The sequence below is a fragment of the Saccopteryx leptura genome, chromosome X (genome assembly GCF_036850995.1).
Source record: "Saccopteryx leptura isolate mSacLep1 chromosome X, mSacLep1_pri_phased_curated, whole genome shotgun sequence".
NCBI classification, from domain to species: Eukaryota; Metazoa; Chordata; class Mammalia; order Chiroptera; family Emballonuridae; genus Saccopteryx; species Saccopteryx leptura.
Window position 1 is genome coordinate 44,215,688 of NC_089516.1, and position 115,660 is coordinate 44,331,347.

At 40.8% G+C, this 115,660-nt stretch overlaps 2 protein-coding genes, 1 non-coding gene and 1 pseudogene across 3 annotated transcripts; 1 reads left to right on the forward strand and 3 right to left on the reverse strand.

The window, feature by feature from the left end:
• Positions 1-45,999: 45,999 nt before the first annotated feature.
• On the reverse strand, positions 46,000-48,438 carry LOC136385584 (sperm acrosome-associated protein 5-like). The gene is made up of 4 exons (XM_066356657.1): positions 48,273-48,438; positions 47,714-47,872; positions 46,203-46,281; positions 46,000-46,099 (listed from the first exon to the last, which is right to left on the reverse strand). The coding sequence occupies exons 1-4, from the start codon at positions 48,412-48,414 to the stop codon at positions 46,000-46,002; spliced, it is 480 nt and encodes a 159-aa protein (XP_066212754.1). The 5' UTR covers positions 48,415-48,438.
• A 6,069-nt stretch (positions 48,439-54,507) lies between these two features.
• On the forward strand, positions 54,508-92,984 carry LOC136385583 (zinc finger protein 182). The gene is made up of 5 exons (XM_066356656.1): positions 54,508-54,911; positions 55,868-55,924; positions 83,143-83,269; positions 83,583-83,678; positions 91,226-92,984. Exons 2-5 carry the CDS (start codon positions 55,910-55,912, stop codon positions 92,857-92,859), a joined length of 1,872 nt encoding a protein of 623 aa, XP_066212753.1. The 5' UTR covers positions 54,508-54,911; positions 55,868-55,909; the 3' UTR covers positions 92,860-92,984.
• Positions 60,170-62,032, reverse strand: LOC136385967 (small ribosomal subunit protein eS21 pseudogene; annotated as a pseudogene).
• On the reverse strand, positions 64,798-64,926 carry LOC136386648 (small nucleolar RNA SNORA30/SNORA37 family). Its single transcript, XR_010748006.1, has one exon. It is a non-coding gene; the product is annotated as a small nucleolar RNA SNORA30/SNORA37 family (small nucleolar RNA).
• Positions 92,985-115,660: the final 22,676 nt, after the last annotated feature.

Sequence of the window (115,660 nt, forward strand, 5' to 3'; positions counted from 1 at the left end):
GGTGCACCAGCAATAGTTGTTGACTTCTTTCCCTAAATCCAATCCTGCGGAAGCCACAGAAGAGATATTTGGATTTTAGGATGTTTTCCAGCAACAAACACTTTGATTGTTTGGAACCTATTGGGGGATGAGATGTCTTAGAGTGGGGAAAGGTCAGAGGCCGCAGATGCAGGTTAAGCTGAGATGGAGTTTTCTAATTGTGTCCTTTTCTCTCATATTTTTGGAAGGCTTGTTACCTGTCCTGTAAACATCACAGAACAGAAAAGTGGTAGGGCTGGCCCAGTGCCAATTTGAGGTTGCATGACCACATCAACGCACAGTGGGATTGAAAAGTTCATAGAAAAAGTTCAGTCATTCAGCATTCCTTCCCTAGCCTTCCTTCCATCCTTGGGGCTAGGCAGTTACAATGAATAACACCCTGTAAGGCCAGTAGCTGCGGCCATCACAGCCGCCATGCAAGTTCCCTTCGGACAGATGGTAATTGTTGGTCAAATAAGTTTGTAAATATGATATATATGTTTGCTCGCTTGTGACTTATATTGGGTGTGGGGGACAGGCTATAAGCAGGCCAGGTTGTTGTAGCCTAAGGTTTGGTTTTGGGACTAAGCTTTTCCCCACACCCTTGACTGATTGTATGATCTGGGTGGTGCACTCTCATGAGGAATCCAATTATGCCTTGGATAAGTGACTTTGTATCAGAGACTTCCTTGTTTGTATATTGGATTAAGGGATTTTGGTTTTCTACACTATAAAGTGGGACAGGCCAGGAGCTTGGACACACAGTTCCTGCTATCACAATTGCAGGGGCTTCCCTGATCCCTTGCCCTTCATGGGAAGAGCTGGTTTTCTGCTTTTCCCTTGTCTTCTTTTGTGGTTTGCCTGTCTTGGTGAGACACCAATAAATAGGATGGCCCCCCATCCTCTGACTCCGCCATTCTTTATCGTCTGCCCGAATCCAATGGGAACCTGCATGTGAATGGCCACGATGGCGGCTCCTGGCCTTACAGTAATGAAACTGCGGAGCCAGGAACTGGTGGGCCATTTTCCTTTATTCCTGCTTGCAACCAGCCAGCAAGAAAATACACACAGCGGGAAAACACTTTCCTTTCCATTCAGGGCTCCCAAAGCCATTGTCTTTCTCCAGTTTTTGCTAGAATCAAAGGCCTCACTCAGTCCCCTCTGCATGCCTCCATCTTGGCTGGCTCTTTCATGTGGCCTCCCTGCCCTGCCACAACATGGTCTCCTCCTCTCTACAACAACGTGGTCTCTCCTCAAAATGGTCTCCTAGCTCCACCTTTAAAAAGTTTTGGCACGAAAGCCCCTCCTCCAGCACACATTAGTGTAACCAAGCCCCTTCTCACGCATGGAAGGCAATTAGCTGTATTACATGAGAACATCATCATGTGAGCAGTGGTCATCTTTAACAAGAAGAGTGAGCATAAAAATCACATTAAACTTATTTGCCCAACACACCCCAACCCCTAAAAGTGCTTGTCCAGCTGGATGTTGCTCACATCAATAGGACAAGACAGCCTGAGTAGGTGGTGGCACAGTGGTTAGAGCATCAACCTGGAATGCTGCGGACCCAGGTTTGAAACCACAAGGTTGCCGGCTTGAGCGTGGGATCATAGACATGACCCCATGGTCACTGGATTGAGCCCAAGGTCTCTGGCTTGAGCAAAGGGGTCACTCGCTCTGCTGGAGCTCCCCCCACCGACAGCTAAGGAACTGCAAGAAAGAGTTGATGCTTCTTAACTCCCTTTCTGTCTGTCTGTCTCTGTCTTTCTGTCTCTCATGCTTAAAAAAATAGAACAAGATAGTATTTGGCAAAGCAAGTTAGAAAGTTTATTCCTTGGCCAAGGAATGGAGAAGGATAATCGAATGCCTAATCTTTCTCCCCCATTCTGGAGAATTAGGAAAGTATTAAAGGGTCTAGGGGCAATGGTTCTCACAGTGTGTGCCAGGGTGCACTGGTGCACCCTAGAAGGCTTCCAGGTGCGCCCTATGGTATTCCAGAGAAATATGTGCCTGTTGAGGACCAAAAAACCAACAGGGTTTTTGGAGTAAAGATTTTTGGGAGACACAGGTGCGGGGAATTGGTTGTAAGCTGACAGTCTGCCCAATCCTCCACCTCACTTGTCTGATTAGGTTGCAAAAGGCTGTTAAGCTGTGGTGCTGGATTGTTTACACTAGCCCCATGTTCCCTAGAAAGACTGGAGGCAAGTTTCTTCTATCTTTTGTTTGGTGTAAAGTTAAGATGATATGTATGGTGGGGGGTTTGGGTTGATGATTAAACATAAGGAATCGTCTCTTGAAGCCTTTTGGATTTCTATAAAAGAAGAATATGTGGCAATATCTAAAAAAAGCTTTGAACATTTTACTACAATTTTCAACATCCTATTTATGTGAATTAGGATTTTCTACCCTTAACACAATTAAGAGTAAAAAGAGAGGAATTCTTCAATGTATTGAAGAGGAAATGAGAGTTTGCCTTTCAAATATATGCCCAAACATTGAAGAAATCGCTAGGCTCATGTTTCTCATAAACACAAGAATGAAAAAACACATTCACGCCGGGACCTGCCGAATTTACTAAATCTTACTAAGAAAGTATCTATATATATAAAAAGATAACTTTTTGTTGTTTTTCTATTTTTTAACCCCTCTTTTTTTTACAAATTCTAAAAAGCACAACTCAAAAAATGTAACATAACAATGTTTTTTAACGTCAGCATAAATTTAATTTTGTTGTATATATTTTGTTTAATTACCATAAAAGCATGCTTGAACTTTATATTTTTTTCTTTAATATTGGACTTAATTATTATAACATATTTCTCAGAAATTTGTATATAGTGCGCCTACAATTATTTATAGGATTTTAAATGTGCCCCGACTTCAAAACGTTTGAGAACCACTGTGTAAAGCCAGAAGCCACAGCCAGGGCCACCATCAGAGCAGCCTGGCCCATGCAGGTTCGCATTGGATGGACAGTCGGTAAAGAAACAATGGAGCCAAAAACTGATAGGCAATTTTCTTTAATTCTAGCTTGCACCTGGCGGGCAAGTAAAAAACTACACACTGGGCTCCAAAACCCACTCACATTCAGTGCTCACAAAGCCACTGATTTATCCGAGTTTCCTAGAATCAAAGGTTTCTAGCTCACCAGCCTTATTCTCCTCAGTTCCCCATCTCCTTCCTTGTCCCAGATACAAACTCTGCAAAAACTGGCATCTCACTCAGCACTCCGCCATCTTGGCTGCTTTTCCTGGCCTACTCCACGTGGCCTCCTTCCGCTGCTGGCTCTACTCTCTCTGCTCTCTCATGCTAATCTCAGGAACCAAGAGGGCTCCCATTTTATATTGTAGCTTCACAACCTCTAATCCAATATACAAAATAGGGAAGTCTCTAATACAGTCACTTCTCTGAGGCATGATTGGATTGTACCACCCCACATCAAAAAAGGGTGGGAAAGGCTTAATCCCAAAACCAAGCCCCAGGCTACAATGATCCTGCCTGCCCCCAACACACATTAATATCACCTGGGCAACTCCACGTGGGCAGCGTTACAAAGTGAGCATAATACATTTTATCTGCCCAACACACTGCTATAGGGGATGGCGTAATCTGTGGTGGTGCGGTGGATAAGGCATTGACCTGGAATGCTGAGGTTGCCGGTTCAAAACTCTGGGCTGGCCCTGTGAAGGCACATATGGGAAGCAACTACTATGAGTTGATGCTTCCTGCTTTCCCCCTACAACCTATCTCTCTCTCCCTCCTCTCCCTGAAATCAATAAATAAAATCTAAAACAAACAAACAAACAAACAAAAAAAAACGGTCTGGGGGGGGATGTAGGCAGGTGGCCGGTTTAGGGATGGGAATTCCCAAGGAATGGTTGGTGTTAGGTAGGATACAAAGAATTTAGGCAAAGCTCTTGCATCTCGGTCACTGACACCCCATTCAGATTGAAGAAGACCTGGAAAATTTGGGGTGATGTGAGCCACCACCGCGGCCTGCATTAGCAAGCACAGAAAGCACCCAGAAGGCCTAAGGTAAAGCTGGTGGCTTGCATCATGCCAGGGTCAACTTCGACAAATATAACCCAGGTTACTTTGGGAAAATTGGGATGAAGCATTACCACTTAAAGAAGAACCAGAGCTTCTGCGCCACTGTCAACCTTGATAAACTGTGGACCTTGGTCAGTGAGCAGACACAGGTGAATGCTGCCAAAAACAAGACTGGAGCTGCTCCTGCCATTGATGTGCTGCGATCGGCTACTACAGAGATCTGGGGAAGGGAGGAAGATGAAGGGTGTTGGGGCTGGGGGAGCTCTACCCTTGTAGGTTGAAGCCACACGGAAGGAAGTTCATTAACTGCTCACAAATAGAAAAGAAATTAGGAAAAGACTCCAACAAGTAAAGTGAGGAAGTAGGAGTCCACATCCTCTCACCACAGCCCCACTTCCTCCCAGCATGATCAAAGGGAAACAGTTAATGGCAGGAAACCCTTGAGGTTTTCACAACAAGGCCCCCTCCCAGCCAGAAGGTGGAGTGGCACTACAAAGCTTAGACACAACCCCCCCACCAAACAAAAAATCCCAAGAACTGACCATGCGTGCAACGCACTCTTGGGTTGGCCAGAGTCCACTGGGACACGTACTTTTCTCTTCTTTCACAGCCCATGCCCTGGCCTCTTTCTTTTTTTCTCTACTTCAATGAAACTTGCTTTGTTTTCATTCTGATCCTTCTTGAAATTTTTCATGGGTGAGTCAAGGACCTGGAGGTCACCTGACACTTGGAAAGACTGCCAGGGGTAGGGCCAGCCCTCAGGTGGAAGTGATCTTGTAACAGTTCTTGGGTTTCCAAGGGATAATGTGCAGTTTCCAAACATGTTTGGCACATATCTAGCAATGTCTCATTTTATATGTCCCATTTTAAAGTTAAGTCTCCATCCCTGGGTGTGATTTTTAGTATGCTAACGAAAAAGAGTTTGTCAAAAGGTCACTTGGGACGAAGTTTTGGTGACCATCTTGGATTTTTCCAGTGCAGCAGGTTTCTTGGTGGTGGCCCTTGGGTTTCTCATTTGATTCCTGCTGGCAAGCTTAGCTAGTCCTGGAATTCCACCCCACCTTTTTAAAAAACTAGTTCAGCCTGCTTTTCGTTAGGGGATATGTTGGAGAGAATATGAGAAAGTCATTAGAAGTTTAAAGATTAACTAATGATATGGTGGCACAACCTGGTGTCATGATGAAGGAGAAATTTTGTGCATTGCTAAGCAAGAATCTGCTTTAGTCATTCACCATTGTTAATATTTTTTTCAAATTTAAAGGTTTTATTTTTGCCCCGAGGTAAGCATTATATTGAGTTTTAAATTTCGTTCTATTGTAATTCTGATAATTGCTTTACTTTGACTCTTATTCTGGACTTACTGGATATTTAGGCAGCTACAAACCACTCAGAAAAGGGCAGAAATGGCAATGGAGATAACTCAAAAAATGATAGTGTGCCCTGGCTGGTTGGCTCAGTGGTAGAGCGTCGGCCTGGCGTGCAGGAGTCCCGGGTTCGATTCCCGGCCAGGGCACACAGGAGAAGCGCCCATCTGCTTCTCCACCTCTCCCTCTCTCCTTCCTCTCTGTCTCTCTCTTCCCCTCCCGCAGCCAAGGCTCCATTGGAGCAAAGTTGGCCCGGGTGCTGAGGATGGCTCTATGGCTTCTGCCTCAGGCGCTAGAATGGCTCTGCTCTGGTTGCAACAGAGCAACGCCCCAGATGGGCAGAGCATCACCCCCTGGTGGGCATGCTGGGTGGATCCCAGTTGGGCGCATGCGGGAGTCTGTCTGACTGCCTCCCCGTTTCCAACTTCAGAAAAAATACAAAAAAAAAAAAAAAAAAGAGTGTAACTATAAAAGACTAACCAAAGGGGAAATTGTGAGACTTCCTCTCCACTTTTCTTCAAGCTTTTTCTTGAGAAACCAAGGATTTGTGAATCCTTGGTCAGCCCCTTTGTTATGTATGCACATCTTTTTAAAAGCTAAAAAAGCTTCTTGCCAGCCTATGATCCAGGAGTGACTTTTTAAAGAGCTTTGTACTTGATATCAACTCTGATATGGTTCTGTTGCAGTGTCGAAAGAAAAGAATTTCAAAAGACCCACATTTGGAGAAGCTTAGGCTTTTAAATGGGGTGTTGCAGTTTCTAACTGAAACAAGCTTCCCAGTTTTATATAATATCTAACTGCTTTTGCTCTCTTTCCCCATCAGTATCTCACTACCTGCCTACGTTAACAGACCTATTGCTTTGAAATACATGTCAAGGAAGATAAGCATTCCATCACCTTTTCAGTGGGGAGTTTAGCCTAGGTGACTGGCTCTAAGCTATATGCAGCCCAGCCGCTTGTCATAGAGATAAAGAGTTTAATATTTCCTCCAGGCTAAAGCAATTAGTTAGCACAGATGACTGCTTCAGCTACTAGGTGAATTTTGAACTTGGCTGGGGTTATTTAGCTCTCACACTTGGATGCTGCTGTAAAAACAGGCCAATGAGAAGCGCACCTGAACTTACTAGCTCCTCCCACCACTTTTGGAATGTATGAAACACTACACCTCAAAGTGTTGTATCTGGCTTCCCAAACAGCTGCCCCAGGGTTCAGATGATGCAGACTAGCAGTGTGGGGGAGTTAATACTTATTGGGTACATTTTGACCATTAAGAAAACAAAGACTTCACAGAAAGACTAATAGAAACAATAAATCAATACAGTAAGGTCTCAGGATACAAAAATCAACATACAGGAGTCTATTGCTTTAATATATGCCAACAATGAAACTTCAGAAAATGAACTAAAAAAATCTCTTTTACACTTGCAACAGCAACAAAATACCTAGGAATAAACCTAGCAAACAATGTAAAGTATCTATATACTGAAAACTACAAAGCATTATTAAAGGAAATTGACACATTTTTAAAGGAAAAGATACAATGAAATGGAAAAAAATATTCTATATTCATGGATAGGAAGAATCAACAGAGTTAAAATAGTTATATTGCCCAAAGCAATATACAAATCTAATGCAATTCCATTCAAAATTCCAATGTCATTTTTTAAATAAGTGGAATAAAAATTCACCAGGTTTTTATGGAACCATAAAAAAAAACCCTGAATAGCCAAATCATTCCTGAGAAAAAAGAATGAAGCCAGAGGTAATATAATACCTGACTTCAAATTATACTATAGAGCCACAGTAATCAAAACAGCATGGTATTGGCAGGAAAATAGACTCACGGACCAATAAAACAAAATTGAGAGCCCAGAAATAAAACCACATATAAATGGACAAATCATCTTTGACAAAGTTAGCCAAAAGTACACAATGGAGAAAATAAAGCCTCTTCAATAAATGGTGCTGGGAAAACTGGAAAGTTACATGCAAAGAAATGAAACTTGACTATAGTGTATCTCCCTGCACAAAAATCAATTCAAAATAAATCAAAGATCTAATCATAATATCTGAAACAATACATTACATAGAGGAAAACATAGGCACTAAGCTTATGGATCTTGGCCACAGAAAACAATTTATGAATTTTGATATCAAAGGCAAGGGAAGCAAAGGTAAAAATAAATGAATGGGACTATATCAAACTAAAAAGCTTCTGCACACTAAAAGAAACTGACAACAAAACAAATAGCCAACAAAATGGAACATTATATTTGTAAACAATAGTTCTGATAAAGGGTTAATATCCAAAAAATGTAAAGAACTTACAAAGCTCAGCAACAAAAATGAGGAGAGGACCTGAGCAGACACTTCTCCCAAGAAGACATACAAATTGGCAACAAATATATGAAGAAATGCTCATTCTCACTAGCTATTAGAGAAATGCAAATCAAAAGTACAATGAGATACCACCTCGCACCTGTTAGATTGGCTATTATCGAGAAGACAGGTAATATAACAAGTGTTGGAGAGGCTGTGGAGAAAAAGGAACCCATAAATTAGTACAACCATTATGGAAGAAAGTATGGTGGTTCCTCCAAAAATTAAGAACAGGATTACCATATGACCCAGCACTCCCTCTACTGAGTATCTACACCCAAAACTTAAAAACATTGGTATGCAAAGACACATGCACCCCCATGTTCATTGCAGCATTGTTCACAGTGGTTAAGACATGGAAACAGCCAAAGTATCCCTCAATAGAGGATTGGATAAAGAAGATGTGGTACATATATACAATGGAATACTACTCAGCCATAAGAAATGATGACATAGTGCCATTTACAACAACATAGATGGACCTTGAGAACATTATACTGAGTGAAATAAGTAAATCAGAAAAAGCTAAAAATGGTATGTTTTCACACATAGATGGGATGCAAAACTGATACTCATGGACACAGATAAGAGTGCAGTGATTACCAGGGGGGGGAGATGTGAGGGAAGGGTAGGGGGGTTGGGGGGAGGGTGTAAAGAGGGACAAATATAAAGTGACAGAAAATGATTTGACTTTAGATCGTGGATATACAACATAATCAACTATTCAAATGATGTAGTGATGTTTGCCTGAAATCTGTGTATACTTGTTGATCAATGTCACTCTGTTAAATTTAATTTTCTAAATAAATAAAAGAAAAAGAAAAGGAACTGGTAGTGAGCCAGGCAAATTTCCCTCCTTTCTCTCTCTCATGCACTGTCCTATGCATGGTTTCTCTGTATACGTGTGGTCTGTTTGGATATGGTTTATATGGCCCCAAAAGGCTGTTTCTCTGGGAACCTTGCATAAAACAATAGACATGTAAACACTAAAAGACAGTGGTTGTTATTTATTGTGGAGGATCCAGGTCTGATGAGAGTAAAATTGACTCAATAAAAAATGTAAAATTTGAGGATTGGGGATAGAGGGAAGGAATAAGTGAACAGGTGGTAGAATAGCTTAAGGGCGATGTTTTTGGAGAAAAATTCAGTTCAGGGAATTTTTTCAATGAACTGCTCATCTCTGTAAAATATGTATCTCCTTTACCTCCACTAGTCTTCCTTATGAAATCTTCAATGAATTGTCCTTTTATAATTATTTCCTGTTAAATAAATTTTCTTTTGGAGAATACAACAAATTGAGTCCTGTGCCAGAATGGGTGCAAGGGAGCCTGCAGAACAGAGCCGGGTAAGCAGCAGGTCTCGGAGGAGACAAGCCTGCCCTGAGAAGAAGCCCAGGATGGCCTGTTGGAGGATAAGATCACAAGAAGCAAAGACTGATCTGGCTGGGCCCTCACCAACCTGCTAGCTGACTGCAGGTGTATGAGTGATGCAAGACAAGACTAGCAGAACTCCCTGGCCCCACCCAAATAGCTGACCCACAGAATACTGAGAAAATAAAATATTTGTTGCTATAAGCCAAAAAAACTCACAAAAAACCTATAAAAATTTTTCCCCAACCTGGTAAGTTTTCTACATACCAACACTAACCATTTAGAGAATAAAATGGAGAAAACTCACATTCATATAGTGACAAAAGTACATAACAGACCTAAAAACAGAAGACTGGAGCAAGATGGCAAATACAGCCCACATGTCCACCTCCCATCCCACCCAAAATCCCGTAGATTTGGGAGTAAAAGTGTTTTTAAGGATGATTTCTTAACAGTAAAGGAAAAACAAGGAGAGGTGCTGGTGGGCCACCAGAAGTAGAGGCACTTTTGGGAGATAGAAAGGTGGAATCAAATTGATAGAGAAATCCAAGGAGACAAAATTACTGCTCGAATCACCAGAGGCAAGAGCTGTTCTTTGTAACATTCTTTTCAAACACTCCAAACTCAGAATGAAAAAGGAGAAAGGGCAGGAGTGGGCCTCAGGATAATCGTTAGGTACCAAGTTAATTTAAAAGTTTATTTGTAGGACACCGACAACAGTGTGGAGCTTGCCGGGGGTGGAGGGGGAGGTGCAGGAGGGTATAGGGGTGATAAATGGTGATGGACAAATAATTGACTTCTGAACACATAATATGGTGTACAGAGATGTGTTGTGTAATTAGGAACTGGAAACCTGTATAACTATGTTAATCAGTGTCACCCCAATAAAATTCAACTTAAAAAAAAAGAATGGGCCTGACCTGTGGTGGCGCAGTGGATAAAGCGTCGACCTGGAAATGCTGAGGTCGCCGGTTCAAAACCCTGGGCTTGCCTGGTCAAGGCACATATGGGAGTTGATGCTTCCAGCTCCTCCCCCTGTCTCTCTCTCCTTTCTCTCTCTCTCTCTCTCTCTCTGTCTCTCTCCCTCTCTCTCTCCTCTCTAAAATGAATAAATAAATAAATAAATAATTAAAAAAAAACCTTATTAAAAAAAAAAGAATGGTTAGGGGAAGAGGGTTAGGGGACTGGTTGAAAATTAAAGGGATTAAACAAAGAAAAAGATCTCATAGAGAAAACATCATGGTGATTACCAGAAGGAAAACGGGGCGGGGGAGGTAGAAGAGGGAAAGGGAGGATGAATGGTGATGGAAGGAGATTTGGGGTGGTGAACACACAATACAATATACAGGGGATGTATTATAGAATTGTACACCTGAGCTCTATATAATTTTATTAACCAATGTCACCCCAATAGATTCAATTAAAATTTAAAAATAAAATTCAATTAAAAAATAAATAAAAGTTCATTTGTAGATTCCCCTCCTGCACCTCATTGATTGGTTGGAAGTAACCACTTTTCACTTCTACAATGAAACTCCAAGAATTGTTCTTTCAAAAAAGTGATCAATTTGCCCAATCTTCTGTATAACACTCATGAACATTAAAACATGTAATAGGCCACAAATACAATCTTGAGGCTCCTCCAGATTTATAGAAATATAAGGGACGTTCTCTGAACACAATATAATCAAACTAAGCCAACATTTACACTAGGAACATTTAAAAAATACCCTTAAGATGGCGGTTTAAGCAAACTTGTCAACCTTCCCAGTGATCCACTGAAATGACAGAAAAACATTCATAAAGTACAGATGGTTCTTGGTTTATGATGGGGCTATGCCTCAATAAATCCATCATAAGTTGGAAATATCATACGTAAAAAATGCATGTGGCCCTGGCCGGTTGGCTCAGCAGTAGAGCGTCGGCCTGGCGTGCGAGGGACCCGGGTTTGATTCCCGGCCAGGGCACATAGGAGAAGCACCCATTTGCTTCTCCACCCCCCCTCCTTCCTCTCTGTCTCTCTCTTCCCCTCCCGCAGCCGAGGCTCCATTGGAGCAGAGATGGCCCAGGCGCTGGGGATGACTCCTTGGCCTCTGTCCCAGGCGCTGGAGTGGCTCTGGTCGCGGCAGAGCGACGCCCGGGAGAGGCAGAGCATAGCCCCCTGGTGGGCAGAGCATCGCCCCTGGTGGGCGTGCCGGGTGGATCCCGGTCGGGCGCATGTGCTAGTCTGTCTGACTGTCTCTCCCTGTTTCCAGCTTCAGAAAAACACACACACGTACACACACACACACAAAGTACAATGAGATACCACCTCGCACCTGTTAGATTGGCTATTATCAAGAAGACAGGTAATATAACAAGTGTTGGAGAGGCTGTGGAGAAAAAGGAACCCATAAATTAGTACAACCATTATGGAAGAAAGTATGGTGGTTCCTCCAAAAATTAAGAACAGGATTACCATATGACCCAGCAATCCCTCTACTGAGTATCTACACCCAAAACTTGAAAACATTAGTATGCAGAGACACATGCACCCCCATGTTCATCGCAGCATTGTTCACAATGGTTAAGACATGGAAACAGCCAAAGTATTCCTCAATAGAGGATTGGATAAAGAAGATGTGGTACATATATACAATGGAATACTACTCAGTCATAAGAAATGATGACATAGTGCCATTTACAACAACATAGATGGACCTTGAGAACATTATACTGAGTGAAATAAGTAAATCAGAAAAAGCTAAAAATGGTATGTTTTCACACGTAGATGGGATGCAAAACTGATACTCATGGACATAGAGAAGAGTGCAGTGATTACCGGGGGGGGGGGGGAGATGTGAGGGAAGGGTAGGGGGGTTGGGGGAAGGGTATAAAGAGGGACAAATATAAAGTGACAGAAAATGATTTGACTTTAGATCGTGGATATACAACATAATCAACTATTCAAATGATGTAGTGATGTTTGCCTGAAATCTGTGTATACTTGTTGATCAATGTCACTCTGTTAAATTTAATTTTCTAAATAAATAAAAGAAAAAGAAAAGGAACTGGTAGTGAGCCAGGCAAATTTCCCTCCTTTCTCTCTCTCATGCACTGTCCTATGCATGGTTTCTCTGTAATACGTGTGGTCTGTTTGGATATGGTTTATATGGCCCCAAAAGGCTATTTCTCTGGGAACCTTGCATAAAACAATAGACACGTGAACACTAAAAGACAGTGGTTGTTATTTATTGTGGAGGATCCAGGTCTGATGAGAGTAAAATTGACTCAATAAAAAATGTAAAATTAGCCCTAGCCGGTTGGCTCAGTGGTAGAGCATCGGCCTGGTGTGCGGAGGTCCCAGGTTCGATTCCCGGCCAGGGCATACAGGAGAAGCGCCCATCTGCTTCTCCACCCCCCCTTCTTCCACTCTGTCTCTCTCTTCCCCTCCCGCAGCCGAGGCTCCATTGGAGCAAAGATGGCCCGGGCGCTGGGGATGGCTCCTTGGCCTCTGCCTCAGGTGCTGGAGTGGCTCTGGTCGCAACAGAGCGACGCCCCGGAGGGGCAGAGCATCGCCCCCTGGTGGGTGTGCCGGTTGGATCCCGGTCGGGCGCATGCGGGAGTCTGTCTGACTGTCTCTCCCCGTTTCCAGCTTCAGAAAAATACAAAAAAAAAAGAAGAAAAAAAAAGAATGAAAAAAAAAAGTAAAATTTGAGGATTGGGGATAGAGGGAAGGAATAAGTGAGCAGGTGGTAGAATAGCTTAAGGGCGATCGATGTTTTTGGGAAAAAATTCAGTTCAGGGAATTTTTTCAATGAACTGCTCATCTCTGTAAAATATGTATCTCCTTTACCTCCACTAGTCTTCCTTATGAAATCTTCAATGAATTGTCCTTTTATAATTATTTCCTGTTAAATAAATTTTCTTTTGGAGAATACAACAAATTGAGTCCTGTGCCAGAATGGGTGCAAGGGAGCCTGCAGAACAGAGCCGGGTAAGCAGCAGGTCTCGGAGGAGACAAGCCTGCCCTGAGAAGAAGCCCAGGATGGCCTGTTGGAGGATAAGATCACAAGAAGCAAAGACTGATCTGGCTGGGCCCTCACCAACCTGCTAGCTGACTGCAGGTGTATGAGTGATGCAAGACAAGACTAGCAGAACTCCCTGGCCCCACCCAAATAGCTGACCCACAGAATACTGAGAAAATAAAATATTTGTTGCTATAAGCCAAAAAAACTCACAAAAAACCTATAAAAATTTTTCCCCAACCTGGTAAGTTTTCTACATACCAACACTAACCATTTAGAGAATAAAATGGAGAAAACTCACATTCATATAGTGACAAAAGTACATAACAGACCTAAAAACAGAAGACTGGAGCAAGATGGCAAATACAGCCCACATGTCCACCTCCCATCCCACCCAAAATCCCGTAGATTTGGGAGTAAAAGTGTTTTTAAGGATGATTTCTTAACAGTAAAGGAAAAACAAGGAGAGGTGCTGGTGGGCCACCAGAAATAGAGGCACTTTTGGGAGATAGAAAGGTGGAATCAAATTGATAGAGAAATCCAAGGAGACAAAATTACTGCTCGAATCACCAGAGGCAAGAGCTGTTCTTTGTAACATTCTTTTCAAACACTCCAAACTCAGAATGAAAAAGGAGAAAGGGCAGGAGTGGGCCTCAGGATAATCGTTAGGTACCAAGTTAATTTAAAAGTTTATTTGTAGGACACCGACAACAGGGTGGAGCTTGCCGGGGGTGGAAGGGGAGGTGCAGGAGGGTATAGGGGTGATAAATGGTGATGGACAAATAATTGACTTCTGAACACATAATATGGTGTACAGAGATGTGTTGTGTAATTAGGCACCGGAAACGTGTATAACTATGTTAATCAGTGTCACCCCAATAAAATTCAACTTAAAAAAAGAATGGGCCTGACCTGTGGTGGCGCAGTGGATAAAGCGTCGACCTGGAAATGCTGAGGTCGCCGGTTCAAAACCCTGGGCTTGCCTGGTCAAGGCACATATGGGAGTTGATGCTTCCAGCTCCTCCCCCTGTCTCTCTCTCCTTTCTCTCTCTCTCTCTCTTTGTCTCTCTCCCTCTCTCTCTCCTCTCTAAAATGAATAAATAAATAAATAAATAATTAAAAATAAAACCTTATTAAAAAAAAAAGAATGGTTAGGGGAAGAGGGTTAGGGGACTGGTTGAAAATTAAAGGGATTAAACAAAGAAAAAGATCTCATAGAGAAAACATCATGGTGATTACCAGAAGGAAAACGGGGCGGGGGAGGTAGAAGAGGGAAAGGGAGGATGAATGGTGATGGAAGGAGATTTGGGGTGGTGAACACATAATACAATATACAGGGGATGTATTATAGAATTGTACACCTGAGCTCTATATAATTTTATTAACCAATGTCACCCCAATAGATTCAATTAAAATTTAAAAATAAAATTCAATTAAAAAATAAATAAAAGTTCATTTGTAGATTCCCCTCCTGCACCTCATTGATTGGTTGGAAGTAACCACTTTTCACTTCTACAATGAAACTCCAAGAATTGTTCTTTCAAAAAAGTGATCAATTTGCCCAATCTTCTGTATAACACTCATGAACATTAAAACATGTAATAGGCCACAAATACAATCTTGAGGCTCCTCCAGATTTATAGAAATATAAGGGACGTTCTCTGAACACAATATAATCAAACTAAGCCAACATTTACACTAGGAACATTTAAAAAATACCCTTAAGATGGCGGTTTAAGCAAACTTGTCAACCTTCCCAGTGATCCACTGAAATGACAGAAAAACATTCATAAAGTACAGATGGTTCTTGGTTTATGATGGGGCTATGCCTCAATAAATCCATCATAAGTTGGAAATATACGTAAAAAATGCATGTGGCCCTGGCCGGTTGTCTCAGCGGTAGAGCGTCGGCCTGGCGTGCGGGGGACCTGGGTTCGATTCCCGGCCAGGGCACATAGGAGAAGCACCCATTTGCTTCTCCACCCCCCCCCCTCCTTCCTCTCTGACTCTCTCTTCCCCTCCCACAGCCAAGGCTCCATTGGAGCAAAGATGGCCCGGGCGCTGGAGATGGCTCCTTGGCCTCTGCCCCAGGCGCTAGAGTGGCTCTGGTCTCAGCAGAGCGACGCCCCGGAGGGGCAGAGCATCGCCCCCTGGTGGGCGTGCCGGGTGGATCCCGGTCTGGCGCATGCGGGAGTCTGTCTGACTGTCTCTCCCCGTTTCCAGCTTCAGAAAAATACAAAAAAAAAAAAAAAAAAAAAAAAGAAAGAAAAGAAAAAAAATACATGTAATACAGAACATCATAGCTTAACTTAGCCTACCTCAAACCTGCTCAGAACACTTACATTAGCCTCCATGTTTTGGACAAAATGATCTACCATAAAACTTATTTTATAATCAAGTGTTGACTATCTCATGTAATTTATGCATGAATAAAAAATCCAAAACCATTGTACACATAGTACACTGTAGAATATTGATTTTTTTTTTTTTTTTTGTATTTTTCAGAAGCTGGAAACGGGAAGGCATTCAGATAGACTCCCGCATGTGCCCGACCGGGATCCACCCGGCATGCCCACCAGGGGGCGATGCTCTGCCCATCTTGGGGCTTCGCTCTGCCGCAATCAGAACCATTCTAGCGCCTGAAGCAGAGGCCACAGAGCCATCCTCAGCGGCGGGCAAACTTTGCTCCAGTGGAGCCTTGGCTGCGGGAGGGGAAGAGAGAGACAGAGAGGAAGGAGAGGGGGGAGGGGTGGAGAAGCAGATGGACGCCTCTCCTGTGTGCCCTGGCCAGGAATCGAACCCGGGACTCCTGCACGCCAGGCCGACGCTCTACCACTGTGCCAACCGGCCAGGGCAAATATTGATTGTTTACCCTCACGATTGTGTGGCTGAGGAAGCTGCGGTTCACTGCCACTGCCCAGCAACACGACAGAGCATTGCATCAAATGTCGCTAGCTTGGGAAAAGATCAAAATTCAAAGTACAACCCCTGGCCGGTTTGCTCAGTGGGTAGAGTGTTGGCCCAGCGTATGGACGTCCTGGGTTCCATTCCCGGTCAGGGCACACAGGAGAAGCAACCATATCCCATCCCCTCTCCCCTTTCCCCTCCACTTCCGTCCTGCAGCTAGTGGCTCGACAGTTTCCAGCGTCAGCCTCGGGTGCTGAGGATGCCTCGATTGCTTGGAGTGTCGAGGTCTCAAGTGCTAAAAAATAGTTTGGATTTGAGTGTTGGCCCCAGATGGGGGTTACCAGGTGGATCCTGGTCGGGGGCGCATGTGGAAGTCTGTCTCACCATCTCCCCTCCTCTCACTTAAAAAAAAAGGTTCGAAGTACGGTTTTTACTGAATGTGTATTGCTTTTGCATCATTTAAAGTAAAAAAAAAAAATTTAAGTCAAGCCATCATTAGTTGGGAACCATCTGTACTGGAAAACAAGAAAAGGTGCCATCTGGGACCAGAAATTGTGAAGAATTCCTAAAAAAGAAGAAAGAAGTTCAGATGAGATTTACAAGGGTGAAGGGAACCAGAAGCCAAAATAAGCAGGAGGAATCAACTAAGAAGGTAAGAGTATATCCAGAGAAACTCAAGGCAGAGGATTAATGGACAGAGCAAGAACTACCTCCTGAACTAAAGGGGAAGTTGGGCTTACAACACTCTTACCAGCAGATGGCACTCTAACAACCTTTAATGACTGAATTTCCTACCTACTTACCTGGGAAGGGCCCCTAGGATAGGTGTGGATAATGCTGAAAAAGGATCTTATCAGGGTCTGAGATACCTTAAGCCTGCCATAGTAATAATGAAGGAGAGAAATGCTTTTGTAGAGAGGGGGCTACTTCAGCTTCTCTGTTCCCTGGTTTATCACCCCAAAGGAAAGAGGATGATCAACATGTCCTAACCCCTTACAGAGAATCTGAACTAGGAGTGATACCTTGATTCAGGCATTTTATGAATATAATATTCAGATAAAACTGTTAAACATAAAATATTGTCCAAAGCACCACTGGCTTATTTCATTGGTTCAAAAACCATGTTCCCACAAGCATATGTCTTTTTAAAGGAGAATAAATCTTAAGAGAGCTAACAGAGTGATGTGAAACTGGACTTAATTCAGACAATATTATGGAGCCAGTGTTTTCAACTTTGGCACAACTTACATTTTGAGTCAGATAAGTATTTTGGGAGAGGGAGAGTTTTGTCTTGTGCGTTTTAAAATGTTTAGCAGCATCTTTTACCTCCACCCACTAGATGCCAGTAACCTCCCTTCCTCAAGTCATGACAACCAAAAATGTCTCCATACATTGTTGAATATTGTCTGGGCAAACCACACCCCTTTCCCTACCACTGAGAACCACTGTGTCTGGCAGTTCTCTCACACCACATTTTTTTTTTAATGATGTCATACCCTCCTTGTGGCTGTTTTTATTTTATTTCTTATTGCCCTTGTGGCTGATTTTAGAATGTTCACAAATAACCTAGCTCTCTCGTCTCCCAGGGGACTGCACAATCTTTTTTTTTTTTTTTTTTTTACTTTTTTTTTTGGTTTGTTTGTTTACAAGGACAGAGAGAGAGTCAGAGAGAGGGATAGGTAAGGATAGACAGACAGGAACAGAGAGAGATGAGAAGCATCAATCATTAGTTTTTCGTTGCGACACCTTAGTTGTTCATTGATTGCTTTCTCATATGTGCCTTGACCGCGGGCCTTCAGCAGACCAAGTAACCCCTTGCTCGAGCCAGCGACCTTGGGTCCAAGTTGGTGAGCTTTTTGCTCAAGCCAAATGAACCCACCATCAAGCTGGCGACCTTGGGGTCTGGAACCTGGGTCATTTCTCATCCCAGTCCGACACTCTATCCACTGCGCCACCGCCTGGTCAGGCAGATTGCACAATCTTGCCTTTGTGGTCAGACTTGGCCATTTGTTGAGGCATGCTTATCCACACTCTTTCCTCTCTGCTGGGCTGCCCGCGTGGTTGCTCTGTGTCCCTGGGTCATGGTACGAAGGTATTGATAATGTGGAGAATAGCCCCTTCCAGCTTAGATGGACAAGCAGTACAAGTGAGAAATAAACTGTGGTTTTCTGTCATTTCAGCATAACCCAGTCAGTTCCTCACCAGGAAGATGATGTATGTAAGTACAGGGGATCTTCGGGTTATGGCTGAGTTCCATTCCTACGACAGTAATATAACCTGAATTTTGGTGTAAGTCTAAACACACCATAACCTAAGTCACTTACCTATCCTAACACAGTTGTAAAATTATAATCTAGAACATAAAAACACAACTAAGTCACAGAAAAAGGAAAAGAACATAAATATACTGTACTGTACTGTACATTGTACTGTAGTAACAGAAAAAGAATGACAAAAATTGAGTGTCAAAAAAGTACAATGCTAACAGCATATGCTGAAACACTGACATCTCAATTTTTAAAAATTTTTATGGGCGTGAGCATTGTAAACTCGAAATGTCATATGTCAAGACTGTCGTAACCTGAGGACTCCTGTAATAGAAAATCCATATGCTGACCTTTCCTTTCCAGTTCCTGGCACAGAGCACCTAAATCCTTTGTAATTTCTTGAGTGATAAGGGCACTAGGAGCATCTTTTTTTTTTTTTAATTTTTCTGAAGCTGGAAACGGGGAGAGACAGTCAGACAGACTCCCGCATGTGCCCGACCGGGATCCACCCGGCACGCCCACCAGGGGCGATGCTCTGCCCACCAGGGGGCAATGCTCTGCCCCTCTGGGGCGTCGCTCTGTTGCGACCAGAGCCACTCTAGCACCTGGGGCAGAGGCCAAGGAGCCATCCCCAGCGCCCGGGCCATCTTTGCTCCAATGGAGCCTCGGCTGCGGGAGGGGAAGAGAGAGACAGAGAGGAAGGAGAGGCGGAGGGGTGGAGAAACAGATGGGCGCTTCTCCTGCGTGCCCTGGCCGGGAATCGAACCCGGGACTTCTACACGCCAGGCCGACGCTCTACCATTGAGCCAACCGGCCAGGGCGCATCTTTTGTTCTAATGAGGCAACTCTGTTGGGCTATCAGATAGCTCCTGGATAGGGGCTGGTCACCAGAAAGACCAAGCCATGATTAGAAGCTTAGAACTTTCAGTTTCATCCTTCATTTTTCAGAGAAAGGAGAGGAGCTGGAAATAGAATTAATGATGGATCATGCCCACATGATAAAGCTTAGTTGAAATCTCAATAGTACAGGGGTTTGGGGAGCTTTCTGATTGGTGAACACATCCATGTGCTGGGGGAGTGAGGAACTCCAGCTCCACAGGGACGGGAGTTCCTATGCTTGGAACCTTTCCATGTGGATGGAGTGCAGAGCGCATTCCTAGCAGCTGTGGCTGATACAATGCTGTGAGAATACTCCAGCTCCCAGAAGCCTCCTGGGCATACCCAGGAAGGAAGCTCGCCTGCTATAAGGAAGTGACTTAGCGCCAACCACGCAGCTCCCTGATCTTTTTAGCCATTGGTTATGAAGGACATGCTGTAACACCCTATAGGCTGAACCCACGTATGTAAGCTAGCTTACTTCCTGAATAAAGTGGATCTGTGTCACTGAACCTGGTCCCTGGAGTTGGGTCTTTGCATCTCCATCGTCCTCACCCCCAGCAGGACTTGTCCACAACTGGTGCCCAACGTGGGGCAAAGACTTAACCGGCATTCAAGGGATGGCCAATTTGGATCCCAGGAACCTCTCAACTTGCTTGACAGGGTTTCTTGGGCACCCACTAAATGGTTCAGTCTTCACCCGTCCAAAGCCACAGCCCTGGCCTTCTCCACACCGATTATGCCTGAGGGAAAGAGGTCCTCAGTGCTCCAGAAGAAGACCTTGCAGCCGGTGTGCACCCCATCACCTGGGGGGATGTGGAGGCTTTGGCGAGGCGGGCCCAGAGAATTGCCCCTGATGGGCCCCCAGGCCCTGGTGCTCTGTTCTTGCTTATATGTGCTATAGTAACCGCTGACTCCCAGACGCAGGCGGCCGCAGCCCGGGGCTCAAGCCCAGTAGCGCGAGCTGGTGTTTTCAGTTCATCTTTGCAGGATGAGGAGAATTGGGCCGGAGTTGCGATTCGCAGACTCCAGAAGATAAACAGCGGCAGCTGTGGAGGGAGGATGAACAGAAGCCAGGTTTGCATTGCTGAGTGGCTGCTGGAAAGGCAGGGAGTGCCTGCTAAGCTGCTGGTGGGTTCACTGACACTTTGGGACATAGGGGTGGATGCCATCATGCTCTCCAGAGCCGAGATGGAAATGCTGGCTGCCATTGCCACATGCTCCTCCTTGGGACAGTGTAAGACCTGCCAGGATGGCAGGGATGAGGGGGATGTCTGAGGCCTCATGTTTGTGGACTGATTTCCTGAACTACGGCCCGAGTGAGCACTGGCTCCTTTGTTGGATGGACTTAGGGATTTTGGACAATGTGAAATACCCTGATGGGGGTGGGGGATGGCTTTTCTGGAGGCCCTTTCTCTGCCTCAGGAAGCTTTTCCCATGGCTAGAAAGGAGGTTGAGGACATTTTGCGCTTTTGGCAAAGTGCTCAGGACTGGTGAAGTGTACCTCTGTAATTGTTGAAATTGTATGATTTGTCATGTTGTAATTTGTGTAATGTGCCTTGCAACCATATGCAGTATGCAGCCCATGGCAAGCCATTCGTTCTGTGTTTGGATGCTGGGACCTTTGTAGGAAGGGGGCGTGCATTGACCTACGTTCATTTTTTACAATCAAAATGGAACTGTGTTTAATGGCACCTAGAAGGTCTCTGTAACACAATGGGAGGGAAATGACATCCTGACCCCTAGGAGGAATCCCCTGTTTAAGACCCCCATTCTATTTCCTAACTAGTCAAACATTACAGAAGCTTGTCTCATTGTTTAATCCAGCTAATCTATTAGCATATAGTATAATAGGTATTATAGTTGTTTTAGTTCTACTAGGGTTCCGTTGCATAATGCGTAGCATTCAGAAGCTACAACAGCAAGCTGTCATTCATCAAGTCCAATTGGCCTTAATTAAAAGAGAAGGGGGAGATGTGGGTGGAGTGCAGAGCGCATTCCTAGTGGCTGTGGCTGATGCAATGCTGTGAGAATACTCCAGCTCCCAGAAGCCTCCTGGGCATACCCAGGAAGGATGCTTGCCCACTATAAGGAAGTGACTTAGCGCCAACCACACAGCTCCCTGATCTTTTCAGCCATTGGTTATGAAGGACATGCTGTAACACCCTATAGGCTGAACCCACGTATGTAAGCTAGCTTACTTCCTGAATAAAGTGGATCTGTGTCACTGAACCTGGTCCCCAGAGTCGGATCTTTGCATCTTCGTTGTCCTCACTCCGGCAGGACTTGTCTACATTTCCAGACTTCATCTTATGTACCTCTTTATCTGGTTGTTCTTCTGTATCTTTTATCACATTCTTTATTATATAATGACCCAGTAGACATAAGTAAGCATTTCTTGAGTTCTGTGAGCTATTCTACCAAATGACCAAACTTGAGGAGAGTCATGGGAACCTTGGATTTATAGCCAATTGGTTAGAAGTACAGGTGATAAACTAGGACTTATAATTGGCATCTGGGATGGTAAGAGCAGGCTTGTGAAACTGAGTCAACCTGTGGGCTCTGAGCTAACTCTGGTTAGTGTCAGGATTGAATTGAATTGTGGGACACACAGTGGTATTGTAGAGAATAACTTGGTGTGAGGAAAAACCCACTCTCTCTTGGTGAGAGTAGTGTGAGAATAAAAGAGAAACACAGGACTGTTTTTCTCAGACACCTGGGATGCCTCCCCATATACCTTACTCCTGGTCAGGCATGGGCCAAGAGAGCAAGAAGTCTGCAGGCTACCATTGCCCAGGAAACTCTGGCCCAGAGAAAAGTCATGAAACTTCCTTAAAACTTCTCTACAGGACTCACAACAGGAGGGTCACCTGGTGAACACACACTGGAACCCTGAAGGAGGGCCTCCAAACTACAGGTTGGAACTCATGAAAAGGTCAATAGAATACTGCATAGAACCTGAGAAAAATTTCATGGTTTTTAAAATTTTTATTTATTACTTTTATTTATTTGTTTGTTTATTTATTTATTTATTTATTTGTATTTTTCTGAAGTTAGAAGTGGGGAGGCAGTCAGACTCCCACATGCACCCAACCGGGATCCACCCGGCATGCCTACCAGGGGGCGATGCTCTGCCCATCTGGGGTGTTGCTTTGCTACAATGGGAGCCATTCTGGCACCTGAGGGGGAGGCCATAGAGCCGTTCTCAGTGCCCGGGAAAACTTTGCTCCAATGGAGCCCTGGCTGCAGGAGGGGAAGAGAGAGATGGAGAGGAAGGAGAAGGGGAGGGGTGGAGAAGCAGATGGGTGCTTCTCCTGTGTGCCCTGACCAGGAATCAAATCCAGGACTTCCACATGCCAGGCTGACACTCTACAGCTGAACCAACTGGCCAGGGATATTTATTCATTTTAGAGACGTTGGGGAAGAGAGAGAGAGAGAGAGAGGCAAGGAGAGGAGCAGGAAGCATCAACTCTCATATGTACCTTGACAGGCAAGCCCAGAGTTTGAACCGGTGACCACAGCATTCCAGGTCAAAGCTTTATCCACTGCGCAACCACGGGTCAGGCTCATGGTTGTTTTAAGATTTTATTTATTGATTTTAGAGAGAAGAGAGAGATAGAAAGGTGATGAAGTTAGAGTTGGGAGGAATAGGAAGCATCAACTCATACTTCTCATATGTGCCTTGACCAGGCAAATCCCGGGTTTTGAACTGGTGACCTCAGCATTCCATGTTGACGCTTTATCCACTGTGCCACCACAGGTCAGGCAAAAATTTCATGTTTTTATTTATTTATTTTTAAATTTTTCTCAAGCTGGAAACGGGGAGAAACAGTCAGACAGACTCCCGCATGCGCCCACCAGGGGACGATGCTCTGCCCACCAGGGGGCGATGCTCTGCCCCTCTGGGGTGTCGCTCTGTTGCGACCAGAGCCACTCCAGTGCCTGGGGCAGAGGCCAAGGAGCCATCCCCAGCACCTGGGCTATCTTTGTTCCAATGGAGCCTCGGCTGCGGGAGGGGAAGAGAGAGACAGAGAGGAAGGAGAGGGGGAGGGGTGGAGAAGCAGATGGGTGCTTTTCCTGTGTGCCCTGGCCGGGAATCGAACCTGGGACTTCTTCACGCCAGGCCGACGCTCTACCACTGAGCCAACCGGCCAGGGCTAAAAATTTCATGTTTTTAATGAATTAGAATGGAATAACATAGTACATCACAGAACAGAACAGAAAACACCAGAATTTATCATATTTTAAGGGACAGTATTTTTTTGTGAAGCATTCATTTTAAGGTCCCTGCAAAATGTGTTCTTTGCTGTGGGTCTTGGTGAATAATTCTCAGAAATTTCTTCTTGTGGTGCATGTACTGTTCTCACACATCCCCTGCATTTTCCCAATTCTCTACTAAAAATAGGTATTAGCTTTAGAAACAGTTTTAAAAATTACTGGAAGACAAACAGATAGGAAGATTAAAACAGTACTTTTGGAGTCTCATCAGAAGGGCCCCAGGCTTGGTGAAGGAAGGGAGGAGAAAAATTGGGGTGTACTTGGGATGTGTACTGGCTGACCTCTGAGGTGGAGCAAAACCATATTTCCCTGGATATCAAAATTTAGATCTGTCATGTGAAGGAGGATGAGGAAGAAAGCTCTATGTACCCATGGCACCTAAAGAGTTTTCAATTTTCCCTTGGCTGCACCAGTCTCACATGTTGGACAGCCAGTCTGTGGGTCCCATCTTCCCAGGGAGAAAGAAAAATAAAATCTTTCAGGATCTCTTTTAGGTATTCGCTTACGTATTTGCATGGAGAGAAATGTAGTCAATGTTTATTAGCAGAATATTATCTTTGAGGAATGCAGAACTATATTAGGGTAAAAGAGAATGTTTCTGCTGAGGCTCAGGTAGAGCAGCTTCCTCACTGACCCGGCCACACTCCCCTCTCATTGCAGCACCACTCAGGGTGTGAACCTTGTCCTGGAGGATCTTGGCCTTGGATGAGCTGACCCCTCACACTCTGCTTCCTGATGCCCTCTCCCTCCAGTAGCTTTGATCGCCCACTCTGGGCCTTGGGTCTCCATTTCCTCCATGCCAGCCCTTTCACATCCTGTGCATCTGTGTCCTCCTTTGCCCCCATTATCACCAGGACCCTGCCTCTCCCTCTCTGCAGGCTCCCTCTCTGGAAGTTCTCATTTTTGGAAAAATGATCCCACATCTTCTGCCCTGAGATCTGAGGCAGATTCCAGAGCATCTCTGTCTCCTCTCACACTCCACAACGGACAATACCAGCTCCTGACCCTGAAGACCTAACAGAGAGTAAAGGCAAGGCCTCCAACCAACTGTAGATATCCCCCAGTAGAATGTCAAGTTCACGTAGGCCAGGACATTTCTGTATTGTTCCCTGCTGTCTCTTCAGCACCGGGGACAGCGCTCAGCACACAGTGCACGCCCATTAAGACGTTTGTGAAATGAATTAAACGCTTGACGTAGCAATTCCACTTCTGAGTATGTGGGCAAATAAAGCATGCACACATGTGCACAGCATTGTGTGTACAAGAACTAGAGGAGCAAACAAGTAAGAAAAGCCTGTTAGTGTCCATTAACTGGCAGTGACTGACACAGGGTAAATGAATAATGGGGGGGTTTGAAACACCGAGCAGATGCTGAACAGAAAACAGAATATAAAGGACATGCCCAGGACCCTCTGTTAGTGGAGAAAAGCAGGTGGGAGATGCTCATAGTCCCACCCTGTGTGTTACTATGTGTATGTGTGTAAATGCCAAAAGTCTGGAATCAAACCCGCAGAACTGCCTTCAGTAGTCACATCTGGGGAAGGCAAGGGTAGTGCTCTTCTGCAGACATTGCTGACAACGCTTGTTTCTGGGAGTAAAGCGCATAAGCTCACAGACAGAAACATGTATTAGTTATATGTGTTACTCACTAATGAAACTCTAACATTTAACAGAATATTTGGCACATTGTAAGAAACATAATGCTGAAATTTTTACTGTTGAATGTTTTCTTTTACTTGCTGTACACCTGCTGGTCAGGAGTTCATAGCCTTGCCCATGTATATGAAAGGCTGCCAGGATCTGTCTCTTGTCATGAGCACTTGTCATATCGCTGAGATAGAGGCAAGGAGAGAGAAGGAAAATAAGTGGCAGTGAGCTCCCATTGCCTGATCCATTGATACCTAGACATCTAACCCACTGTCCTGGCCTTTAGGACCCCAAGCACAGTGATTCTACCCTACCTCATAATCTGCATGCACCTCCCACTGCTCCTTACAACGAATCTTCTGCTCATGCTAAAGAGACTGTTACCTGTTCTATGAGTTCCTAAGCTAGAGGAAGGTGTGGCCCGCACAACAGGAGCAGCCCAAGGGGTTGGGAGCTCAGGGCATCGTGGATGGGGACTATCCCTGGATATACAGAACAGAAAGTAGGGAGAGGGAGGAAAACCTCATAATTTAGTCTCAATGCTGCACTTTAAGGGTCTCAGAGAAAGAATGATTTGGGAATGAGTGAAAAGTTGGGATACCAAGAATGTAACAGAATAGTGCTTTTTTTTACAAGTGTATGACTTGGATTGAAGTGTCATCTCTTCTTGTGCAACTGGGTTCTCTATTTCTCTCAGCCTGTGGGCCCACACCTTATTCTTCACTTTCCAGGGTCCTGAAGTGAAAAAAAAGTTGGTCAAGAGGCATAAGTTGGGTTCTGTTTTATCAGATTAGATGTCTGCATCCTGCCAAGTGCCCATGGGCCTTGTACTTGGTCTGTTGTCCACATTCTCTAGCTCAAAGACACTGAGATATCAGACCAACACAAATGCTCACCAAATGCCAGTTTGAGTTTTAGCTTTGGCTTCTCTCACTGTCAGATTTAGATTCCCAACCTCTTTACTTACCAGACATTTATTTAGACCTTCTTTCTCTCAGCATATATTGTTAAGGGCGTACTGTGTGTCAGACTTCAGCTGAGGGTGGGGGATACAACTCTGAGTTAGATAATGTTCCCAGATTGTCACAGATGGAATTACTTGAGCACTTTTCATGCTGTCAACCTTCTAGATTTTACTTAATGTCTTTAAACATTTTACAAACAATGATTATTTCTATTTTATTGACTAGGACTCTAGAGATCAGAAAAATTGGGTGCATAACCCAAAACAACCTGGCATTTATATGGATGATATTCATTCTGTGATGCTGGAAGTCATGTTCTCAGGTCTGAGCTGGAGTTGATCTAGCTCGTAAGTCTTGCCTGGTCCCACGCTTGCCCAGGATCCACTCCTGACTTCAGGGGAGCTAGATGAGTTGTTCCCAGGTGGTTTCCCCTTACCTTACCTGCTGACTTCTCCTTCTCCTTCCCTTTCCCCTTCCCCCTCTCCTCTTCTTCCTCCTCCTCCTCCTCCTCTCCCTCCTCCTCCTCCTCCTCTCCCTCCTCCTCCTCCTCCTCCTCCTCCTCCTCCTCCTCCTCCTCCTCCTCCTCCTCCTCCTTCTTCTTCTTCTTCTTCTTCTTCTTCTTCTTCTTCTTCTTCTTCTTCTTCTTCTTCTTCTTCTTCTTCTTCTTCTTCTTCTTCCTTTAGCAACACAGACAGAGACAGAGAAACCAAGAGAGGAACTGATAGGGACAGACAGGAAGGGAGAGAGATGAGAAGCATCAATTCTTCATTGTGGCACCTTAGTTGCTCATTGATTGGTTTCTCATATGTGTCTTGACCAGGGGATTCCAGCAGAGCCAGTGACTCCTTGCTTAAACCAGACCATGGGATCATGTCTATGATCCCATGCTTAAACCAGTGATCCTGCACTCAAGCTGGTGAGCCCGTGCTCAAGCCAGATGAGCTCTCGCTCAAGCTGGTGACCTCGGGGTTTCAAACCTGGGTCTTCAGGGTCCTAGACTGATGCTCTATCCACTGTACCACCACCAGGTCAGGCACCTGCTGACTTCTTGATCTGCTGACCAGACAGACATACTTGCATTTTCTGAGGAGCATAGTTGTTTCTGAGCCAGCTCTGAGACAGGAGTTATTGGTAGTGACTTCAAGTCATTTTCTTATCTTTTGGGATTCTTGGCTATCACCTTGTGAATATAAAGGTCACACACACACACACACACACTCTCTCTCTCTCTCTCTCTGCTTTAGAGATTACAGTAGTACCCTAGGTCACATGCAGTACCATAATTAATGATCCCTACAACTCTTGGAGATCACAACACGAGCAGTATCTTAATTGTGAAGAATCTAGGAGGCTAGAAAGAAGAGAAATGGCCCCAAATAAGGGTGTTTTAAGGACTAGGACACTTATCTTCATGCTCTTTTCAGACAGACACTCTCACAGTCAGCAGAAGTCTTCCTGTTAGCAGAAGTGTGGTATACAGAAGATTTGAAAAACAAGAGCATTCTAAGAATCCACAAGGTCTGTGAAAGCAATAAAGGGCTTCTATAAAGTATAAGTGATTGCATATAAGTGAGTAGACAGATGCTAGGAGAATAAATGTAAGAGTAGGGAGAAAACACTGCTGGAAGATGTTGTGGAGGAGATGCATTTGAGGAAGGTAGAGGAAAGGCATGGTTCACAAATATTAATGGAGACAGCTAAGAAAATGATGCCTGATGTGACATACTGTCCTACCCTGACATGATCATTTAATGTAGAATGAGGGAGGTGGTTCCCACATCAATTCTGCATGTGTCAAGGTATATTGTGTCATGACTAACAATCTTAGGTTACCTTTCATTCAGTCTCCTCCTTTGGGAAACAGTGAACAATAAATGTAAAACAGGGGAAGTGAAGCTATGTTCTTGCTTGTAAACATAGTTTAAATGTGGTAATAATAAAAATTAATCTGGTCTTTTGTGGTCCTTCTTCGAATTCTCTTCTCAACTGTCTCCATACTTGAAACCCAACTCTTAGATCCCTTTCCCCTCTCAGCTACTTTCATCTGCAATTGTGGAATCACTTATTCAGTAAACATTCAGGCACCCCTGAGGCTCTCTGGGCTGAGACTGAGCCTTCAGAGTTGCTTAGGTGCAGACGAGGTCTGAAGGAGTTTCACAGTAGTGAGGAGCTCACAGTGTAAGTGAGTCCCCAGCCATGGAGAGTGGTCCTGTCACAGGCAGAGGGGTCTGCTACTTCCTATTGTGATAGTGAGTGTCCAAATGGAAGGTGCAGCGATACCCCTATGGAGACAGTTTGAAGTTCATAAATATTTGAAAACAGGTTGGTTGGAAGGGAGTAAAGGGGGACAAATACACAGTGGTGGAAAATGCTTTGACTTTGGGTTATGGGCACCCAACACAATCAACAGTTCAACTGTTATGGAGATATATATATATTTTTTATTTTATAATTTTATTTTTTTAATGGGGTGACATCAATAAATCAGGATACATATATTCAAAGATAACATGTCCAGGTTCTCTTGTCGTTCAATTATGTTGCATACCCATCACCCAAAGTCAGATTGTCCCCTATCACCTTCTATCTAGTTTTCTTTGTGCCCCTCCCCCTTCCCCTTTCCCTTTCCCTCTTCCCCCTCCCCCTGTAACCACCACACTCTTATCAATGTCTCTTAGTCTCACTTTTATGTCCCATGTTCATTGCAGCACTGTTCACAGTGGCCAGGACATGGAAACAACCAAAAAGCCCATCAATAGATGACTGGATAAAGAAGATGTGGCACATATACACTATGGAATACTACTCAGCCATAAGAAATGATGACATTGGATATTTACAGCAAAATGGTGGGATCTTGATAACATTATACGAAGTGAAATAAGTAAATCATAAAAAACCAGGAACTGCATTATTCCATACGTAGGTGGGACATAAAAATGTTATGGAGATATTTACATGAAACTTATGTACTCTTATTCAGTGGTCCCCAACCCCTGGGCCATGGACCGGTAGCAGTCCGTGGGCCATTTGGTACCGGTCCGCAGAGAAAGAATAAATAACTTACATTATTTCCGTTTTATTTATATTTAAATCTGAACGATGTTTTATTTTTAAAAAATGACCAGATTCCCTCTGTTACATCCGTCTAAGACTCACTCTTGATGCTTGTCTTGGTCACATGATACATTTATCCGCCCCACCCTAAAGGCTGGTCCGTGAAAATATTTTCTGACATTAAACCGATCCGTGGCCCAAAAAAGGTTGGAGACCACTGCTCTTATTGACCAATGTCACCCCATTAAATTTAACTTCTAAATAAAAAAATAATTAAGATTTTTTTTAAGTGAGAGGAGGGGAGATTGTGAGACAGACTCCCATATGCTCCCTGACTGGGATCCACCCGGCAACCCTCGTCTAGGGATGATGCTCGAATCAACCAAGCTATTTTTAGTGCCTTAGGCTGACTCTCAAACCAGTGAGCTATCTTCAGTGCCTGGGACTGATGTCAGAACCAATTGAGCCACTGGCTATGGGAGGGGGAGAGGGAAAGAAGGAGGAGAGGGAGAGGAAGAGAAGCAGATGGTTGTTTCTCCTGTGTGCCCTGACTGGGAATTGAACCTGGGATGTCCATATGCCAGGTAGATACTCTATCCACTAGCCAGCAGGCCAGAGCCACAACTAAGATTTAAAAAATATATATATGAAAACATTTATTAGCTTGGGTATGGTTTAGTCTTTGGATTAAACTACTATCACTGCCTTTGTGGTCTCAGGGAAATTATTTGACATCTGTGTAACATAACATCCTTATAATTATGTGCTATTATTGTTATTAATATTCATACAATTATTGGGTATAATAATAGTTACAAAGTCATAAAAATTTCTTATGGATTATGTCACAGAAATTAATCCATTGATCTGCTTAAAGTAATATCTGATATCAGTATGCAAAGAAAGGAAATATTAGCTATCACAATAGTCTCCCACTCTTACCATATTTACATTCATGCAGGAAAAAAAGGCTATGCCATCCTTCAGATTTGTGAAATGCCTTAGGTGTTTTCTTGGTTGTACATTGGAAACCTCCTGAGGATGTTCATTGAAAAGAAGGTGATCAAGCAGGGTTGTTCCTGTTGGTAAATGTTCCCAAAGTCCAGAGAGACTCCTGAACTATAAGGAAAATGTCCAGCAGATGGAATGAATCCATTCACTGTCCAGGTATTATTTTGAGCCTTGATTCTGAATTATCCTTAGTAATGGCTTAATATTAATTTAGGGCATAAATTAATAACTTTCCTTATGATGGTTTATAAAATGTAAACTAAATCCCATCACTGCCTCATTCTACTCCATGACATATTTCTTACTTTTTTAAAACACAGAATCAAATGGATTCATTGGGAATTTGAACTGTATCCACTTAAAAATGTGTGGCAACTAGTAATCACTGTAGCCTTAAAATGGGTGAATTTTACAGTATGTCAACTATACTTGAATGAAGTTGTTAATTGTTTGATGAAACATGGATGATTTAGTCCAACGGTTCTGGAGGGTTTCCAGTATGGAGATAGTTCTCAAATGTCAAGAACTTTGCAGTGTCTTAGCCACAGCAATCAGACAAGAAGAAGAAATAAAAGGCATCCAAATTAAAAGAAGAAGTAAAACTATCATTATTTGCAGATGATATGATATTATATATAGAAAACCCTAAAGTCTCAGTCAAAAAACTACTGGACCTGATAAATGAATTCAGCATGGTGGCAGGATATAAAATTAATACTCAGAAATCAGAGGCATTTTTATACACCAACAATGAACTGTCAGAAAGAGAAATTAAGGAAGCAATCCCCTTCACAATTGCAACCAAAAAAATAAAGTACCTTGGAATAAATTTAACCAGGGAGATTAAAGACTTGTACTCAGAAAATTATAAAACACTGATAAAAGAAATCAGGGAAGATACAAACAAGTGGAAGCATATACCGTGCTCATGGTTAGGAAGAATAAACATCATTAAAATGTCTATATTACCCAAAGCAATTTATAAATTCAATGCAATACCGATTAAAATACCAATGACTTACTTCAAAGATATAGAACACATATTCCAAAACTTTATATGGAACCAAAAGAGAACACGAATAGCCTCAGCAATCTTGAAAAGGAAGAATAAAGTGGGAGGCATCACACCTCCGGATATCAAGTTATACTACAAGGCCGTTGGTACTGGCATAAGAACAGGCATATAGATCAATGGAACAGAACAGAAAACCCAGAAATAAACCCAAACCTTTATGGACAACTGATATTTGACAAAGGAGATAGGAGCATACAATGGAGTAAAGACAGCCTCTTCAACAAACGGTGTTGGGAAAATTGGTCAGCTACCTGCAAAGAAATGAAACTAGACCACCAACTTACACCATTCAGAAAAATAAACTTAAAATGGATAAAAGACTTAAATGTAAGCCATAAAGCAATAAGCATCTTAGAAGAACACATAGGCAGTAAGCTCTCTGACATCTCTCGCAGCAATATATTTGCCGATTTCTCTCCACTGGCAAGTGAAATAAAAGACAGGATAAACAAATGGGACTATATCAAACTAAAAAGATTTTATGCAGCTAAAGACAATAAGAACAGAATAAAAAGACAAATTACACAATGGGAAAACATATTTGACAATACTTCTGATAAGGGGTTAATAACCAAAATTTATAAAGAACTTGTAAAACTCAATACCAGGAAGACAAACAACCCAATAAAAAAATGGGCAAGCCCTGGCCGGTTGGCTCTGTGGTAGAGCGTCGGCCTGGCGTGCAGGAGTCCCGGGTTCAATTCCCGGCCAGGGCACACAGGAGAAGCGCCCATCTGCTTCTCCATCCCTCCCCCTCTCCTTCCTCTCCGTCTCTCTCTTCCCCTCCTGCAGCCAAGGCTGCATTGGAGCAAAGTTGGCCCGGGCGCTGAGGATGGCTCTGTGGTCTCTGCCTCAGGCGCTAGAATGGCTCTGGTTGCAACAGAGCAACGCCTCAGATGGGCAGAGCATCGCCCCCTGGTGGGCATGCCAGGTGGATCCCGGTCGGGCGCATGCGGGACTCTGTCTGACTGCCTCCCCGTTTCCAACTTCAGAAAAATACAAAAAAAAAAATGGGCAAAAGAAATGAATAAATACTTCTCCAAAGAGGACATACAGATGGCTAATAGGCATATGAAAAAATGCTCAACATCACTAATCATTAGAGAAATGCAAATTAAAACCACAATGAGATATCACCTCACACCAGTCAGAATGGCGCTCATCAACAAAACAACACAGAATAAGTGCTGGCGAGGATGTGGAGAAAAGGGAACCCTCCTGCACTGCTGGTGGGAATGCAGACTGGTGCAGCCACTGTGGAAAACAGTATGGAGATTCCTCAAAAAATTAAAAATCGAACTGCCTTTTGACCCAGCTATCCCACTTTTAGTAATATACCCCAAGAACACCATAGCACTGTTTCAAAAGAAGAAATGCACCCCCATGTTTATGGCAGCATTGTTCACAATAGCAAAGATCTGGAAACAGCCCAAGTGTCCATCAGTGCACGAGTGGATTAAAAAGCTTGGTACATATATACTATGGAATACTACTCAGCCATAAGAAATGATGACATCGGATCATTTACAACAACATGGATGGACCTTGAAAACATTATACTGAGTGAAATAAGTAAATCAGAAAAAACTAAGAACTATATGATTCCATACATAGGTAGGACATAAAAATGAGACTCAGAGACATGGACAAGAGTGTGGGGGTTATGGGGTGGGAGGGAGGAGAGGGAGAGGGAAAGGGGGAGGGGAGGGGCACAAAGAAAACCAGTTAGAAGGTGATGGAAGACAGTTGGACTTTGGGTGATGGGAATGGAGCTTAATCAAATGTCAAAATAACCTAGAGATGTTTTCTCTGAACATATGTACCCTGATTTATCAATGTCACCCCATTAAAATTAATTTTAAAAAAGAACTTTGCAGTGGGTTTTCAGCCCCCTGACATTGATTTTGGGAAGTTGGCCTATTGAGCTGGGAGTCATAGGTCTATTGAAGACGGTATGAACATTCTAACCCTGTCTTCTTACAACTGTGCTGTCAGAGGAGAAGAGCAAGTGAACATATCCATCCCCTTTATGGTGAGTAAACACACTGCTTCCATGAGCTAAGATATCTAGACTGTGTCCTATTAATTTGTTACTCTATGTTGCCTAAGCTCACTGACAAATGGGAAAAAAGGAAAAGCTCAGTGTGTGTGTGTGATTACTCTCTCAAACCCAATCCCAGAGTCAACACTTAGAATTCAATTCAATCAAGAGTGAGAAAACCATTCAGTTTGGTAAAGTATAGGGAAAAGTTGATGTCATTAGTGAATGCCTTAATCATTTTGTCTTTTAAGGTGTTTATTTTTTATTTAGAAATTTAATTTAATGGGATGACATTTATCAATAAGAGTACATAGTTGTTTTTTTGTGTGTGTGTGGTGACAGAGACAGAGAGAGACAGACAGAGAGAGACAGATAGGGACAGACAGACAGGAAGGAAGAGAAATGAAAAGCATGAATTCTTCGTTGTGGCACCTTAGTTGTTCATTGACTGCTTTCTCATATGTGCCTTGACTGGGGGTCTACAGCAGAGCGAGTGACCTCTTGTTCAAGCCACTAAACTTGGGCTCAAGCCAGTGACCTTGGGCTTTAAGCTAGTGAGCTCACACTCAAGTTGGATGAGCCCACACTCAAGCCGGAAACCTTGGAATTTCAAACCTGGGTCCTTTGCATCCCAGTCCGATGCTCTATCTGCTGTGCCACCGCCTGGTCAGGCAGAGTACATAGGTTTTTTTTTTTGTTGTTTTTTTTCCCAATTTTCATGGCTTTATACATAAGATACTTGTTAAGCTGGTACATGTCTTTTTAAATTGAATCTGGCTTTAGAGGCCAATTAGACATTACAGATAATCTGTCCGCTATTTTAAAACAAAAGTTATGTAAAAATTTAATATTTAAACAAATGATGAATATAAAATGGTGCTTAAAGAACACTTAAATATATCTCTTTGTAAAGCTGAGGGCTTTTAACAGAAAAGAGAATGAAATATTTTTCTGATGAAAACAACCCAAGTGTTCAGTGCATAAATTCTGAGTACATAAGTTTTTAAAAAAACAGAACATAGGTTTCAGGAAAACATTTCTGTAGCATTTGAACTGTTAACTGTGTTGTGTGCCCATCACCCAAAATCAAAATTTTTTGTCACCCTATATTTGTCCCTCTTTAATCCCCTCTCCCTGGTAACTATTTCACTTTAAGCCTCAGTTTTATGTCCCACCTATGAGTGCGATAATATATTTCTTAACCTTTTTTGATTTACTTATTTCACTTAGTGTGATGTTCTCAAGGTTCATCCATGATGTTGTAAATGGCACTATGTCATCATTTCTTATGGCTGAGTAGTATTCCATTTTATATATATTTATCACATCTTCTTTACCCAATCCTCTATCAAGAGGATTGGATTGGAAACAACACTTTGGTTGTTTCCATGTCTTGGCCACTGTGAATAATGGTGTGATTAACATGGGCATGCATGTGTCTTTACATACGAATGTTTTCGAGTTTTTCAGGTAGATACCCAGTAGGGGGATTGCTGGGTCATATGGCCGCTCTATTCTTAATTTTTTGAGGAACTGACATACTGTCTTCCATAATAGCTGGACCAGTTTACATTCCTCCCAGCAGTGAATAAGAGTTCTTTTTTTCTCCATAACCTCTCCAACACTTGTTATTACCTGTCTTGTTGATAACAGCCAATCTAACAGGAGTGAGGTGTCATGGTAATTTTGATTTACATTTCTCTAAAAGCTAATGAAGATGAACATCTTTTCATATATCTGTTGGCCATTTGTATGTCTTCTTGGGAGAAGTGTCTGTTCAGGTCCTCTGTTTTTTAATTAGATTGTTTGCTTGTTTGTTGCTGAGCTTTGAGTTCTTGATATATTTTAGATATTAACCCCTTATTGGAGCTGTTGCTTATAAATATAATCTATTTGGCTGGCTGCCTTTTAGATTTCTTGTCAGTTTCTTTTGATATGTAGAAGCTTTTTTTTTTTTTTTTTTTTTGTATTTTTCTGAAGCTGGAAACGGGGAGAGACAGACAGACTCCCGCATGCGCCCGACCGGGATCCACCTGGCACGCCCACCAGGGGGCGACGCTCTGCCCACCAGGGGGCAATGCTCTGCCCCTCCAGGGCGTCGCTCTGTTGCGATCAGAGCCACTCTAGCGCCTGGGGCAGAGGCCAAGGAGCCATCCCCAGCGCCCGGGCCATCTTTGCTCTAATGGAGCCTCGGCTGTGGGAGGGGAAGAGAGAGACAGAGAGGAAGGAGAGGGGGAGGGGTGGAGAAGCAGATGGGTGCTTCTCCTGTGTGCCCTGGCCGGGAATCGAACCCAGGACTTCTGCACGCCAGGTCGACGCTCTACCACTGAGCCAACCGGCCAGGGCGATATGTAGAAGCTTTTTAGTTTAATGTAATCTCATTCATTTATTTTTGCCTTTACTTCTCTTACCTTTGGGGTTAAATTCATAAAATATTCTCTACAGTCAAGGTCTACAAGTTTAGTATCTATGCTTTTTTTCTATGTAATTTATTGTTTCAGATCTTATATTTAGGTCACTGATTTATTTTGAATTAATTTTTGTGCAGGGGGACAAACTGTAGTCAAACTTCATTCTTTTGCATGTGGCTTTCCAATTTTCCCAGCACCATTTATTGAATAGGCTTTCTTTTCTCCATTGTGTGTTTTTCACTCCTTTGTCAAAGATGATTTGCCCATATATATATGGTTATATTCCTGGGCTCTAGATTCTGTTCCATTGTTCTGTATGTCTGTTTTTCTGCCAATACCATGCTGTTTTGATTATCGTGGCTCTATAGTATAATATAAAGTCAGGTAGTGTGATACCTCTGGCTTCATTCTTTTTTCTCAGGAGTGCTGTGGTTATTCTTTTTTTTTTTTTTTTATGGTTTCACACAAACCTGGTGATTTTTTGTTCCATTTCTTTAAAAAATGACATTGGAATTTTGATGGGAATTGCATTAAATTTGTATATTGCTTTTGGTAAGATTGCCATTTTCACAATATTGATTCTTCTGATCCATGAACATGGAATATTCTCCCATTTCATTGTGTCTCTTTCAATTTCTTTTAGTAATGCTTTGTAGTTTTCTGTATATAGGTTCTTCACATCCTTTGTTAAGTTTATTCCTAGATATTTTATTTTTTGTTGCAATTATAAAAGGAATTTTTTTTCAATTCCTTTTCTGAAGCTTCGTTTTCTATGTATAAGAAAGCGGTAGACTTTTGTATACTGATTTTGCATTCTGTGACTTTATTGTATTTGTCTATTGTTTCTAATAGTTTTTCAGTGGAATATTTGGGGGCTTCTATATACAGAATCACATCATCTGCTAAAAGTGATATCTTTACTTCTTGTTTCCATATATAGATGCCTTTTACTTCTTTCTCTTGCCCGATTGCTCTGGCTAAGACTTCCAGTACTACACTAAATAAGAGTGGAGAGAATGGGCAACCTTGTTTTATTCCTGACTTTAGAGGAAAAGCTTTCAGTTTTTCACTATTTAGTATGATTGGCTGCTGGTTTGTCATATATGGATGACCTTTATTATGTTGAGGTACTTTCCTTCTATACCCATTTTATTGAGTGTTTTAAACATAAATGAATGTTGTATCTTATTGAATGCTTTTTCTGCATCTATTGAGATGATTAGGTTATTTTTTCCTTTGTTTTGTGTATGTGGTCTGTTGCATTGATAGATTTGAATATGTTAAACCATCTTTTTGCTCCTAGAATAAACCCCACTTGATTGTGATGTATTTTTTAAATGTATTTGATTTACTAGTATTTTGTTTAAGATTTTTCTATCTGTTATCATTAGAAATATTGGTCTGTAGTTTTCTTTTTTTGTGTTGTTCTTGCCAGATTTTGGTATCAAAGTTATGTAGGCCTCATAAAACATGTTAGGGAGTATTGCTTCTTCTTCTATTCTTTGGAAGACTTTGAGGAGGATAGGTACCATATCTTTGGATGTTTGATAAAATTCACTAGTGCAGCCATCTAGTCCTGGACTTTTGTTTTTGAGAAAGTTTTTGATAGTTGTTTCTATTTCCTCTCTGCTATGAGTCTATTTTGGTTTTCCACTTCTTCATGACTCAGTCTAGGAAGATTGTATAGTTCTAGGAATTTAGCTATTTCTTCTAGATTGCTAAATTTGGTGGCATATAATCTTTCATAATATTCTACTATAATCCTTTGTATATCTATGATGTCTGTGGTAATTTCTACTCTTTCATTTCGAATTTTGTTTTATGAGTCCTTCTTACTTTTTCTTTAGTGAGTCTAGTCAGTGGTTTATTAATTTTGTTGATCTTTTCAAAGAAGCGCACTTTGTTGTATTAATTTTTTTCTATAGTTTTTTTGTTCTCTATTTCATTTAGTTCTGCTCTAATTTTTACTATTTATTTTCTTTTGCTGATTTTGGGCTATTGTTGTTCTTCTTTTTCTAGTTCTTTAAGATGTGATGTTAGGTTGTTTACTTAGGATCTCTCTTGTTTCTTGATATAAGCCTGTAATGATATAAACTTTCCTCTTATTACTGCTTTCACTGCATCTTAGAACTTTTGATATGTCGTGTTATCGTTCTCATTTGTCTGTATATATCTTTTAATCTCTGCTTTTATTTGTTATTTGACCCAGTTATTTTTTAGAAGTATGTTGTTTAATTCCCACATTTGAGAGGGGGTGTTATTTACTTCTTTTTTGCAGTTGATTTTCAATTTCAGAGCCTTATGGCCAGAGAATATGCTTGGTATAATTTCAACCCTCTCCACCTCTCCTACACACCCTTTCCCCTGGTAACCACTGCACTCTTATCTATGTCCATGAGTCTCAGTTTTATATCCCATCTATGTGTGAAATTCTTGCCAATCCCTTCTGGCCTGCAAAGTTTCTGCTGAGAAATTAGCTGACAGTCTTATGGAAGCTCCCTTGTAGGTAACTAACAGCTTTTCTCTTATTGCTTTTAATATTCTTTCCTGTCTTTAACTTTGGCATTTTAATTATGTTGTGTCTTGGAATGGGCCTCTTTGAATTCATCTCGTTTGGGACTCTCTGTGCTTCCTGGACTTGTATGTTTATTTCCTTCATCAGGTTAGGGAAGTTTTCTGTTACTATTTTTTTCACATAGGTTTTCAATTCCTTGCTCTCTCTGTTCTCCTTCTGGCACCTTCATGATGTGATTGTTGGTACACTTGAAGTTGTCCCAGAGACTCCTCATTTTATCCTAATTTTTTTGATATTTTTATTGTTCTGAATGGGTATTTTCTGCTTTCTTATCTTCCAAATCTCTAATTTGATCCTGTGCTTCATCTACTCCACTGTTGATTCCCTGCAATGTATTCTTTGTTTCAGTTAATGTATTCTTCTTTTCTGACTGGTTCTTTTTTATGTTTTCTAGTTTCATTTTTGTGTTTCCTATCTCTTTGTTGAAGTTCTCACTAAGTTCATCTACTCTTTCCCTAAGTTCATTGAGCATTTTTGTGTGAGTGCGTGCATGTGGCAAAGACAGAGAGACTCAGAGAGAGGGATAGATAGGGACAGACAGAGAGGAAGGGAGAGAGTTGAGAAACATCAATTCTTCATTGCAGCTCCTTAGCTGTTCATTGATTGATTTCTCATATGTGCCTTGACTGGGGGGCTACAGCAGACCGAGTGACCCCTTGCTCGAACCAGTGACCTTGGGCTCAAGCTGGTGAGCCTTGCTCAAACCAGATGAGCTTGCGCTCAAGCTGGTGACCTCGGGGTCTCGAACCTGGGTCCTCCACATCCCAGTCCAATGCTCTATCCCAGGAGTCGGGAACTTTTTGGCTGAGAGAACCATGAATGCCACATATTTTAAAATGTAATTCCATGAGAGCCATACAACAACCCATTGTACGTTATGCATTATCCAATAAAAATTTGGTGTTGTCCTGAAGGACAGCTGTGATTGGCTCTAGCCACCCGCAACCATGAACATGAGCAGTAGGAAATGAATGGATTGTAATACATGAGAATGTTTTATATTTTTTTATTAAAGATTTGTCTGCAAGCCAGATGCAGCCATCAAAAGAGCCACATCTGGCTCGCGAGCCATAGGTTCCCGACCCCTGCTCTATCTACTGTGCCACTGGCTGGTCAGACATTGAGCATTCTTATAACCAGTGTTTTGAATCCTGCATCTAGTAGGTTGCTTGTCTCCATTTTGTTTAGTTCTTTTTCTGGAGTTTTGTTCTCGTCTTTCATTTGGGACATGTTTCTTTGTCTCCTCATTTTAGTAGCTGCTACACTTCATTGACTTGATGGAGTGGTTTTATAAAATAAATATCCTGTAGGGCCCAGTATTCATCCAAGCTTGGCATTCAAGGTGTGCCTCCCCCCCCATATGGGTTGTGTACAGCCTCCTGTTGTAGTTGAGCCTTGATTGTTGTTAGCATGCCAATGGGAGTGATTTACCCCCAGGCTGATTGGCTGCAAGGACTGGCTGCAATCACTGTGGACAATCAGCTGTGCAGCAGTCCACTCCACAGAGCAGGACTTACTTTAACAGGGCTCTGATGTACACTGAGTCGCCCCTTGAGTGTATCGCTTGTGGGGTGGTTGGGTGGTGCTTTGATATGGTCTGAAGCTGCCCATTGGGTGTGCTGACTCTGGGGCCTCCTGGGAGGTGCAATGTCAACCATTGCCTGTGCCCTGTTTGGGGTCACCCAGCATAAGCTACAGAGTCATGTGCAGATAGCTGCTACCTGTGCTAGACTTGGAAGTGCCTGAGAGAGGTCAAGCTGTGAACCAAGGCCAACTGCCACTAACGCCAGGCTTAGGTCCACTTAACGAGAGGTATTGGGCATGCAGAGGCCAGATGCTACTTGTTTGAGAGATTTTAAGAAAGTCTGAAGCATGAGCCAGGACAGGTCATTTGTTTGTAAAAGCCACTGGAAACAGCCTGGTTGGGCCCACGAGTTGGTGGGGTAGGGTCTCAGGAACTCACCTTGGTGGGGCTAACAGTGTTAGCCAGGTTGATGGATACTCAGATATAGCAACCACTTGCTGGTTCTGTGGGTAAAGGGCTCAGAAAAGGAACAATGGCCTCTGACAGCACTCTGTCTGATAGAAAATTGCCTATCCAGCTCTCATTCTGATGCCAGACACTTCTATTCCTCCCTGTATGTCCCTGCTGCCTTTTAAACTGCTGCCTCAGCATTGGAGCTTGGAGCAAGCATGAGTAAATCCGTGTGTGGGCTCTTTAAGAGGATCACCTAGAATATCAGCAGTCTTCTGTCTCATTCAGCTGCAATCCATGCTAGTTTTTACAGCCAGAAGTTATGGGGAATTCTCTTCCTGGCATCAGAACCCTGGGCTGGAGAGGCCTGGTGTGGAGCTGGGACCCCCTGCTCTTTGAAGGGACCTTGGAAGGTAAGATATCCTTCCCAATTTTTATCTGCCACATGTGAGTATGGGACCAGCCAGTTCTGCATCTCTGCCCCTTCTACAAGTCTCAGTGTGACTTTTTCATTATAGGCTTAGTTGTAGGACTACTGTTCAACCAGATTTCAGGCAGTTCTGAATGATGGTTGTTCTGCAGTTTCATTTCAATTTTGATGTGGTTGTGGGAGGATGGGAGTACTACATTTGCCTATGCCACCATCTTGACTGGAAGCCAAAGTGTTGTATTTTCATCTCCCAAGTGAAATTTATGCTGATTAAAATGTACTTCTCAAATTACTTTGTGATTTACTCTTTGGAGAAGAGAGGACTTTGGATCATAGAGGAAGAAATCCCAAATTTGAGTTGTACAGCTAAATAAGAAATGAACAGGTGGGAAATAATGAGAGAAAGATCCCAGTGGATCAGTGAGGGATGGACATCTTTGAAGGCTCAGAAATATCTTTTTAAAGGATATGAACATTTGTTTTCTAACTCTAAATTGTTAGTTTTGTGAATTACTGCTTGATGGTAATCTTGGAATGAGATGGTGAAGAACTAAACTACAATCTAGCCTGTCTTTTTTGCTGATTCTCTTGGTCACCTCAGGTATTTTCAGCTTTCCTGAAAGTCTCTTTTTATTCCATTTGAGTCCTCTCCTTCCAAATCCTGAATCTACTGCCTTTTCAAAATCCTTTCTTCCTATTCATGGCTCCCTAAACTTATCTTTACCATCTCTCCTCAATTTTAAGGTATTTTTCTTAAACAATCCAAGCCACTTATATTTATTACTTTCCTGTTCCAATTTCTATTATGGAAATTTGAGGTATCCCCACCTCAGGCTCAGAGCATAGGAGAGACATGTACCTCATATCTTTTTTTCTTATTATTATATACTTAAAATAAAAGTCAACCCCACTAGATATCTGCTTATGGAAAAGGTGTATTCACAAGGTATGGCTTCTTTTTCTTTCTAGAAGTCTGGCAAGTTGATGACCAGTTGGAGAGGCACTAGGAAAACCAAAACAGGTACTTGAGGCAAGCTATATCTATCAACAAGAAGAATGTAACTTAGGAGAGAAGTCATGAATGTCATGGATTTCTAAACCTATTTCCTTAGAATACTTGGGTGGGTTCTTCACACACACACTTAAATATATGATTCATATGGGAAAAGTTCTAAAGATAATTTAGTCTTACTGAGTCCTAATAGAGGTTTTGTAACTCAGAAATGTTATGAATGTGGTAAATTATTAATTCGTGGCAGGTATGAAAAAAAGAATGGAATGAAATCTCATCACTGTACAGTAAGTAAGAAAAGTCATAATCATAACTCATCCTTTGTTCAGCACAATATAATTCAAGTTGGAGAGAAAACCTATTAATTCCCTGAGTGTAGAAAAACTCTCAGCAAGAATCCTCTCCTTACTGCTCATCAAGTCATGCAAGCAGGAGAGAAACCCTATGAATGTGAAGAATGCAGAAAAGCCTTCAATAAGAAGGCACACCACAGTGTACATCAGGGAATACACACAGGAGACAAACCCTTTGAATATTACGAATGTGGCAGATATTTCAGAGAGAAATCAACACTGCATATACATCAAAGAACTTGCACAGGAAAAACCATATGAATGCAGTAAGTGTGACAAAAACTTCCAAGAAGAGACAAAGCTCATTGTACATCAGAGAACTCACAAAGGAGAATGTTCTGAGTGTGGCAAAACCTTCAATCAAAAGGCATACCTCAGTGTACACTGGAGAGCACACACAGGAGAATAACCATATGAATGTAATAAATGTGGCAAATCTTTCAGAGAGAACTCAACATTGCATAAACATAAAAAAACTCATACAAAAGAGAAACCTTATATGTATTCAGGCTGTGTAACCCTTAAGCTGAGTCTCGGTGATCATCAAAGAATTTATACAAGAGAAAAAAAAACTGATGAAGGCCCTGGCTGGTTGGCTCAGCGGTAGAGCGTTGGCCTGGCGTGCGGGGGACCTGGGTTCGATTCCCGGCCAGGGCACATAGGAGAAGCGCCCATTTGCTTCCCCACCCCCACCCCCTCCTTCCTCTCTGTCTCTCTCTTCCCCTCCCGCAGCCAGGGCTCCATTGGAGCAAAGATGGCCCGGGCGCTGGGGATGGCTCCTTGGCCTCTGCCCCAGGCGCTAGAGTGGCTCTGGTCGCGGCAGAGCAACGCCCGGAGGGGCAGAGCATCGCCCCCTGGTGGGCAGAGCGTCACCCCTGGTGGGCGTGCCGGGTGGATCCCGGTCGGGTGCATGCGGGAGTCTGTCTGACTGTCTCTTCCCGTTTCCAGCTTCAGAAAAAAAAATGATGAATGTACTGTTTGTAGAAAAATATTTTCCCAGAAGTCATATCTCATGTTATATCAGAGAGCTCATACAGGAGAAACATTTGAAAAATCCTAGGAATGCAATTAATGTGATAAAACTTTCTCCCAGAAATCATATCTCATATATGAAAGCACTCATATAGGAGAGTAATCTTATAAGTGTGGTAAGTGTAGTAGAGCCTTCAGCAAGAAGTCAAAACTCACTGTACATCAGAGAACCCACATAGGATAGAAACCCTATGACTGTCCTGAATATGAGAAAAATCTTCTCCAGAAGTTAAGGCTCATGATGGATTAAAGAGCTCAGAGAAGAGAAACTTTGTGAAAAGTCAAAGGAAAAGATGAGGTGGGGGATCATGCTTTAGCTGAGGTGTCAGGCAAGGCCTTTCTGAGGACATGACATTTTGAGCTTAGACCTAAAAATGAGGTGTCTTACCCCCATACTGGGGGTAAGAACATTCCAGGCAGAAAGAATAGCAAGAGGCAAGGTCCTGATGCAAAAACTTGGCCTCTGTACTTGTTATCATGGATGTATATTGAATGACTATTTTATATAACAGAGGTTGTTCAAGTCTGTCATCTTTTTTTTAAGTCTGTAATCTTTTAAAGCCTTGAATATATGAGAGCTTTCAGCTAAAAACCAAACCTTACTGTAAACCTTAGCACATATTTACGACACCCAATTTATTTCAATAAACTTAGTCCTATAGAAATAAGTAGAGAGATAATCCAGTATTATACCAAAGTCTTACAGAAAAAAATTAATAAAATCTACTACTTAGAATAGTTATTTTGGCATCTTTCATAATGGGGACTAAGTACCATCTACAAGGGAAAAAGATGGTTTACCAGTTAGAGATTTAAAGATAACCACTAAAGGAACAGTGACTATAAATATACTGTAAGTGTTATAAAATATTAGAAAAGGATGTGTAATCAGAACAATGTAAAGAAAACAATGCTAGGGTATCAGACCCAGTTTCCCAAAGTAGCAACAGTTTATAATACAGTATTTCTTCCCCAGTTTCTTCTATGGTCAAGAATTTTGGGTGGATTTCTTGGTGTGGACATTCCCCCTTTTTGAGCTTGATCATGCAGTCTTCTCAGAAATACCTGACAAGATTTTAGAAAATCCACTTGTTGCTTAAAATCAGAATTTATTTCTGCTGCTTTTGGTGAATAACTATCACATTCAGAAATTGGTACCCGCCTGGCTGGGCGGTGGTGCAGTGGATAGAGAGCATTGGACTGGGGTGCTGAGAACTCCGGTTTGAAGCCCTGAGGTCACTGGCTTGAGTGCGGGCTCACCAGCTAGAGCGTGGGGTTGCTGGCTTGAGTGTGGGATCATAGACATGAATCCATGGTCGCTGGCTTGAGCCCAAAGGTCGCTGGCTTGAGTCCAAGGTCACTGGTTTGAGTTAGGGATCACTGGCTCAGCTGGAGCCCTCCCCCAATCAAGGCACATATGAGAAAGCAATCAATGAACAACTAAGGTGCCACAACTAAGGAGCCACAATGAAGAATTGATGGTTCTCATGTCTCTCTCTTCTTGTCTGTCTATCTCTGTCTGTCTGTCTCTCTATTTTTCTCTCTCGTTAAAAAAAGAAAAAAGAAAAGAAATTGGTATCCAGTGTGATGGCACCCTTTATGGTCCCTTAGGAAAATGTGAGATTTGTTTATCCAGGCTGATTAGGGCTGAAGGCAGGGAAAATCCGGTTGGTATTAAGGAAGGGGACTTGAAAGTTCCTTGACATGCAGTGGAAGACAGCTGCTGAAAACAAGGCTTTGGGTAGTTGAGTATCCACCACTAACCAAAGAATACAAAGGACGTGAAGGACTGCTTCCTCATGGGGGTGGCTGCTCCAGTGAGGGTGGCAGCACTTAGAGAAAGAGTGGCAAGTTCAAATTCCTAAATTCTCTGCTCAAGAACAGACTGAAACCCAGGAATTCTGTAAAGGGAAACTTAACTTGTGCATTCATTGAATCCCTGGCTTAAACTCTCAGTTTATCATTTGAAACTTAGGATACTGATTACTGATTGTGAAAGAGTGAGCAGGGGCTGAGAGTTAGAATGGCAATATGTGGGAGGATGTGGGAGAAAGTGAATACTTTTAAACTTTTTTTTTTCTCACTGAGCTTGCTGAAGACACTGTATCTGCTTTAATTAAAGACTCTAGTAACCTCAACTGAGAGTGATACTTTTTAAGGGAAGCCAATTATCTCTACCCTTTGATATTCCACCCTCTAACTGGCTTCTATATCAAGCACTTTATGTACTTTACAAACATTAATTCATTCAATTCTTCGAACAACCCCATGAGATAGTTACTGTCATTATCATCCTCATTTTACAAATGATAAACAAACACAGAGATATCAAGTATCTCCCCCAAAACAACATGGCTAGTAAGTAGTAGAGATGGTATTTGAATCCAAGAGAACTAATGCTCTTTGTGTGTGTGTGTGTGTGTGTGTGTGTGTGTGTGTGTGTGACAAAGACAGAGAGAGCGAGAGACAGACAGACAGGAAGAGAGAGAGATGAGAAGCATCAATTCTTCGTTGTGGCACCTTAGTTGTTCATTGATTGCTTTCTCCTATGTGCCTTGACTGGGGGCTACAGCAGAGTGAGTGACCCCTTGCTCAAGCCAGTGACCTTGGGATTAAGCCAGCAACCTTGGGTTTCAAGCCAGAGACCTTTGGGCTCAAGCTAGTGACTATGGGGTCATGTCTATGATCCTCCACACCTCCTACTACCCGGAGTGATTTGGTGTCCCCTGATTAGAGATTTGAATATATGAAAATGATTGAGTGGGAGTACCTCTAGGCATTGAAAAAATGAAGAGAATCAAGCACCAGAGTTCTCTTGAATTCTTTACAGGTACTGCTCTTTATTGAATCCACAAAATAAAGAAAAGGAAGGAAAAGAAAATCTGTCTCTGGGAATGAGTTATGAAGTAATTTTCTTTGGGTCAGGTTTTGCCTGCATATTACACCCCTTGAGCCATTGAGATAAATCATGGCCATGACAGTTCCGGATCCAAGAATCCCTGGAAAATGGAAGAAGGGAGGGAGGATGAAGTGGACAGGCTGATGGGGTATCAGTGCCACTATTCTGGCTGCCCAGGGTTCAAGCTATTCTCATGAACTTACCAGGCATTCATACCATTCCGTAAGGACATCACCTTCTTGGCACACAAGATGTCATCCAGAATATGGCGGTTGAGAAGGTCTAGGAGAGAGGGACATAATGATCTGGTGCATTGGGGACAGGGTGACAGTATATGTGGGGCCCAGGGTGTCTGGCTTCCTTGGGGCCTGAATAACATCAACTACTACATTAACTGATTCTGGATAACCTTGATTTACTTGTCTGCTGGTTACCTCAACTGGCATGGTGGCTGGTTATGTACGACCTTAACTCATGTTGACTGACTCTAGATGACCTTGACTGTCATGTTAGCGGGTTATGAATAATCTCAGACACCATATTGGTTGGTCCTGGACAACCTTAAACTCCATGTTGGCTAGTGCTGGATGATTTCAACTGTCATTTTATGTGGTTATAAATGATCTCAACTGCAATGGTGGCTGGTCTGACATCACCTCAACCACCATTTTGGCTGATTGGAAAGCTATTCAACTGAAAGGTTGGTTAGCCTTGGTAACTTTAACCGTGTATTGTCAGGTCCTGGATGACCTCAACTCCCATTTCTACTGGTTACAATATGAATGACCTCAATCTCCATGTTGGCTAGTCCTTTTCAACCTCAATTACCATGGTGATCGACTATGTTGGTAACTGGACTAGGATGGGCTTAACTGCCATTCTTACTAGTTAATGATCTCAACATCCATGTTGATTTTTCCTGGACAACCTTAATTGTCAATTCCATGTTGACTGGTTATAAATAACTTCAACCTCCATGTTGATTGGTCCTCAACTTTCATTTTAGCTAATTCTGGACTGCTTCAACTTCCATATTGACTCAAAGTTAACAACGTTACTTTCATTTTAGCTAGTATTGAAAAACCTTAATATTCACTTTACCCTATCCTAGATAACCTCAACCTCTATCTTGGCCAGTCCAGGACAACCTTAACATTCAAGTTGGCTAATCCTGGGTGACCTCTTCTGTCACTGTGGCAGGACTTGGACTATCTCAAACTGGACCCAAGTAACTTCAGTCTCTTTTTATCTATCTTGGGCAACCTCAAACACCATTTTGGCCAACCCTGAACAATTTCCATTGCTATTCAATTTTGTCTTCAACAATACCACACTCTTATCTGGAGACTTCTCTCTTTTCTGCACAGAGGTACCTTGTTTGTGTTACTACAGCCAGATATCTGCTTCTTCCCTTAGAGGCTGAAAAACTTCAATCCCAAATCAGGACAATCTCAATTTCACATAGGGCTAACATTCCTGTTTCCTGCGTCCCAGAAAACTGAAACCTCCATTCTGGGTGAGGTTTGGGAACTCTGAGTCCTCTTGACCTAGGTAACATTTCAGTGCAGTCTGGGTAACAGACTCTAACAGTCCACATAACTCTGCTCCTTTCCCTATTGTTTTTAAGCTTGTTACTGGAAATTATGACATAGATAACCTTTCCCTCTGTGTGTTGGGCTAGGCAGGTCTTCAGGGTATCCCATTGCTGCCTTACCATTACACTCAATGTGACAGAGGTTCTTGGTGGGTGTAACACCATCGTCACACCACCAGGCAGAGTTCAGCTGGAAAATGCCATATTGACGGCTGCCATCAAGATTGTGGTCCACGAGGGAGGTGTCAAAACCACTCTCATAATGTGCCATGCACAGCCCTGGGGTAGGGAGAAGAAAGGTTGCAGATATACATAGGTTAGGTAGAGAGGGGTGGGGACAAGGAAGTTGTGGGGGTGATGATCTTAGTTTGGTGGTGATGTTGATGTTGGTAATTTTGGTGAGATGTCAGTAATGGCAGTGGTGATGATATTCATGGTGGTAACAGCAGTGATGATGTTGATGGTAGTGATGGTGTTGATGGTAGAGATGAGGGTAATGGTTGTGAAGGCAATGATGGTAATGACATTAGAGTCAGTTTAAACACTCATTACAGTCAGTCAGGGGGTGATTGAGGATCATGCTCTAGCCTGGGGAGGTGATAAATGACAAGGGAGGCCCGAATCTGAGTATGGTGAGGGGCATAGAATGAGGATGGGGAATGGGGCAACTAGGTCTCACAGTCTCCAATTTTGTAGCCTTGGAAGCCATTGAGGCCTGCCTTCTCCAGCTTCATTGCCAGGTCGCAGCGTTCATAGATCTTGACATTCACAGTGGCCACTATCAGCATGGTCAGGGTCACCACAGTGCCCCAGGCTTGCATTATGACTCCCACAAGCCTTCCTAGCAGACTCCTTGCTCCAGACTAATCCTGCAGTGTTCAGAACTAGGGTATTCCGGAACTCTGGGCTCTGTGAGCAAAGACCTAAGTGATAGATTCTGGAACACATCTTCCTCGGTGCCAGCTCTGTTAGACTTACACACACACATGCACACACACACACACACACACACAGAAAAATAAAGACACTGACGTATACACTGAGATGGAAGGAGACAAAAACAAACAAACAAAAAACAACAAAAAAGAGAAAGAAGACAAAAACAGAGAGAAACTGAGATGTCAGAAAGACATACAGAGAGAGTGGGGCTGGGAACACACAAAGGACAGACAGGTCTCACACTTGGCCCACATTCCCCTAGAGTCCTGAACACTGCCCCAGTTAATCTGCTCTGCTGTTAATCATTCTCTAGCACTTGGCTCCCTCCATTTCCACTCACTCTGCCCCTCATCACCTCCATTCCCCTCATTCTTCAGCATAGTCAGCTCTGTTCACTACACTGTGCCTACTGTCACCTAGGATTCCTCATGCTTTGCAAAATATGACCACTACGCCCTCACCCTTTGTTCCCCGTTACCTGTGTTTATTTATTCTTAGCAGCTTCTTCATTTATTGTGCCCTGTTCCACCCTAATTTATTGAAATCTGCCCCACATTACCCCCATTCAATGACACTGCACCCTGTTACATATTATATGTTATATATTATATGTATACACATTCTACTGCTTTTCACCTCCATTCTCATTCTGCCTTTTATTCCCCATTCACTTACACTGCCTCTCATCTACTCATATTTATTCACATCAGGCCTCATATTACAGCAACTCCCTAACCCTCTATTTATCGTTACCCAAATTCTCTCACATCATATTTCTTCTTCACCTCCATTCACTCTTTTTTTTTTTTTTTTTTTTTTTTTTTTTTTTTTTTGTATTTTTCTGAAGTTGGAAACGGGGAGGCAGTCAGACAGACTCCTGCATACGCCGGACCGGGATCCATCCGGCATGCCCAGCAGAGGGCGATGCTCTGCCCATCTGGGGCGTTACTCTGTTGCAACCAGAGCCATTCTAGCACCTGAGGCAGAGGCCATAGAGCCATCCTCAGCGTCCGGACCAACTCTGCTCCAATGGAGCCTTGGCTGTGGGAGGGGAAGAGAGAGACAGAGAGGAAGGAGAGGGGGAGGGATGGAGAAGCAGATGGGCGCTTCTCCTATGTGCCCTGGCCAGGAATCGAACCTGGGACTCCTACATGCCAGGGTGATGCTCTACCACTGAGCCAACCGGCCAGGGCTCATTCACTCTTACATTCATTTCTCACTTTTACCTCCACTTCCTGACACTGTGTCAGATGACTCGCGTTCACTCTCACATGGCACATCCTTCAGCTTTGTTCATTGACTCTGGACCTCATTTTCCCCCTAATTCTCTCTCTACCCCCTTTCACCTCTGCTCTCTCTAATTCTGCCCCCATATTGCCCCCATTTCCTGGACCTGTGCTCTGCATTACTCCTAAACACTAGCTCAAGTTACTTAGGTATACTCACCCTATGCTTGTTCACCTCCATTCTTTCTCGGTTTTCTTTTTATTGCCTCCACTTACTCTCAGTCTGCCTTTCATTATGTCATTCGTTTAAATTCACTCACAGCATAACCCTTATTTCCCTTTGTCACTCCCATTCTGTTCCTGATTCAAGTCTAGTTGCTCCCACTCTGCCCCACACTACCCCTATTCAGTCACACTCTGCCTTGAATTCAGCACTTTTGGCTCACATTGGGTTGCATTTCCCCCACCTTACTCACCTTAGGCCACGTGAGTGGACCTTCATACCCTCTCTCTTTGCCTCACAATACCTGTTACTCACCTTCCTCTGCCATTTACTTCCATCCCCTCTCACCCTGCCCAACATTACCTCCATTCATGCACACGCTTCAACTCATTCACCTGGGCCGACTCACACTGGGATTCCTGTACGTCCCTGGAACACTGCCCTGCATTACCCCTATGTAATCCCAGCTTGTCTCTCATTCACCTTTCATCACTCTACTTCCCCTCATAGTATCGCCACTCAAACTCAACCTGATTCACATATTCACATTCTACCATGGATTCATCTTGATTCCTTCTTATTTTGTCCCTGTGTGCACCATTCTTTCCTCTATGCCTCACATTACCTCCATTCACTCCTACCTTTCCCTGAAATTCATCTCTCTTTACTCATATTGTACCTCATAAACCATCATTTATTCACACTTTAACCCTAGTATTCATATCAACTCTAATGTGTTATCAACTCCATTTACATTTATCATCTTTCATTACCCCATTCACTCACAGTCTGCTCCCACTTTAATTCTTTGCTACTTATACCGTGTCTCATTTTCCCATCATTTACTCAGTCTCATCCATAACTTCAGACTAGGGCACAATCTAATGCATAGCTGCTTCCTCACTCTGCACTACACTAGTCATATTCACTCCAGTCTATTGCTTATTCACCTATCTTCTATAGCCCTTTGTCTCACCAAATTTATTCCCAATTTATCCTTCATCTACCATTATTCTCCACCCTCCCAGTACCATGTATCTCCTGTTTACCAACACTCACACCAACCAAGATGGAAAAGTGTGATGTATTGTTCAGGATTCAGTTAGACTGCACATACCAACACCACCAAAAATACCAGCAGCTTCAAGAGGTTGGAAGGCGATTCCTCACTTGGAGGCCAGTAGTTCAGGGCGAGTGTGACAGCTCCAAGGTTACCAGAGAACTGTCTCCTTCTGTGCCTTTGCTCCATCAAACACACCTGTTACATCATGGTCCAAAATGACTGCGCACAATTGGCAACAGCTTCACAGTTTTGATAAAATGAATCTTAAGAGCAACTGTCATGATGACTCACCATCAAGGTGGAAGGCCTTTGGGTGGGAGGGTCACTGGGCAGACTCTGTGGTAGGACCAGCTATCAGCTTTCCATACCACTTCACGTAGCTATCTGCTGCTTAGGACACTGTATGAGGAGGTCTTGCCTGTTGGGACTGATGGTAGAGGATGCCCAGGATAGAGGGTGGGGGTCCAGCTCTGCAGCAGAAAAGCTGGCCTCACAGAGTTTGTGGATGTGCACTGTGAACACTGGGACAGTTTCTGAAGGGCTGTATTACTGACTTAGGAACATTTCTGGAGCTTGCAATCACTGTACCCCAACACCTAAAGGATTTCCCTTCCACAGGGATGTGTGTATGTATGTATGTGTGTGTACAGGTGGTGGGGAAATGGTGCTTATTGGCTGGAAAAGGCCAGACTGGGATGGGCCTAAAGGTCTGGCTCCTCCTATTTTCTACATTCTAATGCATTCACAGGGTTGATAAGTTTTGCACCCTGGGAGCCAGAGATCTGAGTTACTCCCCTGCTTTCTCACATTGCTTTGTCTGCTAAGAAGCTCCATCTATATTTTTGGTAAAAACATTCCCTAGCTAGTTTTCATGGTTCTAGAATTACTACTCAAATACTTTCTGGGAGTTCTGTGCTATGTTAAATAAACAAGAGTATTATTGGGTAGAAGTTGAGGATTTGACCTTGGGAAACTGTGTGACCTTGGGCAAGTTACTTAGTCTCTCTGGGACTCAGTTTCTTTATCTGAGAAGTGTGTGGGGTGAATAGGACTGTTCAAAGATAGTGAGGACTATCTGAGGCAGGTCTCGTCATATGTTTCACATAGTGCCTGGCACAGAAGAGATTCTGAGGTGGGTCTGAGTCTTCATTATCATTCATTGGGCCTGTTGGCAGAAGCCTCCTCATTGGTCTTCCTGTTTTCGTCCTTGCCCTCTGCAGTCTGGTCTCAACAAAGAAGCCTGTAGATTATCGTTTTACTTTTTCTTATTATTAAAAAAGTTTTATACACACAGCCTAATTTTATTTAAATCATCATTAACATTTATATAACATTTGGTATGTGCCAGGCATTGTTCTAAACCCTTTACAATTATCAACTAATTTGTCACCACAACCCTAACGAGGAAGGTATTGTCAGTACCCCTGTATTAGAGATGAGGAAATGTAGCACAGAGAAGTTGAACCCTGCCCTAAATTACACAGCTGGTAGGTGGGGGTTTGAAACGAGGTTGTCTCCAACATGTTTATCTGTCTTTGTTTTGTTTTTCTTTTTTCCAAGTGAGAGGAGGGGAGATAGTGAGACAGACTCCTGCATGCACCCCAACCGGAATCCAAGCTAGCCTCAGGGCCTGGATGCTTGAACCAACCAAGCCACTGGCTGCAGGAGGAGAAAAGAAAGAGAAGGGGGAGAGGGAAAGAAGCAGATGGTTGCTTCTCGTGTGCCCTGACTGGTAATCGAACCCAGGATGCCCATAAACTGGGCTGACGCTCTATCCACTGAGCAAACCAATCAGGGCCCATTTTTTTTGGGGGGGGATTCTGTTTTCTTCCCTGCTGTATTCCCACTATCTAGAACAATACCTGCTGTACAGGAGGTACTTAAGCAAATTCCTGTGGAGCTTATGTTCTGATGGTGCAAGACAAGCCATAACAGAAGTCAAATATATGTGTATTTTTTTCCTTTGTATTTTAGTTCATTTTACAAACACAATGAAAAAAAAATCCTGCTAATAGGATTGCCAACTGAGCAGGCCTCAGCAAGCAATTCCAAGTAAATATAGAGCATCCTGGCACACTTTGAGATTGAGGACAAGTCAGGAACCATGACAAGCAACCAGAAATCAGTCAGGAGAGTTGCTTTTACTGAAGGGAGGCTGGGTGGGGTAGGAGAGAACAAGTATGAGGCTGCAACCATTATGACCAACTCCTTTTGATTTTGTACCTGTTTTTCTTGGGGTCCCCACAACCCCCAGGAGCAGAGGAAGCAGTCAGGTGGTTCTCTGGGCTGCCAGAGTGCTTGCTGTTCTGACTTCACCAGCTTCTCCTACTCCTCTGGGAGGGAGTCCACTGCCTGCGAAGGAGGGGCTTCTTCTGGGCAAGGGATAATAAACCATCTGTGGTCCTGAGCCCTGCCCTCCTGACCTCACTGGGAAGCACAAATATGTGTATTTTAAACATTAATATATAATGTTAGATTGCTTCAGAAAGGTCTTTAAAATATCTGATCCCTCTTATGGCTTCTCATTACGTCCAGAATGAAACGTGAGCTCTGTTCCTGGCAGAGGAGACCCTACAGCATCTGGTTGCCACTCTCCTCTCCCTTGCTCACACCTCCTACACTCCCAATACAATAACACTTGTTTCCGTTTCTCCAAAGCGCCAAACTAAGTCTTACTTCAGGGCCTTTATCATTCGTGCCCTCCACCAGAAAGCTCTTTGCTTTAGGTATTTGTGGTCTACTCCTTTTGGACTAAGGAAGCAACTTGACTGCTCCTGCTTTACACATCCCTTTTGCTCCGAAGTGTGTGTGTGTGTGTGTGCGCGCGCGCCTGTATCCCAAGTCGCCATTTATGTATTCTTCACTTCGTTTGCCTTGAAACGCTTGACTGTCTACTTCCAGCCCTAGCCACTGGATGGAGCCAGCGACCCTTCCCTACTTCCTAGATTTTGTGCATGCCTAGCAATCCTGCTTCGTATCCCGTCTTACTGTTCAATTACACCTGCAAACCCAATGCTGCCCTACAAGTTCAAGACACCAAAATCCTGTCTGCCAGAGCTTTCCTTAATTGGGTGCTTCCCCTTCCTGCAATAAGAAAATTGGTTTTGGAAGTGTTAGGAATGGCGTCCACCGCAGAACAAAGTAAACACCTGTTCAATGCGGCTACCCTCCAGAGTAGAAGATACGAGGGGCGTAGCCATCTCCTTGGAGTGACATCATCGCGCGGCCATCTTCCCTCTGCGCCTGCGCAGCGGCCCTGTCGCTCTCGCTACAGGCCTTGGGAGGGGGGCTGCGTGTTGACTATTGGCGGACACGGGCTCCAAGCTCCAACTGAGCGTGCGCACACACGGGCCTTGCAGCTCTGTAGGCTGCGCAGCCCGAGTTGGTCCCGAAGCGGAAGTGTTTCTGCGGGGTAGTTCTTTTAATGGTCTCTTCTGCAGCAAGCAGAAAAATCTGTTGGGGGGGGGGGGAGGGCGAGTGCTAGGGGTGATGGGCCGAATGATGGGTGTTCTGGGGGACGAGTAAAGGGGGATTTGTGAAGGTCATTGATGTGGAGAGTTGTAAGGGAGAATGATAGGATGGTCAGTGAATGAGGTTCTTTGGGGTCAATCGAAGGCAAAGTTATGGGGCTAGTCAGGGTTGAATGGGGCTTGTTAAACGTTGAATTTTACACATTTTCCAGCACAGTGGCCTGCGCTAAGGGTTCTTAGCACCCCCCCCAGGCTCCTTAGGGGTGCCCTGTCTCTCCCTCTGCCCTTTTCCCCTTGCCCAAATCCTGAGTTAGGGGCCTGGGGTCAGTGTTCCAGCTGAAGTGAATCTGCACTCGAAGGCTTCCTTCTGGCTCTTGAGCAAGACGGCCCCAGTGAGGTGAGGAGAAGAAAGAAGGCACCTGAGAGGACTCACCTGCCTAAGAGCCTCGCTCAGAGCCTGGGGCTTGGGGGTGGGGGGAGCAGGCCCTGGGGCTACGGGGGCTGCGGAGGATCGGGCTAACGTCCTGGGGTAATGTTTGAAACTGGTTTTCTTGGCGATTAATAGATAAGTAACACATTTGAATTCTACATTAATTACAAAATAGAGGAAAAAACTGAAAAGGAATTAATTATATCTCCCTACATTTAAATGCCCATTCTTAGGCATTTTTCAGAGTGTATAAAGGGTATGCATTTTTAAACATTTAAAAAAAAAGTTTTAAAAATGGGTTCCTGCAGTTTTATAACCTATCTTTTATTTTTCATTTAGTTTACTGTGATTCAGCTTAAACATTCTATAGTATTTTAAAAACTTAATTTAGATATATGTACAGAAAAGTACACAGATAGATGAGGGCTATTATTATGTACAGGGCCAAACTAATGTTGCACACCTGAAACTTACATAATATAATAAACTGATGTTGCCTCAATAACAAAGTACGCAGATAATAAGTACAGTTCTATACAACATTATTTTTAATAGCTACATAGCATTTCATCTCTTATATTTCCTTAGCAGTTTAATGTTTAAATTTGGCATTGTTAAAATCAATGCTCAGATGAAGGTACTTACAGAGAAATGATGATACATTATTTCATTAAAGAGAATACCTAGAAATACAATTTATAGACCAATATATAAGTATATATAGAAAACCCTTTTGTGTTAGATGTTCACATGAGGAAAAGAGACAAGAAGACACAGGTGGTTGTTAAAACCACATGGTTGCCCAAACTTTCACAGAGCAGCTTCACGTCTAGTTGGTGTGAGGGGATTTCTAGACAGATAATTCTGGACACTGGAAGCCTGATGGGGTCTCTCATATGCTCTATATTTCTCCACTCTTCCAGCTCAGCCTTCACACATCTGCCTTTTCCCAAGAAGAGCAGGAAATGGCTGAAGCACAGGTAAGACTTGTCTGTTTCGTCCTCTGTTTAATCACAGATGTGATGAGCTATGTAGGAATCTCTGACATAAAATGGGAAATTATTTGTAAATAAGCATTGGGATCAGGGAAAATGAGAGACAGCAGCAAGGTCAGTGTAGACATGTGGAAGACTTAGGGTATTGCAGATACTAATGATGAGTTACACATTTCTCTTTGAGCCTCTGGCAGCCAAAGGAAAGGAAATGCAACCAGTAACTTGGCTTACCTTGTTCATTATAGAGAGAGCACACCAAGTCCTCAGTAAAGAAAAGTTTCCTACAATTGGCTTTCAAGACTTTTTTTTAGTATTTTTCTAAAGTGAGAAGTGGGGAGGCAGAGAGACAGACTCCCCCATGCGCCTGACCTGGATCCACCTGGCAAGCCCACTAGGGGGCCATGCTCCATTGCAACTGGAGCCATTCTAGCACCTGAGGCAGAGGCCATGGAGCCATCCTCAGTGCCCAGGCCAATTTTGCTCTAATGGAGCCTTGGCTGTGGGAGGGAAGAGAGAGACAGAGAGAAAGGAGAGGGGAGTGGTGGAGAGCAGATGGTCGCTTCTCCTGTGTGCCCTGGCTGGGAATTGAACCTGGGACTTCCACACACTGGGCTCATGCTCTACCACTGAGCCAACTGGCTAGGGCCTCAAGACATTTCTTTGCTGGGTCTTCCTCTGGGTGGTGGAATTTTCTTCAACCACAGCCTGGCGAAAAACACAGTCCCTGGTTTCCTGAAGACGTTTCTTACAGCATTCCTCAGTGAGGTGTAGACTAATGTCAAAATGTAGTAATTTGGAAATGAAATATCTTAGGGAACTGCTTGTCTTTCAGATGATTTTCCTGAATTAATTTTCTCAGAATTTTAATTCTCATTTGGCTAAGAGACAAAATCCTGCAGACACCCATAGCCCACCATCTTTTTCTTTTCATTTAAAAATTTTAAACAAATTAGAAACAGACTCATGGATACAGAGAACGTACTGACAGCTGTCAGAGGGGAGTGGGTTTTGGGAGGCTGGGTGAAAAAAGTGAAGGGATTAAGAAAATAAAAAGCACCTCAGACACAGAGAACAGCATGGTGATTTTCAGAGGGAAAGGGGGGTGGGGGCAGGTAGAAGAGGGTCAAGAGGGGATAAATGGTGATGGAAGGAGACTTGACGTTGGGTGTTGAACACACAATACAATATGCAGATATATTATAGAATTGTACACTTGAAACCTATATAATTTTATTAACCACTGTCATCCCAATAAAGTCAATAAATTTAATTTTTTAATTTAGTGTGTAGTAAATTTAATTGTGTTGTCCAGTTCAATAAATGTTAACACATGTATAAATTGGTGTAACTAATCTATAGGGTAGAGAATAGTTTCATCAAACCAAAGAACTGCCACATGCTATTCCACCTGTAACCTCAGGCAACCACAGATCTGTTCTGGGTCAGTATACTTTTATCTTTTCAAGAGTGTCATATAAATGGAATCGTGTGGTATGTAACCTTTTTGAAAAGAAACTAAACTGTCTTTTGAGATGATTGACATGCGATTGTAAAAATAATACAGAGAAATCCTGTGTATTCTTTATCCAGTTTCTCCCAATGTTAACATCTCACAAAACTGTACTACAATGTCACAACCAGGATATTGACGTTGATATGGTCAAGACACAGGTCCATCACTGTGAGGATCCCTTGTGTTGTCCTTTTATAGCCTCACCCACTCTTTCCCCCCTCATCCCTTTCCTAGACTCTTAGCAATAACTGATCTATTCTCTATTTCTAGAATTTTGTCATTTCAAGAAAGTATATAAATTGAATCATATAGTATGTGACCTTTTGATATTGGATTTTTTTCTGGGTATAATTCTCTGGAGATTCAGACAAATTGTTGTGTGTGTCAGTTCTTTTTCATTGCTGAGTAGTATTATATGCTATAGATGTATCAGTGCTTATTTACCCATTCTCCTGTTGAAAGACATTTGAATTACTGTATTTCCAGTTTGGGGCAATTATTAGTAGGGCTCCTTTAAACATAACAGGTTTTTGTGTGAACATCTGTTTTCATTTCTCTACAGTAAATATCGAATTTCTGGGTCATATGGTAAATGTACATTCACCTTTTTAAGAATCTGCCAAATTGTTTTCCAGAATGGTTGAATAATTTTTCATTTTCACCAGCAATGTATGTGAATTTCAATTGCTTCACATTTTTGTCAGATCTTGGTATTGTCAGTATTTTTTTTAAGTGAGAGGAGGGGAAATAGACAGACTCCTGCATGCGCCCTGACTGGGATCCACCTGGCAACCCCCATCGGGGGCTGATGCTTGAATCAACAGAGCTATTCTCAGCACCTGGCGCCTATTGTTAGTATTTTTCGTTTTAGTCATTTTAGTAGCATAGCAGTCTATAGTTATGGTTTTAATTTGCATTTCACTAATGGCTGATGATGTTGGATATCTTTATATATGCTTATTTACTTTTTTTATATCCTCTTTTGAAGTGTCTGTTAAGTCTTCTGCCTATTTTTTTTAATTGAATTTACTAGGGTGACACTAGTTAACATAATTATACAGGTTTCAGGTGCCCAATTGTACAAAACATCTCTGTACACAATATTATGTGTTCACTCCCCCAAGTTAGGTCTTCGTTCATTACCATTTAGGCCCCCATGCCCTCTTCCACCTCCCCTCTTCCCAGTGATCACCACACTGTTGTCCATGCCCATCAGTTTCTTTTGTCTTTTTTTTGCTCTATCCCTCCAGCTTACTGATCTGGCCCCCCCCAACCTCTCCCTCCAATAGCTGTCAGCCTACTCTCTATGTATGAGTTTGTCTCTCTTTTGCTTGTTATTTCATTTTGTTCACATATGAGTGAAGTCATATGGTACTCTCTCTGCCTGGCTTATTTCACTTAGCATAATGATCTCGAGGTCTCTCCATGCTGTTACAAAAGGTAAGATTTCTTTCTTTCTTTTTTTAAGTGAGAGGAGGGGAGATAGAGATACAGACTCCTGCATGCACCTCGACCGGGATCCACCCGGCAACCCCCATCTGGGGTTGAATCAAGTGAACTATCTATCCTCAGTGTCCGGGGCTGACACTCAAACCAATCAAGCCACTGGCTGCAGCTGGGGAAGAGGGAGAAAAGGGAGAGAGGGAGGAGAAGAGAAGCAGATGGTTGCTTCTCATGTATGCCCTGACTGGGGATTGAACCTGGGACATCCGCTTGCCAGGCCAATGATCTATTCACTGAGCCAGCCAGCCAGCACCCTAGGATTTCCTTCTTTTTATGACCATGTAGTATTCCATTGTGTAAATGTACCACAGCTTTTTTTATCCACTCACATATTAATGGGAACTTGAACTGTTTCCAGATCTTGGCTATTGTAAATAATGCTGCAGTGAACATAGGGGTGCATATATTATTTGGAATTAGTGTTTCAGACAGAGTCACAGAGAGGGACAGATAGGGACAGACAGACAGGAAGGGAGAGAGATGCATCAATTCTTCATTGCAGCACCTTAGTTGTTCATTGATTGCTTTCTTATATGTGCCTTGACTGAGAGGGGGTGGCTACAGCAGAGCGAGTGACTCCTTGCTCAAGCCAGTTTCTTGGGCTCAAGCCAGAAACCTTGGTCTTCAAGCCAGCGACCTTTGGGATCAAGCCAATGACCATGGGTTCATGTCTATGATCCCACACTCAAGCCAGAGACCTGCGTTCAAGCTGGTGAGCCTGCGTTCAAGCTGGATGAGTCTGCACTCAAGTCAGCAACGTTGGAGTTTTGAACCTGGGTCCTCTGCATCCCAGTCCGATGCTCTATCCACTGTGCCACCGCCTGGTCAGGCTGTTTCAGGCTTTTTAGGATATATTCCCAGTAGTGGGATCGCTATGTCAAAGGCAGCTCCATTTCTTATTTTTTTGGGATACCTCTATACTGCTTTCCACAGTGGCTGTACCAATCTGCATTCCCACCAGCAGTGCACGAGGGTTCCCTTTTCTCCACACCCTGGCCAACACTTGTTTGTTGATTTATAGACAGGTGTGAGGTGATATCTTACTGCACTTTAATTTGCATTTCTCTGGCAGTTAGTGATTTTGAGCATCTTTTCTTGTGCCTATTGCCCATCCATATGTCCTCTATAGAAAAGTGTTCAGATTCTTTGCCCATTTTTTTTTTGAGTTTTCACCATTTATTTATGACAAATTTCACATCGGTGATGCTCTCCAGTCAGAAGTTCTTTGAGATGATGCTGTCGGCCTTGGTCAGTCGGAAAATGGAGTCATCTGACTTGCCTATCCAGAGAATAGCCCCGCATAGGTTTTAAACTGGCCGTTGAACCTGCCTGTCACTTTGTCAACCTCGGCCACGTTCATCTGGATGGACGCGTGATCCTTGGCGCTGATGATGCGGTTGCTGGCGGAGCATTTCCGCGGCACGTACAGGTCCACGAATTCGCCGGCGTCGTTCTGCCTGTTGGCCGCATGCCTGCTGCCACCACCAGGAGCCCGTCCACGGAAAGAGAGCGCTGCGTGCCCCGGCAGCTCTATGGGTGTCTTTGCCCATTTTTTAATTGCATTATTTGGGGATTTTTGGTGTTGAGTTTTATAAGTTCTTTACACATTTTGGGCATTAATCCCTTATCAGATGTATTGGCGAATATGTTCTCCCATTTAGTGGGTTGTATTTCAATTTTGTTGATGGTTTCCTTTGCTGTACAAAACATTTTAGTTTGATGTAGTCCCATTTGTTTATCTTTTCTCTCCTTTTCCTTGCCTGAGGAGATATATGAGAAAAAATATTGCTATGGGAAATGTCTGAAATTTTATACTGCCTGTGTTTTCTTCCAGGATTTTTATAGTTTTGTGTCTAACATTTAAGTCTTTAGTCCATTTGAGTTTATTATTTTGTATGGTGTAAGTAGGTGGTTAGTTTTATTTTTTTCACATATCCAGTTTTCCCAACACCATTTATTGAATAGGTTGTCTTTACTCCATTGTATGTTCTTGCCTTCTTTGTCAAATATTAATAGGCGTGGGTTGATTTCTGGACTCTCTATTCTGTTCCATTGATCTGTATGTCTGTTTTTATACCAGTACCATGCTGTTTTGGTTACTATGGCTTTGTATTATAGTTTGATAGCAGGTAGCATTATTCTTCCAACTTTGTTCTTTTTTTTTTTTTTCCGGGATTGCTGTGGCTATTTGGGGGCTTATGTAGTTCCATATAAATTTTTGGAATATTTGTTCTAGTTCTGTGAAATATACTGTTGGAATCTTGATAGGAATTGCGTTGAATCTATAAATTGCTTTGGGTACTATGGACATTTTAATAATGTTAATTCTTCCTATCCATGAACATGGTATATATACTTCCATTTGTTTCTATCTTCAATTTCTTTCTTTAGTGTCTTATAATTTTCTGAACAGTACAGGTCTTTTACATCCTTGGTTAAATTTGTTCCTTTATATTTTATTCTTTTTAAAACAATTGTTTTAAAAAGAATAAAATATAAGTGGTATCATTTATATTTTATGGTATCATTTTCTTAGTTTCCCTTTCTGATAGATCATTATTAGTACATGAAAATACAACTGACTTCTGGATATTTATTTTGTATCCTACTACTTTACTGAATTTATTTATCAGTTTTAGTATTTTTTTTTTTTTTTGGAATTTTTAGAGTTCTCTGTATACAGTATCATGTCATCTGCAAATAATGACAGTTTTACTTCTTCCTTTTCAATTTGGATGCCTTTTATTTCTTTTCTGATTTCTGTGGCTAGAACTTCCAGTACTATATTGGATAAGAGGTGATAGTGAACATCCCTGTCTTGTTCCTGATCTTAGAGAAATGCTTGGCTGTGCTTGTCATATTTGGCTTTTATTACATTAAAAAATACTCCCTGTATTCCTACTTTACTGGGAGTTTATAACATAAATGGGTGATGAATTTTATCAGAAGCTTTTCCTGTACCTATGACATGATCCTGTGATTTTTTCCCTTTATTTTGTTTATGTGGTGTATAACATTTATTGATTTGTGGATGTTATATCAACCATGCATACCTGGAATAAATTCCACTTGATCATGATGTATGACATTTGTAATGTATTGCTGGATCCCATTTGCTAATATATTTTGTTAAAGACTTTAGCATCTATTAATCAGGGATATTGGTTTATAACACTTTCTTTGTAATGTCTTTATCTGGTTTTGGAATTAGGATAATGCTGGCTTTGTAAAGTGAGCTTGGGAATCTTTCCTCCTCTTGAATTTTTTGGAATAGTTTGAGAAGGATAGGTGTTAGTTTTTCCTTGAATGGTTGGTAAAATTCACCTGTAAAACCTTCCGGTCAAGGACATTTGTTGGGAATTTTGTGATTACTGTTACAATTTCACTGACTGTAATTTTGGGTTGTTATATTCTCATTTTTATTTGTTTCAGAGTATTGTTTGGTTTGTTTCTTGATCTCATTTTTAGTTCATTCATTGTTTAGTAGCATGTTTTTTTAGCCTCCGTGTCTTTGTGTGTGTGTTTTTTTTCTTCTTCTTGTGATTGATATCTATTTTATACCATTATGGTCAGAAAAGATGCTTGGTATGATTTCAATCTTAAATTTATTGAGACTTGTTTTGTGTCCTAAAATGTGGTCTATACTAGAAAATGTTTCATGTGTATTTGAAAATAATGTATATTCTGCTTCTTTTGGGTGAAATGCTCTGTAGATATCAATTAAATCCAGCAGATCTAATGTGTCATTTAAGGCCACTGTTTCCTTATTGATTTTCTGTCTGGATGATCTATATACATTGATGTCAGTGGGGTGTTAAAAATCTCCTACTATAACCGCATTCCTGTCCATTTCTCCCTTTATTTCCATCAGTATTCTGTTTACATATTTAGGCGCTCCTATGTTGGGTGCATAAATGTTTACCAGGGTTATCTCCTGTTGTTAGATTGCTCCCTTTATCATTATGTAGTGACCTTCCTTCTTTGTCTCTTAATATAGCCTTTATTTTAATATCTGTTTTGTCAGATATAAGGATTGCTACCCAAACATTTTTTTTCACTTCCATTTGCATGAACTATTATTTTCCATCCCTTTACTTCTAATTTGTGTGTATCTTTTATTCTGAGGTAGATCTCTTGTAGACAGCATATATATGGGTCTTGCTTTCTTATCCATTCATCTATTATACATTATCTTTTTTTTTTTTTTACAGAGTCAGAGAGAGGGATAGACAGGGACAGACAGACAGGAACGGAGAGATGAGAAGAAGCATCAATTATTAGTTTTTCATTGCGCATTGCGACACCTTAGTTTTTCATTGATTTCCCTCTCATATGTGCCTTGACCGCCGGCCTTCAGCAGACCGAGTAACCCCTTGCTTGAGCCAGCGACCTTGGGACCTTGGGTCCAAGCTGGTGAGCTTTTTGCTCAAACCAGATGAGCCCACGCTCAAGCTGGCGACCTCAGGGTCTTGAACCTGGGTCCTCGGCATCCCAGTTTGATGCTCCATCCACTGCGCCACTGCCTGGTCAGGCTCAGTCTTTTTTTTTTTTTGAAAGAGATATATATAGAGAGACAGAGAGAGGGACAGAGAAGCAGGAAGGGAAAGAGATGAGAAGCATCAATTTTTCATTGTGGCTCCTTAGTCTCCTTAGTTGTTCATTGATTGCTTTCTCACTTGTGCCTTGTCTGGGAGGCTACAGCGTAGCGAGTGATCTCTTGCTCAAGCCAGCAACCTTTGGGCTCAAGCCAGTGACCATGGGGTCATGTCTATGGTCCCACACTCAAGCCAGCGACCCCATGCTCAAGCTGGTGAGTCCCACTCAAGCTGGATGAACCCGTGCTCAAGCCAGTGACCTCAGGGTTTTGAACCTGGGTCTTCTGTATCACAGTCCGACCCTCTGTCCACTGTGCCACCAACTGATCAGGCTGTACACACATACTTTTAATTCATACAGTATCTTAGGAATCTTCCTAGTCTTCTCTTATTCTATATTTACATCTCCCTTTTCCAACAGTAAGAGACTGGCTCCTAGCATTAATATGTTGACTCATTTACTCAGTCTTATAATACATAGAAAGTAGAATTAGAATTCCTGCACCCATATCTGTGACAAACCAACCTACTGAGTACAGTACGTGATTTGTTTGCATGTCATTTATACTGAGGATATGTAATCAAGGTACTCTGTTTAGAAATTATTTGGATTAATTTTTCACTTTCTTTCTCCTATCCAGTGTGCCTATGTTATTTGTTTGGTAGTTTAGTTCATTTATTCTTTTTGCATTCAGTTTTATATTTTCTTTTTCATTTTTGTGGATTTTGTTTTACTCTTAACTATATTATATAAAATGTTAACATGTTTTAGAGATAAACTATACAAAAATACATACATAAAATTGTTACCTCTTCCCTGTACCTTCTACCCTACTCTAACTTTACCATGGAGATAACCAATCTTGTTAGTTTCTGATTTATGCTTATGATGTTTCATTTAAAAATAAGCAGATGAATGTATATTTTAAAAGTTTCCTCTTCTGTATTATTCAAAAGGTAATGCAGCAGGTTCTTGGATAACATCATTTTGTTTAATGTCTTTTTGTTATAATATTGATGAAGTGCTGTAGGAACTTAACTCTTGTTTATATCAGTTAGCCTATAGTAAAATTTGTTTCATTGTATGTAGTTTCTCTTAAAGTCACAGAACCTATCAACGATATTAAGCAAGGACTCACTGTATACTTTTTTTATAGACTCTTTTGTACTTTGCTTTATTCCCTTAACAATATATCCTGGAAATTGCTCTGTGTATATTTACAAATATTGTCCTTATTCATTTTTTTCTCTGTTCTGTTGAGTGACAGCTGCCACTGGCACAGGCCCAGGGCAAGGATGCAATCAAGGCTTTTCTTTCAGTACCAGCTACCAAGTCCTGGCCCTACTGTGTCGAGGAGGACCTGTGAAAGTGCTAGTGTCCTTATTCATTTTTGAGATATAATTGACATATAACATTATATTTCTGGTATACAGCATAATTATTTGATTATTGTGTATGTTGTGAAATGATCACCACAATAAGTGTTAACATCCATCACCACATAGTTAGATTTTTTTCCTTATAATGAGGACTTTTAAAATTTACTCTCTTAGCAACTTTCAAATATCCAGTACAATAATATTAACTATAGTTCCCATGATTTACATTAAAATCAACTACTTATTTTATAATTGGAAGTTTGCACCTTTTGACCACCTTCACCCGCTTTGTCTGTCCCCTCCCCCAACTCTTGCCTCTGGGAACCACCAGTCCGTTCTTTGTATCTATGATTTTGAGTTTTTCTTTGTTTGTTTTTTGAGATTCCATGTATATGTGAGATCATACGTATATTGTTTTTTTTTTCTCACTTATTTCACTTAAAATAATGCCTTCAAGGTCATTCCATATGTTGCAAATTGTTTTATAGTTTCAGGTCTTACATTCAGGTCTTTACTCAATTTTGAGTTACCTTGTATGTGTGGTGTAAGATAGTAGTCTAGATTAATTCTTTTGCATGTGGCTGCCCAGTTTTCCCAGCACCATTTATTGAAGAGACTGTTGTTTCCATATTCCATATTCTTGGCTCCTTTGTCATAAGTTAATTGACCATATATATATATGTGGGTATTTTCTGGACTTCATATTCTGTTCCATTGATCTAAGTGTCTGTTTTTATGTCAGTACTATACTGTTTGGATTAATGTAGCTTTGTCATACAGTTTGAAATTAGGAAGCATGAAGCCTCCAGCTTTGTTCTTCTTTCTCAAGATGTTTTGGCTATTCAGGGTATTTTGTGCTTCTGTACAAATTTTAAGACTTTTTGTTCTATTTCTGTGACTCATTTGTTTTTATAGCAGCACAGTATTCCATTAGTGGATGTATGAGTTTGTTCAACCATTGTCCTATGTATGTGAGAATGTTGGTTGTTTACACCAGGGGTAGTCAACCTTTTTATACCTATCACCCACTTTTGTATCTCTGTTAGTAGTAAAATTTTCTAACCACCCACCAGTTCCACAGTAATGGTGATTTATAAAGTAGGGAAGTAACTTTACTTTATAAAATTTATAAAGCAGAGTTACAGCAAGTGAAAGCATATAATAATAATTACTTACCAAGTACTTTATGTTGGATTTTCACTAAGTTTGGTAGAATAAATCTTTATAAACAACTTACTATAGTTAAATCTATCTTTTTATTTATACTTTGGTTGCTCCGCTACCGCCCACCATGAAAGCTGGAATGCACACTATTGGGCGGTAGGGACCAGGTTGACTACCACTGGTTTACAGTATTTAGCAATTAAGAATAATGCTACAATGAACTATATTGTGTGTATGTTGTTTCCTTTTTGTTTAGGTATATTTTCTATATAAATTTATACAAGTGGCATTGCTAGATCAAAAAGTAAATACAATTGCAGTTTTGTTAGGTACTTCCAAATTCATTCCTGTAGAGGTTGTGCTGTTTCCACTCCTATTAGCAATGTATCATAGTGCCTGTTTCTACATGGCTGCATTAACAGAGTATGTTGTCAGGCTTTAAATTTTTTCAATCTGTTAGAAAAGGAATGGTATTTTTCTATAGTTTGAATTGGTATTAATCTTACTATGAGTAAATAGAAAATAATTTCATATATTTATTTTTTTAAGATTTATTTTTACTAAATTTAATGGGATGGCATTGGTTAATAAGATCATATAAGTTTCAGGTGTACATCTCTATGGTACACAATTTCTTTACCCACTTTTATCCTTTATCCACTGCCACCCCACCCCATTCCCTCAGTAATCATTGCCGCGGACTAGCATGGCTTGTAATTCTGGGTCTTGAGGGAGAATGGTGCGGAATTAAGAAAACAGACTTATTGAGAAAAAAGGATAGGATTGGGAGGCCTCTTCAATGCTGATGGCAATATCCGAGTGTCCCATAGCCCCAGTTTGCTTTATTATATAGCCATATGCAAATCAAGGAAGTCCTTGATACAAAGTTACACATCTGAGGCAAAAACAGGAACTCTCCTAAGGCATAAACAGGAATCCCTCTACCATGCATAAGCGAAATCAACCAACATCTGAATCAAACAAAGAGTGAGAAGAAGGGCATGTAAATTGCTTCCAGCAACTTAAGCAAGCAAGTGAAGTGGGTGCAAATACTCAGCATCATAGCGGATATGGAGGTGGTGGGGGGAGAACTTAGCCTTTTGCTAAGCTTTGAATTTACAGAGGATTTTTGCCATTTGCAGTCTACAACAAATCACCATACTATTGTCTGTCTGTGACTTTTATTTTTATATCTCACAAAGCAGTAAAAAATCATACAGATCTTAGCTTTTTCTGATTTACTTATTTCACTTAGTATAATGTTCTGAAGGTCCATCCGTGTTGTCATAAATGGCAGTATTTCATAATTTCTTATAGCTAAGTAGTGTTCCATTTTATATATGTACCACATCTTCTTTATCCAATCATCTATTGAGGTATACTTTGGCTGTCTCCATGTCTTGGCCACTGTGAACAATGCTGTGATGAATATTGAGGTGCATGTGTTTTTGCATACAAAAGTTTTTGAGTTGTTTGGGTAGATACCCAGTAAAGGGATTGCTGGGTCATAAGGTAATTCTTTTCTTAATTTTTGAGTGACTACCATACTTTCTTCCATAATGGTTGTACTAATTTACATTCTCATCAGCAGTGAATGGGGTTCCTTTTTCTAACCACAGCCTCTCCAACACTTGCTATTACCTGTCTTGTTGATAACAGCCAATCTGATAGGTGTGAGGTGGTATCATTGTGGTTTTGATTTGCATTTCTTGAATAGCTAGTGAAGATGAGCATCTTTCCATATATCTATTTGTTTGTATGTCTTCATGGAAAAAGTGTCTGTTCAGGACCTCTCCCATTTTTTTCATTGGACTGTTTACTTGTTTGTTGCTGAGCTTTGTGAGTTCTTGACATATTTTGGATATTAACCTGGAGCTGTTTGTAAATATCATCTCCTATTTGGTTGTTTGCCTATTTGTTTTGTTGTCAGTTTCTTTAGCTGTTCAGAAGCTTTTTAGTTTAATATAGGCCCATTCATTTATTTTTGCCATTATTTCCTTGCCTTTGGGGTCAAATTCATAAAATGTTCTCTACGGGAGAGACAAGATGGCCACAGAGTAGGTGGCTGTTTGAACTCCCACATCCCAGAACCAAAGTGGATTACAACTTAATTTTGAGAACAGTCATCTTTAAGGAACAATTTTGGACTAAACTAAGAGGATTCTATAGCCAAGGACCACCAAAGAAGCCACACTGAGACTGGTAGGAAAGGTGGGGATGCGGAAAGGGCTGCCCCACTCCCGGGAGCAAGTAGCGGCCTGGAAGGACTCTCGGTGGGGAGAGTTGCTGGGCAAGTTTTGGGTCCTCAGCTGCAGAACCGGTGTCTCAGCCTAGAGCCCTGGAGCCTGGAAGGGGTGAACAGACTATCTGGCTGAGAAAGGAGCCTAGATACCGTTTGAAAGGAGACAGAACTCTTGGACCCAGGCTCTGTATTAAAGGGACCGCATGGAGAGCCTCGCTCACAGCCACCTGCCCAGGGCTCCGATAGCGGGGAGCGCTGGGAGGACTGGAATTACTAGGGGAGAGTGTGGTTTCGGAGGCACAAGGGGAGACACTTTAACAGATAGACGCCCTAACCCCTGGGCTGAATTACTCCCCAAATCTAAAGTGAACATTTTTCCTTGGAGCAGCAACACCAGCAAAGGGAAGAAATTACCCTGTATACCAGAGGCTGTCCTGCTCCAGTCAGAACAAAGAGGTGCTTAGAGGCAGGCAGCACATTAGGGACACAGGTAGTGAGTGCTGAAGTCTATAGTGAGCTATACCACCCCCCCCCCCCACGCTGCTGAGTGCTTGTTGGGGGCCAGCAAGCTGGTGGCGGCGAGGTGTGGCTGCAGGAGCCAGAGCAGTCTGAGTGAGCGCATGCAGGCCTGCCCATGGAGGCAGAAGCCACAACAGCCGCTGTGGAAGTTGGAGCGAGCGTGCAAACCCACCCATGGAGTGAGCCTGGGCTACCTTGGAGGTGGTCCAAGTGGGTACATGTGGGCCTGCCAGGGGCAGCGGGCTGGCACTAGCAGTGCTTGAGTCCAAATGCCTGAGGTAGCAACAGCAGTGGCAGGGGCTGGTGGACAGACCACACATCAGGAGCACAGAGGCCACACCCACTGAACCCCTGTGGCCACACCCTTCTGAGTCTAAGGGGCAAGCCACATCCAATATTGTACCTAATCACTGAATTATAGTACTGAGCCCAACAAGTAGCCAGCAATAAGAGGCAGCAGAAAGTGGATCTCAGGTGAAGTTGAACTTTTAAAGGAACTTCCCCTAGGTCAAGAGTAGATAAAAGCTGGTCTGGGAGTGCAGCTGATATCTACAATGGCACCTGGGCCCAGCAGAGGCAACCACAAGATCTGGATTGCCTGTAGCTCCAAAAACGTTGAGAAGAGCCAGTCATAGGCAGTGACGCCCCACTGATCTGCACCAGGCTCCAGCCAGGGAGGTCCAGGGTAGGCACATCCAGTGGCCAGATATGGAGAGCATCAGTTCAGGACCCAACAACCCTTGTTAGAGTGGTAGCTTAAGGAAGGGCTCCTCATACCTGACCCAGCTAAGACATAGAAAACACCAACACAAATAGCAAAAAGAATGGTGATAGCAGATAATTAGCCCAGAGCAGATTACAAAAAACAGCTCATGCCAACCCAGGAAGACCTAGAAATAACACAACAGAAAATTGGAGGCAGACAATACCAGCCCTAGACTCAGCTAGCTATGCAAACAACACATCCAAAGGAAGAGTGTATACACAGATAAAATGGGAAGACAAAGAAACACAATCCAAATGAATCAACAAGAGAAATCATGAGAAAAAGAACTGAATGAGATGTAAATAACCAAATTACCGGATGCAGAGTTTAAAATAATGATAGGATGCTGAAAGATCTTAGAGCAACATCAAGATGGACATAATGAACACCTAAATAAAGAGATAACAAGCATCAAAAAGGACATTGAAATAATAAAAACGAACCAGTCAGAAATTACAAATATAATATCAGAAATGAAGAATACACTAGAAGGAATTAAAAGCATGCTGGATGAAGCAGAGGATCGAATCAGCGATTTAGAAGACAAGATATATGAAAACATGGAAATGGAGCATCAAAAAGAAGAGAGGCTCCAAAAGTCTGAGGAAACTCTAAGAGAGCTCTGTGACAACATGAAGAGAAATAACATCTACATCATAGGGGTTCCTGAAGGGTAAGAGAAAGAACAAGGGATAGAGAACTTGACTGAAGAAATCATAGCTGAAAACTTCCCTAAATTGATATAGGAAAAAGTTCAAGAAGCACAGAGAATCCCAATAAAGAGGAACCCAAAAAGACCTACACCAAGACACATCATGATTAAAATACCAAAGCTAAGAGATAAATAAAGAATACTAAAAGCTGCAAGAGAAAAGCAATCACCTACAAAAGAGCCCCCATAAGGATGACATCCGACTTCTCAACAGAAACACTTGAGGCCATAAGGGAATGGCAAGAAATATTTAAAGTAATGCAGAACAAGAGCCTACAACCGAGACTTCTTTATCCAATGAGGCAATCATTTAAATTTGAAGGAGAAATAAAAAGTTTCTCAGAAAAAAAAAAACTCAAGGAATTCATTACAACCAAACCAATGCTGCAAGAAATGTTAAGGGGCCTGTTGTAAACAGAACAAAGGGGGAAAAAATCTAGTAAAAGAGGAATGTAGATTTAAATAATAAAATGGCAGTAAACAACTACATATCAATAATCTTAAATGTAAATGGATTAAATGCTTCAATCAAAAGACATAGGGTAGCTGCGTGGATAAGAAAACAGGACCCATACATATGCTGTCTACAAGAGACCCACCTCAAAACAAAAGATACACATAGACTGAAAGTAAAAAGTTGGAAAAAAATATTTCATGCAAATGGAAATGACAAAAAAAACTGGTAGCAATATTTATATCTGACAAAATAGACTTTAAAACAAAGGATATAGTAAGAGATAAAGAAGGTCACTCCATAATGATTAAAGGAATAATCCAACAGGAAGGTATGCCCATTATAAATATCTATGCACCTAATGTAGGAGCACCTGAATATATAAAGCAGACTTTGATGGACAAAAAGGGCGAGATCAACAGCAATACTATAATAGTAGGGGATTTCAATACCCCTACTGGATAGATTATCAAGAAAGAAAATTAACAAAGAAACATCAGACTTAAAGGACACACTAGATCAACTGGATTTAATAGATATCTTCAGAACGTTTCACTGTAAAGCAGCAGAATATACATTCTTTTCAAGTGCTCATGGTACATTCTCTAGGATAGACCACATGTTAGAGCACAAATGAGTCTCAACAAATTTAAGAAGATTGAAATCATATCAAGCATCTTCTCTGATCACAGTGGCATGAAACTAGAGATCAACTACAATAGAAAAACTGAAAAACACTCAAACACTTGGAAACTCAATAGCATGTTATTAAATAACGAATGGGTTAACAATGTGATCCAGGAAGAAATAAAAAAATTTTCTTAAAACAAATGAAAATGAGCATACCAAAACTCCAAATTTATGGGACACAGCAAAAGCAGTCCTGAGAGGGAAGTTCATAGCATTACAGGCATACCTTGAAATGCTAGAAAAAGCTCAAATAAACAACTTAACCCTGCATCTAAAAGAACAGCAAGTAAAGCCCAGAGGAAGTAGAAGGAAGGAAATAATAAAGATCAGAGTGGAAATAAATGACATAGAACATTGGTTCTCAAAGTGTGTGCCAGGGCACACTGGTGCGCCCTAGAAGATTTCCAGATGTGCCCTATGGTATTCCTGAGAAATATGTGCCTGTTGGGGAACAAAAAACCAACAGGGTTTTTGGATTTTAGAGTTTTGGGAGACAGAGGTGTGGGGAATTGGCTGTAAGCTGACAGTCTGCCCAACCCCCCCCCCCCCACCTCACTTGCCTGATTAGGTTGCAAAAGGCTGTTAAGCTGTGGTGCTGGATTGTTTACACTACCCCACATGTTCCCCGGAAGGACTGGAGGCAAGTTTCTTCTATTCTTTGTTTGGTTAAGATGATATGTATGGTGGGTTTTTGGATTGATGATTAAATATAAGGAATTGTCTCTTGAAGCCTTTTGGATCTTTATAAAAGAAGAATATGTGGCAATATCTAAAAAAGCTTTGAACATTTTACTACAATTTTCAACATCCTATTTGTGTGAATTAGGATTTTCTACTCTCAACACAAGAGTAAAAAGAGAGGAATTCTTCAATGTATTGATGAGGAAATGAGAGTTTGCCTTTCAAATATATGCCCAAACATTGATGAAATCACTAGGATACATCAGGCTCATGTTTCTCATAAACTCAAGAATGAAAAAACTTAACACGTTCATGCCAGGACCTGACAAATTTACTAAAACTTACTAAGAATGTATTTATATATATATAAAGATAACTTTTTTTGTCATTTTTCTATTTTTTAACCCCTCTTTTTTACGAATTTTTAAAAGCATAACTCATAAAATGTAACATAAAAATGATTTTTATTGTCAGAATAAATGTAATTTTGTCATTTATTTCATTTAATTACCATAAAAGCACGCTTGGACTTTATTTTTTTCTATAGTATTTGACTTAATTATTATAACATATTTCTCAGAAATTTTTATATAGTGCACCTACAATTATTTATAGGATTTTAAATGCGCCCCGACTTCAAAAAATTTGAGAACCACTGACATAGAGGCTAAAGAAACAATACAGAGGATCAGTGAAACCAAGAGCTGGTTCTTTGAAAAGGTAAACAAGATTGATGAACCTTTAACCAGACTCACCAAGAAAGAAAGAGGACTCAAATAAATAAAATTAGAAATAAGAGTGGAGAAGTAACAACACACAGCAGAAATACAAAGGATTGTAAAAAAAATAGTATTAATAACTGTATGCCAAAAAATTAGACAACCTAGGTGAAATGAACATATTCCTTGAAACATATAATCTTTCAGAAAACAATCTGGAAGAATCAGAAAACTGAAAGACAGATTACAATAAATGAGATCAAAACAGTTAAAAAAGAACTCCCAACAAACAAAAGTCCTGGGCCAGATGGTCTCACAGGCGAATTCTACCAAACACTGTATTCAAAGAAGAACTAATTCTATCCTTCTCAAGCTATTTCTAAAAATTCAAGAGGAGGGAAGACTTCCAAGCTCCTTTATGAGGCTAGCATAGTTTTGATTCCAAAACCTGGCAAAGACAACACAAAGAAAGAAAACTATAGGCCAATATCCCTGATGAATTTAGATGCTAAAATTCTCAACAAAATATTAGCAAACCGGATCCAGCAATACACGAAAAAACTCATATATCATGATCAACTCGGATTTATTCTGGGGAGGCAAGGCTAGTACTATATTTGCAAATCAATCAATGTGATTCATCTTATAAACAAAAGGAAGGAGAAAAACCACATGATTGTATCAATAGATGCAGAAAAAGCATTTGATAAAATCTAGCACCCATTTATGATCAAAACTCTCAGCAAAGTGGGAATACAGGGAACATACCTCAACATGATAAAGGCCATCTATGACAAACCCACAGTCAATATCATACTCAACAGGCAAAAATTAAAAGCAATCCTCTTAAAATCAGGAACAAGGCGGTGGTGCCCCCTTTTACCACTCTTATTCAATTAAGTTCTAGAAGTCCTAGCCACAGCAATCAGACAAGAAGAAGAAATAAAAGGCATCCAAATTGGAAAAGAAGAATTAAATGTATCATTATTTGCTGATAATATGATACTGTCGATAGAAAACCCTAAACTTTCAGTCAAAAAACTACTGGACCTGATAAATGAATTCAGCAAGGTGGCAGGATATAAAATTAATATTCAGAAATCAGAGGCATTTTTATACACCAACAATGAACTGTCTGAAAGAGAAATTAAGAAAACAATCCCCTTCATTATTGCAACAAAAATAATAAAGTACCTAGGAGTAAATTTAACCAAGGAGGTTAAAGACTTGTACTCGGAAAATTATAAAGCATTGATAAAAGAAGTCAAGGAAGATACAAACAAGTGGAATCATATGCCATGTTTGTGGATAGGAAGAATAAACATCATTAAAATGTCTATATTACCCAAAACAGTTTATAAATTTAATGCAATTCCTATTAAAATACCGATGACATACTTCAAAGATATAGAACAAATATTCCAAAAATTTATATGGAATGAAAAAAGAGCACGAATATCCTCAGCAATCTTGAAAAAGAAGAATAAAATGGGTTGTATCACACTTCCTGAGATCAATTTATACTACAAGGCCATTGTACTCAAGACAGTCTGGTACTGGCATAAGAACAGGCATATAGATCAATGGAAGAGAACAGAGAACCCAGAAGTAAACCCACACCTTTATGGACAATTGATATTTGACAAAGGAGGTAAGAGCATACAATGGAGTAAAGACAGCCTCTTCAACAAACGGTGTTAGGAAAATTGGACAGGTACTTGCAAAAAAATGAAACTAGACCACCAATTTATACCATTCAGAAAAATAAACTCAAAATGGATAAAATACTTGAATGAGATGGGATATAAAAGCGAGACTAAGAGACATTGATAAGAGTGTGGTGGTTACGGGGGGTGGGGGGGGAGAGGGAAAGGGGGAAGGGGGAGGGGCATAAAGAAAACTAGATAGAAGGTGACAGAGGACAATCTGACTTTGGGTGATGGGTATGCAACATAATTGATTGACAAGATAACCTGGACATGTTTTCTTTGAACATATGTACCCTGATTTATTGATGTCACCCTAGTAAAATTAATAAAAAAAATACTTGAATGTAAGTCATGAAACCATAAGGATCTTAGAAGAAAACATAGGCAGTAAGCTCTCTGACATCTCTCACAGCAATTATATTTGTTGATTTAGCTCCACAGGCAAGTGAAATAAAGGACAGGATAAACAAATGGGACTATATCAAATTGAGAAGCTTTTGCACAGCTAAAGACAATATGAACAAAGTAAGAAGACAAACCATACAATGGGAGAACATATTTGATAATATGTCTGATAAGGGGTGAATAATCAAAACTTATAAAGAACTTGTAAAACTCAACACCAGGAAGATAAACAATCCAATCAAAAAATGGGCAAAAGAAATGAATGGACACTTCTCCAAAGAGGACATAGAGATGGCCAATGGGCATATGAAAAAATGTTCAACATCACTAATCATTAGAGAAATGCAAATTAAAATCACAATGAGATATTATCTCACATCAGTCAGAATGGTGCTCATTAACAAAACAACACATAATAAGTGCTGGCGAGGATGTGGAGAAAAGGGAACCCTCCTGCATTGCTGGTGGGAATGCACACTGGCGCAGCCACTGTGGAAAACAGTATGGAGATTCCTCAAAAAATTAAAAATCGAACTGCCTTTTGACCCAGCTACCCCACTTTTAGAAATATATCCCAAGAACACCACATCACTGATTCAAAAGAAGAAATGCAACCCCATATTTATGATAGCATTGTTCACAATAGCCAAGATCTGGAAACAGCCCAAGTGTCTATCAGTGGACGAGTGGATTAAAAAGCTGTGGTACAGGCCCTGGCTGGTTGGCTCAGCGGTAGAGCGTTGGCCTAGCGTGCGGAGGACCCGGGTTCGATTCCCGGCCAGGGCACACAGGAGAGGCGCCCATTTGCTTCTCCACCCCTCCGCCGCGCTTTCCTCTCTGTCTCTCTTCCCCTCCCGCAGCCGAGGCTCCATTGGAGCAAAGATGGCCCGGGCCCTGGGGATGGCTCCTTGGCCTCTGCCCCAGGCGCTAGAGTGGCTCTGGTTGCAACATGGCGACGCCCAGGATGGGCACAGCATTGCCCCCTGGTGGGCAGAGCGTCGCCCCTGGTGGGCGTGCCGGGTCCCGGTCGGGCGCATGCGGGAGTCTGTCTGACTGTCTCTCCCTGTTTCCAGCTTCAGAAAAATGAAAAAAAAAAAAAAAAAAAAAAAAAAAGCTGTGGTACATATACACAATGGACTGCTATAAGGCCATGAAAAAGAAGGAAATCTTACCTTTTGTGCCAACATGGAAGGACCTGGAAACTATTATGTTAAGTGAAATAAGCCAGGCAGAGAAAGAAAAATATCATATGACCTCACTGATCTGAGGAATCCAGTGAACAATGTGAATTGAGAAACAGAATAGAGACAGGCGGGATCAAAAGAACTAGAGGGAAAGCAGACAGAGGGAAAGGGAATGATATGATGGGATAATCCTGGAGGTAAGGGGGAAGGGCATTTTGGGGAGGGGGGAAAGGGGCATGTTGAGGGAAACACGGGGGACAGGGAATGCATTCAGGGGGACACTAGAATCTATGTAAACACAATAAATTAAAATCAATTAAAAAATAAAAAAAAGATACATGTATAAGAAAAGAAAAGTTACTCCATTGTTATATGGGCATAAAATCTGGTCAAATTTGCATTATCGATAAACAAAGAAATGGCTTATAAATTATGGCACATTAATACTATACAATATTGTGCATCTAGTTAAGAATATGGGCTAGATAAGAGTATGAATGATAAACTTTTGAGGAAGAAAAAGTTTCAGAACAATATAAATGTTGTGATTTATTTGTAAGAATAAAAATCAGAACCTCCAAAAAGAGATGTTCTCTACAGCCAAGGTCCATGAGTTTAGTACTGTTTTCTTCTGTGTAATTTATTGTTTTCTATTTTATATTTAGGTCTTTGATCCATTTTGAATTAATCTTTGTGCAAGGAGACAAGGTGTAGTCAAAGTTTCATTCTTTTACATGTGGCTTTCTAATTTTTCCAGCACCATTTATTGAAGAGGCTTTCTTTTCTCCATTGTGTGCTTTTGGGTCCATTGTCAAAGATTAATTTGCTCATCTATATGTAGTTTTATTTTTGGGCTCTCAGTTCTGTTCCATTGGTCTGTGTGTCTGTTATTCTGCTAATATTGTGTTGTTTTGATTATTCTGATGCTTGAGAATTTCCTATAGTCATGTTATGTTTTGTTTTCTGGTAGCTCTGTGTCTCTCTTGGTTCTTCTCTTTTGTGTTTCTGTCAGTTATTTTTGTTTGGTGGTATTCCATACTTCTTTCACCTGTTTCTTCATTAAGCTATGTGTTTCAGTAGTGGCTGTTTTGTGGGTGGTTACTATTAGGTTATTAGAGAATAATTTTCATATATACAAGTCTTTTGTCCTATGAGTGCTTCTGCACTCCGTCCTCCTTTGTAACTTCAGATCTCTATCTTCTTCCCTTTTATGTTATTGTCACAGATTATCTTTGTTTATATTGAAACCTTGTTGGTGCTTTTATTTGTAGTTTTATATTGTTTTGTTCTTTTATTCAGTAGAATAACCCCCTTTGAGTATTTCCTGCAATGGGTTTTTCTGGTGATAAATTTCCTCAGCTTCTGTATGTCTGCAGACTTTTTTATTTTTCCTTCATATTTGAAGGATAACTTTGATGGATATAGTATTCTTGGCAGGTAATTCCTCTCTTTCAGTACTTTGAATGTTTGGGTCCACTCTCTTCTGTATTGTAGAGTTTCTGCGGAGAAGTCTGATGAAAACCTGATGGGCCTTCCTTAATGTTATGTTCCTCTTTTCCTTAGCTGCCTTGAGAATTATTTCTTTGTCATTGTTTTTTTATAGTTTTATTACAGTGTGACTTGGAGAGGGCCTGTTTTGTTGAGGTAACTCGGCATTCTGTTTGCTTCTTAGATTCAAGGCTATAACTCTTTCTATAGGCTTGGGAAGTTCTCATCAATTGTTTGAATAGGCTCTCCTTTCCCTCCTCCCTCTCTTCTTCTTCTGATATACCCAATATTCTTATATTGCTCTTTCTGATGGAATCAGAAAGAATTGTAGAGCTCCCATTTAGAAAAATTCTTGAGTCTCTTCCCTCTGTATCATCTTAGTTGCCAGTCTTCAATATTACTGCTTCTCTCCTCTGTATGTGCTATTCTTTTAGATAAACTTGCTAGCTCATTTTTCAGTTCATATATTGAGTTTTTCATCTCTTTTTTAAAGTTTCAGTCTCCTTGGTGAGGTACTCTTTTTTTCTTTATCTGAGTTCATTAAATTGACTACCAGTGCTTTCTCTCATCTCATTAAGTATTTCTAGAAATTCAATTTTGAATTCTCTATTGTTTGATTTCACAGTTTCTATGTGATTGAGATTGCTTTCTACAGATTTTTTATTTTTTTCCCTGAACTATGTGTTAACCCTGGTATTAGTTTTGTGTAGCCATGGTATTAGTTTTGTGTAGCCATGGTATTAGTTTTTTTCTGCTTCAATGGCATTTGGGAGTGGTATTGTTGACATCAAACAACTTCAAGTACAAAAAAAAATACAATAAAAATAAAAATAGAAAAATTTAAAAATTCCTAAAAAGTAAAAAAAATTTACACACTAAAAGAACAAAAAGCATAAAACAATAATAAAAAACAGCCTGACCAAGTGGTGGTGCAGTGGATAGAGCATCAGCCTGAGATGCAGAGGATGCAGATTTGAAACCCTGAGGTTGCCAACTTGAGCCTGGGTTTACTAGCTTGAGTGTAGGGTTGCTGGCTTGAGTGTGGGATCATAGACATGACCCCATGGTTGCTGGCTTGAGCCCAAAGGTCGCTGGATTGAAGCCCGAAGGTCGCTGGCTTGAGCCCAAGGTCACTGGCTTGAGTGTGGGATCATAGACATGACCCCATGGTTGCTGGCTTGAGCCTAAAGGTCGCTGGATTGAAGCCCGAAGGTCGCTGGCTTGAGCCCAAAGTCACTGACTTGAGTGTGGGATCATAGACATGACCCCACGGTTGCTGGCTTAAGCCCAAAGATCTCTGGATTGAAGCCGAAGGTTGCTGGCTTGAGCCCAAGGTCACTGACTTGAGCGGCTGTAGCCCCTTAGTCCAGGCACATATGAGAAAGCAATAAATGAACAATGAAGGTGCTGCAATGAAGAATTAATGCTTCTCATCTCTCTCCCTTCCTGTCTGTCTGTCCCTCTTTGTCTGTCTTGCAAAAAGAAAATCAAAACAAAGGAAATATCCACAAAAATAAAATTAAAAGAGAATAAAACTCAAAAGAAAAAAGAAGAAAAAGTTTAAGTTCTGAGAGGTTTTTCTGTTTTTTGGGTTTTTCCTGCTGTGCCATTGGATCACAAGATTTAGCTCTGTAATTCCTGTGCTGACCTCTGCTGAAATTTTGCTGTGGTGATGATGGAGATAGCCTGCAGTTGTAATGATGAGTAGGGTGTATTGTGAGGACTTTACCACTTTAGCAATGGTTATTTCAGGCCTCTGGGTGCTCCTGCCCATGTCTCAACAAGCCAGGGGACCAGACAGAGATCACTTCTGTTTGTCAGGGCTAAGAGCGGCCCTGTAGAACTAGCTGTGGGTTATGTCTCTGCACCTTTCTGTACCCTGCGAGGGGAGGGAGGTGAGATCAGGGAGGATGGGAGGCTGCACTTTGTTTTTCTATTCTCTGTGCTGAGTGCTGGCTGCCAGCAGGCCATGGGGATGCTGGAAGTGACCCCGTTTGCCAACACTTTGGTTTACCATCTCCCAAACTGCCCCCCCTCCCGATCTCTCTGCTCCTCCCCACAGAAGATGACCCAGTCTGGGGTTCTTCCCTCTCTGGAGCCCCAGCAGACAGAAATCCAGACAGTCCAGGTTTCTCTCCTCTCCAGAGCCGGAACATGAGTGTGTCTTATCTTCTGTCCCCTCTTCTCAACACTTCCTGCCTTTAGTCGATTCCATGTATGGATCTTTTCAGGCAAGCCTGCGGGCCTTACTGGGGTTCTTTTACTGCATTATAGCTATTCAGTTTGTTGAAATTTCAAGGGGAGAGATCAAGGGTATCTCTCATACCACCATTACTCTGACATCATCCTCAATCTATTCATGCTCCCTTGCCCTGACTGCGAATAGCAGATTTTCCTTTGTTTATTAGCTCTTTCTCTTTTGTTGTTTATTTTCTCACCTGTCTTTGCAAGCCTCCAATAAACGGTTATGCCCTGACACTTTCCGGCTCCACAGTTTCTCTACCATCTGCCTGAATACAATGTGAACCTGCCTGCCTCAGCCACTGGCATTACACTCAGTAATATTACATTTTATGGATTCCAGTTTGTGTATTTATTTGCTGGTTGAAAAACATTTAGTTTGTTTCTGACTTGGGTGATTGCAAACGTAAATATAATAATAAATATAAATAAATATTCATGTACAAGTTTTTGGGTTTACATAAATTTTCATTCAATTTGGGTAAATATACCCATGAGTGGGATTGCTGGGTCATATGGGAATCTATGCTTAACTTCATAAGAATCTGGAAAACTGTTGTCCAAAGTGGCTGTGCCATTTTGCATTCCTATCATTGAGAGTTCCAGTTCCATATCCTCACCAACACTTGGTATTTTCAAGTATTTTTTTTCCTTTCTCATAGGTGTGTAGTGGTGTCTCATTATGGTTTTAATTTGCAGTTTACTCATGACTAATGATGTTAAGCCTGTTTGTACGTGCTTATTTGTCATTTGTATATCTTCTTTGGTGAAGTGTCTCTCTTTTGCCCTTTTTGATTCTTAGCTTTGAGAGTTCTTTATATATTCTCATTACAACTTCTTTGCCACATATGTGATTTGTAAATATTTTCTCCCATTGTGTGACTTTTTATTTTCATTACAGTGTCTTTTGAATTTTGGTGTCACATTTAAGAAATTATTTGTCTAACCTAAGGTTAAAAAGATTTTCTCATCATTTCTTCTAGAAATTATATAGGTTTAAAATTTACATTTAGGTCTGTAATCCATTTTGAGAATGTAGTTTTATTTTTTTATTTAGAAAATTAACAGGGTGACATTTATCCACAAGAGTAAATAGGTTTCAGATAAACATCTCCATAGCATTTGAACAGTTGATTATGTTGTGTACCCATCACCCAAAGTCAGATCTTTTTCCATCACCTTATATTTGTCCCTCTTTGTGCCCTTCTCCCTCCTCCCTCCTCCTGGAGAGTTTATTTCTATATGTGTTGGAGGTATGAAGTAAAGTTCTTTTTTTTTTTTTTTTTTTTTTTTTTTGCACCTGGATATCTAATTGTTCCAGTACCAATTGTTGAAACAAGAACTTCCAGGTTCGAGACCCCGAGGTCGCCAGCTTGAGCGCGGGCTCATCTGGCTTGAGCAAAGAACTCACCAGCTTAGACCCAAGGTCGCTGGCTCCAGCAGGGGGTTACTCGGTCTGCTGAAGGCCCGCGGTCAAGGCACATGTGAGAAAGCAATCAATGAACAACTAAGAAGTCGCAACACGCAACGAGAAACTGATGATTGATGCTTCTCATCTCTCTTCGTTCCTGTCTGTCTGTCCCTGTCTATCTCTGCCTCTGTAAAAAAAAAAAAAAAGAACTCCCATTTTCCATTGAATTGCCTTTGCACTTTTGTTATGAATAATTTAAGTATAAATATATAAAATGCATTTAATTATACATGAAGTACAGTTTATAAGTCTCCAGCTTAATGAATTATTGCAAAATGAACACACTAGGTAACAACCCCATAGGTCAAGATTAGAACATAATTAGGACCTCCAAATCCCCACTCATGCTCTCTTCCAGTAAATGCCACTCCCAAAGGCAATCACTTGCCCAGCTTCTAACATCATGTATTGGCCTTGCCCGTTTTCTTACTATATATAAATAGAATCATGCAGTATGTAATCATTTGTGTCTGGATTCTTTTACACAACAGTATATCTGTGAGATTCATCTATATTGGATATTCAGTTGTAGTTCATTCATTTTTATTACCCTGCAGTATTCCACTGAATTACTGGGCTACAATTTACCCATTGTATAGTGAGGGCCATTTTTTTTCCTCCACAGTTTAGTCTTAGAAATAGGGCTACAGTGAACATCACTGTACTTGTTTCCTAGAGCACATGTTCATGTTTTTCTCTAAGGTGTGTACCTTTGAGTAGAATCACTGGATCATAGTGTGTGCAAATAATTAACTTTTGTAGAAACTGTTGTCCCAAGCAATTATACCAGTTTATATTCCTACTAACAGTGTGTGAAAGTTCCCACATCAAAACCATCTTATGGTATTTTAGTCTGCTTAATTGTAACCCTACTGGTGGGTGCCTAGTGGTGTCTCATTGTGGCTTAAATTTTCATTTGCCTAAGTGCTAATAGATTGATTCCATTTCATTGATTACCTGAATGCTAATGCGGTCAAATACATTTTCTCATGTTCATAGATCATTTGGTTTTTCTTTTTAGTTAAGTGCCTATTCACATATCTTGTCTATTTTTTGTGTTGTTTGTATGATTCTTACTGATTTGTAGAGGTTATTTTATATGTCCCAGATAAGATCCCTTTATCACTTGCGAATGTTGTGGATAATATTTGCATCTGTAGCTTGCCTTTTTACTGTTGTGCTTGTACTTTTGTAACATTTATAAGTCTTTTACTTTAAGAGTAGTGCTTTTCATGTTTTATTTTAGAATTCTTTCCCTATCCCAAGACTGTGAAAATATTTTTCTATATTATTTTCTACACACTTTATTGTGTTACCTTTCACATTACATTTACAATTTAACTATAGCTCATTTTTGTGTATGGTGAGTGTTAGGGGTTAAATGTCATTTTCCCTCATGTAGATATCAGTAACTTATCCACATTTATTTGGAAAGATCATCTTCTCCCCATTGCTTAGCAGGCCAACTTTGTTGTAACTCAGGTGTCCATACATATTTGGATTCTTTCCTTAGTTCTACTGGACTATTTGTCTAGCCTTGTGTTAATACTACATTGTCTTACATGTTCTATTATTTAATGGAACAGTTTTTTTTTTTTTACCATGATTTGTGATTTCCTCACTAGGTAGGTCACTAACTTGATGTCAAGTAGGCATCCTGTATTAAGACATCATCATTAACTGGGAACCCAATCAAAAGTTTCCCTAAATTCCATCCTCATCACGCAGTGATCAGCATTTTAGAATAAAAGATATGTGTAATTACAGGGACTCGTGACATTTGAGGAGGTGGCTGTGGATTTCACCCAAGAGGAGTGGCAGTACCTGAACCCTCCACAGAGAACCCTGTACAGGGATGTGATGCTAGAGACCTATAGCCACCTGGTCTCTGTGGGTAAGAATGACTTCCTCAGGTAATTTTTCTATTTTTGATTATTGTGTCCAATAGAGGGCCCTTACTTTCTCAATTTCAGAATTTTGCAAGGTCTCTGAACTGTTTGAAGAGTTTGACACTGAGTTCCAGGGATCAGAGTTTCTTTTCCCCTTTTGCTCTCCTGACAAGGTGTTTGTGAACTCAAAACCCAGGTGAAATGATTTGACTTAAACATTTTGTCAAGCGATAGGTCTCTTGTGTTGCCCCAGACTCTACCTTCCGCTTTCTTAGAGGCTCTGAAGACCAAGGAGGTGTTGCTGTCATTTTTCATTAGCAGGGCAAAAGGCTATCAAACCAGATCTCATCCTCAAACTGGAGGTAGAAGAGCTGTGCCTGGCAGAAGGAACAGTCCCAATTCAGAGCTTCTCAGGTAAGTGGGATTGAACCAGGCTATGGGGACATGAGGTCCCAGCTTGTCAGTCAGGAGTGAGGACCTCTGAAAGGGCTTTCAGGAATATCTGGGGAAAGGATGTGGCTCTTTGATGTTGTTCAAGGACAGGAACATAACACCCCAGACAGAAGAATGACTCCCCTGCCCCATGCCACACCCACCAGATCATTCTCCTTAAATTGGTGCTTACTCACAAGTTTCTGCACAGTTCTTCCCCCATTGCGTATGCCGATCCCCTGCCTCTAAGCCACTTCTACCCTAGTCAGTTCTCACTGCTTTATCTTTATCTGAAGACAGGCCCACATTAGTCACAGCCCTAGGCTAATGCTGCACTTCTAGATGGAATTAGCTGATTTATTCAGTTTAGAGATTCCTATCAGATTTACCTTAAAACATCTTGATTATGTCTTTTTAAAAAGAGCTTTATCTCAGAATTTACATCCTCTAGAATTTCCTCTTTTGAAATACACAAATTCATTGATGTTTAGTAGATTCAGAGTTGTGCAACCATCACCACTACCTAATTTTAGAACATTATCATCAGCCCAAAAAGGAACCCCACTTATCAGTCATTCTCCACCCACCCCCGGCCCCTGGCAGCCACTAATCCATTTTCTGTCTCCAAGGTTGTGCCTATTATGTACATTTCATATACTAAATTGAACATAAAAAATGCAGCCTTTTATGTCTGGTTTCTTTCACTTCTTGGCGTGTTTTCAAGGGCCGTCTGTCCATATTGTAGCATGTGTCGGTACTTCATTTATGGCACAATGATATTCCATTGTATGGAGACTACATTTTATTTTTATTTTTCACTTGATGGACATTTAAGTTGTTTCCACTTTAATGTTTCTGTGGACATTAATGTATTTTTGTGGTGATGTATGTTTTCATTTCTTTTTTTAAAATTTTATTGGGTGACACTGGTTAACATAATGATAGAGGTTTCAGGTGTCCAATTCAACAGTACATCTCTGTACACTGTACTGTGTGTTCACCCCTCCAATCAAGTCTTCATCCATCACCATTTATCCCCCTACCCTCCTCGACTCTCCCTCCCCAATGGTCTCCACACTGTTGTCCATGTCTGTGAGGTGTTTTTAAGTCCTTTTTTGCTCTATCCCTCCACCTCCCTCACCGAACCCCTCCACCTGGCAGCTAGCTGTCAGCCTGCTCTCGATGTATGAGTCTGTTTCTATTTTCGATGATTTCCTGTCTTTAGAGTACATACACAGGAGTGGAATTGTTGAACAATGTAATAACTGTGTTTAACATTTTGTGCAACTACCAAACTGTGTACATATCTTGTTCATCAAAATCTTTTATCCAGTGGTTTTAACATTCCCTGATGCTTCTTGCTTAAATCAATTTTACTGAGACGGTTGAAAAATGATGAAGTTTTCTATCATTCCCTTTACATTTGTGAGTTGGCAATCTTCTGTAATGAACTCTCTCATACTGCGTCTCCATTACTGTACTTCACTAATTAATTTTAGTCTCAGTAAGAATTCATGGATTTCTGTTTTCCAATGTATTGTAGCCCATTAATTTCTACGGTCATTATTCATTTTGATGTTCAAATTATTCTCAGTTTGGCTAGTAAGAATCCCCTCGGCTGGTTCTGATGTCTTTTGACGTGTTTCCATCATTCCTTCAGCACTTTATAGCTCAAAAATATGTTGCAGGTTCACCTTGTATTTTCCTCATTTCTGACCTGGAATGAGCAACTTCTCCAAGGGCCTCTGATAGCATTTAGTGGGGAATGGTACATAGAAATCAGGATTTAGATGCTGGGTTTGCTCATAGCTACTCAGATTCTTGCCTTATAATTTACAGACGATTCCCCTTCATCTGTCTTTTTCCCCTTGTACTTATTTAAGTAACTGGGTCATTTGTCCTTTAGTTTCTCACATTCTGGATTTTGCTGTTAAGTACCGCATAGTGGTATTTAACATATTCCTCTCCCCTGTTTTTCTTGCAAATTGATAGTTGGATCTCAAAGCTTCATCAGATTCAGGGTTCTAGTTTATTATTTTTTTTCTTTTAGCAAGATTACTTACTAGGTGATGTAACATACATCTATCCGGAGGCATGTTATATATGATTATCTCTTTTTTTTCTGTTATGAGTCATTTATAATTATTGTTTAGATTTAACAATTCATTAATGGTTGCAAAATGGTAATGCTCCATCATTCCTTATTTGTTGATTAACTAAAAATAATTCTGTAAAGAGGGATTGCTCTGTTTCGTTATATATGAGTTTTATATTATACAAAATGTACATAGTATACATATGAGTTTTTCCATTTACTTACTAGTTTTCAAAATAAGAAGTTGGACAGTGTACAAAGATGAGTTGTATAATTAGGCATCTGAAATCTGCATAATTATGTTAACCAGTCTCACCTCAATAAAACAACTAAAAAAAAATAAGGAATTGGTTTTGTAGCATCATTTAAAGGTGACTAATGTGCCTTTTTAAGTATCACTTATGGATTAGGGATTTAAACATGTTTATGTTTTAATCCATTGCCTTATCCCTGTTATGAATCAAAGTGTTCCATCTCTGGCCAATGAAAACTCTTTCAAGTTGGCTACCGAATCCTTGGTAGATTCCTTACTTTCTGGTGTTACAAGATGTTCCAGGATCATTTTACATATTTCCTATCTCGTATTTACTTGTGGCACTGGAGAAGACTTGAGTCCCTGGGGCTTCTTCCTCCTTGGTTCTTGTCACGATTGAGAGAATAAATTGAGGTGAGAGACAGGGTGTAGTGTTCAAGCAAAGCAAGCAGTTTATTAAGCAAAACTAAACACTTGGCATAAGCCATAAGTGGGCAAACTCAGCTAGTCTGAGCGCCCTGCCTGTTGGGGTCTTAGGAGTTATATACTCTTATCTTCAAGGCTTTGTTTCCCTGTTATCAGGGCTAATAGGGTTTCAAAGTTCCCCTTTGTAGTTTTTCTTGTAACTGTTGGGACACCTGCTTATCTTATTTTGTCAGGTCTTGGGTCTGCTGACTCCTTCATTCAGTGGGTGAGATAACCCACCTTTTGTTCCCCTTCTGCTTTTCCTGCCCTGATAACTGTCTATGCCCTAATACCCGGAATCAGACACTTCTAGGAGCCCTGGTTCTTTTCAGTGATAAATGTTGTGAAACCACAATTTGAATGTTAGAGAATAGTTTCATTGACAGAGCTAGTAATTATGTAAATAAATTTTTTAAAAGAAAAAATACACCATGTATTTAAACTGGTATTTCCAAATCAAATTCTAGACTTAAAAGTTTTTATTAATATTCCATCTGATGATAGTGTTAACCTAAAAATAAAAGACCAAAGTGTGAGGCAGTAAACATTTATTTGAGATAAAAAAGAATAGCTATTCAGTACAAATTGGTAGTTACAAAATAGTCACAGGGATGTAAAGTACAGCATAGGCAATAGAGTCAATAATACTGTAATAACTATGTATGGTGCCAGGTACTGGAAATGGGGGCGCAACCACTTTGTAAAGTATCTGATTGTCTAACCACTCATTTATGCACCTGAAACGAATACAAAATAATATTCAATGTCAACTATAATTGAAAAAGTTTCAAGTTCTTTAACAACAAAAAGAAAGAAATAGCTATTTGGGAAGCACTGATTCAGGCAGAAACCCAAATGATGTTCTGATGAAGAGAAAAAGGCAAGGGGTATTAATAAGAAAGGGAAGGGAAACAATTACACTAACAGAAGGAAGTCATTTCTATAGGTGCAGATAAGCTAACATAGTGATGCCAGTTCTAAGCAATATTTTTAATTTTCAGTTCAGCAGTTTGGTAGTTATCAGTCTGGTAGTCATAATATCTGCTTTCTTCTTATCTTTTCAAACAGTTGTTTGAGATACAACAGGCCCAGTCCAAAGTCCCCCCCCCTGTTTTTAACATTCCAAGGTTTGAGGAGTACCATGTATAAGGCAGTTCCTCGAGGATGGCAGCTCCAACTCCATTTGAAAGTGGTTCCATTTATATTGTTTTTTACAGTTGGATTGTTAGTATTATTTTGAGACTGCTGAATGTGTATAGAGGGTTGAATCAGTTGAAGTAATCATGTTGGTGCCACTGAGAATCAAGACTTTTAAGCATGGTCATTACGAAATACAGATGAGAGGACATTTATTATTAGGGAACCCTTTTATATTCTATTTTCTTGTCTGGTTATATAAAATTTGCAAATATTAAAGAACAAAAATTCAGCCAAGTAACTTGTAAGACATAATTGACAGTATTAAGCAATTCATGAACCGGGGAGCATTCCATCTAGCAAACAGAAAGGAGCTCCAAAGAGCTGTACAACCTGGAAAGTGTTTATAGACAGGAGAGTGGGGTAAGGAGGCTTAAAAGAGTGTATTATTTCAGGCAAGGTCACCTTCCCTTAGGGGAAGTCAGGGATTCTTATCAGACAGACTACCTCATTAGTGTTGATCAGGAAATCCAAGAGTGGTTTTAAAATTCTACTACTGGGAGAGAATGAAACTGCAATTATTAAGCCTTGGTGAGGCTTACCACCACAAGTTACTCCATTTTGGGTCTATTGTTTCTTTTTCTTTTTCTTTTTTATTCAGTGAGAGGAGGAGAGGCAGAGACAGACTCCCACATGTGCCCCAACTGGGATCCACCCAGCAAACCCACTAGGGGGCGATGCTCTGCCCATCTGGAGCTGTTGCAATGGAGCCATTTTTTAGCACCTGAGGTGAGGCCATGGAGCCATCCTCAGTGCCTGGGGCCAACTCGCTCTAATTGAGCCATGGCTGGAGGAAGAGGAGGAGGAGGAGGAGGAGGAGGAGAAGGTGGAGTGGGAAGGGGGAGGGAGAGGGGGACAGGGAGGAGGAGGAGGAGGAGGGAGAAGTGAGAGGCAGAGGGGTAGAGAAGCAGATGGGCATCTCTTCTGTGTGCCCTGACCGGGAATCGATCCCGGGACATCTACACGCTGGGCTGACGCTCTACCACTGAGCCAACTGGCCAGGGCCTGTTGTTTTTTTTTAACACAAATGTTTGCTTGGTTCTAAATTCAAATCTAGAAAACAGGTATAATCCAAGAAATCCAGCTTCTTTCCCAATACTACTGTCAGATGTAACTATTTACTACAGTTTAAAAGTTTATCCTTTTTTGTAACATGAGCCCATATAAACATATATTTATATATTTTTCCTTCTTTAGAAAAATGCAGTTTTATTAACCTAGTTTTCACTTGATATTCAAGAACATGTGTAATATGCTGAAATATTCCTTATTTTATAGTAATATAGTGGCTCTTAGTAATAATAACAGTAGTAGTATAGTCATTGTTTTAGTTCACATTTGAAAGTACTTCCTATGTGCCATTCATACTTTTATAGATAATTTAATCATATCAACAACCATTTGGGTGGGCGCTGTTATAATTCCTGTTTTCCAGGTGGGAAAGTAAGATACAGATGGATTAGCTAACTTGCCTAAATTCACAGAGCAAGTGAAAGGCAAAGACAGGGGTAAGGCCAGTAGCTGCAGCCATCACAGCCGCCTGGTTCGTGCAGGTTCCCATTTAATTCAGATAGATCATAATGAAACAACGGAGCCAAGAACTGGTGGGCCATCCTTTATTCCAGCTCACAACTGGCGGGTGAGAAAATACACACAGCAGGAAAACAGTTCCCTTTCCATTCATGGTTCCCAAAGCCACTGACTTTCTCCGTTTTTTTCTAGAATCAAAGGCCTCACCAGCCTTATTCACCTCTGTTCCCCATCTCCTTCTCTCTGCACAAACTCTGCACAAATTGGCTTCTCATTCAGCTCCCCGCCATCTTGCTGTCTGCCTCCTCTGCCACCACGTGGCCTCTCTCTCCTGCAATAAAGTGGTCTCTCCTCCCTCCTCTGCCACAATGTGGTCTCCCCTAAAAGGGCCTCCTATCTCCTCCTTTTAAAACTTTTTTTAACTTAAAATTTTATTTTTAATTTATTTTGTTGATATGGTTTCAAGTGTCCCATTCAATATAACACCCTCTACACATGGCATTGTGCCCCCTCCCCCATTTTTTTGATTAATTTTAATGGGGTCTCCTTTTAAAATTTAAGTGCGAAAGCCCTTCCCTAGCACACATTAGTATAACCAAGCCCCTTCCCAAGCAGGAAGGCAATTAGCTGCCCGATGTGGGAAGCACCATTTTAATAAAAGCAAAACCAAATAACACAAATTTTACAAACTTATTTGCCTAACAACAGGATTTGATCCTGGACCACACTGGGCCCTTGACCCTAACCACATGTGCTATGCTGCTTTTTACAACCTAAGAGGGTTCAGATGCAATGGCTCCTTGATGGAGCTTGGGTCCCATCAGACGTATTTTGTACAAGCTTTTTCTGTGATTCTAATGTTTACTCCTGGTTAAGGATCTATGCTTTGCAATCCAAAGAAAGGATGTCACAGGAAGAGAAACCACAGTTGCATGTGCCATTTTAAAATTCAGTATTATTATCATAAATATTGTTCTTATTAAATCTAAGCAGTGATATGAGTAGTTTAGTTATTGTAATTCTTTCAATTTCTCTGTATGTTTGAAAATTTTTATATAAAATTTTAGGAAAAGGTAAGAGGAAAAGTAAACTTTAAAACTGATAAAAATTAAATATATGTGCAAAAAGTATTTACCATATTTTATTGTCTTCAAGATACCATTGGATTTTAAGACACACCATTAATAAAGAAAGTTGCCAACAATTTATTTTTGACATGTCATTGATTGTGAGGTGCATCTGGATTCATTAATGTTAAAATGTGGAATGATACTCATCTTGTGGTTAATGAAACATGATATATTAAAGGCAAGGTTTACAATTTTAACTGTCTGAGTGGTACAGATGAACAACTACTTTAGAAGTCAATAAAAATTAAAGTTGTAGAGGTGAGTTTTGAAAAGACTGAACTTCTTGAAAGTTATCTAGATTCTGAATTTAGCAAAATATGGAGGGCTAGGCTGTATGGGTGATGGAACGTGAGGAAGGGTTTGGAGTTCATCATAGACATAACTCTTAGTGGAAATAGTATGGACAGGAGCAGAAGGAGGTGTTGAAGAACTGAATACAATGGTAGATGGATACAAAGATGAATCCCGATTGGTCAGAGATCTTTAGATTTTTCTTTGTTTTTTGTATGACTAATTATTCTGAAATTTTCATTTACTGGGATTGTTGTAAACAGTGTAAGTCAGGTACAGTTAATATGGTAAATGAAGATTAAGAGTGATCACCACAGTTGATGGGAATCAGAGATGATGTAAATGTGGAGATAAAGACTTTGGTGTCAGGGTCAGATTGTTCTTGGTAACAAAAAGGCTAGTAGGTGGGAGTTGAGTAAAAGAACAGAATTTAATGATCAAGTTTCTCTCTGTAGGAACTCTGGTAAAACAAGATAATAATATCAGTTTTCCTGTGGCAGGGCATTTATAAAGAGGGTCCATTTCACAATGTCAAAGTATAAAAATGGTTTATTCTACTTCTTTCTAGAAGAATACTGCCAAATTGATGAACAGATTGAGAGACAGCATCAGGATGACAAAGATAAATGTTTGTTGATGCAAGTTGGATTCCCAGACAAGAAAACAATTACTACCAAGAGTGAACATGACTATAATGAATTTGGAAACATACTTTATCTGAGTACAAACCTTGTTGCTTCAATACAAAGACCGCATAAACATGAGTTGTTTGGAAATGATATGGTAGATAATTTAGACTTACTTAGTAGAAGCTCTGTAGGAAAGAAACATGATAATGGACGTGCAAAATTATTATTCTATACTGAATATGAGAAAACAACTCCTGGAGTGAGAACCTATGGATATAAAGAGTGTGGGAAGACCCTCAGGCGAAAGAAAGGTCTTAGTCTACATCAGAGAATTAAAAATGGAGAGAAACCCTTTGAGTGTACTGCATGCAGGAAAACTTTCAGCAAGAAGTCACACCTCATTGTACATTGGAGAACTCATACAGGAGAGAAACCTTTTGGATGTACTGAATGTGGAAAAGCATTTAGCCAAAAATCACAGCTCATTATACACCTGAGAACTCATACAGGAGAGCGACCCTTTGAGTGTCCAGAATGTGGAAAAGCTTTCAGAGAAAAGTCAACTGTCATCATACATTACAGGACTCACACAGGAGAGAAACCTTATGAATGTAACGAATGTGGAAAAGCCTTCACTCAGAAGTCAAACCTCATCGTCCATCAGAAAACCCACACAGGAGAGAAAACTTATGAATGCACTAAATGTGGAGAATCTTTCATACAGAAGCTGGATCTAATTATACATCATAGTACTCATACAGGAAAGAAGCCCCATGAATGTAATGAGTGTAAGAAAACTTTCAGTGATAAGTCAACTCTCATTATACATCAAAGAACTCACACGGGAGAGAAACCTCATAAATGCACTGAATGTGGGAAGTCTTTCAATGAGAAGTCAACTCTGATTGTGCATCAGAGAACTCATACAGGAGAGAAACCCTATGAATGTGATGTGTGTGGGAAAACCTTCACCCAAAAGTCAAACCTTGGTGTACATCAGAGAACTCATTCAGGAGAGAAACCCTTTGAATGTAATGAATGTGAGAAAGCATTCTCTCAGAAATCCTATCTCATGCTCCATCAGAGAGGTCATACAGGAGAGAAGCCCTATGAATGCAATGAATGTGAAAAAGCATTTTCCCAGAAATCATATCTCATTATACATCAAAGAACTCATACAGAAGAAAAACCCTATAAGTGTAATGAATGTGGCAAAGCCTTCAGAGAAAAGTCGAAGCTCATCATACATCAGAGAATTCACACAGGAGAGAAACCCTATGAGTGTCCTGTATGTTGGAAAGCTTTTAGCCAGAAGTCGCAGCTCATAATCCATCAGCGAACACACACAGGAGAGAAACCCTATGCATGCACTGAGTGTGGCAAAGCCTTTAGAGAAAAATCAACATTCACTGTACACCAAAGAACTCATACCGGAGAGAAACCCTATAAGTGTACAGAATGTGGGAAAGCATTTACCCAAAAATCAAACCTTATTGTACATCAGAGAACGCATACAGGAAAGAAAGCCCATGGGAAAGGCCATACCCGGAAGGCAAAGCTCATTGCACATTAGAGGGTAAATCAGTAGTGTCTGTTATGTTCCCTGAAGGAAAGTTTTGTCAATTAACATTTTTTAAAGTGTGTTTTGACTTCTTGTTTAAATCTAGGGAATAAAGTCAGTCTTTTTTCTTTTCATCTCAGTCTTCACCCAAAAGCTACACGGAGAAAAAGAAGCAGAAGTGTAATCTCTGTATGTGACAAAATTAGGACATATCAGAAACCCTGATGAGAGGGCTGCCACAGGCTGATATAGGAGATCTCAGAGATAGACTGCTCAAGGCTCCAGATGTGAGAGCACTAGTAATAACTCTCAGCTGAGGTTCAGGACACACTCCGAGTGCAGCACCATATACAAACACAACAGCAGTCACCCAGGGCATGGGTAGATGGGAGGAAGGATGTTTCCAAGACCCATTTGGGGTCTGAGTAGAGACAGGCAGGGGCTTAGACAAGGAATTGCCCAGACAAGCCATATTTAGCAGAAGCTAGTCTGTACTAATCGAGGAGCAGTTGGTGGGGGCTGAGGCAAGAGAAGGGAGTGTTTCTTGTGACAGACCCTACAGCTGCCCTTATTTACTGATTCCAGAAAAGTCAAGTCTGAAAAAACTACCAAATGGGGAAACAATCCTGGTTCTAAGAAAACCTCTGATCTACCTTAAATGTGGCCCCAGTTTCTTTTTCTACATGAACCTCCGGCAAACATCGAGTCCAAGAAAAACTCTTATTCAAAGAGGAATGATTTCATAGTAATCAAAACCACAAGTGTACATGGTTTTGCCAGCAATTCCACTTCTAGGAGTGATTATCTCAGGCAGGTACAAAATGATGAACACATACAGAGGCATTCATTGATGCACTGTTTGTGACTGCAAAAGGTTGGAAGCTGTCTAAATGACAACACCAGGGGTCTGGTTCCTGAGATCCTGGTATGTTGATAACAGCAAATTCCTAGGTAGACAGAAATGAGTAAAATATATAAAGAATTTGTACACCACTTAGGTAGTGATGTGGGATGATCTCTAACATACATTATTACTTGGAAAAAGCAAGGTGCAGGATACTGAGTATAATGTGTGACCATTTGTATATAAAAAGGAGAACGCATGGTAAGTACATAATTGAGTGTATGCATAAACTGTCTCTGGAAAGATACACAAGAATCTGGGAACCATGATTACCTCTGGGAAAGAAAAGGAAAGTGGGTGGCTGGGGGGATGGGATTAGGAGGGAGGTAACCATATCCTTTCATAACTTTTGAAAATTATACTATCTGTATGTACTACCTTTTCAATAAATAAATAAAACTTTTAAGAAGCATAGTTTGTTTTATTACTATTATAATGAAGTCAGATTCTAATACAGGGTTTCATGGTATTTAATAGAGATATGCTCAATGTGGAGTTTTAATTTTTTAGTGTGAATAAACTGAATAATCAGCCTGACCAGGTGATGGCGCAGTGGATAAAGTGTCGGACTGGGATGCAGAGGACCCAGGTTCGAAACCTTGAGGTCACCAGCTTGAGCATGGGCTCACCAGCTTGAGCCCAATGTCATGGCTTGAGCAAGGGGTCACTGGCTCGGCTGGAGCCCCCCAGTCAAGGCATATATGAGAAATCAATCAATGAACAACTAAGGTGCCGCAACAAAGAATTGTTGCTTCTCATCTCTCTGCCTTCCTGTCTCTGTCATACAAAAAATTGAATAATCAGATAGAACAATAGACATCCAGTGAGTTTCAAAGGCACACAGGTATGACTTTCCTGGAAGTGTCAAAGTGAATCTCACATCAGCTGGGAGCACATTATGTAACCTAAAATAATTGAGACTGGTACACATTTCTTAGTATGCACAGTGACATCTGAAAATATTCCTTACTAAAGCCTGCTATTGGCTTTCCATATCTTAACAAAATGATTTAAATTATTTCATTTGTATTTATGTGTGTGTGATTTTAACAAGAGTTATAAAGAATCCATAGAAAAGTTAAGTAACTCGACCCCCAGATCATACTACTGCTGGGGACTACATTTTCCACGGTGAGGGACAGATTGGGATCTATAGTCTGAATGGATACAGGCAAAGACTACATAACAGCACATCTGCTCCGAAATAAGACCCGGTGTGTGAATGACTGTATTTGTGGCCCTCATGTTTCTGTGGTGGAATAGGACAACCCAATCTATGTAAAACCTGGGCATGGTCAGTGGATTCAACAAAACAGGTGGATGAGTGAGACCTGAGACCATGCCTACACCCTCCCAGGCTTTGTTTATTCCCTAAATTAGTCTGTAAGAAAATAAGTCATGGACTCATTTTTTTTTTTTTTTTTTTTTTTAAGTTACGTTAAGTCAGACATGTCACACATGGTGGGGCAAATTAGGTTTACAGCTGTAAGTACATAAAACAAGTTTATTCTTGTATTATTATTTATTAATTATTGCATTATTTTCCATACAGACTGTAAGCCTACTTCTGCCCCACCCTGAATTTAGTGCTTTTCTAGGGATAAGGAGACTTGGGGCAAATGTGAGCTGACTTGCTTGCTCTTTGTGCAGTCTGCTGAGAGAATGCCCAGAGGCACTAGAAGAGAAACATCATTTTCCTGCTGATAAAGAATATTCCTGGGGTCAGGGCCAGCAAAGGTCATCCTGGAGTGGGGTGGAGGAAGTCATATCTTGCCATTTCAGGTTAATCTTGGACTTCTGCTTCCCGGGACACAGATGGCAATCTATAATTGGTCACATGTCGGTGAATGTTGATGAGGGCAGTGATGGGTGAACAGCAGGATGTGGATAAATGGACTGGAGTTAGGAGAAGAGAGATACAGGAGTAATGAAAGGCCAAGTGTGGGGGAATGGAGTATTGAGGGGCAGAATTGGGGTGCATAGGAAGAGTATGGAGAGAGAGGAATATACAGTGGAGTGGTTCCTGGAAGAAAACATAAGTAAATCAGAGTAATGCTGGGAGAGTGGGAGTGAGTGGAGTTTAACTGAACGGGCAGAGCGATAGGAGGTACAGTGGGAATGATGGTGGTGAACGAGGCTGAGTAGGGGTGATTGGGGCAGAGTAAAGAGCAGCCAAGCAAATGGCAAAATGTGGCAGAGCGTTAGTGAGTGCAGAGACAAAATATGGGCTGTCAGTGTGGGAACTGGGAAGTGAATGGCACTCTGTGCAGTGAGCAACGGATCCGTGGAGTTGGTCTGTGGGGTCTTGGCTTCTCATTAGTGCAGGATCTCATGTTAATGGTGAGAAGTTGGTGAGGAATAAGTGAGTAGAGGAGGCAGGACATGGTCACTGGAATTTCTCTTATTGAGATTCATTATGATCCCTCTTCAGTCTGTTCCCCAGGACCACTCTGGGATAGGGATCAGCTCTATGACTCTTTATTAGCCCTATTAGCACCCAGATCAGTTCAGGGTCCCCAGTATTGTAGGACAAAATATGACATAATTGGTTCTTTAGCAAGATTCCAAACTATGAATGATCCCTTCTCACCTCATCTTCTGGGACTTGTTAATATGAGAATTCCCTTGATAAAACGATGAACTCCAACATACTACCAGCAAGCCATGCCAGAGGTCTCAGAATAGAAAGGCTTACAGACTAAATTAAAATGCTTGTCGTATGGCTTATTAAATCAATATAAAATATATTTAAAAGTACATCAAGGAAGAATGAGTTAACACATTTAGGGTGAAAATATAATGAAGGACCATATTTTCTGAATCTTTTGTTATGTAATGTTGATACACCTTTTCTATGTCTCTCTCTTGCATCAGCTTCATTGGTTACTAGTATCAGAGTTGAGGTTTGAACAAGGGTCCCAAGAAGACAGAAGGTGCTCAGAGCCAGTGGCATACTCTGCTCACCTAAGATCTAGTTCACCAATTAGCCTCCTGCATGGTCATGGGATTTATCTGTGTTCAGTGGAACAATACTGAGTGTCACCAATTGATGGCTGATTTTACTAAAATGTAACTCTTGGCTGAGGTGATAGGATTACTTATGGCTTGGTCATTGCATTCCTTCCATCTTTAAGTAACACTCTTGTTTGTTCCATCATATATTCCATTTATTCTATTATTTTTTGTATATTCCACACACTACTAACCTACTTGATAACTACATTTAACATGTCTTAAGAATTCTGCCTATGTCTCTAAAGCTGCTTGCTTCCTCATTATCTAGACTTCACACATGAAGCTAGCTCAAGTTCCTAACTTACTATCTATATTTAACACTTATGAGTTACCTCCATCACATTTGTTTTCATATCATCTGGAGAACAAGCAATTGAGAAAAATCAAAGGAAGTTCTTTCAGAAGATTTAAAAAAGTCAGAAACCCTAAACTGATCAAGAAACAAAGAGAAACCCAAATTTTCAAATCAGGAATGATTTAATGGACTTCACCACATGCTATAACATTAAAATGACAGTAAGGGGATTATGAAAATACTTTATGCCAAGAAAGTTGATAATTTAGTCATTGTAACCAATAAAGGATAAAAATCACTATAAGCCATATAGATGCAGAAAAAGGGATTTCATAAAATTCAACACCCATTCATAATTCAATACCCATTCATAATAATTCTTTTTTTTTTTTTTTTTTTAAATAAATTTTTATTAATGGTAATGGGATGACATTAATAAATCAGGGTACATATATTCAAAGAAAACATGTCTAGGTTATTTTGTCATTAAATTATGTTGCATACCCCTCGCCCAAAGTCAGATTGTCCTTCGCCACCCTCTATCTAGTTCTCTGTGCCCCTCCCCCTCCCCCTAACTCTCCCCCTGTCCTCCCTCCCCCCACCCCTGGTAACCACCACACTCTTGTCCATGTCTCTTAGTCTCATTTTTATGTTCCACCAATGTATGGAATCATGTAGTTCTTGTTTTTTTCTGATTTACTTATTTCACTCCTTATAATGTTATCAAGATCCCACCATTTTGCTGTAAATGATCTGATGTCATCGTTTCTTATGGCTGAGTAGTATTCCATAGTGTATATGTGCCACATCTTCTTTATCCAGTCTTCTATTGAAGGGCTTTTTGGTTGTTTCCATGTCTTGGCCACTGTGAACAGTGCTGCAATGAACATGGGGCTACATGTGTCTTCACGTATCAATGTTTCTGAGGTTTTGGGGTATATACCCAGTAGAGGGATTGCTGGGTCATAAGGTAGTTCTATTTGCAGTTTTTTGAGGAACCACCATACTTTCCTCCATAATGGTTGTACTACTTTACATTCCCACCAACAGTGAATGAGGGTTCCTTTTTCTCCACAGCCTCTCCAACATTTGCTATTACCCGTCTTGTTGATCATAGCTAATCTAACAGGGGTGAGGTGGTATCTCATTGTAGTTTTGATTTGCATTTCCCTAATAACTAATGAAGCTGAGCATTTTTTCATATATCTGTTGGCCATTTGTATCTCTTCCTGGGAGAAGTGTCTATTCATGTCTTCTTCCCATTTTTTTATTGGATTGTTTGTTTGTTTGTTGTTGAGTTTTATGAGTTCTTTGTAAATTTTGGAAATTAGGCCCTTATCTGAGCTGTTGTTTGAAAATATCATTTCCCATTTAGTTGGCTGTCTGTTTATTTTTATATCAGTTTCTCTTGCTGAGCAAAAACTTTTTATTCTGATGTAGTCCCATTCATTTATCTTTGCCTTCACTTCTCTTGCCATTGGAGTCAAGTTCATAAAATGTTCTTTAAAACCCAGGTCCATGAGTTTAGTACCTATGTCTTCTTCTATGTACTTTATTGTTTCAGGTCTTATATTTAGGTCTTTGATCCATTTTGAATTAATTTTAGTACACGGGGACAGGCTGTAGTCGAGTTTCATTCTTTTGCATGTGGCTTTCCAGTTTTCCCAACACCATTTGTTGAAGAGGCTTTCTTTTCTCCATTGTGTGTTGTTGGCCCCTTTATCAAAGATTATTTGACCATATATATGTGGTTTTATTTCTGGGCTTTCTATTCTGTTCCATTGGTCTGAGTGTCTATTTTTCTGCCAATACCATGCTGTTTTGATTATTGTGGCCCTATAATATAGTTTAAAGTCAGGTATTGTAATGCCCCCAGCTTCATTCTTTTTCCTTAGGATTGTTTTGGCTATTCGGGGTTTTTTATAGTTCCATATAAATCTGATGATTTTTTGTTCCATTTCTTTAAAAAATCTCATAGGGATTTTGATGGGAATTGCATTAAATTTGTATATTGCTTTGGGTAATATGGCCATTTTGATTATATTTATTCTTCCTATCCAAGAACAAGGAATATTTTTCCATCTCATTGTATCTTTTTCGATTTCCCTTAACAATGCTTTGTAATTTTCATTATATAGGTCCTTTACATTCTTTGTTATGTTTATTCCTAGGTATTTTATTTTTTTTGTTGCAATCGTGAATGGGATTATTTTTTTGAGTTCGTTTTCTAATATTTCATTGTTGGCATAGAGAAAGGCTATGGACTTCTGTATGTTAATTTTGTATCCTGCGACCTTACTGTATTGGTTTATTGTTTCTAATAATCTTTTTGTGGAGTCCTTCGGGTTTTCGATGTATAGGATCATATCATCAGCAAAAAGTGATACCTTTACTTCTTCTTTTCCAATATGGATGCCTTTTATTTCTTTGTCTTGTCTGATTGCTCTGGCCAGAACTTCTAGCACCACGTTAAATAAGAGTGGAGAGAGTGGACAACCCTGTCTTGTTCCTGATTTAAGGTAGAAAGTCCTCAGTTTTTTGCCGTTTAAAATGATGTTGGCTGATGGTTTATCATATATGGCCTTTATCATGTTGAGATATTTTCCTTCTATACCCATTTTGTTGAGAGTCTTAAACATAAAATTGTGTTGTATTTTATCAAAAGCCTTTTCTGCATCTATTGATAAGATCATGTGGTTTTTGTTCTTTGTTTTGTTGATATGGTGTATTACGTTAACCGTTTTGCGTATGTTGAACCATCCTTGAGATTCTGGGATGAATCCCACTTGATCATGATGTATTATTTTTTTAATATGTTGTTGTATTCGGTTTGCCAGTATTTTGTTTAGAATTTTAGCATCTGTATTCATTAGAGATATTGGTCTGTAGTTTTCTTTCTTTGTGCCATCCTTGCCAGGTTTTGGTATGAGGGTTATGTTGGCCTCATAAAATGTGTTTGGAAGTATTGCTTCTTCTTCAATTTTTTGGAAGACTTTGAGTAGAATAGGAACCAAGTCTTCTTTGAATGTTTGATAGAATTCACTAGTATAACCGTCTGGGCCTGGACTTTTATTTTTGGGGAGGTTTTTAATAGTTTTTTCTATTTCCTCCCTGCTGATTGGTCTGTTTAGGCTTTCTGCTTCTTCATGACTCAGTCTAGGAAGGTTGTATTGTTCTAGGAATTTATCCATTTCTTCTAGATTGTTGTATTTGGTGGCATATAATTTTTCATAGTATTCTACAATAATTCTTTGTATATCTATGATGTCTGTGGTGATCTCTCCTCTTTCATTTTGGATTTTATTTATTTGAGTCCTGTGCCTTTTTTCCTTGGTGAGTCTTGCTAAGGGTTTGTCAATTTTGTTGATCTTTTCAAAGAACCAGCTCCTTGTTTTATTGATTTTTTCTATAGTTTTTCTGTTCTCTATTTCATTTATTTCTGCTCTGATTTTTATTATCTCCTTTCTTCGGCTGGTTTTGGGTTGTCTTTGTTCTTCTTTTTCTAGTTCCTTAAGGTGTGAAGTTAAGTGGTTTATTTCGGCCCTCTCTTGTTTGTTCATATAGGCCTGAAGTGATATGAACTTTCCTCTTATTACTGCTTTTGCTGCATCCCAGAGATTCTGATATGTCGTATTTTCATTTTCATTTGTCTGTATGTATCTTTTGATCTCTGCGCTTATTTCTTCTTTGACCCATTCATTTTTTAGAAGTATGTTGTTTAGTTTCCACATTTTTGTGGGTTTTTCCCCCTCTTTTTTACAGTTGAATTCTAGTTTCAAGGCTTTATGATCAGAAAATATGCTTGGTACAATTTCAATTTTTCTAAATTTGCTGATATTGTCTTTGTGGCCCAACATATGGTCAATTCTTGAGAATGTTCCATGTACACTAGAGAAAAATGTATACTCTGTCGCTTTGGGATGAAGTGTCCTGTAGATGTCTATCATATCCAGGTGTTCTAGTATTTCGTTCAAGGCCACTATATCTTTATTGATTCTCTGTTTGGATGACCGATCTAGAGCCGTCAGTGGAGTATTGAGGTCTCCAAGTATGATTGTATTTTTGTTAGTTTTTGTTTTAAGGTCAATAAGTAGCTGTCTTATATATTTTGGTGCTCCTTGGTTTGGTGCATATATATTAAGGATTGTTATGTCTTCTTGATTCAGTGTCCCCTTAATCATTATGAAGTGACCATTTTTGTCTTTGAGTACTTTTTCTGTCTTGTAGTCAGCATTATCAGATATGAGTATTGCTACACCTGCTTTTTTTTGGGTGTTGTTTGCTTGGAGTATTGTTTTCCAGCCTTTCACTTTGAATTTGTTTTTATCCTTGTTGCTTAGATGTGTTTCTTGTAGGCAGCATATAGTTGGATTTTCTTTTTTAATCCATTCTGCTACTCTGTGTCTTTTTATTGGTAAGTTTAATCCATTTACATTTAGTGTAATTATTGACACTTGTGGGTTCCCTACTGCCATTTTATAAATTGCTTTCTGTTAGTTTTGTATCTAGTTTGATTCTTCTCTTTTGTTTTTCTATCATTTGTTTCTGTTTGTTTGTGTTCCATACTTCTTTCCTCTGTTGCTACCTTTTTTAAGTCATGTGTTTTTGTGGTGGTTTTTTCTAGGGTGGTTACCATTAAGTAATGAAAAGGGTACCTACCATATTCATTGTAGTACCCTATCTTATAAGTATTTCTGCACTTCATCGTCCTTTGCTACTGTTAATCTCCATTCTCTCCCCCCCTTTTTTTTTTTCTTTGTTGTCACAGTTTAAGTTTGGTTTTATTGTGTTCTTGGTGGAGCTGTTACTTGTGGTGTTGTTTTCTTTTGTTCTTTGAATCTGGTTGGAAAACCCCCTTTAGTATTTCCTGGAGTGGGGGCTTTCTCGTGATAAATTCTCTCATCTTTTCTGTATTTGTGAATGTTTTTATATCTCCTTCATACTTGAAGGATAGCTTTGATGGGTATAGTATTCTTGGCTGAAAGTTCCCCTCTTTCAGGGCTTTAAATATTGGGGTCCACTCTCTTCTAGCTTGTAGAGTTTCTGCTGAGAAATCTGATGATAATCTAATAGGCCTTCCTTTATATGTTGTACTCTTCCCTGGCTGCTTTGAGAATTTTTTCTTTGTCATTGGTTTGTGTCATCTTTATTATGATGTGCCTTGGAGTGGGTTTGTTGGGGTTAAGAAAACTCGGTGTTCTGTTTGCTTCTTGAATTTGAGGCTTTAGTTCTTTCCACAGGCTTGGGAAGTTCTCGTCTATTATTTGTTTGAGTATATTCTCCATTCCATTTTCTTTCTCTTCTCCCTCTGATATACCTATTATTCTTATGTTATTCTTTCTGATGGAGTCAGATAATTTCTGTAGGGCTTTCTCGTTTTTTATTATTTTTGAGTCTCTTTCTTCTCTCTGTTGTGCCTCAAGTTGTTTGTCTTCTATTTCACTAATCCTATCTTCAATCTGGGTTGTTCTGCTAGCTAAGCTTGTTACCTCGTTTTTCAGCTCGTGAATTGAGTTTTTCATTTCTGTTTGATTTGTTTTTATAGTTTCAATTTCCTTGGTAATATATTCTTTGTGTTCATTGAGTTGTTTTCTGATCTCCCTATATTGCCTTTCCGTGTTTTCTTGTATATCTCTGAGTATTTTTAAGATTTCTATTTTAAATTCTCTGTCATTTAGCTCCAAGGCTTCCAATATGTTAAGTCTTTTCTCCATAGATTTTTCCCCATCTATTTGTGTTACCTCTCTTTCTTTTGTATCCATAATATTCGATTTCCTCTTTCTTATTGGCATCTGAGGGTGGTCTTGTTGATAGCACTAATTAGAATTAATAAAGAGTAAAAAGTAAAAAACAAAAAAAACAAAAAAACAAAAAAACAAAACAAAACAAAAAACAAAAAAAACAACAACAAAAAAAACAAAGGGTAAAACACCCCACAAAAAAAAGCAGTAATAATTTATTATTTCCCCCTTTTTTTTTTCTTTGTTCTCCTTCCCTCCTCTCCCCTTCTCAGGGAAATATCGTGTCTATAATGGAGGGCCTGGTTTGCGGTGTAGAGTTCAAGGGGGCAAAAAATAAAAAAATAAATAAATAAAAATAAAAAAAAAAAAAGGAAGAAAATCTTAGACAAGCATAAGTTGATCTGCCTGCGGGTGACGGTCAACCAAGAGATATAATAAGAGGGACAAGAGGGAACCAGAAAAAAGGACAAAAAAAGGAATAATCAAGAAGAAAAAATAAAAATAATAAGTAAAAATACGTTGTATTAAGTGGAGCAAAGACCAAATACAATGGAGACCTTGGGTTGGGAGGACCCAAAATGCCACAAAAACAAACCAACCAGAAAAAAAACAAAAACAAAACCGAAAAAGAAAAACAAAGCCAAAAAAAACCTTGAGTCCCAAATTAACTAATTTGTTCGTGATTGCGGATTAAATGGGAGGAAATTAAAACGAGAAAAGAAAAAACGAATAGAAAGGAAAAAATAAGAAAAAGAGAAAAACGAAGGAAGAAATAAAAAAGGAAGAGAAAAAAACAAAATAAGGCAAAAAAAAAACAAAAGAGGAGAGAGTGAGAATTAAGTGTCCTGGAGTATAACCCCAAAGGAGGGTGAGGATGAAGAAGAGAAATAAAATGTAACACTTATGGGTAGTGTAGTTCAAGAAAAGGGAAGCATAAGATGGGCAGAGAATAGAAGGACTGAGGTGGAGGAAATAAAGGCAATAAGATAGAAGGAACAAACAACAACAACAAAAAACAAACAAACAAACAAACAAACAAAAAACAAACAAACAGTGGAACAAGCTGCAAAGTCTGTGGATTTTTCCTGATTTTGAGATGTCAACCTCTTCCTCCTTCTCCTCTCTCCCTCTTCCCGGTCGGCGACTCTGCACCCCAGGCCCTGCCCCTGCACCACACCCAGGCAGGGACTTGCAATTGATGGGGTTCTACGGCAATGTCACACAATTGGCTTTAGTCTTGCTGGTAGTCAAGGCCTGCCGGCGTCTGCAGGGTCTACCGACGAGAGAGTTCGCCTTCGTGGATTCTCTCTCCCAGTCCCCCCTTCCCGAACCAGCAGCCTGGCGATCCAGCCACAAGGCTGCCACTGCTTCTGCCTGGGGAGTAAGAGGCTCAAAGAGCTGGGAAATCCCCACTCTATCCCCACTCAGTGCAAGGCTCTGGGAAGGGCTCTGACAGTCAGGGCCTCCAGTGTAATCAGGCGGGGGTGGGAGTCAATTGTTGTCAAGGTGATTGTTCAGCGCCTAGCATTCCGTTGGACCTCTCAACCCAGGCTTTCCACACTTTGTAGCCTGTTTTGGCCGGTAAGAAGAGGCACTAGTCTCTGCTTGCGACTAGTGTGCTATAGATCTTATTATCTGCCAAGTCCTTCTTGTTAGCGTTTATCCCTGAATATGGAGGCTCTATCAATCAGAAGTTGCCCCCGCCCCTTTAGCGAGAGGCACCAAAAAATATCACGCCTCTTGTCTTGGGTCGGTGAACTGAGAGAGATCTTATCAATTAGAACCGAGGGTGCGCAGATTTCACGGGTTAAGTTAATTTTAGTAATTGGGTTGCAGCTGTGCTCCCAAAGGTATTTCAGGCTGCCTGCGCGCGCCCCTCCCCCAACGCTTGATTGTTAGCTTGAATGGCTGGGTGAGGTGCCCCGCCCGCGGAGAGAATCTCCCAAGTAGGGAATACCGCCCTGGGGCCTCTCCCGCTCTCCGTGCGCGGGCCGCTGGGAACGTTAGCGGTGCTCGGTCTGCAATGCTCGGTCTGCAACCAGACCGGGAGCGCGCCAGCAGCTGCTCGCCGCTCGTTCTGCAACCGACCCGGGCTGGCGGCGGCGGCTGGCGGCAGCGGCTGGCGGCGGCGGCCGGCGGCGGCTTCCGAGTGCGGGATGACTTACCACCGGCGCACTTTCTCGCGGCTTGAATGAACGTCCCTGGGGTAGCTTCCTCCACACCCTCGTCTCTCAGATTCGAGTGATAACAGTCCTATTGCTTTCAGTTTGCTCCGAAGATAAATTTTCCTGTTTCTAGTTGATAAATTTGTTGTAATTTTGGGGAGATCTGTCGGACGCGCTGCTCACGGCGCCATTTCCGTGACGTCACTCTAATAATTCTTAACAAACTGGAACTAGTAGAGAACTTACTAAGCTTGGTAAAGGGTGTGTTTTTTAAAAAGACAGCAAAATTTAATGCTGACATGATGATAACTTTCCTCCTGAGATTAGAAATGAAACAAGGATGTCCACTTCTATTTAACACTGTTCTGGAGACCCTAGTCAGTGAAATAAAGCAAGAAAAAGAAAAGTAACAACTGAAAATAAAACTCAATCTCTGCAGTTGATATCTGTGCACACAATGTCCAAAAGGATCTACAGATAAATTATTAGAATTAATAAGTGAATTTAGCAAGGTTTCTAAATATAAGCTCAAACACAGAAATTGTTTTTCTTTGTACCAGCAAGAAACAACTAGAAGACAACTTCAATTTGGGGGAACAGAGAAGACTGATGGGGCTCTATAATGGACATCCGTGGAAGAAGACGTTTAAATGTGGGTGGGGCGGAATCTGCTTGTAAGACTCGGAGAAAACCCCTTGAAGGATTCTCCCAAGGATGAGAGAAGAAAGTAGAAAAAAAAGCCACAAAGTTAAGAACAGATCTATAAATGTCTGAATGTATCAGCAAAGGAATTGATGACAACTGGAGGCAGGAGAAGTGAAAAAGCCAGGGAAAGGGATAATGACCTAGAAAGGCTAAAGGAGTCAGGGATCAGATCTTGAGGACAAAGATGGAAGTAAGGTATGGTTCTTTCTCAAAGCCAAGCAAAGAATTGAGGGAGACATGTGGAAAGGTCATTTAAGCTTACATCCATGTCATGTAACTGCCAGAGGCCTACCTCCTCTCCTTTAAGGAAGACAGATGGAAAGATATCAAAGGAACCATGCCCCCCCCACACACACACCAGCGGGAATCTTCCATCTACCATACCCAGTCTTTCTAGTTATCACTCACCCAGGAAACTTAAAATTTTTCTCTCTTCTTTCTCAAACATGAAGATCAGTTCTGGTTTGGTAACTTGACTGTAAGAAGACATGATTCATGCCAGGGTTTGGGAGGCCTCAGAAAACTGAGGAAGAGACAACTTCAGGAACTATACAATGAAGCTGCCCAATTATATCTTGGCAAAGTCAGATCATTTCCCTTGGGAGGTAAAAGAACAAACACCTCCTCCCAGGTCCAAAAGGGATGAGGACTCTTTCACCCCTGAACTATTTCAGCACTTGAGAGGTAAGAAGTTCCCATATAACTTTTCCTCATCTCCCAGGGATGATGTTGGTTCTTAAATTGGCCCCTGTACTTGGGAGGCAAGTAGACACTGAAGAAAGAGGCAGACCACTCCAGATTGGTACGGGGCAGTTTTCATAAGCAAGAGCATTTACTTATTAAGCTTGTCTTGAGTGGCTGCAAGACAAGTAGATCTCTGCACTGACATGCCAAATCTTAAAAGTTAATATAAAGGCCTTAGCTGGGCTCAGTCACTATACTATCGAGATGGCCTCCATGACATGACATGTTGCTTTCTCAAGGCTGAATCCTTGAAAAGAGTCCCCACTGAAGGAACGGTGGGGGAAGTGTACATTCCAGCTCAGCTCCCGCTCACAGGCCAACTGGCTGTTATGCCCTCTTCAATTACCTTCTCCAGCTTACCTTGACCACTTCAGATGGAGCCATCATGTCATTACAGGACCAGTGTCAACTGAACATGAGGCTAAGGACTTCACCTGGCAGGAGTAATAGCACCTGGACCCTGCTCAGTATGAAGATTTGATCATTGAATTATGGCAGCCCCCACCTGGCCCCTGGGTAATTTTGTATTTGTCATTCTTGTGTCCTGCATAGCACTTTTTATTTTTAGGTTTTAGAAGTTATCTTTCTTATTCATCTTCAGATGCCACTGATTTTGTGATAACATGGTAAGTCCTTCTGAAGGGAGCATCCCTGGGTGATGAGGTAAAAATATATGGGACATTCTTAACTTCTCTGTTCACAAAAAGTATGCCTTCAACCTGCTTTTGTTATGCATTGGAAGAGAAACAAACATTTAATTTCTAAATAATAATAAAAAGAAATGTCTGCTTTTGGTGATGACAGAGAAGATTTTAGCAGACTGATATTCCTACTAAGAACAACTAAAAAACTGGATAAAGGACAAAAAATATTTGGAGGCATCAAAAAGCTGCTGAGGCAACTGAGATTTAAGAAGCCAAGATGCCAGAGACTTAAAAGACCAAAGTTGTTAGACCAGATGATGACCAAGCCCAACCATAGCATGTGCTACCTATAAGAGACGTAGCTGTTATAAACAGTCCCTCCCTTAGACCAGGGGTAGTCAACCTTTTTACACCTACCACCCACTTTTGTATCTCTGTTAGTAGTAAAATTTTCTAACCGCTCACTGGTTCCACAATAATGGTGATTTATAAAGTAGGGAAGTAACTTTACTTTATAAAATTTATAAAGCAGAGTTACAGCAAGTTAAAGCATATAATAATAATTACTTACCAAGTACTTTGTCGGATTTTTGCTAAGTTTGGCAGAATAAATCTTTATAAAACAACATAGTATAGTTAAATCTATCTTTTGATTTATACTTTGGTTGCTCCGCTACCGCCCACCATGAAAGCTGGGACGCCCACTAGTGGGCGGTAGGGACCAAGTCAACTACCACTGCCTTAGACCCTGCAAGTTGGGACTCTGGGCCTTTTGTGAGAACCTCCTTGAAATTTGATAAGTCTCTCTCCAGTGCCTGAAACTAAGTGGGCCCAGTGCCATCCAGAAAAGCCACCAGGCCTACTTCTAGTACTGCAAGCAGATTGCTCTTGCTGCATGGCATTACATTGATTTCATGGGCTCTTGTGAGATTATGCCATCAGGATGATGCTCACATTGAGTACAAGATGTGTTCTGCACTCTGGGCTATATGGACCCATCCCCAACCCTTAGGCTTGAGCGACATGTGTGGGCCCAGGTATCAGCTCACCTGTCACTGTTCCAACTGTACTGTCACCTCTGTCTTCAGCACCCAAGAACAGTGAGTGCCTTTATTATGCAAAAAGGTGGAGAAAGATATACCATGCAAAGACTGACTCAAGAAAGCAGGTGTGTCTACACCAACATCAGGCAGGGGGACATGAACCTCCAAATTCAGCATATTCATGAACACTATGGAGAGAGCAATAGGAAAAAGAGAAGGGAGATGTACTTAGGAAGCTTCGACTGCATCTGTCTATAATGGTTTGTTTGGTTTTTTTGCAAAGGAGAAAGAGAAGGACAGACAGGAAGGGAGAGAGATGAGAAGCATCAGCTTGTAGTTGTGGCACCTTAGTTGTTCATTGATTGCTTTCTCATATGTGCCTTGACCAGGGAGCTCCAGCTGAGCCAGTGACCCCTTGCTCAAGCCAGCGACCTTGGATTCAAGCCAGCGACAATGGGGTCATGTCTGATTCCATGCTCAAGCCGGTGACCCTGTGCTCGAGCTGGTGAGCCTGCACTCAAGCCGATGACCTCGGGGTTTCAAACCTGGGTCCTCAGCATCCCAGGCTGATGCTCTATCCACTGCACCACCACCAGTCAGGCTGTAATGGTTTATTTATAAAAAAAATATCTGAAGCAAACATGGAAAACTATAGAGAGCTATTAAAACTGGGCAGAGAGATTACTCAAGTATTGTTCTCTATACATTTAGGTTCAAATATTTCATAATTTCAAAAACTAATTTTGAAATAAAAAGACATGCTAATAAAATAACAATGGACATATTTTTCTTTTTTTTAAAAAAATATTTTTCTGAAATTGGAAACGGGGAGGCAGACAGACTCCCGCATGCACCCGACCGGGATCCACCCGGCATGCCCACCAGGGGGTGATGCTCTGCCCATCTGGGGCGTTGCTCTGTTGCAACAATGGACATATTTTTAAAGGCAAAAACATTAAGCAGGACAAAGATGGATATTTTATATTAATAAAAGGTAAAATTCATCGAAAGACATAATGGCATTGCATGTTTATGTACCTAACAACATAGAATTAAAAGGTATACAGCTGTTAAAATAAAAGCATGGGATAAATTTTCAATTACCGAGACAAAAACTAGCACACTTCTCTTGGACTAAACAGAAAAGAAGTAGATGACTCACTTGAGCAGTACAATTACTGAGCCTGATCTATACATAACACATGGATATGAGTGCACATATTCATATTTAAATCTAATGGGGAATAAACAGGAAACATTTACAAATATAAATTACTGGGAAAATCACAACTAAAATCCCACAAATCAGGGACGTTTTATCTATGCACAATGCAATAAAATGATCTTTGAATTAAAAAAAATTATAAACAATTTAGAAATGAAGAACAATGAGTGCACATAAAATATCAGTATGTAGAATGTGGGTAAAACAATGAAAAGAAAACTGCACACACTTAATATATAAATTGTAAGTAAAGTCTAGAAAAAAATGAATCAAACATTTAATGCAAAAACAGTAAAATAAGTCCAAACAATGTTAAAAGTAGGAATTAATAAGGATAAAATTAGATATTAACAAAACAAATTGCTAGGTTTTATTAACAAAATCACTAGATTATACCAAAGATATCTAGTTAATAAAAAAGATAAAAGAGCCTGACCAGGCGGTGGCGCAGGGGATAGAGCGCTGGACTGGGATGCGGAGGACCCAGGTTTGAGACCCTGAGGTTGCCAGCTTGAGCACGGGCTCATCTGGTGTGAGCAAAGCTCACCAGCTTGGACCTAGGGTTGCTGGCTCGAGCAAGGGGCTACTTGGTCTGCTGAAGGCCCACAGTCAAGGCACATATGAGAAAGCAATCAATGAACAACTCACAGGGGTCCCCAAACTATGGCCCGCAGGCCGCATGCAGCCCCCTGAAGCCATTTATCTCGCTCCCCCCGCACTTCTGGAAGGGGCACCTCTTTCATTGGTGGTCAGTGAGAGGAGCACTGTATGTGGCGGCCCTCCAATGGTCTGAGGAACAGTGAACTGGCCCCCTGTGTAAAAAGTTTGGGGGCCCCTGATAGGTGTCGCAATGAAAAACTGATGATTGATGCTTCTCATCTCTCTCCGTTCCTGTCTGTCTGTCCCTATCTATTCCTCTCTCTGACTCTCGCTTTGTCTCTGCTAAAAAAAAAAAAAAAAAAAGAAAGATAAAAGAAAAATTATAAGTGAGAAATGGAACATTATTAGACACACAAAAAAAGATTTTAAATAAATAAGACCCTAATCTAAGGTTTCTAGTTAAAAAGGTAAATGACCACATATACTTATCCCTTGTCTCTCGAGACACAAATATATTGCCTTTAAAATTTTATTTGAAAAGAATTCTAAATCCATCAGAATTGAAGGAATGGGAGAGGCATTTCCATTCATGTTAAAAACTTAGCAAATTGCCTGACCTGTGGTGGCGCAGTGGATAAAGCGTCGACCTGGAAATGCTGAGGTCGCCGGTTCAAAACCCTGGGCTTGCCTGGTCAAGGCACATATGGGAGTTGATGCTTCCAGCTCCTCCCCCCTTCTCTCTCTCTGTCTCTCTCCTCTCTAAAAATGAATAAATAAAATTAAAAAAAATTAAAAAAAAAAAAACTTAGCAAACGAGAAATAGACAAGAACTCTTTTTTAAAAAAATTAAATTTAATTTAGTGACAATAATAGTATATAGGTTTCAGGTAGACATCTCTATAGAATTGGAACTGTTGATTGCATTATGTGCTCATCACCCAAAGTCAAATCCTTTTCCATCACTGTATATTTGTCCCTCTTTAGTCCCCTCCACGCCACCTCCCTCGCCCTCGTAACCTCCTCACTTTTTTCTATGTCCATGGGTCTCAGTTTTATCCCACTGGCATGTAAAATCATATAGTTCTTAGCTTTTTCTGATTTACTTATTTCACTTAATAGAATGTTCTAAAGGCCCACCCATGTTGTCATAAATGTACCACTTCATCTATCCAATCCTCTATCAAGGAACACTTTGGTGATTTCCATGTCTTGGCCACTATGAATAAGGCTGCGATGAACATGGGGGTGCACGTGTCTTTGCATACCAATGCTTTCCAGTTGTTCAGTAGATACCAGTAAAGGGATTGCTGGATCATATGGTTATTTTATTCTTAATTTTTTGAGGAACCACCTGTTTTCCACAATGGCTGTACCAATTTACATTCCCACCGGCAGTGAACGCGTGTTCATTTTTCTCCAAAACCTTTCCAACACTTGTTATTACTGTCTTTTTGATAATGGCCAACCTAACAGTGCGAGGTGGTATCTCATTGTGGTTTTGATTTGCATTTCTCTAACAGCTTGCAAAAATGAACATCTTTTCATATATCTATTTTTGTATGTCTTCATGGGAAAAGTGTTCTGGTTCTCTCTCATTTTTTAAAATAAATTTTTATTAATTTTAATGGGGTGACATCAATAAATCAGGGTACATATGTTCAAAGAAAACATCTCCAGGTTACCGTGTCATTCAGTTATGTTGCATACCCATCACCCAAAGTCAGATTGTCCTCTGTCACCTATCTGGTTTTCTTTGTGCCCCTCCCCCTTCCCCTCCCCCCCCCCCCCAACCACCACACTCTTGTCTATGTCTCTTAGTCTCACTTTTTTTTTTTTTTTTTTTTTTTTTTTTACAGAGAGAGAGAGTCAGAGAGAGGGAAAGACAGGGACAGACAGACAGGAACAGAGAGATGAGAAGCATCAATCATTAGTTTTTCGTTGCATGTTGCACCACCTTAATTGTTCATTGATTGCTTTCTCATACGTGCCTTGACCGCGGGCCTTCAGCAGACCGAGTAATCCCTTGCTCGAGCCAGCGACCTTGGGCTCAAGCTGGTGAGCTTTTGCTCAAACCAGATGAGCCCTTGCTCAAGCTGGCGATCTCAGGTTCTCGAACCTGAGTCTTCCGCATCCCAGTCTGACACTCTATTCACTGCGCCACTGCCCGGTCAGGCTCTTAGTCTCGTTTTTATGTCCCACCTATGTATGGAATCATGCAGTTCTTAGTTTTTTCTGATATACTTATTTCACTCCGTATAATGTTATCAAGATCACACCATTTTGTTGTAAATGATCCAATGTCATAATTTCTTATTGCTGAGTAGTATTCCATAGTGTATATGTGCCACATCTTCTTTATCCAGTCATCTATTGAAGGGCTTTTTGGTTGTTTCCATGTCTTGGCCACTGTGAACAATGCTGCAATGAACATGGGGCTACATGTGTCTTTACGTATCAATGTCTCTGAGTTTTGGGGGTATATACCCAGTAGGGGGATCTCTCCCATTTTTAAATTAGATTGTTTGCTGGTTTGTTGCTGGACATTGTTAGTTCTTTATATATTTTAGATATTAACCACTTATTGGAGCTGTTGTTTGCAAATATAATTTCCATTTAGTTGGCTGTCTATCTGTTTTGTTGTCAGTTTCTTTTGCTGTGCAGAAGCTTTTTAGTTTGATGTGGTGCCATTCATTTATTGTTGCCTTTACTTCCCTTGCTTTTGGGTTCAAATTCATAAATTGTTCTCTATGGCCAAGGTCCATGAGTTTAGTACCTATGTTTTTTTCTATGTAATTTATTGTTTCAGATCTTATATTTAGATATTTGATCCATTTTGAATTAATTTTTGTGCAGGGGGACAAGATGTAGTAAAGTTTTGTTCTTTTCCATGTGCTTTTCCAATTTTCCCAGCACCATTTATTGAGGAGGCTTTCATTATTGTGTGTTTTTGGCTCCTGTGTCAAAGGTTATTTATCCATATATACCTGGTTTTATTTCCGAGCTCTCAATTTTATTTCATTCAACTGTCTGTCTGTTGTATTTCTGCCAATACCATGCTGTTCTGATTATCCTGGCTATGTAGTACAATTTGAAGTCAGGTAGTCTGATGACTCTGGCTTTGTTCTTTTTTATCAGGATTCCTTGGACTATTCAGAGTCTTTTATGGTTCATTAAAATGTTGTGATTTTTTTCGTCTATATCTTTTAAAAATGAAATTAGGATTTTAAAGAAGATTGCATTAAATTTGTATATTACTTTAGGTAATATGGCCATTTTAACTATGTTGATTATTTCCATCCATGAATATGGCATATTTTTATTTTATTTTAGTTTTCTGTGTTAATATAGTTACAAGTCTTCCCTTGAATTTAACTCTCTCTCCCCCCCCCCATGTTCTCCTTGATACCCCTTTGGCCCCTTCCCCCTACTTCCTTCCCCTCTTTCCTCCATGATTTACTATCCTGCCCTCTATCTCTCTGTTATGTGTATATACTTTCCCTAATGTCCTTCCTTTCTTTGATCCTCTCCTCTCATCATGACCCTTTCCCTCTGACCTATTTCCCTAATGACTCTTTAACCCCTTCTCTGCTTCTCTTCTGTTCCTCAGTTCACATTGTTCATTGGATTCTTCATATTAGTGAGGTCATATAATATTTCTCTTTCTATGCCTGGCTTATTTCGCTTAGCATAGTAGACTCCAGGTCCATCCATGTTTTCGCAAAGGGTAAGATTTCCTTTTTAACAGCCCATAGTATTCCATTGTGTATATGCACCACAGCTTTTTAATCCACTCATCTACTGATGGACACTTGGGCTGTTTCCAGATCTTGGCTATTGTAAACATTGCTGCAATAAACATGGGGTTGCATTTCTTCTTTTGAATCAGTGATTTGTTATTCTTAAGATGTATTCCTAGAAGTAAGATAGCTGGGTCAAAAGGCAGTTTGATTTTTAATTTTCTGAGGAATCTCCATATTATTTTCCACAGTGGCTGCACCAGTCTGCATTCCCACCAGCAGTGCAGGAGGGTTCCCTTTTCTCCACATCCTCGTCAGCACTTATTATGTGTTGTTTGTTAATGAGCGCCATTTTGACAGGTGTGAGATGGTATCTCATTGTGGTTTTTAAAAAATTTATTTATTTATTTGTGTTTACATAGATTCTAGGGTAACCCCGAATGTATCACCCCTCCCCCATATTCCCCTCAACATCTCCCTTGCCCCCCCCTACAGCACCCTCCCTCCTTCCCTTCAGGTTTATCCCATCCTATCTTCCCCTTTCCCTCTGTCCTCTTTCCTCTGGTCCCTTTGATCCCTCCTCTGTCTCAATTCTGTTCCTCAGTTCTTATTGTTCCTTGGATTCCTCAAACAAGTGAGGTCATATGATATTTTTCTTTCTCTGCTTGGCTTATTTCACTTAACATAATAATTACCAGGTCCATCCATGTTGTTACAAAAGGTAATATTTCCTTTTTTATGGTCCCATAGTATTCCATTGTATATATGTACCACTACTTTTTAATCCACTCATCCACTGACGGAACTTGGGTTGTTTCCAGATCTTCGCTATTGTGAACAATGCCGCCATAAACATGGGGGTGCATTTTTTTTCAGTTGGTGATATGTTTTTCTTGGGATATATTCCTAAAAGTGGGATGGCTGGGTCAAAAGGCAGATCCATTTTTTAATTTTTTGAGGAATCTCCATCCTGTTTTCCACAGTGGCTATACCAGTCTGCATTCCCACCAGCAGTGCAGGAGGGTTCACTTTTCTCCACATCCTCGCCAGCACCTATCATGTGTTGTTTTGTTAATGAGTGCCATTCTGACTGGTGTGAAGTGGTATCTCATTGTGGTTTTAATTTGTATTTCTCTAATGATTAGTGATGAACATTTTTTCATCTGTCTATTGGCCATCTGTATGTCCTCTTTAGGGAAGTGTCTATTCATTGTTTTTGCCCATTTTTTCATTGGATTGATTGTCTTCTTGGTGTTGTTTTACAAGTTCTTTATAAATTTTGGTTATTAACCCCTTATCAGATGTATTGTCGAATATGTTCTCCCATTGTGTGGTTTGTCTTTTTATTCTGTTCTTATTGTCTTTAGCTGTACAAAAGCTTTTTAGTTTGATATAGTCCCATTGGTTTATCCTGTCTTTTATTTCACTTTCCCATGAAGATAAATCAGTAAATATATTGCTGTGAGAGATGTCGGTGAGTTTACTGCCTATGTTTTCTTCTAAGATCCTTATGGTTTCATGACTTACATTTAAGTCTTTTATCTATTTTGAGTTTATTTTTGTGAATGGTGTAAGCTGGTGGTCTAGTTTCATTTTTTTGCAGGTAGCTGTCTAATTTTTCCAACATCATTTGTTAAAGAGACTGTCTTTAGTCCATTGTATGCTCTTACCTCCTTTGTCAAATATCAATTGTCCTTAAAGATGTCGATTTATTTCTGGGTTCTCTGTTCTGTTCCATTGATCTATATGCCTGTTCTTATGCCAGTACCAAGCTGTTTTGAGTACAATGACCTTGTAGTATAACTTGATATCAGGAAGTGTGATACCTCCCCCTGTATTCCTCTTTTTCAAGATTGCTGAGGGTATTCGTGTTCTTTTTTGGTTCCATATAGATTTTTGGAATATTTGTTCTATATCTTTGAAGTATGTCATTGGTATTTTAATTGGTATTGCATTTAATTTATAAATTGCGTTGGGTAATATAGACATTTTAAT

Coding starts and splice junctions, on each gene's coding strand:
- LOC136385584 (XM_066356657.1), bottom strand. CDS start 48,414: ATGCAAGCCTGGGGCACTGTGGTGACCCTGACCATGCTGATAGTGGCC. Junction 46,282..47,713: donor CTGTCACATTGAGTGTAATG/GTAAGGCAGCAA, acceptor CCTCTCTCCTAG/ACCTTCTCAACCGCCATATT. Junction 46,100..46,202: donor CGGAATGGTATGAATGCCTG/GTAAGTTCATGA, acceptor TCCATTTTCCAG/GGATTCTTGGATCCGGAACT.
- LOC136385583 (XM_066356656.1), top strand. Junction 83,270..83,582: donor TAGCCACCTGGTCTCTGTGG/GTAAGAATGACT, acceptor ATTTTTCATTAG/CAGGGCAAAAGGCTATCAAA. Junction 83,679..91,225: donor CCCAATTCAGAGCTTCTCAG/GTAAGTGGGATT, acceptor ACTTCTTTCTAG/AAGAATACTGCCAAATTGAT.